General features: G+C 45.7%; 2 protein-coding genes and 1 long non-coding RNA gene across 5 annotated transcripts; 1 reads left to right on the top strand and 2 right to left on the bottom strand.

The window, feature by feature from the left end:
• Positions 1-42,346: 42,346 nt before the first annotated feature.
• On the bottom strand, positions 42,347-61,244 carry LOC129709644 (KH domain-containing, RNA-binding, signal transduction-associated protein 2-like). Of its 2 annotated transcripts, XM_055656127.1 has the most exons (11): positions 61,061-61,244; positions 54,717-54,838; positions 53,209-53,325; positions 52,043-52,102; positions 50,426-50,572; positions 49,615-49,736; positions 48,687-48,915; positions 46,263-46,330; positions 45,951-46,009; positions 45,503-45,571; positions 42,347-44,289 (listed from the first exon to the last, which is right to left on the bottom strand). In XM_055656127.1, the coding sequence occupies exons 1-11, from the start codon at positions 61,227-61,229 to the stop codon at positions 44,195-44,197; spliced, it is 1,257 nt and encodes a 418-aa protein (XP_055512102.1). In that variant the 5' UTR covers positions 61,230-61,244; the 3' UTR covers positions 42,347-44,194. The 2 variants fall into 2 exon arrangements, with proteins under 2 accessions (XP_055512102.1, XP_055512103.1); XM_055656128.1 differs by lacking the exon at positions 52,043-52,102.
• Positions 61,245-66,407: 5,163 nt separating this feature from the next.
• Positions 66,408-92,021, top strand: LOC129709645 (uncharacterized). Its single transcript, XR_008725536.1, has 6 exons — positions 66,408-67,222; positions 68,981-78,415; positions 80,430-80,495; positions 84,279-84,425; positions 86,313-86,413; positions 90,583-92,021. It is a non-coding gene; the product is annotated as an uncharacterized LOC129709645 (long non-coding RNA).
• A 3,822-nt stretch (positions 92,022-95,843) lies between these two features.
• On the bottom strand, positions 95,844-133,999 carry tinagl1 (tubulointerstitial nephritis antigen-like 1). 2 transcript variants are annotated; one of them, XM_055656125.1, is made up of 12 exons: positions 133,857-133,999; positions 132,966-133,274; positions 132,173-132,236; positions 115,123-115,212; positions 113,367-113,481; positions 111,294-111,417; positions 110,770-110,920; positions 106,841-107,024; positions 105,377-105,422; positions 103,519-103,642; positions 99,372-99,417; positions 95,844-97,732 (listed from the first exon to the last, which is right to left on the bottom strand). In XM_055656125.1, the coding sequence occupies exons 2-12, from the start codon at positions 133,267-133,269 to the stop codon at positions 97,592-97,594; spliced, it is 1,389 nt and encodes a 462-aa protein (XP_055512100.1). In that variant the 5' UTR covers positions 133,270-133,274; positions 133,857-133,999; the 3' UTR covers positions 95,844-97,591. The 2 variants fall into 2 exon arrangements, with proteins under 2 accessions (XP_055512100.1, XP_055512101.1); XM_055656126.1 differs by having other exon boundaries at positions 133,760-133,902.
• Between the last annotated feature and the right edge of the window lie 10,180 nt (positions 134,000-144,179).

Here is a 144,179-nt window from a genome sequence, read left to right as displayed (position 1 = left end):
ATGATGTACAATACCACTTACTTTAGTATCATTGGAACACATACTAATCATGCCCAGCATATTTGTATCTGAATCATTTATATAAACCACAAACAGCAATGGGCCCAGCTATGGTCCCTGATGTTTACCAATCGTCACTGGGCACCTGTCCGAAAAACTCATTGGCGTTGAGATTTGAATGTGGCTGCTTAGAGGATGTCCCACAGTGAGAGATCAAGAAAGAAGGGTCAACATTTCAGAAGAAGGGATTGTACATTCAGGGCAGAAACAAGGAGAACAGTTTTTTTCTCCCAGAAGTTTAGTGTTGCTCTTTGCAATGCACCATCCCAGAGTAGTATAGAGCTGGAGATGGACTGTGATGCAGGGGTGTGTGGAGTCAGCGGGGAATTGGTGTTGAGGCCAGGATTGGAACAGCCATTATCTCAGAGCTGGCTAGCCTCTGCCGATTTTTATCTCCTTTCGGATTTACTTTCAGCAACGTCCCAGTATTATGGTGATCCACAAGGGTGAATGATTTTTTGGTGTTGGAAAAACCTCCCAGGAGGGAATAAATATTGATGTCCACCGCATTGAAACCTGTTAAAAGTGGCGATGTGTTTCCTTACGGGATGTTTTTCTCTCAGTAGTAATGATGAGCACCGCAGCAGTGTGCAAGCATCAGGGGAGGATGTGGGTGGGGTGAATGAAGGGATTTGCTTATGAGGCAAATCTCTGGAGTGTGCCTGCAGTGGTGTTTGACGATACGTGTCCTTTCTCAGCTCTTGTCCCTGCCCCCACCTTGTCCCATGAGGCTTCCAGCTCCTTTTCCAGGCTTCTAGTTTGGTCCCAGCCAGCACCCAAAGTTCTGGAGCTCCAGGCATGAAGACCTGGATCCATTTGCTCTTTGAATCAAGGTAACATCCTGGCGAATCTCTTCTGTACCCTTTCCAATGTAATGGCAACCTTCCTATAGCTGGGTAGGCAAAACTTTACATAGTATCCAAGTATGGTCTAACCAAGGGGGGGGGGGGGGGGGGGGGGGGGGGGGGGGGGGGGGGGGGGGGGGGGGGGGGGAGGGGACGGGGCCACTACCGCCTCCTCCAAAGTCAGCCAGCTCCGCAATGGTAATTCCACAGGCTCTGCGATAGGAGCCCTCAAGGTCGATTCCAGTTGGAGGCCACCAGCTCCTTGATTCTAGCAACCTGGGACTAGCTGCAGTCCCCAGGTCGGCCCGCCTTCCCCAGGTCTGGCTGTAGCACCCAGGTCAGATCCGGCCCATGGGCCATATGTTGCCGTCCCTGCCCTAGATGTTAGTCCTCATTGTGTCCCCTCCATGTTTTAAAAGCGATTTCCCAATATTTGCACTATAGTTTTACAGCATACGATTCATCTGCTCTTTGAACCAATCACTCACCTTGCCTTATCATTTCTCTTTCCATGTTGCTGCCACTTTTCTTTCCCTGGTCTCTGAATGATGAGCCGACTACACAGCTGATGATCAAACAGCTTTTGCAAGACCACAATATGACATTCGCCACCTTTCCCTCATTGTCCCTCCTTGTGAGTTCTGCATGGGTGCAGGAAGCAACACCAAAGCAGTCATTCATGCACTCAATTTCGCACCCAACATCGCTGAGTCCTTCCTTCACTCCATCTCCAGGTCAGAAAATCAGGATGCAGGTTGGCCGTAAAAACACATCACATGCCCACACATTCCCAGATCTACATTGCCCCTATTTCCATTCTCCTCAGTAAACCAGTTGTGAATGTATACGACCAAATCACTGTTAATCCCATGCATATTAATCTTCTGGATCTGCTTACCATGGGGTCATTATCAAATAGCTTACTAATATGCAAGTGGACAACATCCACTGCCCTATCCTCATTGATCACATTCATCACCTACTCAAAAAAATCAACAAAGTTTGTAAGACACTGCCATGCTTATTTAGCCCAGGTATCCCATTCTCACACCAAACAAAAATTGTGGAAAAGTGCAAATTCATCAAGGCTCCCACCTCCTACTTGATCTCAAACTGTACTTGCATATTAATTAACATTAGACTTTAGCCTTTACAGATACAGTGCGGAAACAGGGCCTTCAGCCCAATGAATCTGCGCCGACCAGTGGACACCCTGTATATTAACATTAATAGGGACATTTAAAATTTTACCAAAGCCAATAAACTTACAAACTTGTATGTCTTTGGAATGTCAGAGGCTGTCAGGCAATACGGTCGTCGTGCAGATGTGTAGATTTATTTCTACATGCCCTGCGGTGAAAGGTTGCATATTGAGGGGTGACCACACTAAATACAGATCTGACTGAGTTAAGGCACATTATAACTATCATTCAATAACTTCACCAGAGGGACTGTAGTGGTTCCAGCCAGTTCACCACCACCTCGTCAAGGGCAATTAGTGATGTGCAATAAATGCTGGTTATGTCATTGATCCTCAGGGACTGAAACATTAATAAAGGCATTTTAAAAAGAATGTGTTCCAGGTGATTGGCGAATGAGGATTCCTTCACTACGCAATGTTTTCAATATTAACAAAACGCCTGTAACTCTTCGCAAAAATCAACACTTCCCATCAGGAATATTCCATGATTTACATTCTGATGCACCCAGAAATGGATTTTATTTTGAAAATGCAAGTTGTAAGTTGTTTGGAGAAGATGCGTTCAAGTGCAGAAACAAGGAAATGCAGATGCTGTTTTTCAAAAGTGCTAACTCAGCGAGTGACGCAGCATCACGAGAATGTGGATAGGTGATGTTTTGGATCAGGATCAGGACCCTTTTTGAGAATGATTGTGGGGGGGTGGGGGTTGAGATATCTGGATGATAGCAGAGGCAGGACATAGTCTGGGGAGGAGAGTTTTTGGGTAAGCAGATGGTTGGACAAACTACTTTTATAAGTTCAACTCTGTTTTATCAGGCATATATTGGGTAGATCGGAAGATTTTTTTGCAGCATGGTAAATGCTAAAGGGCATAGATTTAAGAGGAGGGGGAGTAATTTTACAGAAGATATGTAGGGCACGTTTTTCATACACAGTGTGGTGGTGCATGGACTGTGCATCCAGGCAAGCAATGATGTACAATACCACTTACTTTAGTATCATTGGAACACATACTAATCATGCCCAGCATATTTGTATCTGAATCATTTATATAAACCACAAACAGCAATGGGCCCAGCTATGGTCCCTGATGTTTACCAATCGTCACTGGGCACCTGTCCGAAAAACTCATTGGCGTTGAGATTTGAATGTGGCTGCTTAGAGGATGTCCCACAGTGAGAGATCAAGAAAGAAGGGTCAACATTTCAGAAGAAGGGATTGTACATTCAGGGCAGAAACAAGCAGAACATTTTTTTTCTCCCAGAAGTTTAGTGTTGCTCTTTGCAATGCACCATCCCAGAGTAGTATAGAGCTGGAGATGGACTGTGATGCAGGGGTGTGTGGAGTCAGCGGGGAATTGGTGTTGAGGCCAGGATTGGAACAGCCATTATCTCAGAGCTGGCTAGCCTCTGCCGATTTTTATCTCCTTTCGGATTTACTTTCAGCAACGTCCCAGTATTATGGTGATCCACAAGGGTGAATGATTTTTTGGTGTTGGAAAAACCTCCCAGGAGGGAATAAATATTGATGTCCACCGCATTGAAACCTGTTAAAAGTGGCGATGTGTTTCCTTACGGGATGTTTTTCTCTCAGTAGTAATGATGAGCACCGCAGCAGTGTGCAAGCATCAGGGGAGGATGTGGGTGGGGTGAATGAAGGGATTTGCTTATGAGGCAAATCTCTGGAGTGTGCCTGCAGTGGTGTTTGACGATACGTGTCCTTTCTCAGCTCTTGTCCCTGCCCCCACCTTGTCCCATGAGGCTTCCAGCTCCTTTTCCAGGCTTCTAGTTTGGTCCCAGCCAGCACCCAAAGTTCTGGAGCTCCAGGCATGAAGACCTGGATCCATTTGCTCTTTGAATCAAGGTAACATCCTGGCGAATCTCTTCTGTACCCTTTCCAATGTAATGGCAACCTTCCTATAGCTGGGTAGGCAAAACTTTACATAGTATCCAAGTATTGTCTAACCAAGGGGGGGGGGGGGAGAGGGGAGAGGGGACGGGCCACTACCGCCTCCTCCAAAGTCAGCCAGCTCCGCAATGGTAATTCCACAGGCTCTGCGATAGGAGCCCTCAAGGTCATTTTCCAGTTGGAGGCCACCAGCTCCTTGATTCTAGCAACCTGGGACTAGCTGCAGTCCCCAGGTCGGCCCGCCTTCCCCAGGTCTGGCTGTAGCACCCAGGTCAGATCCGGCCCATGGGCCATATGTTGCCGTCCCTGCCCTAGATGTTAGTCCTCATTGTGTCCCCTCCATGTTTTAAAAGCGATTTCCCAATATTTGCACTATAGTTTTACAGCATACGATTCATCTGCTCTTTGAACCAATCACTCACCTTGCCTTATCATTTCTCTTTCCATGTTGCTGCCACTTTTCTTTCCCTGGTCTCTGAATGATGAGCCGACTACACAGCTGATGATCAAACAGCTTTTGCAAGACCACAATATGACATTCGCCACCTTTCCCTCATTGTCCCTCCTTGTGAGTTCTGCATGGGTGCAGGAAGCAACACCAAAGCAGTCATTCATGCACTCAATTCGCACCCAACATCGCTGAGTCCTTCCTTCACTCCATCTCCAGGTCAGAAAATCAGGATGCAGGTTGGCCGTAAACACACATCACATGCCCACACATTCCCAGATCTACATTGCCCCTATTTCCATTCTCCTCAGTAAACCAGTTGTGAATGTATACGACCAAATCACTGTTAATCCCATGCATATTAATCTTCTGGATCTGCTTACCATGGGGTCATTATCAAATAGCTTACTAATATGCAAGTGGACAACATCCACTGCCCTATCCTCATTGATCACATTCATCACCTACTCAAAAAAATCAACAAAGTTTGTAAGACACTGCCATGCTTATTTAGCCCAGGTATCCCATTCTCCACCAAACAAAATTGTGGAAAAGTGCAAATTCATCAAGGCTCCCACCTCCTACTTGATCTCAAACTGTACTTGCATATTAATTAACATTAGACTTTAGCCTTTACAGATACAGTGCGGAAACAGGGCCTTCAGCCCAATGAATCTGCGCCGACCAGTGGACACCCTGTATATTAACATTAATAGGGACATTTAAAATTTTACCAAAGCCAATAAACTTACAAACTTGTATGTCTTTGGAATGTCAGAGGCTGTCAGGCAATACGGTCGTCGTGCAGATGTGTAGATTTATTTCTACATGCCCTGCGGTGAAAGGTTGCATATTGAGGGGTGACCACACTAAATACAGATCTGACTGAGTTAAGGCACATTATAACTATCATTCAATAACTTCACCAGAGGGACTGTAGTGGTTCCAGCCAGTTCACCACCACCTCGTCAAGGGCAATTAGTGATGTGCAATAAATGTTGGTTATGTCATTGATCCTCAGGGACTGAAACATTAATAAAGGCATTTTAAAAAGAATGTGTTCCAGGTGATTGGCGAATGAGGATTCCTTCACTACGCAATGTTTTCAATATTAACAAAACGCCTGTAACTCTTCGCAAAAATCAACACTTCCCATCAGGAATATTCCATGATTTACATTCTGATGCACCCAGAAATGGATTTTATTTTGAAAATGCAAGTTGTAAGTTGTTTGGAGAAGATGCGTTCAAGTGCAGAAACAAGGAAATGCAGATGCTGTTTTTCAAAAGTGCTAACTCAGCGAGTGACGCAGCATCACGAGAATGTGGATAGGTGATGTTTTGGATCAGGATCAGGACCCTTTTTGAGAATGATTGTGGGGGGGTGGGGGTTGAGATATCTGGATGATAGCAGAGGCAGGACATAGTCTGGGGAGGAGAGTTTTTGGGTAAGCAGATGGTTGGACAAACTACTTTTATAAGTTCAACTCTGTTTTATCAGGCATATATTGGGTAGATCGGAAGATTTTTTTGCAGCATGGTAAATGCTAAAGGGCATAGATTTAAGAGGAGGGGGAGTAATTTTACAGAAGATATGTAGGGCACGTTTTTCATACACAGTGTGGTGGTGCATGGACTGTGCATCCAGGCAAGCAATGATGTACAATACCACTTACTTTAGTATCATTCGAACACATACTAATCATGCCCAGCATATTTGTATCTGAATCATTTATATAAACCACAAACAGCAATGGGCCCAGCTATGGTCCCTGATGTTTACCAATCGTCACTGGGCACCTGTCCGAAAAACTCATTGGCGTTGAGATTTGAATGTGGCTGCTTAGAGGATGTCCCACAGTGAGAGATCGAGAAAGAAGGGTCAACATTTCAGAAGAAGGGATTGTACATTCAGGGCAGAAACAAGGAGAACAGTTTTTTTCTCCCAGAAGTTTAGTGTTGCTCTTTGCAATGCACCATCCCAGAGTAGTATAGAGCTGGAGATGGACTGTGATGCAGGGGTGTGTGGAGTCAGCGGGGAATTGGTGTTGAGGCCAGGATTGGAACAGCCATTATCTCAGAGCTGGCTAGCCTCTGCCGATTTTTATCTCCTTTCGGATTTACTTTCAGCAACGTCCCAGTATTATGGTGATCCACAAGGGTGAATGATTTTTTGGTGTTGGAAAAACCTCCCAGGAGGGAATAAATATTGATGTCCACCGCATTGAAACCTGTTAAAAGTGGCGATGTGTTTCCTTACGGGATGTTTTTCTCTCAGTAGTAATGATGAGCACCGCAGCAGTGTGCAAGCATCAGGGGAGGATGTGGGTGGGGTGAATGAAGGGATTTGCTTATGAGGCAAATCTCTGGAGTGTGCCTGCAGTGGTGTTTGACGATACGTGTCCTTTCTCAGCTCTTGTCCCTGCCCCCACCTTGTCCCATGAGGCTTCCAGCTCCTTTTCCAGGCTTCTAGTTTGGTCCCAGCCAGCACCCAAAGTTCTGGAGCTCCAGGCATGAAGACCTGGATCCATTTGCTCTTTGAATCAAGGTAACATCCTGGCGAATCTCTTCTGTACCCTTTCCAATGTAATGGCAACCTTCCTATAGCTGGGTAGGCAAAACTTTACATAGTATCCAAGTATGGTCTAACCAAGGGGGGGGGGGGGGGGGGGGGGGGGGGGGGGGGGGGGGGGGGGGGGGGGGGGGGGGGGGGGGGGGGACGGGCCACCTACCGCCTCCTCCAAAGTCAGCCAGCTCCGCAATGGTAATTCCACAGGCTCTGCGATAGGAGCCCTCAAGGTCGATTCCAGTTGGAGGCCACCAGCTCCTTGATTCTAGCAACCTGGGACTAGCTGCAGTTCCCAGGTCGGCCCGCCTTCCCCAGGTCTGGCTGTAGCACCCAGGTCAGATCCGGCCCATGGGCCATATGTTGCCGTCCCTGCCCTAGATGTTAGTCCTCATTGTGTCCCCTCCATGTTTTAAAAGCGATTTCCCAATATTTGCACTATAGTTTTACAGCATACGATTCATCTGCTCTTTGAACCAATCACTCACCTTGCCTTATCATTTCTCTTTCCATGTTGCTGCCACTTTTCTTTCCCTGGTCTCTGAATGATGAGCCGACTACACAGCTGATGATCAAACAGCTTTTGCAAGACCACAATATGACATTCGCCACCTTTCCCTCATTGTCCCTCCTTGTGAGTTCTGCATGGGTGCAGGAAGCAACACCAAAGCAGTCATTCATGCACTCAATTCGCACCCAACATCGCTGAGTCCTTCCTTCACTCCATCTCCAGGTCAGAAAATCAGGATGCAGGTTGGCCGTAAACACACATCACATGCCCACACATTCCCAGATCTACATTGCCCCTATTTCCATTCTCCTCAGTAAACCAGTTGTGAATGTATACGACCAAATCACTGTTAATCCCATGCATATTAATCTTCTGGATCTGCTTACCATGGGGTCATTATCAAATAGCTTACTAATATGCAAGTGGACAACATCCACTGCCCTATCCTCATTGATCACATTCATCACCTACTCAAAAAAATCAACAAAGTTTGTAAGACACTGCCATGCTTATTTAGCCCAGGTATCCCATTCTCCACCAAACAAAATTGTGGAAAAGTGCAAATTCATCAAGGCTCCCACCTCCTACTTGATCTCAAACTGTACTTGCATATTAATTAACATTAGACTTTAGCCTTTACAGATACAGTGCGGAAACAGGGCCTTCAGCCCAATGAATCTGCGCCGACCAGTGGACACCCTGTATATTAACATTAATAGGGACATTTAAAATTTTACCAAAGCCAATAAACTTACAAACTTGTATGTCTTTGGAATGTCAGAAGCTGTCAGGCAATACGGTCGTCGTGCAGATGTGTAGATTTATTTCTACATGCCCTGCGGTGAAAGGTTGCATATTGAGGGGTGACCACACTAAATACAGATCTGACTGAGTTAAGGCACATTATAACTATCATTCAATAACTTCACCAGAGGGACTGTAGTGGTTCCAGCCAGTTCACCACCACCTCGTCAAGGGCAATTAGTGATGTGCAATAAATGCTGGTTATGCCATTGATCCTCAGGGACTGAAACATTAATAAAGGCATTTTAAAAAGAATGTGTTCCAGGTGATTGGCGAATGAGGATTCCTTCACTACGCAATGTTTTCAATATTAACAAAACGCCTGTAACTCTTCGCAAAAATCAACACTTCCCATCAGGAATATTCCATGATTTACATTCTGATGCACCCAGAAATGGATTTTATTTTGAAAATGCAAGTTGTAAGTTGTTTGGAGAAGATGCGTTCAAGTGCAGAAACAAGGAAATGCAGATGCTGTTTTTCAAAAGTGCTAACTCAGCGAGTGACGCAGCATCACGAGAATGTGGATAGGTGATGTTTTGGATCAGGATCAGGACCCTTTTTGAGAATGATTGTGGGGGGGTGGGGGTTGAGATATCTGGATGATAGCAGAGGCAGGACATAGTCTGGGGAGGAGAGTTTTTGGGTAAGCAGATGGTTGGACAAACTACTTTTATAAGTTCAACTCTGTTTTATCAGGCATATATTGGGTAGATCGGAAGATTTTTTTGCAGCATGGTAAATGCTAAAGGGCATAGATTTAAGAGGAGGGGGAGTAATTTTACAGAAGATATGTAGGGCACGTTTTTCATACACAGTGTGGTGGTGCATGGACTGTGCATCCAGGCAAGCAATGATGTACAATACCACTTACTTTAGTATCATTCGAACACATACTAATCATGCCCAGCATATTTGTATCTGAATCATTTATATAAACCACAAACAGCAATGGGCCCAGCTATGGTCCCTGATGTTTACCAATCGTCACTGGGCACCTGTCCGAAAAACTCATTGGCGTTGAGATTTGAATGTGGCTGCTTAGAGGATGTCCCACAGTGAGAGATCGAGAAAGAAGGGTCAACATTTCAGAAGAAGGGATTGTACATTCAGGGCAGAAACAAGGAGAACAGTTTTTTTCTCCCAGAAGTTTAGTGTTGCTCTTTGCAATGCACCATCCCAGAGTAGTATAGAGCTGGAGATGGACTGTGATGCAGGGGTGTGTGGAGTCAGCGGGGAATTGGTGTTGAGGCCAGGATTGGAACAGCCATTATCTCAGAGCTGGCTAGCCTCTGCCGATTTTTATCTCCTTTCGGATTTACTTTCAGCAACGTCCCAGTATTATGGTGATCCACAAGGGTGAATGATTTTTTGGTGTTGGAAAAACCTCCCAGGAGGGAATAAATATTGATGTCCACCGCATTGAAACCTGTTAAAAGTGGCGATGTGTTTCCTTACGGGATGTTTTTCTCTCAGTAGTAATGATGAGCACCGCAGCAGTGTGCAAGCATCAGGGGAGGATGTGGGTGGGGTGAATGAAGGGATTTGCTTATGAGGCAAATCTCTGGAGTGTGCCTGCAGTGGTGTTTGACGATACGTGTCCTTTCTCAGCTCTTGTCCCTGCCCCCACCTTGTCCCATGAGGCTTCCAGCTCCTTTTCCAGGCTTCTAGTTTGGTCCCAGCCAGCACCCAAAGTTCTGGAGCTCCAGGCATGAAGACCTGGATCCATTTGCTCTTTGAATCAAGTAACATCCTGGCGAATCTCTTCTGTACCCTTTCCAATGTAATGGCAACCTTCCTATAGCTGGGTAGGCAAAAACTTTACATAGTATCCAAGTATGGGGGGGGGGGGGGGGGGGGGGGGGGGGGGGGGGGGGGGGGGGAGGGGACGGGCCACTACCGCCTCCTCCAAAGTCAGCCAGCTCCGCAATGGTAATTCCACAGGCTCTGCGATAGGAGCCCTCAAGGTCATTTTCCAGTTGGAGGCCACCAGCTCCTTGATTCTAGCAACCTGGGACTAGCTGCAGTCCCCAGGTCGGCCCGCCTTCCCCAGGTCTGGCTGTAGCACCCAGGTCAGATCCGGCCCATGGGCCATATGTTGCCGTCCCTGCCCTAGATGTTAGTCCTCATTGTGTCCCCTCCATGTTTTAAAAGCGATTTCCCAATATTTGCACTATAGTTTTACAGCATACGATTCATCTGCTCTTTGAACCAATCACTCACCTTGCCTTATCATTTCTCTTTCCATGTTGCTGCCACTTTTCTTTCCCTGGTCTCTGAATGATGAGCCGACTACACAGCTGATGATCAAACAGCTTTTGCAAGACCACAATATGACATTCGCCACCTTTCCCTCATTGTCCCTCCTTGTGAGTTCTGCATGGGTGCAGGAAGCAACACCAAAGCAGTCATTCATGCACTCAATTCGCACCCAACATCGCTGAGTCCTTCCTTCACTCCATCTCCAGGTCAGAAAATCAGGATGCAGGTTGGCCGTAAACACACATCACATGCCCACACATTCCCAGATCTACATTGCCCCTATTTCCATTCTCCCTCAGTAAACCAGTTGTGAATGTATACGACCAAATCACTGTTAATCCCATGCATATTAATCTTCTGGATCTGCTTACCATGGGGTCATTATCAAATAGCTTACTAATATGCAAGTGGACAACATCCACTGCCCTATCCTCATTGATCACATTCATCACCTACTCAAAAAAATCAACAAAGTTTGTAAGACACTGCCATGCTTATTTAGCCCAGGTATCCCATTCTCCACCAAACAAAATTGTGGAAAAGTGCAAATTCATCAAGGCTCCCACCTCCTACTTGATCTCAAACTGTACTTGCATATTAATTAACATTAGACTTTAGCCTTTACAGATACAGTGCGGAAACAGGGCCTTCAGCCCAATGAATCTGCGCCGACCAGTGGACACCCTGTATATTAACATTAATAGGGACATTTAAAATTTTACCAAAGCCAATAAACTTACAAACTTGTATGTCTTTGGAATGTCAGAGACTGTCAGGAAATACGGTCGTCATGCAGATGTGTAGATTTATTTCTACATGCCCTGCGGTGAAAGGTTGCATATTGAGGGGTGACCACACTAAATACAGATCTGACTGAGTTAAGGCACATTATAACTATCATTCAATAACTTCACCAGAGGGACTGTAGTGGTTCCAGCCAGTTCACCACCACCTCGTCAAGGGCAATTAGTGATGTGCAATAAATGCTGGTTATGCCATTGATCCTCAGGGACTGAAACATTAATAAAGGCATTTTAAAAAGAATGTGTTCCAGGTGATTGGTGAATGAGGATTCCTTCACTACGCAATGTTTTCAATATTAACAAAACGCCTGTAACTCTTCGCAAAAATCAACACTTCCCATTAGGAATATTCCATGATTTACATTCTGATGCACCCAGAAATTGATTTTATTTTGAAAATGCAAGTTGTAAGTTGTTTGGAGAAGATGCGTTCAAGTGGAGAAACAAGGAAATGCAGATGCTGTTTTTCAAAAGTGCTAACTCAGCGAGTGACGCAGCATCACGAGAATGTGGATAGGTGATGTTTTGGATCAGGATCAGGACCCTTTTTGAGAATGATTGTGGGGGGGTGGGGGTTGAGATATCTGGATGATAGCAGAGGCAGGACATAGTCTGGGGAGGAGAGTTTTTGGGTAAGCAGATGGTTGGACAAACTACTTTTATAAGTTCAACTCTGTTTTATCAGGCATATATTGGGTAGATCGGAAGTTTTTTTGCAGCATGGTAAATGCTAAAGGGCATAGATTTAAGAGGAGGGGGAGTAATTTTACAGAAGAAAAGTAGGGCACGTTTTTCATACACAGTGTGGTGGTGCATGGACTGTGCATCCAGGCAAGCAATGATGTACAATACCACTTACTTTAGTATCATTCGAACACATACTAATCATGCCCAGCATATTTGTATCTGAATCATTTATATAAACCACAAACAGCAATGGGCCCAGCTATGGTCCCTGATGTTTACCAATCGTCACTGGGCACCTGTCCGAAAAACTCATTGGCGTTGAGATTTGAATGTGGCTGCTTAGAGGGTGTCCCACAGTGAGAGATCGAGAAAGAAGGGTCAACATTTCAGAAGAAGGGATTGTACATTCAGGGCAGAAACAAGCAGAACATTTTTTTTCTCCCAGAAGTTTAGTGTTGCTCTTTGCAATGCACCATCACAGAGTAGCATAGAGCTGGAGATGGACTGTGATGCAGGGGTGTGTGGAGTCAGCGGGGAATTGGTGTTGAGGCCAGGATTGGAACAGCCATTATCTCACAGCTGGCTAGCCTCTGCCGATTTTTATCTCCTTTCGGATTTACTTTCAGCAACGTCCCAGTATTATGGTGATCCACAAGGGTGAATGATATTTTGGTGTTGGAAAAACCTCCCAGGAGGGAATAAATATTGATGTCCACCGCATTGAAACCTGTTAAAAGTGGCGATGTGTTTCCTTACGGGATGTTTTTCTCTCAGTAGTAATGATGAGCACCGCAGCAGTGTGCAAGCATCAGGGGAGGATGTGGGTGGGGTGAATGAAGGGATTTGCTTATGAGGCAAATCTCTGGAGTGTGCCTGCAGTGGTGTTTGACGATACGTGTCCTTTCTCAGCTCTTGTCCCTGCCCCCACCTTGTCCCATGAGGCTTCCAGCTCCTTTTCCAGGCTTCTAGTTTGGTCCCAGCCAGCACCCAAAGTTCTGGAGCTCTAGGCATGAAGACCTGGATGCATCTGCTCTTTGAATCAAGGTAACATCCTGACAAATCTCTTCTGTACCCTTTCCAATGTAATGGCAACCTTCCTATAGCTGGGTAGGCAAAGCTTTACATAGTATCCAAGTATGGTCTAACCAATTCATACTGGTGCATCATGACAATGAAGGCAAGCAAGCCAATGCCTTCTGAACTGCTCTATCCACCTAAAATGTCATTTCCAGGGAACCATGTAGCTGGACTCTCAGATCTATTGTATTAATCTTCTGGATCTGCCTACCGTGGGGTCATTATCAAATAGCTTACTAAAATGCAAGTGGACAACATCCACTGCCCTGTCCTCGTTGATCACATTCATCACCTACTCAAAAAAATCAACAACATAAGATACAGCCTGCTGTGTACAAAACCATGCTTATTTTGCCCAGGTATCCCATTCGCCACCAAACGGAATTGTGTAAAAGTGCAATTTCATCAAGGCTCCCACCTCCGTCTTGATCTCAAACTGTACTTGCACATTAATTAGCATTAGACTTTAGGGATATAATGCGGAAACAGACCATTCGGCCCTACAAATCCGTGCTGAACAGTGGACACCCTGTACATTAACACAGGGATCATTAAAAAGGGAAAATTTAAAATTTTACCAAAGCCATTAACTTACAAACCTGTATGTCTTTGGACAGGACCTAGGTTTGAACAGAGGAGACCACAGCTGGGCCAACACTAGCAATGAGGCAAACCCAACTGGGGAGAAACATATTGGAGTCACTCCAGTTATTGAGATGTTTCCAACAGTATGTTTGTTCTGTTTTATGTCACAAGTCTGTGCTGCATTGCTGGTACATTTGATGAGTTAATACCTAAACCAATTTGCCTGACTACATGGAAAGCACAAAGGCTACACACGGTTGTGTTAATGCACAGGCTAGGAGACTAGACAAACTAACTAACAGCAAACAGAGTCTCAATAAATGGCCAAATAAAAACTTGTGAGGTGTCACAGGGATAGATCTGGGTCTCAACTGTTTACATTCCATATTAGTGACGGATAATAATAATAATAATAATAAGTTTATTTATATCGCACATTTATAGTCAATTTTCATTGACCCCAAAGTGCTTTACATAATTTAAAAATCAGTTCCATACAAAGCATAAAGATGGGTTAACAAAATAATAAAATGCATAAACAGGACACAACATGTAACATAAACATCCACCACAGCATTCATCACTGTGGTGGAAGGCACAAAAAATTTTGGCCGTCCTCCTCCTCCATTCCCCCCCCCCCCCCCCCCCCCCGTGGACAAGACCAGAGTCCAGAGTCCAGTCCAGGATCGGTCTTTCCTCCCCGGAGACCGCGGCTTCAAGATTGTGTAGGCCGCAGGCCTGCGGTTGAGATGTAAAGTCCCCGCCGCAGCCAGAAGCACCGTAGACTGCAGGGCCGGCGGTCGAAGCTCCCCTCCAGGGGTGATGGTAAGTCCATGCCGGGCCCGCGGTAGAAGTTATCCGCGGGCCGGCAATGGCGGCTTCTTCTTCCCCCGGGTCCCCCACGAGGGATCCCGGGCTGTAGACGCCGCAGCAGCTGGAACTCTGAAGACCGCGCGCGGCTTCAGGCTGCGACTTCAGGCTGCCGGCTGCCCCGGGCCAGTGAAACGGAGCGCTCCCCTCCAGCGAGCCCCAGCGAGGGCTCACCCGCTCCACGCCGAGTCCACGCTGCGCCCGCCGCTGAAGCCCCGGGCACGTCTCCGTGAAAGGCCGCGCCGATCCTTGATGGTAGGCCACGGGGGAGGCGACCTGGAAAAAGTCGACTCTCCATGGAGGAGGCGACCGAAGCGGTTTCCCCCTTACACCACCCACACCACCCCCCACACAAAACACAAAAAAACCCACTAAATACACATTTTAAAACATACTAAAAATAAAAAATAAAATTGAAAGGCTGACGCGCTGCTGCCATGGCTGCCGCCAGAACAGCGCCCCCTTCATGAATGAAGCGACTGTGTGAATCGTAGACAGATTTACTGGTGAACAAAGACAGGTGGATAACCAGGTTGTAAGGAAGAAAGAATGAAAACAGAAATATTAATTAAACAGGGTGAGGCTACACAATGTTGATCCACAAAGTGATTTTGGGATCCGAATGCATCAAACACAAATATTTAGCAAGAAGATAAACCATGGTATTTGAACATCTCATGGTATGTTGGCCTTTATTACAAAAGGTATTAAGTATATAAGTAGGGGTTGTGTTCCATCAATACCCACAGTGTGCAGGAAGGATGTCACTCAAGAGATATGCTTAACAAATTCACAAGGCAAACCAATTCAGATTAAAAACCATCTGTCATTTCTGTGGTTCATCTAGTTTCTGTTGTATAGTTTGACAGCCTTCCTCACAGTGCACAACTCCACCAATTTTGGAATCACCTGCAGACTTAATGAAACAAAACATCTACTGTGATGGCCATATCATATATACACACATTACAAACTACCGAGGTCCCAGCTACCATGTGCTTGTTTAGCATCGCACCTACATTCTCTCACTCCAAGCACAAATTCCCTCCTTTATTCTTGAGCAGTCCTGCCTTCTCCCTGGTCACCCTCTTGTAAAGTGAATAAAACCCTGGGTCCTGATCAGGTCTAGAAGCTAGGGGAGAAATAACAGGGGCCTGGCAGAGAGAGTGTAACATCTTCAGCCACAGGGTAAGGAGCGGGACACTGGAGGATGGCTTACGTTATGACTTTACTTCAGAAGGGCTGTAAAGACAAGCCAGGGAACTACAGGCTAGTGAGCCTAACATCAGTGGGGGGGGGGGGTGGGGGGGGGGGGGGGGGGTTACTGGAGAGGAATCTGAGGGATAGTGGCAGTTTATGTACAGGTAAGGATGGATTAGAATCAATCAACATGGCTTTGAGTGTGGGAAATTGTGTCTATCAAACCGGAGAGAGAACCAGGAGAGGAGGGAGAGTGTTGGTCTGGAAGTGAACCTAGCACCAGGAGCTCTGCAAGGACAGGACCTAGGATTGAACAGAGGACACCACAGCTGGGCTAACACTAGCAATGAGGCAAATCCAACTGGAGAGAAACATATTGGAATCACTCCAGTTATTTATATGTTTCCAACAGTATGTTGGTTTTGTTTTATGTCACAAGTCTGTGCTACATTGCTGATACGTTGGGTTTGGTGAGTAAGTGACCTAAACCAATTTGCCCGACTACATGGAAAGCACAACGGCTACACGCGGTTGTGGTAATGAACACGCAAGAAGACTAGACAAACTAACTAACAGCAAACAGAGTCTCAATAAATGGCCAACCAATAACTCGTGAGGTGTCACAAGGATTAGATCTGGGACTCAACGGTTTACATTCCACATTAGTGACGCATGAAGCGACTGTAGACAGATTTACTGGTGAACAAAGACAGGTGGATAACCAGGTTGTGAGGAGAGCACAAGGAACCTGGAAAGGGATATGGACGGGTTAACTGAGTGGACAATAGAATGCCTTTTATTGTCATTCAAACAGACAAGGTTTGAACAAAATTTCATTCCTGCAGTCATGACATTACAAAAAAAAAACCAAGACCCACACTTAACACAATTTACACAAACATCCATCACATTGAATCTCTAACACCTCCTCACTGTGATGGAAGGCAAAAGTGTTATCTCTTCCTTTTGTTCTTCTCCCACGGTCCAGCAGTCTAACTGCAGCATCGAGGCGACTGGGGCTCATGATGTTAAAGCCCCCAGTGGGGGATAGTATGTCCTGCGCCCATTTTAGCCCTGTGGGGCGATGTTAGACCCCGCTCCGAGTCATTTAAACATCGCAATTCCAGCTGGAGAAGTTGCTGCTTTGCAAGATGACAATAAAGGTTATTTTGATTTGAAGATATGCTTAACAAATTCACAAGGCAAATCAGTTAAGTCACCAGCAGATGTGCTTGCACACCAACGAGTTTCAAATAAGTAGGCAAATCAATTTAGCCGCAGGTGAAGACAGTCTGTTTTTGCAGCAGGCAGCATGAGATGGAGCACAGGGTAACTTATCTATTCCGTCACCATGTTGCATGTCCATGAGGGCTGCTGCCTGCTGCAAAACAGTAGGATGTGGGGTGATCTCGGACTGGGGACCTCCATCTGCGGCTGGATATTCGACTTCCTGACGGGCAGGCCCCAGGTGGTGAGAATTGGCAGCCACACCTCTTCCTCACTGATCCTCCACACAGGCGCACCATAGGGCTGTGTGCTCAGTCCTCTCCTGTACTCCCTATTCACGCACAACTGTACTACTAAGCACAGCTCCAACATCATCTTAAAGTTTGCCGACGACTCGACCATCCTGAGTCTCATCACAGCCAATAATGGACGGCCTATAGAGAGTGGGTAAAGGCACTAAACAGCTGGTGCAAGGGAAATAACCTCTCTCTCTCAATGTCAGCAAAACTAAAGAGATGATCGTGGACTACAGGAGACAGCAGGGGTGTGGACACTTCCCCATCCACATCGGTGATGCTGAGGTTTAAAGGCTCAGCAGCTTCAAGTTCCTCAGTGTGCACATCACTGGGGAACTCTCTTGGTCACTGCACACGGACACAATAACTAAGAAAGCCCGCCAGCGGCTCTTTTACCTGAGAAGACTGAGGAGGTTTGGTATGAACGCCAGCATCCTCACAAACTTCTGCATCATCGAGAGTCTGCTGACGGGCTGCATCACAGTCTGGTACGGGAACTGTTCCCCCACAGCCGCAAATCACTACAGAGAGTGGTGAAGGCGGCACAGCACATCACTGGCCACTGTCTCCCGGCCATTCAGGACAATTTTCACATTCAGTGCCTGCGGAAGGCACACAGCATCATCAAGGACCACAGCCACCCAGCACGCAGACTGCTCTCCTTGTTACCGTCAGACAGACGATACAGGAGCATGGCTGCACGCACCACCAGACTTAAGAACAGTTTTTATCATCAAGCCATCAGGCTTAGGAACTCATAAACACATCATATATGTTGATTATTTTATTTATTTACTATTGTCTTTCACCTACCAATGTCACTTTTATCTTATCTTGTTTTACCTTAATTTTATCCTGTAATATAATTGCTGAGGTGACCCGTTGTCTTGTCAAACACATTCCATAGTTCCGTTGACCCTGTGTTAACCCACATATCTATCTATCTATCTTTAAAACTGTGTGTCGCCCCTCCCCATCCCCCCCTCCCCCACATCTCTCTCCATATCCCCCTCTCTCACCCCCTACCCCGCTCTCCATTCACTCCCAAATCTGTCCCATTTCCTCCTCCTCCTCTCCCCTCCCCCCACCTGTGTGTTTGGGGGGTGGTTAATGTGAGTGTGATGCCGCAGCTCTCCCCCCCCCCCCCCCCCCCCCCCCCCCCCACCGCAAACGCCGCTGGGGAAACAGACCCAACGGGTCTGCACTTGGTCTAGTCTATCTTTAAAACTGTGTGGCTGCCGGCGTCCGGCTGCCGGCTGCCTTTCTTCCTTTGATTCCTTGCTACACTGAAACCAGATGCAGAATCGCCGAGATCTTTTCCATTTCAGTAGAGATTTCACTTTTCTTTCCAAGTATCCGCTCCCCCCTCCCCCCCCCCCCCCCCCCCCCCCCCCCCCAATATTTTTTTTTTAAATGGCTTCTCACTTTAAATGGCTCCATACCCATAGGCAAATGCAGCACCAGCCCCAGCCACTGGTGAACGTTCCATTGTGTGATGTCACAATGCCCAATGTTCACATGTGTCCAATCGGAATGGATTCATTTACATATGCCTTTGCAGGAGCCCCAGCCCATGGTGAACGTTCCATCGTGTGATGTCACAATGGCCAATGCTCAAAGACATTCTTGCCATAGAGGGAGTACAGAGAAGGTTCACCAGACTGATTCCTGGGATGTCAGGACTTTCATATGAAGAAAGACTGGATAGACTCAGCTTGTACTCACTAGATTTTAGAAGATTGAGGGGGCATCTTAAAGAAACTTACAAAATTCTTAAGGGGTTGGACAGGCTAGATGCAGGAAGATTGTTCCCGATGTTGGGGAGGTCCAGAACAAGGGTTCACAGTTTAAGGATAAGGGGGCAATCTTTTAGGACCGAAATGAGAAAAATATTTTTCACACAGAGAGTGGTGAATCTCTGGAATTCTCTGCCACAGAAGGTATTACCCCTACCCCACTCTCCCTCCCAAATCTCTCCAGTTTCCTCCTCCTCCTCTCCACTCCCTCCTCCTCTCCTCACCCTCCCCTCTCCCCACCCCGTCTCCCTCTCCCGCCCTCCCCCCACCTGTGTGTTTGGGGGGGGGGGGGTGATTAGTGTAAGTGTAATGTCGCAGCCCCCCCACAAACACGCGTTGGGGAAACAGACCCTCCCTATCCCACCCCCTTCCCTCTCTCCCCCCCGCCCCCTTCCTCCTACCCCTCTGTCCCTCTTCCACCACTCCCCATACCCCTCCCTCCCCACTTCACTTCTCTCCCCCTTAGCCCACCCCTCTCCGTCCCCCCACCCCTCTCTCCCCTCCCTCCCTTCTCCCCCCCACCCCTTCCCCACTGTCCCCTCTTCCACCTCTTCCACCCTCCCCCCCCCCCACTCTTCCACCTCTCCCCCCTCCCCCCACTCTCCCTCCCAACTTTTTCCCCTCTATCCTCTCGCCCCCCTCCCCCCTACCCACCTGTTCCTCTTCCACCACTCCTCCTACCCCCACTCCCCCCCCCCTGTCCATTTTTCCACTCTCTCCCCCCCCCCCCCCTCTCCTCTCCCTACCCACTCTCTCCTCCTCCCCCCACCCCTCCCCAATCTCTCCTCCCCTCCCCTCCCCATCCCTCCCCCACACTCTCCTCCTCCCCCTCTCCCTCTCCTCCCACCTCCCATCCCTCTCCCACTCACCTCCCTCCTCTCCCCCACCCTTCCCCCATCTTCCACCCCCACCTCCCTCCGCCCCTCCACCACACATCTCTCACCCTCCCCCACTCCCTCTCTCCTCCCCCTCCCCCCCCTCTCTCCACCCCCTCTCCCTCTCCTCCCCCTCCCTCCTCCCACACCCCCTCCTCTCCACCCCATCCCTCCCTCTCACCCCCCTACCCCCCTCTGCCCCTCCTCTCCACCTCACCTCCCTCCGCCCCTCCTCCACCACACATCTCTCCCCTCCTCCACCCTCCCCCTCTCTTCCCCCCAATCCTCCCCTCCCCCCCCTCCCTTCTTCCTCTTCCCTCTCCTACTCCCCTCCCTTCCTTCACCCACCCCCTCCCCCCATCCCATCCCACCTTTTCCCTCTCTCTTCCCTCCTCCCCTCTCTCACTCCCCCACCCTCTTCCTCCCCTACCCCCCTCTCTCCACCTCTTCCCCTCTCTCCCCTACCACCACACATCTCTCCCCCTCCCCTCTGTCCTCCCCTCTCTCCATCTCCTTCTCTCCTCCCCATCTCTCCAACCTCCACCCACCCACCCCTCTCTCTTCTTCCCCCCCTTCCCTCTCTCTACCCCTCCCCATCCCTCTCTTTCTCTCCGCCCCCTTCCCCCCCTACCCCTCTGTTCACTCACTTCAACCACTCCCCCCTTACCACACCCCTCTCCCTCCCCCACCCCTCACTCTCCCCCTCCTTCCCCTCTCTCTCCCCCCGCCTCTTCCCCTACCCCTCTGTCACATCACTCCCCCTACCCCTCTCCTCTCTCCCCCCTCCACTATCCTCTCCACTCTCCCCCTCCTCCCTCCCCACTCTTTCCCCCCCCCCTCCCCCACCCCCTCTCCCTCACTCCCTGCTCCCCTCCCTCCCCACTCACCCCCTCACCCCCACACCTCTCCCCACCCCCTCTCCTTTTCCTAATCTCTCCCGTTTCCTCCTCCTCCTCTCCCCTCCCTCCCCTCTTCTCACCCTCCCCTCTCTCCATCCCGTCTCTCTCCCCCCCCCCCCCCCGCCACCTGTGTGTTTGAGGGGCTGTTATTGTGAGTGTGAATAAGACCACCAGTGACCAGGTACAGGTGAACTGCAGGGGATTGCCACGCCTCATCCGAGACCAGGATTGAGCTGCCAGGACATGCCAGAGATTGCCACTGCCAGAGATTGAGGATAAATGGGGATACTGTGGATAGGGTGAGCTGCTTTAAATATCTGGGAGTCCACATCTCTGAGGATATGACATGGACATCACACGCCGCAGCACTCGTAAGGCAAGGCAGCGCCTTTACCACCTCAGGCAATTGAGGAAATTCAGAGTGTCTCCGAGGATCCTCCAATGCTTCTACTCAGCGGCTGTGGAAAGCATCTTGTCCGGAAATATTACAATCTGGTTTGGGAATTGTTCTGCCCAGGACAAGAAGGCTCTGCAGAGAGTAGTGCGTTCGGCCGAACGCACTATGGGAACTTCACACGCCCCCCTGCAGGAACTATACATTAGGAGGTGCAACTCCAGAGCCAATAAAATCATGGGAGACCTCTTCCACCCCTGCAACGGTCAGGCAAACGCCTCCGTTGCCATGCTGTGAGAACGGAGAGTTGAGAAGAAGCTTCTTCCCAGAGGCCATTAGGACTGTAAACTCCTATCTCACCAGGGGCTAACTTTTACTGCACCACTCTACTGCTTTTTCTTAAAATTGCTGTTTTTTTTCCTTTTCCTTCCGCCCACAATATTGAATATGGAAAAGAATATGTGATTATGTTACATTCTGTTTGTAGTTTGCTTGGTTGTTTGTCTTTTTGCACAAAGTCCGCAAGCATTGCCACTTTTCATTTCACTGCACATCTCGTATGTGTATGTGACAAATAAACTTGACTTGACTTGCCAGCTCACATGGACCCTGACGAGGGGGGACAGCGCCTCCATGTGGACTTGGGTTTTCTTGTCACTGTAAATAAAATATCTCATGCGAGTTCACCCGACTGAGTGTTGGTGTGGTCGTTGCTGAACCTGGTATCAACCCCTGATGACACAAACTTATAGCCTTTAACAGCAGGGGCTTAACATCTTTATTTAAGCTTCTGGAAGGGCACGTTCAATACCATCACAATATATTTATGAGCATTTTATTATGTTTTTAATGAGGGAGGGTTAGAGTTTTTTAGTCAAATAGTACAAATTGTTTACTGCCCTGGTGTGTACTGATGACAATGCTCTTTGAGATACAAAGAATCCAAAAGTTCCCAAAACATACTGTTCTAATGAAACTGCGAGTAATGATTTGTTGTCAAAATCTTTTGCTTTTCTGTAAATAAATGATTGCATTAGACCTTGTAGCACCTGGTTTATGTAAGAAATATGTGGCTGCCCTCAACGTGTGGATAAGTTGCACGAGCACTGACTGGTATTCAAATTTTATTTAAAAAAAACTAGGCTGATATTCACAAATAATATAAAGTTTTCGGACCTCGTTTTAACGGACTTCTTTATACAGTATTTTCGTTGTAGGGAACAGATTTACCGACCTTCACCGCCAGGCTGGGCTGCCACCACCACCCGACCCGCACTGCCTCCAGGCAGCTTCCAGGACGGACCTACCGCCGCCCCACAGTTTCTTCGACCGCTTTCAGGCCTGCCACCAGCGCCGACATTTACCTGCATTCCGCGACCAATGGCAACTGGATTCCAGGACCGGTTCTAGTCTGAAGAAGGGTTTCAACCCAAAACGTCATCTATCTATTTTCTCTACAGATGCTGCCTGACTTGCTGAGTTACTCCAACATTTGGTACGTGTTTGTCGATATAAATGAACTTTATTTATCCCAATTGATCTGCTAAGTCATAAAACACAAGATACGTGCAATTAAAGTGACAGGTGGAAAGGATTGGGGATGTGCAAAGATTTAGGATGAGGCGAGTCAGTCTACTCCTGGCCAGAAGGGGGAAGAGTTGTACAATTTGATAGTGAAAGGGAAGGATCTCCTGTGGTGTTCTGTACGGCATCTTGGTAGAACCAGTCTGTTGCTGAAGGTAGTCCTCACGTTGACCAGTGTGTCAGAGCGGGTGAGCTGTATTGTCCAAGATGCTCCAGTTTGTAGAGCATCCACCTCTCCAAGACCACCTTCCATGCATCCGACTCCATCCCCAGAATGGAGGCAGCTTTCCTGATGACCTTGTTAATCTGCAACTAGTTTTTTTTCCCCTACTACTTATACAATTATAATTCCTTACTTGGTTATAGCGGAAAATCCGCGATAATCACACAATTTCCCTCTCCCCTCCTCCATGGATCGTTATAATGAGAGTTTGTATGTACATCTTCATTGAGTCAATAACAGAGTTCAACAATCCAGATTCAGGATGGAGGTCTTAGACTTCCTAAATTCTGAGTTTGGTTCCTCTTTTGATACTAGGAAATGCAAGAGATTTATATGAACCAGTAATGACCCCGCTTCCCTTTTAGATTTATTACCAAGTGTTAGAACCTTGTCTCGTAGACAATGCTATTCTTGCTACTTCATCTGACACAGATAACGCTTCTATTGTGGTTCTGTTTGAGGAGACATCATGTCACCCCTAACACCTGGACAAACAGGTATTTTACACATAGCAAGCAGTTAGATAAGGCATTGTGTCCTTTAAACAATCCAATTTTATCTTTGATTTGTTGCTCAGATCAGAAACCTACCCGGTTAAATATAATTAATTTTTGGCCAGACCTGGTGCGAGCAGATTATCAATTACTTTAATCAACCATTGAAACATTGGGGCATGTTTCCACACTGTTTTGCTGCTGGGAACATCAGGATCAGGCAGCATTATAGTGTATGGACAAGGACACTCAGGTGATGAGGACAGTCGGGCCATTTCGTCCCTCTTTGGAAAACTGAAACACGGCCAAATAAATGTGAACCCGACACCATTTTACCAGAGAACGTGACTGCTATCCTCAATGTATCTGCCAGAATAGAGAACAGCTCAGGATCCCCTCAAAGGCTTTTACTGAGAGACCAGCAAAGTAAACACAACTGCTTAAGGGCTATCAAAGGGGATTCCTGTGATTGTTATCCATGATGCATGGATAACGACACGTATGATTTTTGGAGTTCTCCAGAATCTGCGCCTTTGCCTCGTTTGTTTGGTAGCATAGAAATTATCTTCAGAGATGCTGCCTGTTACTGCAGCTCTTTGTGTCAGTCTTCAGTTTAAACCAGCATCTGCAGTTCCTTCCAACACATTTTGTCTGCTCCACTGGAGAATCTCAAGATATGTCTACTTTGAAGAAGTTCTCCTCTTTCCGACGAGAGTTCTGCACCATCATCTATCACTGCTCTCCGACCACGTTTTAACCCAGACTTGCAACCACAGCCACGCGTGCTTTCTCGACGTTGGCCTGCGCCTCCATCTTCTACCTTCGGGATTCCAGCTCCGGACCTCCCAGTCCGTCTACAGGTTCCGACAGTCAAACTACCGCACTGAGGCCAGGCGCCAGCTCTCAGATACCTCCTCGGACCATGATCCCACAGATGAGCACCTAGCCATAATCTCATACAATTTCTGATTTTATCGGCTCAGGATGTTTGCATTCCACAGCCTCCAACCTTATCATTTCGCAGCCCCGCCCAGCCCAATTTTACCTTCACCCCAAAACAGAACTGCCCTGGCAAACCTATTGCTTCTGCCTGCTCCTGTCCCACTGAAATGATGTCCACGTACCTCGACTCCATCCTATCTACCCCCCCCCCCCCCCCCCCCCCCCCCCCCCCAGGGTCGAATCTCTCCCGACCTTTGTCCAATATACCTCACTCGCCCTTCATTTCATTAATGACATCCACTTTCTGAATCACCATTCTTCCACCTACACGGTTGACATTCAGTCACTACACCTCCATTCCCCTCCTCCGGGAAGGCTTTAAAGCCTTCCGTTTTTTCCTCACCTGCAGAACCATCCAATTTCCCTTTACTAACACTCTACCCTACCTAGCAGAGCTGGTCCTCACCGGTAACAACTTCTCCTTCAATTCCTCCTACTTCCCCCAAATCAAAGACTTAGCCATGGGCACCCGCATGGGCCCCAGCTATGCCTGCCGCTTTGTAGGGTACATTGAACAATCCCTGTTCCAGGCGTACACTGGCCTTATCAGACTGCGCATCCGCTTCATTGACGACTGCATTGGTGCTACCTCCTGCACCCATACAGAACTCATGGACCATTAACTTCACCAATTTCCATCCTGCACTCGAATTCACATGGACCATCTCCAACACCTCCCCCCCATTCTTGACCCGTCTCCATCACAGGAGACTATCGGCTGACATCTTTTTGAAACCCACTGACTCCCACAACTATCTCAACACTTCTTCCCACCCTGCTTCCTGCAAAGATCAGCGCCTACTCCCAATCCCCATCTACGTCCAAAATGGTCAGGACATCTGAGATGTCCACATTCTTTAGGGAACAGGGGTGCCCCTCTCCCATCACAGATGAGGCCCTCATTCATCTCCATTGTACACCACAACTCCCCATCCCTCCGAGTCACAAAAGACGATATCCCTAGTCCTTATCTTTCACCCGATCTGCTATCGCACACAACACATCATCCTCTGATATTTGCCAACTCCAACAGGAACCCACCACTAGTGACATCTTCTTATCTCCTCTTCAGCAGACCGTTCTTTCTGCAACTCTCTGGTTAACTCATCCCTTCCCACCAAAACCACACCCTCCCCAGGTACCTTTCCCTGCAACTGCAGGAGATGCAACACCTGACCTGACAACTCCTCCCCAACTCTGTCCACGGACCACGACAGTCCTTTCTGGTTCACTTGCGCCTCCAACCTCATCTAGCTTATTTGTTGTTCAAGATGTGGAGTCTCATACATCGGTGAAACCAAATGTAGACTGGGCGAACATTTCGCTGACTACCTTCGCTCAGTCCGCCTGCACCTATCTGATCTCCTGGTTGCGAAACACATGAATTCTCCTTCCCCACCCTCCTCCTCTTCCCCCCCCCCCCCCCCCCCCCCCCCGACATTAGTCTGTAGAAGGGTCTCGACCCAAAACATCACCCATTCCTTCTTTCCATAGATGCTGTCTCATCCGGAGTTTGTGTACACCCACACTGACCTTTCTGGCTTAGATCTTCTGCATTGTCAGACTGAAGCTAAACACACCTTGGAGGAACATCTCATATTTCGCTTGGGAAGCTTACAGCCCAGTGGCATGAATATTAATTTCACTAACCCCAGCATTCCCTTTCCATCCCTCCCCACCCAAGCCGCACCAGCTTCTTGTTTTCACCCAACAGCATGTTTCCTTTATCATCCATACTTCTTTTACACATCTATGATTCATTGTTATTTATCTCTCTACATGGTCTAGATCTCATTTCCCATTCCCGACTGAAGAAGGGTCTCGACCCGATATGTCACCAATTCCTTCTCTCTAGAGATGCTGCCTGTCCCACCGAGTTACTCCAGCATTTGTGTTACTCCATCTTCGGATTAAACCAGCATCTGCAGTTCCTTCTTACACATAGAAATTAATCTGCATCTATTTCCCCCCCCCCCCCCCAATCCACCTATATTCCTACCTTTGGCTTCACAATTCTCATCTCTTCTATCTTTACCTCACTTTGTCTTTTCATCTCTAGCCTTTGTCCAATCATGTCAATTAAAAACTCCCTCATCTGTATCACCCTTACACTTACCAGGCTTTGTCCTACCCCATCATATAACCATATAACAATTACAGCACGGAAACAGGCCATCTTGACCCCTCTAGTCCGTGCCGAACACGTACTCTCCCCTAGTCCCATACACCTGCGCTCAGACCATAACCCTCCATTCCTTTCCCGTCCATATAACTATCCAATTTATTTTTAAATGATAAAAACGAACCTGCCCCCACCTTCACTGGAAGCTCATTCCACACAGCCATCACTCTCTGAGTAAAGAAGTTCCCCCTCATGTTACCCCCAAACTTGTCCCTTAATTCTCAAGTCATGAACCCTTGTTTGAATCTTCCCTACTCTCAGTGGGAAAAGCTTATCCACGTCAACTGTCTATACCTCTCATCATTTTAAAGACCTCTATCAAGTCCCCCCTTAATCTTCTGCGCTCCAAAGAATAAAGCCCTAACTTGTTCAACCTTTCTCTGTAACTTAGTTGCTGAAACCGAGGCAACATTCTAGTAAATCTCCTCTGTACTCTCTATTTTGTTGACATCCTTCCTATAATTAGGCGACCAAAATTGTACACCATACTCCAGAATTGGCCTCACCAATGCCGTGTACAATTTTAACATTACATCCCAACTTCTATAGTCAATGCTCTGATTTATAAAGGCCAGCACACCAAAAGCTTTCTTTACCACCCTATCTACATGAGATCCACTTTCAGGGAACTGTGCAGTTATTCCCAGATCCCTCTGTTCACCTGCATTCTTCAATTCCCTCCCATTTACCATGTATGTCCTATTTTCATTTGTCCTGCCAAGATGTAGCACCTCACACTTATCAGCATTAAACTCCATTTGCCATCTTTCAGCCCACTCTTCCAACTGGCATAAATCTCTCTGTAGACTTTGAAAATCTACTTCATTATCCACAACCCCACCTATCTTAGTATCATCTGCATACTTAATAATCCAATTTACCACACCATCATCCAGATCATTGATGTACATGATAAACAACAGTGGAACCAACACAGATCCCTGTGGCACTCCACTAGTCACTGGCCTCCAACCTGACAAACAACCATCCACTATTACTCTCTGGCATCTCCCATTCAGCCACTGTTGAATCCATCTTGCTACTCCACCATTAATACCCAACCATTGAACCTTCTTAACCAACCTTCCATGAGGAACCTTGTCAAAGGCCTTATTGAAGTCCATATATACAACATCCACTGCTTTACCCTCATCAATTTCCCGAGTAACCTCTTCAAAAAATTCATTAGTCAAACATGACCTTCCAGGCACAAATCCATGTTAACTGTTCCTTATCAGACCCTGTTTATCCAGATGCTTATATATATAATCTCTAAGTATCCTTTCCATTAATTTGCCCACCACTGACGTCAAACTAACAGGTCTATAATCGCTAGGTTTACTCTTAAACCCCTTTTTAAACAATGGAACAACATGCACAGTACGCCAGTCCTCTGGTACTATTCCCGTTTCTAATGACTTTTGAAATATTTCTGTCATAGCCCCTGCTATTTCTACACTAACTTCCCTCAATGTCCTAGGGAATATCCTGTCCGGACCTGGAGACTTATCCACTTTTACATTTCTCAAAAGTGTCAGTACTTCCTCTTCTTTGAATCTCATAGTTTCCATAGCTACTCTACTTGTTTCCCTTACATCACATAATTCAATATCCTTCATCTTGGTGAATACCGAAGAAAAGAAATTGTTCAATATCTCCCCCATCTCTTTTGGCTCTACAGATAGCTGTCCACTCTGACTCTCTAATGGACCAATTTTATCCGTTATCCTTTTGCTATTAATATAGCTGTAGAAACCCTTTGGATTTACTTTCACCTTACTTACCAAAGCAACCTCATATCTTCTTTTAGCTTTTCTAATTTCTTTCTTAAGATTCTTTTTACATTCTTTATACTCAAGCACTTCATTTACTCCATGCTGCCTATAATTATTGTAGATCTCTCTCTTTTTCCGAACCAAGTGTCCAATTTCACTTGAAAACCATGGCTCTTTCTAATTTTTACTATTTCCTTTCAACCGAACGGGGACATAAAGATTCTGTAGTCTTAAAATGTCACCTTTAAATGTACTCCATTTCTCTTCCACATCTTTCCCATAAAACAAACTTCCCAATTTACTCCTTTTAAATCCTTTCGCATCTCCTCAAATTTAGCCTTTCTCCAATCAAAAATCTCAACCCTAGGTCCAGTTCTGACCCTCTCCATAATTATATTGAAACTAATGGTATTGTGATCACTGGTCCCGAACTGTTCCCCAACGCATACCGCTGCCACCTGACCCGTCTCATTTCCTAACAGGAGGTCCAGCCCCGCCCCTTCTCTAGTAGGTACTTCTATGTATTGCTGCAAAAAACTATCCTGCACATTTTACAAACTCCAACCCATTTACAGAATGCGTTTCCCAGTCTATGTGTGGAAAATTGAAATCTCCCACAATCACTACCTTGTGCTTACTACTAATACCTGCAATCTCCTTACATATTTGCTCTTCCAATTCTCGCTCCCCATTTGGCGGTCTATAATACACCCCTATAAAAGTGTTGCTACCCCTTTCCCATTTCTCAGTTCCACCCAAATAGCCTCCCTAGACGAGCCCTCTAACCTATCCTGCCAAAGCACTGCTGTAATATCTTCCCTGATAAGCAATGCAACTCTTCCTCACTATCTGAAGAGGGGTCCTGACCCAAAACATCACCTATCCATGTTCCCCAGAGATGCTGCTTGACCTGCTGAGTTACCCCAGCACTTTTTTAAATTTACATCCTTGCTGTCTGAGGTATTCCCCACTTCTTATTCATGACTTCTCAGCTTCTCTCCAATTTAAAACTAATTTATCCGATGAAGGGTCATTGACCAAATATTTGATTCCCCCTCCGTAGGTGCTGACCGACCTACTGAGTGCTTCCACCATTGAACAATGTGTCTTGTGTTTCTGCGTTTTCAGTGTTTTTCTGTTTCGGCATTATTTCACAAAGCAGCCCCGACTTCTGCAAATAGTTCCCACACTTTGTATCCAGTGCTTACGTGCAAAGAATGTGAAGAATGTAATTATTGGAATAGTTATCAAAATGCTGCATATACTCAGCACGTCACACAACATCCATGTAAAAACAGACTGTTAACATATCAGATAATGCTTGTTCCACAAGAACACAATAGCTAAAACCTGCAGCTGCTGAAAGCCTGAAATAAAACTTGCCCACACCAGCCAACATGTCCCAGCTACACTAGTCCCACGTTTGGTCCATATCCCTTCAAAACCTGTCCTGATCCATGTACCCGTCTGTTTCTTAAATGTTGGGATAGTACCTGCCTCAACATCCTCCTCTGACAATTTTGTCCCATATACCCACTGCCCTTTGTGTGAAAAGATTCAGATTCCTATTAAATCTTTTCCTCTTCACCTTAAACCTATGTCGATTCACTTACTCTGGGCAAGACTGCATCTACCCGATTTATTCCTCTCATGACTTTACATGATTATATAGATGTTTCATCTAACTTCAATAAACCATCAGGACAATGCTGGAGTAATTCAGTGGGTCAGGCAGCATCTCTGGAGAACATGGATATGTGACATTTCGGGTTGAGACCCTTCAACTTTGATAAGCCACTCTTACTTTTGCATTCAGTCTTTCTGATTTTGCATCAGCTGCTCATGGTGATCATTGAAAGGATAAGAAATATTTCCCCCAAATTCACTACATTAAGCATTATGCTCAAATATGGTCAGACATGTTGGCAGCACCATGTTAGGATATTAAAACATTTTGCAGTTTTCACCTTGTAACTATTGTCAATGAAATGTCATCACAATGAAGCTGTTACCCAAGCAATAAATAGCAGCAAAAGCTCAACTTTCTGCGCTCAGACACGTGAAGTGTCTCACCGAGAAACATCGCCTGTCCATTTCCTCTAGATGCTGCTGCCTGACTGCTGTTCCTCCATCACTTGGTCTTTTGCTGAGGATTCCAGCACCTGCATTCTTTTGCGAAAGCCATATTATTCTGGGTATTATAAAGCAAGGTAATGATATTATTAATTTGGCTTCTATTCATGATGATGTGGGGGAGATTCAGTCATACTGGCAACCTTTCCCACTCTGTCCAGAAGCCATGCGGACAAGAGGGCCATTGTGAAGGTGAATCAAGCTCTCTGAATGACGTGTGGACAGAACAGGCTGGTCCAAGCACTGCACAGCTCCACACCACTCCAAAGGTAGCGCTCAATCAATTGGACATTGGAGAATTAGCTGAGACGAGGCAAGAATATCGGAAAGAATGGAGGAACTGTTCAAGGAGGAGATGGAATAAGGAAAATACAAAATAAAATTGCAGCCACTAAGACTGGACTTAGTTTCTCTCACAGGAAATCTGTGACACCATTAGCATCTGAACAGGACAGACAGTGGTTAGGAATGGTGAACTGGAGATGTCATTGATGCCTCGTTGGAGATTTTCCCTGGTTCCGTTATATTCAAACATACTGCATTCTTTCATCAGTCCAAATGGAAACAAAAATTAAGATTCTGACTGTCCAAAAGAGGAAAGTAGTCAAAAACAGTTCCAAAAGATATTTAGGAAGCTCTGCTAGGGGACCGAGAACACACTGCTTGTGACAAGAAATGGAGTTTCATTAGGTGACTCTTAATTGGCTCAGCATATTTTTTCCACACCTAACTATTGAGTGTAAAGGCAGATTCAGAAATACCTCGAAAGTCTCCAAATGAAAATCTATTTGGTGTCAGCACCTGGAGACCTAGCTTCTTTGGCAGCATTGTGCACAAAAGTAACAGAAGCTGGCATTTCCAACCAGATTTTTAGTAACCTCTTGTAATATTTTATGTAGCCATGTTTTTTTTTAAAACACAAAACTGTACTGTTTGATAATAAAGGCATTTAGCAGTGTTGATGTTGAAGTGGTTGGAGTTTTTTTTGTTGGTTACAGACCTTTTTCTAATCAATGGACCATGTTCTAATAAACAGTATATTTTAGAACCTGGTCCATTTAACCAGCACTTTTGACTTCGGGAAGGTCAGGAAGTCAGCCACTTTCAGGATAATCAGACTCTGGAATAGTTCTGCAGACAATATTTATATGGCTGCTTAAGTTGTGTTTATGGTCAATGTGAAATCCCAGGGTGGCTATGGTGGGAGATTGCCATCAAATACACCAAAAGACACAACCAAGATGGTTAGTTAAGACTTCCACTTGCTAATTGATGACCATTGCCTGTAACTATGTGGGCCACTTTATCAGTCAATGCCTGATTGTCTAGATCTTACTGCACATCCAAGTTGCAAATGGAATTGAATCAATGTTGAAAGTTACAGGAAGAGAAATTGAAGAACTTTTGCAGCAATGGTCGCAGGGACTGATGATTGAGTTCCAATAACAAACATTTTCCTATGTGTGAACGACTGCAACCAATAGATACTTACCAACTTGTTTTACAAGGGTCCCTGATGCAGCATTCCACTGCCTTGGCATCCAGAGTGGTCACTCTCATTCCTAGAATTGGTCCATGTTTAGAGCAAGGCTGTCTGGAGGATTAAATGCTCCTGATAAAACCCAAGCTTGCACCTCTGCTCTGCTTGATGACACCCCCCAACTTACTGTCACTTGCTATTGACAGGGTAGTTATTAGTGACACTAAATTTCTTCAGTGACTTGAATATCGTTGGGCCTAATGACAGGTAGACTCTGGTGTTGTAGGTGTATTGGAACTGCTTGTCTGGAGGAATGGAGAACAAGTATGCTGCCTCAAACTTTGCCAGTCAGTGTTCCCAGTGATTTCTTGTCACCGTGTCAAGTAAATAGAAATTGCTAAAAACTGTCTTGTGATGGTAAGAAGCAAAATAGATCTTGTCACTCTGTCTGAGAAAGCTGAACAATTGTTGCACCTGGCCTTTAAATATTTACCTGATGAATGTTGAGAATGGGCATGTTTTTGAAACTGCCTATTATTTATCCCCACCATTTCTCCCGTCTTACTGAGAAATATTTCATGACCTCCCTTGTCTGCATTGCTGTATAACATCAAAATATTAAATAAAGAAGTCTTCAATTTTCTCTGAATGTTCTTGTATCTAGGATTGCTAGCCAATTTGAAACGCGTCACCACATCACCCTTGAAGTACAATCAACGTTGGAATGAATCCTAGATGTAAATAACAATTTTGAGCAACTGAAAATAGTCAGGGTATAGGTCAAGAATAAAGGTGCAGTGCTGTGACAGAGCCTGGGGAATATTAAAAAAAAACGATGGTTAATAAATAAAATGAGGTGGAAATATACAATTACAGCAGCATTTATAATGTGCATTTATATAAGCTCTCCAAAGTTTATACATTGAAAAACAAAACATATACTGTGCTCACATCTGGAGATTAAATCTGAAATTGCCCAACATTGAATGTCAATGTCAATAAAATAGTTAACAAAAATGTTGATAGCATAGGGAAACATTTGACTGAAGGTTAAGTTGTCTTCAAAGTTGAAATGTGTTGTGAAATGGGCAGGAAACTGCTTAATTAACAAGCAAGTGGGAAGTTGAGGGAAAACCCAGATTGTGGCATTAAAAGTTGAGACAAAGGTCTCAATTCAAGATATCGAATCAAATTTCAGGCACAAGATTTACTGAATCAAGAAAACTTAAGGAATATAAATGGAAGTGGGAAATTAATGTGGACTATTACAATGAAACAAAAATGAAACTAGAAGGCAGATTTCATAAAGGTTTAAGTATTAGATAAACATAAAGCAAAATTCCTTACAAAATCACAAGTTTTCTACAACTATTTTATATGTCCTGCCAGGTGAATTACAGGAAAAATAAAATGTTTTCACATTGCATTCCACATTGACCAAGAACACAGTGCAACCAGGTGGGATTGCATGCATTTCTCCTGAACAGCTGCCTCAAATGTCAGATTTCAGGCAGGGCCTCCATTAAATGAACTCCTCCCCCAACCCAAAGTTCACATAATTTACATTTCAGTAGCTAAACTAAATTTATATATCATGCACTTTGGTATAAAGGAAGCTTTCCATAGTAACCCATTGAATGAATGGATTGATTTCATTTAGGAATGTCCTGGCAACAATTCCAGACATGAATCACATTGCTTGGCTCAAAATGCCACATGGATGCATTGTTGCAAGCATTTACAGCACATCAATGAATGTTGGGATCATCAAACAATTTTTGTGGAACGTTAAAAGGAATTACTTCTTACTTGTGCTTAAAATTTTGTAATGAGTGAGGCGGGTCCTAAATCACTGGACATAGAGTGAGACAGTGTGGAAACAGGCCCTTCGGCCCAACTAGCCCACACCGGCCAACAATGTCCCACTTGCCTGCACTTGGTCCATATCCCTCCAAACCTGTCCTATCCATGTACCTGTTTAACTGTTTCTTAAATGATGGGATAGTCCTAGCCTCAACTACTGGCAGCTTGTTCCACACATCCCTTAACCCTTTGTGTGAAAAAGTTACCCCTCGGATTCCTATTAAATCCTTTCCCCTTCACCTTGAACTTATGTCCTCTGGTCCTCGATTACCCGGCTCTGGTCAAAAGACTGTGCATTTACCCGATCCACATCCTCGTAAATCTTTTCTGAATCCTTTCAAGCTTGACAATATATTTCCTATAACATGGTGCCCATAACTGAACACAATATTCTAAATGCGGTCTCACCAACGTCTTATACACTGCAACATGACCTCCCAACTTCTATACTCAATATTCTGACTGATGAAGGCCAAAGTGCCAAGACCTTTTGACCACCTTATCTACCTGCAACTTGACCTTCAAGGAACCATGCACCTGTACTCCTAGATCCCCCTGCTCTATAACACTACCCAGAGGCCTACCATTTATTATGTAGGTCCTGACCTTGTTCGACGTCCCAAAATGCAACACCTCACACTTCTCGGTATTAAATTCCATAGCTGGAATTAATCATTCTGACCCAGGCTCACCTCAAGGTACAAGCCACAACTTTTCCCAAAGAGCCAAAATGAAACTAATTCCTATAGGTATGTTGTTAGCAGCTCAGCCTTGAATTATATTTTAAATTGGTCAATTTTTCATGTATCCATGCAGATTTTGGAATGTAAAATGTTTTCTCAATCGTCCTTTTAATAGTACATTTCTTTCACTCACTACCAAGTTCTCTACAAGATGTAATGTGCACTGCAAATGGATAACTACAAAATGTATACCAGATTTTCAACCGCCACGAATTATCCCATAAAACACGTCGACAGTTTACACATCGCATTAAGCAAAGAATTCAAGTGAATCCTTTACAAATATTGTATTGTTGAACACAGATCAAAAATGTTGTTTTCAGTCCTATTTTGAAGAAAAGCAGAGTGTATAGTTTTAGCCAAATTTAATGCCTATAACATGTTGTACAAAGAATTATGGCCCACTAACAAAAGCTCCATCTTCTTTTGTAACAAAAGACATGTGCTCTCAGGAATCACCACCTCTTCCACTTGGGACAGGACATTTCACAAATTAACCTTTGTGAAAACATAGAAACCACTCCCCAGCAGCAGCCTATAATCTTGCTGCTTTATCACAATTTCCTGTAATTGTCAATCCCAGGACAATAAAATCCCTCCAAAAATCCAGGGTATTATTTGTCCCATTGTGCCGTGGTAGAATAATGCATTAGTAATCAAAACATTCATAAGGAACAAAAAATATGATTTACCAGATAATGAGTTTAAAACCTTCTGTTTTAAACAATGTACAAGGATGCAAATGTGATTTCTAGCTACAGAGGATATGATGATAGAAAATCCAGCAATAGCATCTTGTCAGTGTTTTATATTTGCTACAGCAATAATCAATACTTCTCCACCTAGACATGGTTATCTTCTTGAGTAAAGGTGAGAAATCACACCACACAATGTTGCTGGTTTAATAAACCCAAGTAAAATTGTATGTCCCCAATACAAAACAACATATCTAAGTAATCTGAATGCACGACCAAAAAACACCAGGCAGCATGTTGCTAAAGTGTTAGCTTTAAAGAATTGAAAATTCATTTTTTAAATCATTAGAAACACTACGATAAGTAGAATCCATGTTTATTGAACCAATTCTACACTTCTTGAAATTTGGCAGCAAGAGATAGGAACGGTTCCAGGGGAAAACAGGGTTAACTACATGAGTAAGAGCAAAAGCAGTAAAAAGCAAAACTGAAATATAGCAGTGGGCATCGCCTGCGGTTGGAATCCGACGTAGGTTGGAAGCAATATTTCCTGTGGGAAAGGACAGTGAGTACAGCCTTCCCAAACCACAATTGTATCAAGGGTGGGTTTCCTAATTTAATACCATTGTGTTAAACAGACCATTAGTAAGACTGAAAAATAAAACAAAGTTAAGAATTAGATTCGACAACCCCATGGGCTTCTCCACCATCCAATAAAACCATGACCGGTTTAATCGCGTCTGAAATCTTGTCCAAAACGGGACTTTGCGCCTGTTCCCAATAAACATCAACTCTCCAGTTAAGATAGTATCAACTTTCTTAACTCTGCAGAGAAATCCAAAAGATTCAGAAGCTTTCATTGAGTTTTAAATGAACAACCGCTTAGTCCCAAACCATAAATTAATTTCTGCATTCTCTACAGCTCCCCATTCAATGAGACAAGCCTCAACTCTTAAATTGCAGTATCACTAACTTGCTCAATTCTTCCTCGTAAGAAATCCCCTTCCAGAAATTGCTTCGCAAATCTTCTGAACTGCCTCGAAAGTATATCCCACTTTCCGAATTAACACAGTGCTTCAGGCGTGGTCTCACCAACATTCTCTATAATTCTAACTTTCATACTGCACGTCCCCTCTGATTACCAGATATAACTGCACGCTATCTTATGTACAAAACCATCAGATCCCAGTATACAAGCAGCATTTTGTATTCTATCCACTTGTCAACTCCAAATCCATTAGGTTCATCTCGTATCTCTTCTACGATTAAGATGCTTGTTTAATGTGGCTCCCTCGTTTGCTTTTGTATCTTATATTGTTGGGATCTTTAGTGACTATCCTTTAGTGTCCACTTTAGTGTCTCGCTTATCCATTCTACTTGTTACATCATCAAAACATTCCAGATGATTAGTCAAGCATGATTTCCCCTTCATAAACCCATGCTGACTTTGACCAATCCTGTCACTGCTTTCCAAATAACTTAAAAGTTATTTACAAAGGTTGTGCCATTTCCATTCTTCATTTCCGTCCTTCTGTTTGACCCAAGGAGCCAACATTTACCTTGGTCATCTTTACTTTTTCTTTAGATCTTGCTGTCCTTTTTAATTTTTCTTGCTCATTTACCATCACCCACACCCCCTCGGTGAACCAATTCCCTCAGTGTAAGTATTCTCTTTCCCGATTATACCCAAGCTAGACATTAGCTTAAAGATGGTCTGCTCCTGCACATGTTTTGTTGAAAGTGATTTTTTTTTTTTTTTAATTCCTGAAATATATGCCACTTTCATTACTAATAAATTTCAAATCAATTTTCCCAGTTTACCTCTGATCGTTTCCAAGGTAATTTAAATACAACAGTAAAATGATCACCAATGTAAATTTGGCAGTTATCTGAGAGTATGGAAAATAGATGCAGGAGTAGGCCATTCTGCCCTTCGAGCCTACCTTGCCAGCAAAGTAGATAACCTCACATTTATCCACATTATACTGCATCTGCCATGCATCTGACCACTCACCCTACCTATCCAAATCACCCAGCAGCCTCATAGCATCCTCCACGCAGCTCACACTGCCACCCAGCTTTGTGTCATCCGCAAATGAAGATGTAATTCCTTTGTGTAAATCGTTAATATATTGTAAATAACTGGAGTCCCGGCACTGAACCTTGCAGCACCCCACTCGTCACTGCTTGCCATTCTGAAAAGAACCCGTTAATTCCGACTCTTTGCTTCCTATCTGCCAACCAGATGCACCACATCTACTGGCTCTCCCTTATCCATTCTACTTGTTACATCATCAAAAAATTCCAGATGATTAGTCAAGCATGATTTCCCCTTCATAAACCCATGCTGACTTTGACCAATCCTGTCACTGCTTTCCAAATGCGCTGCTATTACATCTTTAATAATCAACTCAAGCATCTTCCACACTACCGATGTTAGGCTAACTGGTTTAGCCTGCTAATTGCCCTGTTTTCACTCTCCCTCCTTTCTAAAAAGCAGGGTTACATTAGCTACCCACCAGTCCACAGGAACTGATCCAGATTCTATAGAACATTGAAAAATGATCACCAATGAGTCCACAATTTCTAGGGCCACCTCGTTGAGTACGCTGGGATGCAGTCCATCATGCCTTGGAGATTTATCTGCCTCCAGTCCCTACAGTTTATCTTACACTATTTCATGACTAATGTGGATTCCCATCAGTTCCTCCCTACCACAAGATCCTCAGTCCCCTAGTATTTCTGAGGACAGTTGAGAACAGTTCATCTCAGTAAATCAGAGGCACCACGTTCAACCTGAACTAATAAAACTGTATGTGGCTTCTTCATAAAGCAGCCACATCTTCCAAACGTTTAACCTACCAAGTGTGAGTTTTCTTCACTCAGACTCCATGTTGACTAGAGCTCCACGCATGCAGTAAACTGGAGACAAGCCTTTATAAAACTGCATGGATTTATACATACCCAACACGACGTCTCAACTTTGCACAGGTGCACAATTCAGCAGGGCTTGTTACCCTGTGCCTGTGAAAGGAGCAAACAAAAAAAAACAGGTAAGCATTCCATTTCAAGAGTTAAGTGCATTTGTCATACATACCCACACCAGAACAATAAAATTCCTATAGCAGTTAACACACCCATGAACATAACACAAAGATATAAAAATATAACAAACCAATAACTATAATACTAGGTAACCATAATAATGCAAAACCCAAGTCAATTGTACAACATCGTCCATAGAGGATCATAGGGAAGTTAGTGTTGCACAATATTCAAGAGCCCTTTGGTCACAAAGATGCTGGTCTTGAACCTGGTGGTCATGGTTTTCATGCTCCTCATCTTCTTCCCTATGGTAGTTGCAAAATGAGAGCAAGGCCAGGCTGGTGCGGGTCTTTGATGATTTTGGCAACCGTCTTGAACAGCGCCTCGCATAAATGATCTAGATTCTGGAGTGGTCATTACCTGTGATGGACCATGCAGTTTTTACCACTTAAGTAGTTTCTTTTGTTCCTGGATATTCGAGTTGCCATACCAGGATGGGATGCAATCAAGATTCTTTCTTCCGTACACCTGTAGAAATTCAATACAGTATTTGTTGACCTACTGAATTCCCTCACCCTTCAGGATGTAGAGGCATTGATGAGCTTTCTTTGAGAGTACATCAAAGTGCTGGGCACAAGACGGCTTCAGATATGCACGCCCTTGAACTTGAAGGTGTTAACTCTTTTCACCACCACCCAGTTGATCAAGGCAGGTCAGTGGATCCCCAGCTTCCCCTCTTGAAGTCAACAATCAGCTCCTTGGTCTTGATAATGTTGAGAGCAAGATTGTTGTTCTAGTTCCATTCCTGTACTGACGCATCATTACCTGTAATTTGGTCAACCAGAGTGGTATAGTCTGCAAATTTAAAGATGGCATTGGAGCAGTATTTGTCTGGTCATGGGTAAAGAGACAGAGCACACAGTCCTGATATGCATTTGTAGTCATGGTAATCGAGAAAGAAGTGTTCTTGCCAATTCTTACTGATTGTGATCTGCTGATGTGGAAGCTAAGGATCCAATTACACAGGGATGAGCAGATACAGTTCTCTGGTGTTCAATAAGTTTGCTGGGGATGATGGTTGAACTACAACCTAGCATACGTGTTCTTAATGACCAAGTGGTCCAAAGAAGGATGAGAGGCAAGAGATCACATCCCATTGATCTGTTGTAGCAGCAGGTGAATAGCAGTGGGTTCAGATCATTAAGGCAGGAGTTGAAAAGAGTCACAACCGACCTCTGAAAGCATTTCAGCCCCATGTTAGTAAACTTACTCTGCTTGGGCACAGTATTATGAATGCCTCTTTGACCAGGTGCGAAGGTCTGACCTTCGTAATGAGATTGAAGATGATCGCAAAAACTCCAGCCAGTTGGCCTGGGCAGATTATGCCATAGGGGCTGGATGCTTTCCAAAGATTTGCCTCCATGAAAGATCTTTTGACTTTGGCCATGGGGACTGAGATTTCACTATATTAAGAAGCTAAGGGAGAACATTGATATACAAAAAGTATATCAATGTTCTCCCTTTCGACATTGATAAAAAGCATTGAGCTTATCTGGGAGTGATGCCTCGCTGACACTTGAGCTACTAGTTTTCTGACACAACCTTGTATCACCCGATATGAATGCCCAAGATCTGGTCCTCAGTAGCTTATGGATCTCCTGGTTATCCAAAACTTGTGGTTAGGGAACATTCAGATGGTTTTGGTGGGAACGTACTCCTCCACACATATCTGTACAAAGTTGTTAACAGTGATATTTGTTCCAAGTCCATGGGTAAACAATCTCATGTCATTCCATAGCCTCTCCTGACAAGCTCTGAGCAATTCTCACTGCTCAATCTGCACTTTTCAGCCGCTGACAATACACAGAAAGGAGCAGCACTGCCAGGTGATCTGATTTTCCAAAGGGAGAACAAGGGATGGAGCGATGGGCATCTTTGATAGCAGAGTAGCAATGGACCAAGAGTATTCAATCCTCTGGTGCTGTAGGAAACATGCTAGTAGTAGTTGGGAAGCGTTATCATCAAACTATCCTTGAAGTCCCCAACTATGATGGGAAAGGCATCAGAATAGGTTGCTTGGTGTTTGTCGACCATGTCCTTCAACGCTGGCTGAACGTCTGTCTTGGGCGCGATGTAGACTGCAGTCATGATGGAAGCAAATTTCCTCAGGAGATAGAAGAGATAGCACTTCATTGCTCAATGTTTCAGGTGTTGGATGAGGCCACTACATCGGAGCACCATAAGGAGTTTACCAAGATTCAGACAATACCTCTCTTTCCCCAGTGATGCCATCCGGCACATGCAGTGGATTGGGAAACCTTCTGTTGGAAGGCAGAGTCTGGACAAGCCACGCTCTGAAACACAATCCACAGCATTGGTTCCCGTCCCTTTATTAAAGCAATCTTGCCTTTATTCCTCAATCTTATTTTCTTGGGACCATCAACCATGGAGGTCTCCCCACCAATTCCAGGTACTATGCTGACAAGATCGGCCGACGACAAGAGATCACGATCGCTCTAATGGTAGTTAAAAGGAGGAGCAGCCTGTCGGTTACAGCACCGATTTGTGCCGTTTCTCTGAACACAAGTTCAAAACGGCTGTCTTTAATCTAGACCTGTGTGCTGTTGGCAAAATATCACCACTCTGGCTCTATTTTTGGGAGAGAATTTGGGTACATACACAAGGTGGTAAACAATTTAAGTACTTCTATGAAAACGATATTTACATCACACAAGGGCAGCATGCAACTCAAGCTTTTACAAATAGTAACAAACTTCAGATTTAATGATCGGAAAATAGATAAAGTAAAAAATTAGTCTCAAATAGGCAAAATCTAATGCGTGTTATTAATGCTCGAGGACAATATCAAATTTTCATTTAAAGTTTTACCCGAACTAGTCTATATTTTGTGTGTTTTGTTTCAAGTTTTAATTTAAAGTATTCAGCGTTTAGCAAGAGTTGCATTACATTCGTGTTATGATGGGCAAATTTAGACTCTTTAATCAAGACACGGTTAAAACAGAACAAGTTTATCACTAGTTAACACTAATTAGAAATTTATATGCCTATTTTCCTATTTTAATGTTTGGAAGTTTACATTTTTAACCATTTATAACTGTAATAGTTACCAAGAAAGGTTGTATATACACATCAGTGCCTTAAAATTAGAGATGTCTCATTACGGTTACCTTGTGCATTTTGCGAGGTGGTTAAGGTTTAGTCATCCGTCCTGCGAAATATTCCTTTAAAAAAATCAGCCATCATCTTTCATTTCATCATAAAGACATTGAGCCCTGTAAACTGACTGGGATTGCCGAGACTTAGTCACATTAACACTGAAAATTGCAAATACATTTTAAAACTCAATATAGAAAGACATTAACTTTTTGTATTCATTAACCTCGTGCGTTTTTTTGTTTGGTATTTGTTAACTGTGACATCGGTTATTGGACTCCAAACACTGAATTACCCAGGACCCCGGTTTGGCGTAATATCAAACGTACGATATTAACGTTGTTAGTCGCAATAAAGAATCTATAAGGAATATTTTGTCTTTTAACAATTTATGTCAAAGCAGTGGTCTTACCTCTATCTTCTTTAGGTATTGTTCACATAAAATGCAGGCATAAACAAATCCGCTATATTTATTTTAGCAAGATGAAACCATTTGTGTGTTTATTTCACCGTTACTGTACATATTAACCAAAATACATGCAACAGGTTTAACCGGTTTTCTTTTAACTTTCAACTCAATCCAAGGACTTTAACCAAGCTATTTTTTTTGGTAAAAAGAAATCATTTGAACACCAAGGTCTTTAAATTTATATATTGAAATGTTTATTGTACTGCAGGAACAGAAAGATTTTATTTCTAAGGAAAAGAGGGAATTCGGTTTAGTTCTATACAAAAGAATTAAACTTTATTGACAAACTGGTGCAATTGTGTCGGACAAATGTTTAGCTACCTATTTAGGCAGGCTCACACAAGGAGTGCAATGCATATTTATGTCCAGGCACAGATTAAGGATAACAGACATTTGTGGTTATAAACTTCCAACAACACACAAACTCAATTTTAGCTGCAGTGTCCCTTTTTACATTAGCAGTAAGACCCTCTCGAAGTTTGCCAGAAGCACCGAGGGAAAATGGAAAAAGTAGCATTTTGGAAAATGGGGAATGGAATGAAGAAAATCCACTAGCTTCCAGAATTATTTCTCACATGATGGACCATAATTTTTGCTAAATGTTCACCTCTTAAATTACTATAAATGCCTGAATACAAGATCCCAGCTACCCAAACACTTGAAACACTTTTGTACAAAGTGACAGACATTCTCCATGAAAATTAGGTTCCTACAGATCCAACACAAAAACCCTAAAGCAAATGCCCAAAACCTGCCCATGTGCTAAAATAATGGTGTCAAACGTCCTTCAAAATGTTTTCTTCAACATCATTAATGTTCAGTAATTGCTGTGGAGACATGTGTACAGCTTCTGAGGTTGGGTAACCCCAAGCGTCAGGAAGATCAGCCAGAGGAAAGTAAAATCTCCCTACCCTCACTACCACATTTCTTGCAATGTCTCCTAGCAGTGTTGACAAATATATTACTGCAGCTGCTTGGCCAGTTACCTAAACTTAATTAAAATGCAAAATAACATAAGAGCTGAGATCAGGCACCGTGAGCTGAATGACTGTCACGGACGGTCCTTTCGAGAATAATAAGCAATTTGGACAAGTACATATTTTTCGTAATCCAAATCAATTCATACCAAAAACTAAAATGGTGCTCTAAGAAGCCACCTGCATTGAACAATCCCACATAACGAGCAAAGATTGCAACCAAGCTTTCTGCAAGCTGGAAGCAATTTTTTTTTTTTTTTTTTTTTTTTTTTAATTAAAATGTTGACAAATTTCCCTTCCAGCAGAAATGAAAAAGATGCCATGGCAAATTCTAATGAATTGCCAACACGCAAACCTTGGGAGGGTCTTTGGAAAAAGAACAAATCAAAAATCAAATGTACGTAACATCCCTTTATAAAAATCTTGCTCTCCTGGTTAAGAGATCCTTTGTCAAACACTGACACACTTATTAGGCTTAAAACAAGGGATTTATACAGGCTCCAAACACTAAGAATAGGTAATAGCAAAGAGATTGGCAAAGCTTCATTACTATGAACAGATCTGTAGCGAGGCAAGTGAGTGGAATGTGGCAACAATTTGATTTAACTTGACAAGTTTGAAATGCAGCTCATGTAATCCAATTGAATTCTGCAACTCCAGATCAGTTTAAACATTGTCTAAACTGAATTAACAGAAGTGTCTAGGTAAACAAGCCTAAAAATACCTACACAGCAGAATTAAAATCAAATGGCAAATAAAAGCCATCTTTACACATACATATAAATTGACAGATGCAGCAACAGTATAAAAACAAAGCATTCTAATCATTTGAGAACTTACTGCCCACTAATTTATTGAAACAATCATGCCAGAGTTGCACTATCATGGGTTCTAATTACCTAAACATGTACATAAATCAGTCCACCCAATAAATTTCCAGAGTAGAAAACAAATGGACTATTACTTGTCTCACAGTTGATAACAAGATGGTGACCATAGAAGATTGAAGCAATGTATAAGGGCGCACGGTCAGGGGCTGCTCTTAGTATCGCCCATAGGGATGTTCTCTGTACATTCTCTTGAGTGGCCTTGCTGGTGCCTTCCTGTTGGCTCGTCCTGCACTCCAATCTTCCTGGCCTGTAGAACAATTTACTTTGTTGAGAAGGGTATGTACCCAATGTCCAAAACATCAAATAGAAGATTACGTCACAAAGTAAAGATGGCCACAGGTTACAATAAATCCACCTGAATGGCTAACAACATTTAATGCAAACCACCTTCTGCAGGGCAAATGCAATCCTAAGAAATAGTGTAGCAAAGTAGTAGGAATAAAGGCATAGATTATTTTCTAAATGGGGAGAGAATCCAGAAATTAGAGGTGCCAAGGAATATGGGAGTGAGTGCTGGTGCAGGATTCCCAAAAAGTGCCCAATTGTTAATCTGCAAGTCAATTCAGTAGTAAAGAAAACAAACGCAATGCTTGCATTTATTTAGAGGGCTTCAAAAGCAGGGATGTAATGCTGAGGCTCTATAAGGCACTGGTCAGGCTGCATTTGGAATATTGTGAACAATGTTGGAGGAACCATATTGGCTGGAGGATGTGCTGGTTCTGGAGAGGGTCCAGAGGTGGTTTATAAGAATGATCCCAGGAATGAGTAGGTTAACATACGATGAGCGTTTGACACTGGGCGCTGAGCCTCTATTGTCTGGAGTTTAGAAGAATAATGAGGGACCTCATTGAAACACACAGAATAGTGAAAGGCTTGGATACAGTGGACGTGGATAGGATGTTTCCACTAGTGGGAGTGTCCAGGTGATGGCCTCAGAATTAAAGAACATTCTTTTAGGAAGGAGATTTAGGAAGGAATTTCTTTAGTCAAAGGGTGGTGAATCTGTGCAATTATTTGCCACAAAAGGCTGTGGAGGCAAAGTCAGTGTATACATACAAGACAGAGATAGATTCCTGATTAGTACAGGTGTCAGAGGTTATGGGGAGAAGGCAGGAGAATGAGCTTAGGAGGGAGAGATAGTTCAGCCATGATTGAATGGCGGAGTAGAATGCCGAAAGGCCTAATTCTGCTCTTATCACATGATCTTCTGACAGTTCGAGTGACATTATGCCAATGTAGAATTCCCAACATGAAAGTGAAAATATCTTGGCCAGTCAACTTCCCCACAATAAGCAAATAGCCCTTCAATAACCAAGAGAGATGGGCAGCAAAGAGCAAGAAAACAAAGCATAGACCTACGTGTGCAAATACAACAGAGGACATCAGGGAGTTATCAAGCCCCAAGATGGCATTTATATACAGATGACAAGTTTAAGCAACATTTTCAAGATGACACTCACTTAATTCTTGGAAAAGCGGTTGTGGTACAGGTCTTAAGGCTGCACGGCCTTGGCCCATTTGTCCTGATTCTGGAGCACAAAATAATGTTCCATCAACCTAAATCTAATTTTATCTTGAACACGATATAAACATGACAACTTTCTATAAGATAGGCCTGAACAACAATGCTAGATCAGAAACAGAATAAAGTACCAGAGAAAATGGAGCAGTTTGGCAACCTGCAATGTATGAATGTCTAAAGCAAAATCTCCCTGGTATGATGGGAAAAATAATGAGCCGTTAAATAACAATGTTTACTGCCTTTGATACGACTCAGCAAGTTAAAAAAATCCAACACCTGTCAATTACGCAATTAATTTAACACAGGCAGATCAAAATTGGTGCTTTTTACGTCAAATACACATGAATTGGATCATTTTCAAAAAGGTATAATTGCAATTCACTCACCATAATCGTCATATGTATCCTGTGCTTCACCATGTCCATAGTCAAAATATTCAGCATCGCTACAAACATAATACCAAGTCAAATATCAATGCATTGCAAATATGGTCAAAGCAACAGCGCACTTATCTCAGGCTAATGTTCATTAGCTACTCTGTATTTGAGACCAACAAATTTAGATATGGGCTGTTAATAATGGAAACACCCTCACAACACTGCATTATACCGAACTAAAATGCCAATACAAATCAGAGTGAAAGAGTGCACGTATCCTTATGATCAAAACTATAAAATATAACACCCAACTCCACTTACCCCTGTGCTTGATCATAATAGTTTTCATAATTATCATAATTTTGTTCTGAATAGCCATCATCGTAGCCCTGCAATGTTGAAAAACAAGTTGTATTAGTCAGCTCTGTTCTAACCTAAAGTTCTGTGCTATGTCTTGGTCTGGAGGGACAGTGGCAACTATTCACCATTTAACACTTCACTTTCAAATTTCAGTACCTCAAATGCCACTGTGCAGAGCTATGCATATCACACATGCGAAAATGAACCCAAGCACAACTATACAGAATAGAAATAAGGAACTGCAGATGCTGGTTTACCAAAAATGACAACGTGCTGGAATAACTCAGCAGGTCAGATAGCATCTTCGGAGAAGATGGATAAATGACCTTTCAGTTCAGGATCCCTTTTCAGACTGAATCAGTATGATAAAGGGTCCCGACCCAAAACATCAGCATTCTATTTGTTCTCCAGAGATGCAGCCTGACCCACTGAGTTACTAAAGCACTTTGTGTCTTATACAGAATTGGAAGTGCACAGAAATGTGGAGGCAAATGCTGCAAGGGAACATAAATAGTGACATGCCTATATATGGATACAAGAAAAGGGAGGTCAATTGGGCAACAAGTACTGACTACACATCTGGTCAATATATTCAAGGAAGGATGTGAAACACTGAGGTGCTGAGGAGATGGAGAATTTTATTTACAAGGAGATTGGCTTGGCTCAGAAAACAATATTTTCTACTTGGCAACAACAGAAAAGAGATGAAATGAAGAACCACTTGCATAAACTTTGAATGAGGCAGGCATCAGTTTTTAAAATTAATCATCGCTTATTATATATTATCTAGTCATATCCGCCTCACACACACGCCTGTCATGCTGCTGGAAGAAAGTACTTCATTGCTCCAGTCAGTACATTTGAGAATGAATCACTCTTGAAAGTGGGAACAGATAGAGCAGAAAGGTAAATAATCAGGCATCAAGAAAAACTTGTTACCCAAGTTTCCACTCTGACAATCACCGTTCCAGTCGCCGGGCCTGAAACATCGCCTCAATGGGACAGGCCCATCACTATATCCTTTCATCATCACCTCTAAGTCCCCTGCCTTTGTTAATATCTTCCACAATGCTTTGCATCCGTATGACTAGTTGTCAGGCTGCATTTCATTGCACATACCTGAGCTTTCCAGTCATTACTAGATTAGTCAAGTTCTGAGAAAGCAGCCTCAGATGAACCTCAGATCATAGTACCATAGTCAAAGCAAAGACAATGGAAACTTGAGTCGCAGGTTGTATCTTTTGGCAGACCTTGTGGCTCATACTCCTATTATATATTAATGAGACACTTAAATGTCAGGGGCACAATAAAGATACTTGGATAAAACTAAAATCAGCCCATTGGTTAGGAAAGGGAAGACATTTAGATAAAGATATACAGAGTCTGATTAGTTAGGCAGATGAGTACAAGGTAATACATTTGGGCTGGGGCAACAATACAAGGGAAAATTAATAAATAGGAGTATATTGAATGGAATGGAGGAATAACAGTATCTTGGATTATGCCAAAGATAATTGAACTTTGTTACTGGGGCTTGTAGAATTATGAGCGGTTTAGGTAGTCTGCAACAGAATGACCCACTTCCTTTTAACAGAGGGAGCATCGACTTAACAATTAATGCACCAATGACAATGGAGTGAGGATTTCCTGTCCACCACCAGAGGGCAGCTGTGATCTGGTACTCTCTTCTGAACAGATAGAGATAGAAAGCTCCGTCAGACTTAGAAATAATTAAAGACATTGAAGATTCAACACTCACGTTAAGAAGATGGGCAAACCTGTAGAGTAGTGGAGACACAATGGGCTTAATAGCTTTCTGCTGCATCATAATCTCAAATCCAAGCTAGACTTTCAATTGTGCAGTTCTGGTTACCCCATTACAGGAAGGATGCGTGGGAGAAGGCACAGAAGAGGTTCACCAGGATGTTGACTGGATTACAGGGTATTAGCTATAGAAGCAGTTGCACAAATTGGTATTGTTTTTCCCAGAGCGCAAGAAAGTGGGGCAAGAAGATTATAAGAAGCATAGATAGGTCAGAGTTTTTGTTCCCAGGGTGGAAATTTCAATATAGTTTTAAGGCAAGAGAAGTCTATAGGAGATTTGAGATGCAAGTTCATCAAAGAACAGTAGTTGCCTGGAACACTTCCAAAGAGCTGATGGAGGCAGAAACGAGAGCAACGTCAAGCAATGGAAAGGCAAGGATCTTGTAGGTAGGTGCAGTTTAAATTGACATGGACTTTGTAGGTTGAAGGGTATGTTCATGTCCTGCGCTATTCTGTTCTTTATAGATAGACGAGAGGCTATACGATCAGTATCCCAACGTAAAAATATGTTCCTTTAAACATACTCTCCAAAAGGCACTGCAGTATAATTAAGGGACTTACATATTCATCATAGCTCTCCTGAGCAGGCGGTGGGTGGAGTGGCTGCCTATACACTGCAGGTGTCCCTCGGCCTCGAGGCGCTGGGGCACCCCTCTGTGCTGGGGCGACACCGCGCCCACTCGCCACCTCTCTGTGGCCTCCAGGGGCTCCCCTCACAACTGCTCCACGTGTCATCGCACCTCGTGGTCCGTATTGAGGGGAAGGTGGGGGTGGCGCCACACCACGGCCCCTGCAAAAACAAAACACACCGACCCTTTAAAGAAAAGGTGAAAGGACAACACCCTCAGCCAGAAGCCCAAAGACAGGACAAAAGCCTCGCTGATCTTGTCAACAGAATCCGAGAGAAATATTGAGAGGCGCTTCAGGCACAATTACAGCAGGCCATTTATGCAGTCGACAAGATATGCAACACAAATCAGCTGGGAAAGCCTGCCGTTTCAAATGATATTGTCTGTGCATTAGTCCAGGTAGAAGAACAGGTGCCACTTGAATGGTTGGAGAGACGATTCCACAAGTAATGCAAGGTTTGGGGCGACTGTTAATGCTCAACATTGGTATTACCATGGGCTTACCACAACTCTATCACCACAGCTGTAACTCTGGATAATGCTTCTCCAGTGCTGTATAGCATTATCATTCATACTTTGTACAGACATGCACATACTACTTCATGCATAGTAGCAACATGGCAAAAAATAGTTCTCTCAAACATGTAGAATTTTAGTTTCCCAGTCAAGCCTTGTGAATGCATGTTCACGCAGGAAGGGAGGAAAAGGAACGTATTTTTAAGTTATTTCTGAAGATGCGAAAAGACAGCTTCAATTGACTAAGCCCACACAATGGATAGAAAATAAATTATGCATACAACTAATGAGGCACACTCCCTGGACTATTACATCCGTAACAATCAGTCTTTCGTAACTATTACCTTGCAAATGGTAGAGGCGGAGCACCGCGGCCACGTACACCTCTCCCGCGGGATGCATCTTGCCCGCCATTCAAGTATGCCAGCTCAGTCAGCTGCTCCTGTCTGATTTCATCATTGTAGTCCTATTAACACACAACAGAATTACAAATCAATGACAGAGAATTAAACCTTACACCTCCCTTTCAACATCCATCTTTGTGACATCATTCAAGCATGAGTAACCTTATCATGATCAACAGAAATCATAGTTGCAAACAATAGACTCTCTCATAAGTTTAAAAAGATTTGGCATGTCACTAAATACGCTAACCTACTTCTACAGATGCACTTTAGAATGTATCCCAAAAGCTGCATCATGGCCAAGTCCAGCAATTCTTGGTACAGCCAATTGGTGGACTCAGCCTGATCCATCGGGGGACTGTCCTCTCCACCAACAAGCGCTCATGAGGCATAGCCTCAAGTCAGCGTCGGAAATCAAAGAACCCCACCATCCAAGTAAGACTGTCTTCTTACTGCTACCATTGAGCAGGTAATACAGAGGCCTCAAGTCGCACACCACCCGGTTCAGGAACAGCTACTTTCCTCCAGCCATCAGGTTCTTGAACTGATCATCACTCGGCAATGAAATACTTCAGACCATCTTTTGCACTACCATGTACTTGTTTTCCCAATTGCCTTTTGCACAAGTGTATCATTTATTCAATTCACTCTCAGGGATGGTTAGCACAATGAGGTAAAGCAGAAGCCCGAAACTCATGTGGGAACAACCCTGTTGCATGCATCTCGTTAGCACAAAGCAAAAAAGACTCACCGGTACAAGAAATTTTTTAAGCTTCTCCATTGCATGGTACATTCGCGAATATGCTTCAGTAGGAGGTGCAAAGACTTCAACAAGAACGTGCAGATCACAGTTCAAGTGTGCATACTTAGCTTCTTCTCCTTTACGAAGCTCGTCTTCCTAATGAAATGAGAAAAAAGACAAAAACAAGCATGACAGATAAAATAAGCACAATTATCGATTAACTGTCAAATGACTACTTTCAAAATCAAATTGTAATACGAGATGATTTAACAGTGGTACTAAGAATTTTAATCTACGCAGTTACACAAGTATATCGATGCTGTCCTACCTCAGTGTCTTTGCTGTGCTCGAATTTAAGGAATTAATTCAGGGAGAAACAACCATATTCCATACTGTCCCTCCCAAAATATCAAACATTTGTTGAAATCTAGAATAAAATCTATACTTCAATTCTCAACCCATTCATTCCACTCGATCTTTCTTGCACAACAATCTTAAAAACCAAATGGTGCCAGCACAACAACCTGGCTCTCAACACCAGCAAAACCAAGGAACTGATTGTGGACTTCAGAAGGGATAGGATAGGGACCCACATCCCCGTTTATATTAACGATGGTGAAAAGGGTAAAAAAACTTCAAATTCCTGGGCATGAATATTTCCAAAGATCTTTCCGGGTCCCAGCACCCTGATGCAATTAGAAAGAAGACATATCTACTTCCTGAGAAGATTACAGAGAGTCGGTATGTCAAGAAGGACTCACTCAAACTTCGACAGGTGCAAAGTAGAGAGCATACTGACTGGCAGCATCGTGGCCTGGTACGGCAACTTGAACGTCCAGGAGCGGAAAAGACTAGAAAGTTGTGACCACTGCCCAGTACATCACCGGCTCTGACCTACCCACCATCGATGGGATCTATCGCAGTTGCTGCCTCAAAAAGGCTGCCAACATCATCAAAGACCCACACCATCCTGGTCACACACTCATCTCACCGTTGCCATCGGGAAGAAGGTACAGGAGCCTGAAATCTGTAACATCCAGGTTCAGGAACAGCTTCTTCCCCACAGCCAGCAGGCTATTAAACACAACATCAAATAAGCTCTGAACAATAACAGTCTATTATTACCATTGCACTATATCTGTTTATTTATTGTGTATATATGGTCTATGGTCTATAGACACACTAAACTTTCATCTTCCGTTTTGTATTATGATTACATATTCTGTTGTGCTGTAGCAAGTAAGAATTCCATTGTCCTATCTGGGACACGACAATAAAACTCTCTTGACTCTTAATGACCTTATCAGCAAGTGAACAGATCGAAACAAAACCTGATGTAATACTCTCAGAACAGCAATTAATCAAATATAATACGAGATCCAACATTTTTACAACTGCAATATCCACTCAAAGTCCACTCAACTTATTAGGTTTTCCAACGGACCCTCAAACAGCTAACAGATTTATGCAAGACTGTTGCAGCTAAAAGAATGCTATTATCCCACTGGAAAAGTGAACTTGAAGCCCAGGGTCACTATTTAGATTCCCAGATCAGTTACCCAGAGAACAACCTTTGCAGCTCCCCTCCCTCGTCAGGCAGAAGATACAAAGCTTGGAAGCACATACCGCTGGATTCAAGAACAGCTTCTTCCCTGATGTTGCCAGACTCTTGATTGGACCTCTCAGCTAATGGTAGCAAAAACAGGAAGGCAGATTATTATCTAAATGGTGTCAAGTTGGGAAAAGGGGAAGTACAACGGGATCTGGGGGGGTCCTTGTTCATCAGTCAATGAAAGTAAGCATGCACATTCAGCAGGCAGTGAAGAAAGCGAATGGCATGTTGGCCTTCATAACAAGAGGAGTTGAGTATAGGAGCAAAGAGGTCCTTCTGCAGTTGTATAGGGCCCTACTGAGACCACACCTGGAGTATTGTGTGCAGTTTTGGTCCTCTAATTTGAAGAAGGACATTCTTGCTAATGAGGGAGTGCAGCATAGGTTTACAAGGCTGACTCCCGGGATGGCGGGAGTCAGAGGATACGGGGAGAAGCCAGGAACGGGGTACTGATTGGGGATGATCAGCCAGGATCGCTTTGAATGGCGGTTCTCGCTCGACAGGCTGAATGGCCTACTCCTGCACCTATTGTCTAATAATCTCATAATAGAAACATAAGCTAATAGATAGAAAAATAGGTGCAGGAGTAGGCCATTCGGTCCTTTGAACTAGCACTGCCATTCAATATGATCTTGGCTGATCATCTAAAATCAGTACACCATTCCTGCTTTTCCCCCATTTCCCTCGGCCCTAAGAGCTAAATCTAACTCCCTCTTGAAAACATCCAGTGAATTGGCCTTCACTGCCTTCGGTGGCAGAGAATTCCACAAATTCACAACTCTCTGGGTGAAAACGTTTTTTTCCCCCATTTAGTCCTAAATGGCCTACCGCATACTCTTAAACTGTGACCCCTCGTTCAGGACTCCCCCAACATCCGGAACATATTTCCTGCATCGAGCTTTTAAGAATTTTATATGTTTCTAAGTAGTGATGTACTTACAATCCCCAAATCTACTTTGCTGCAATCCTTACACTTTTTGTAGCTTTAGCACTAAATTCTACACTCTGTTCCCCATCTCTTTTTACACATACCGTTGTACACGTATGGATAACTTACCTGCATAGCACACTAAAGTAAAGGTTTTCCCTCTGTATCTCTGTAAATGTGACAATAATAAACCACTACAATTTCAATTAATCTGGATATTTACTGGATCTCTATCAAGTAAAGTAAACGTACCTTGGCCTTATCTCTCATTGAGCCTTTCCCAAGGATGGACATTTTTGTGCCAGTGTCTTCTTGTAGCCGTTTCAATGAATTTCCCCTCGGTCCAAGTAGTTTCCCTACAAAGTTGAACTGCAGAAATAAGAAATGTTAATGCAAAATAGCATTATAACCATTACGAGAATTAAAATTAATTGGCTATAAAGTGCTTTAAAATATCATGGCATTAAAGACAATGATATTCTAAACCCACACAATCTTCATACAATATTTAACTATCCATATAAAGCAGAAGCCAAGTGGAAATCACAATTGTATTCTACTTTCTTCAACCCCACAGGGCATTATTTTCCTTGCAAGTCCCAGACAATTAAAAAAAATAATACAAAGTCCCACTAACCTGAAGATGCATACAACCAATACACACACCAACAATGCCACAGGTGATCTAGAAATAGTGGTGCCACCAACCTTGCTGTACACACTAGTATGCAGCCGATAAAAACAGATGTGTCATGTTATATCTTGTCCACAAGCAGTCCAATTGCAACGTTGGCAATAACTACTCTACCAGATTAAATAGGAGGGCATTCATTGCTGATATGAACAAACAACCCAGTTTGGGCTGCAGAATCACCTCGTTCCAGATCTCATTACAGCCATGATCCATTATAGCATTGATCGGAACTGAAATTCAGAGATTAGAGTGAGTCTCTTTAGCAGCAGACAGGATATGAACCAAAATCCCCCACAACAAGCTTTAGTAAAAAATCAAAGCAAGACGATTGCTTTTCTTAGCTCAGATCCAGAACATCATTGCAGTAGCTTCTTTGAGAAATTACCCAAGCCCAACTCAATCACCATTCCTCCATAGCAAAAAATGGGGAAATTTGCCAACAAATGTCATTAAACATTGAATTCACACTTCCTCAGATGCTGACACAGCACTTGCCTCCACGTAACTGGGCAACTAAGTTTTTAAAACTGTTCCTGGAGATCATTGCCTGGTCAACATCCTCGGACACTGCACCATCATCATGTTAGAAGTCATAGTCAATAAGACACTTCACCGAACAAGCCACTTACAAATTGTAACCATGGAAACAGATTGGCGGCTGTATTGCAACACACTCGCTTCCAATCTCCCAAAATCATTAATTATTCAACACGGTATAAATCAGAAGTGCACGAATAAGAACAGCTTTAAAAGCCAAACAGCTCCACACATCCCAGCACAAACAAGCAATAAAATCAACACAGCAATTAGGAATTACAATTCCTGGTCTTGCTGGCAATAACTGTATCCCGCGTAAATAAATAATTAATTTTAATTTCCATCTGGCCCCTGCTACAAAAGGCATCCTGATTCACAAAAGTAATTATCTGTCACAGCACACCATCACTAATTATCTGCTTATCTCTCCTCTGGACCGTTCTGAGATCTGCTTTCATGCAGTTGCACTGAACATAAATTTACCCTCTATGGATATTTCCTCCCCCCCCCCCCCCCCCCTCCTCCTTACCTTTGGAAACTGTGAAACTGGTATCAGGCATCGCTCAGAAAGCTTGATGTTTTTCTGTGTCAGAACATCAAGGAATCTCTTTTCTTCATCTTTTTTCTCTCCTTTTTGAAATCTTTGAATTTCTGCAAATTAAAAATAATTAAAAAGATGTTCACTAAATTATATAGAATATAGAAGAACAAAGGACTTTGGTTTTATACTAAATTTGTATTTTATGTTGTGCTTTGTTCTACAAACCCTCGAATTTAAAGCACACTCATCAATTTCCATATCGGCCGTTCTCTCCTGGGCCTCGTCCACTGCCATTGTGAAGCCAGGTGCAAACTGGAGTTAGATTATCATATTCCCTTGGGTAGTTTACAACCCAACGGTATAAACAGTAAATTCTCCAAGTTTAAATGACAACTCCCCGTTCTGCACGCTGTCTCTTTTCTGTGCCCCCCATTTCTCCCACTAGTTTCCCCCCCACCTTCACCGATATCCCTTCTTCTGGCTTCACACATCCTTATCTTGCACATTTCTCCCCCTTGTCATCTCTCAAACTTGTTCAACCATCCGACAATCAAATTCCACCCTCACTTATATCCACCTATCACTTGCCAGGCTTTGGCCCACCCCCACTTTTTTTCAGCTTTCTCATCCTCCCTCCTATAATCAGTTTGAACAAGTGTCCCAAACCTAAACATCACCTATCCATATTCTCCAGAGATGCTGCCCGACCAGCGCACTGCATCTCTTTTCAATCCACAGGGTTCAGAAGGTTGGAGACAGGAACATGGAGCAGCCTGGCAACAAGGAATGTCACTTAGAACCCAAGCTTTGTGGTAGAATAGCTTAAAAGCAGAAACTTTGTCATAAACAAAAAACACCAGCCCATCAGAAGTAACAGATTACATAACTCGATGTGCAATTTCCACACACTTCTCCTGCAATTTTCGATGAAGAAAAAGCAACCTTCTAGGCAGCAGCAATTGGCTTGTTTAAATAATTAAAAAACCAACAAATCACTCCAAATATACCAAAGCTCAGTAATTGCAAAAACTCGTAAAAAATCAAGGACAATGACAGCTTTGTGACCAGTTGATTTGTTTTCGATCACCGCCTGGAATCCTCTCATTATTCCTTTTCCGAAATTTGTTCTGGACAAGAATGCCAAATAAGACCTTTGAAGTATCAAGTTCACAATATTTTACCAAAAAAAATTAGACTGAAACTTTCAAATGAACGAGACATGACAAAATATTTAAAGATGGACAAATCTAAAGTATCACGGCAGTATTGCAATTCCTTTTTAAACACTCCAGGGAAAAGCATTTTGTATTCTGTGTTGAGGAGAGTACATCAAATAAGATTTAAGAGCAGCACAACCCTTTAGACAAGATAGAGTTGGCCTTTGTCCAATCTACAATTGAAATCCCTTTCTTGTGAGTCACCACATCTGGAGATATATCATCAGCTGTTGAGAAGTTCAATAATAGATTGAAATAACCCGATTTCTCTTGTGAAACAAGACTTTCTGCCCCAACGAACTTCTTCCAGAATAAAAAATAATTGATAAATTTAACATTAATATACGCATATGTTTACAAAATAACGAGTGATCATAATGAGCCTTTCAGATACAAAGAACTCCCCTCTAAGCAGGCATCCCAAAAACAGAAAGGGCAGATTACTCCGAGAAGATTGTATTAAAAATAGACCACATATTGGATCCATGTCAAATTTGGCCATTAGTCTATTTGTGTATCCTTCACAATACATCTTTACCCATTACTTGCTTTCAAAGCCCAAGTCATGTACTTTCACAGAAACTCAAAATTACAATCATTGTTCTCGCAGCATGCTAAACTTTGCAGTTTACTTAAAGAAATCTTACTGAAACAGTCTCTTGCGCAGAATAGGGGAAAACGAGAACCAGAAGGCATAAGTTTAAGGTGAAGGGGGAAAGATTTTATAGGAATCCGAGGGGTTATCTTTTCACACGAACAGTGGTGGATGTATGGAACTAACTGCTGGAGGAGGTAGTTGAAGCAGGGACTATCGCAATGTTTAAGCAGCAATTAAAGAGTTACATGGATAGAAGAAGGGTGTCTGAAGAAGGATTTCGGCTCGAAACGTTACCTATCTCCTTCGCTCCATAGATGCTGCTGCACCCGCTGAGTTTCTCAAGCATTTTTGTGTACCTTCCAGTTACATGGATAGGACAAATTGAATAGATGAATATGGGCCAAACGCAGACAACTGGGATTAGGGTAGATGGGACATGTTGATCGGTGTGGGCAAGTTGGGCTGAATGGCCTGTCTACACACTGTATGACTAATTTGCTAGCTACAGGGTGGCACAGTGATGCAGCAGAAGAGCTGCTGCTTTACAGTGCTAGTGACGCAGGTCCAATCATGATTACGGGTGACATCTGTAAGGGGTTGTTTATATGATCTCCCCGTGGTCACTCCCTGCGTGCTCTGATTTCCTTGCACATTCCATAGACATGCAGGATGCTAAATGTGATTAACATAGAACTAGTGTACGGGTGATTGTTGGTCAGTATGGACTTGGTGAGTAAAAGGGCCCGTTTCCACACTGCATCTCCAAATTAAAAAACTTAAGTTACTGAACATTTTTTTAGATGCAGGGCATTGCACTGTGGGCAAGTTTGGCAGAACATTTAAATGAATTCAGCATCAAGTCAAAAATATTCAGACTGGCTGCATCATGGCCTGGTGCATCATTCCTTTTCCAACGCACAGAAATGTAAGGCACAGGCACAGCCCTCTTCACATCAAAACATTTGTACAACCCTAATCTTATCTGAGCAAGGAAACACATCTTGCACTACCATGGACTTGTTTTCTACCCATCTTGCACTAATGTCCTTTCTTCACGTCTTTATCTTTTCAGTCTAGCAGAATTTGTGGAATGCGTGTTTTTGTGTTTTGTCTGTATCTATGTGCCTGCGGTGCTGTTGCAAGCAAGATTTTCATTGCACCTGTACTTGTTTATGTGATAATAAACTTAAATTGACTAAATAACCAGCCAGTGAAACCAACCAAAAACACTACCCACTGTCTGCCCACATTCAAACTAACCTGGTATAAAATGCAGAAGGCTAACCTCGTTGGCCTTAAACATACTGGATTAGCATGTCTGAGCATTGACTAAAGAATGAACATTAAACAAAAGCAAAATGTGTCAATCACTTTATATATAGCTATATAATCCCTGTGGATATCAACTGGGAATCAGATTGTGAAATCGAATCTAAGATACAATTGCCCAGTATTATTCAGGCAATGATTCTCTCTCCATGGTGTGTGCATTGACAGGGTGAATTGTCCGATAGGGTGTCCAAATTATGCCAGCAAGTGCAGGACTTCTGTTTTTGACTACATAAAATGTAATGGCAAATTATTGCTTTGTAACATCAAATCTTAGTGCAGAAATCTGATTTTTGGAAAAATGTATGTAGTGGTCAGCCAATAACTACAGATGGGACAAACAAATTGAAGTTTGCACCCAAGGAATTCCATTAATATTTTTCTTCTTCTTAAATGGCCCATTGACATGTACCTTAATTCTAAATGAACAGCTGAGCATGATTTAATGGACTCTTCAGTGCCCTGGCTCAGTTTAAGTAGTATCATTTAAGTTCTTCTCATGTCAATGTATTTGTTTGCATCAAATGAACCAGTTGTCATATTTCTAAAGGGTACAATATACCTTTCAAGCTCAGGAGCTGGTCATAAGCTTTGACACCGTTGCAAAACTAATCTGAATATACTCTTTACTACTTACTACTAACACCCCTGCAATGTATGGCTTGCATCACATTCAACATGCAGAAAAAACTGCAGAACAATAATCTGCTCTTCATACAGTTTAATAAGTGGCATTTGGGACTCCTGTCTCACATTCACTACAAACTTAGTGAATTTGTTAAATAGCAATGTGATTACCATAAAGTTTGTAATGACATTTAGATGCCTAATAAAATTGACAAATAAAGTGACAAATAAATGCAGCGTGGCAAGCAGCATCCGTAGTTCCTCGTGTCCAGCATTTGTACAAAACGGGTTAAACATTCAGTCTGTCTGCTTCCATCCGATTCAGATTAGTTTAATCATATACATCAGGGAACATTACTCGAGGCTTCAAACATCCCACTGGATAAATTTCCTTGCTCCCATGAAGCTCAGAGTACAGTATACATAAAGCAATGATAAATACAACTACAAGAGCAAAATTATGCAAACTGTAGAGCTATCCAAAGTAACACCAAAACATTTAAAATACAACAGAACAAATGTATTTCCATTTTCAGATAATACAAAGCCAGAGGTGAAAAGGGAGAAGGGGAATTTTTCTATTACAGAGGCCAGGCATTAACTAAACTATAGAAATAAAACCGCTTAAAAATCACACAATCAAGCCAAAAAAAAATCCAGAGTTGCAGAACCCATGGCAGTCAAAGCTGAGAAAAGTTGCCTCGTGAACAATTCTTCAGGTGGATAAGAAATGACTACAGTGAACTCATTAGAAACCCAGTGAGAATTTTGAAGCCACCTCTGCCACTTGCCTTTTTATCATGATAAAAGGCATATATATTACTTGAACATTAATCTATCCTCAGAGCGGCTATCACGAATGTGATAAAAGAAGCAATACATTTTAATGCCTGTAGTTGTTTTAGATTGTTTTTTTTTTAAATCATTAACTTTCATTATTGGATCAACAGATGAGATAGTTACTGAGTTCATACCACCGTTGGAAAACACTAATGGACGATTGTGATTCAGCTAGGACTGCAGCCTAGCCGCATGCTGAAGGAACCAGCCACCAACTCAATTTTTAATCTACATACATCACAAGAAAATATTACACACCATTTCCAACAATGACAACTCTGTTAGTAACTCTCAGTCAATAATGACAACATTCATCCTACAGACATGCACCCCACGCAGAAATGATTAAAGTTACTACTACTGCAAGACTTAAAGTCGACACATAACAATCAGAACATAATCTCAGCAATCAATTCCTATTTTAAAGAAATGCAATCAACGCGAATCATTGGCTGGTTTCTCTCCAGATGCTGTTCGACCCGAGTACATCCACTATTTTCCATTTTGTATCAATAAATAGCACTCAGCCAGCTCAGTTATCCAAATAAAGTTGCACTCAAGACTGGAGTTCATTACAATATATAATTGAGGGGTTATACGAGCATCTGAAACTCCCAAAAAGCCAAATGCAAAATATTCCACAGCAGTTTCAAATTTCTGTAGGCATCTGGGCCAATATTTATCTCTCAGATTTTATTGGCACTTGTCATGACAACTATAAAGCAGTAAGTACTTCACTGGCCATGAATGGATCAGAACAGTGTTTCCTCTAAGTAGAAACCATCCCAAAAACCTAACTTGGTTAAAAACAAAATGCACAGATAAGAACACAGAAGGTGATGTTTAAGGTGATGTATATGAACCTCTGCTTCATTTGGCAGTCCCTGGATGGAAAAGAGCTGTATGATTATGTCACAATTCCTGATATTGTGAAAAAGTACCTAGAGAGGGCTGGGTGGCAAGGGAAACCAAGAAGTCTCTATGGGACAGAGAGATGTGACTGGTGGTGAAATTATGAGAAAGGTCTACTGAGTTCAGTGCTCCTAGTGAGGCCTCCATTACGTCGGTGTGAGCAGCGCGAACTTGGTCAAGCACTCAGTCTGCCTAGGCCTGCTGAATCGCCTAGTTGTTAACCATAACTCTCCTTCCCTTACTGTCTGTCCCGTCTCTCCCCAACTCGAAAAGGTCACAAGTGAGCGGGTATCACTGGCTCAAAACAACGGACCGTAGTCGGACTTCCACGCCTCTCCCACCGAGCAGTCCTTGAGCCTCCTCTCGTCCCTGGTCGCCCGCCCTTATCGCCGCCGGGCGGCGCTGGGCCTCCCCCTCCACCCGGCCCCGACATCCTCTCCTCCCCCCGCCCCAACTCCTCTTGGCTGGGCCCAGGCATCCTCCCGCTCCCGCAACCCCTCCCCCCCTCCGTGGCCCAGGGCTCCACCCTTCCCCCTCGATGCCGGGCTCAGGCCCACGTGGTTCGCCCTTTGTTCTCGGCCGCGCCGCCGGCTCTTGCACGCGGCGCCTCCGGCCTCACAGCCGCGGCTGCTCACGTCAGAGCCCCAATGCCGCGCTCCCGGGGTGAACCGATCCCGGGCTTGGGCTGAAGCGAGCACCACAGGCCCCGGGCCTGCACCACGGGCCCTGGGCCTATAGCGCGGGCCTACATCACAGGCCCACGCAGGCCGGGATCAGCCCACCCGCTCGCGGGTCGGTGGCCAACGCACCTTCGGAGAGCAGCTGCGATGCGTGCACGAAGGAAGGGTCGAGACTATCCCTCTCGGCCATCAGCTCGGGCAGGTATTTGTCCTCCGCCATGTCTCCCGAGTCCGCTCTCTGTTCCTCGCGCCGCCGGAGCCCGCCCAACGTCGCGTCACCGCATTCCGCAGCGCCCATAGGTTCCCCTGGAGTCCGCCCACCGTCGCGTCACCGCATCCCGCAACGCATATTGGTTGCGACCGTCGTCAGTTAGGAGAATCCCTTGTTTCCATTCGCCAAACTGCTGTCCATCAACCGTACGTATCCGCCCATCTGATCGCTTTCTGCACGCTATTGGTCGCAGAACCGTCAGTCATAACCCTGCTTTCTGATTCGTTGGATCGCCGGTCCATCAGTATTGTCGCCTTCTGATTGGCCCCCCAGTGGGCGCCTTTCCCAAGCCCCGCCCCGACACCGACCTCCCGCTTTCGCCTCCATTTTGCTTTGGGCGTTTTGTAATTCTTGGCGAATTCTGCGCGGTGATGACAAGAGCGCACGGTGCCGCGGTGTCTCACACAATCCGAGGGAAGTTCATGGAGCTCAATCTGGCAGCGAGCCCGCCCACACACCCGGCCCAGATCACCCCACCCCCACCGCTCGTCGCAGGGCGCTGCCGCCCGGGGAAGATGGCGGCCCCTCGCAGCTTGCTGACCCCTCCATCTGGAAACATAGAAAATAGGTGCAGGAGTAGGCCATTCGGCCCTTCGAGCCTGTACCGCCATTCAATATGATCATGGCTGATCATCCAACTCAGTATCCTATACCTGACTTCTCTCCATACCCCCTGATCCCTTTAGCCACAAGGGCCACATCTAACTCCCTCTTAAATATAGCCAATGAACTGGCCTCAACTACCTTCCGTGGCAGAGAATTCCAGAGATTCACCACTCTCTGTGTGAAAAAAAGTTTTCCTCATCTCGGTCCAAAAAGATTTCCCCTTTATCCTTAAACTGTAGCGCCTTGTTCTGGACCCCCAACATCTGGAACAATCTTCCTGCATCTAGCCTGTCCAACCCCTTAAGAATTTTGTAAGTTTGTATAAGATCCCCCCTCAATCTTCTAAATTCTAGCGAGTACAAACCGAGTCTATCCAGTCTTTCTTCATATGAAAGTCCTGACATCCCAGGAATCAGGCTGGTGAACCTCTGTACTCCCTCTATGACAAGAACGTCTTTCCTCAGATTAGGAGACCAAAACTGTACGCAATACTCCAGGTGTGGTCTCACCAAGACCCTGTACAACTGCAGTAGAACCTCCCTGCTCCTATACTCAAATCCTTTTGCTATGAATACTAACATACCATTCGCCTTCTTCACTGCCTGCTGCACCTGCATGCCTACTTTTAATGACTGGTGTACCGTGACATCCAGGTCTCGTTGCATCACCCCCCTTTCCTAATCGGCCACCATTCAGATATCCCATCTTTAATCTACTTTCCTGTTTTTGCCACCAAAGTGGATAACCTCACATTTATCCACATTATGCTGCATCTGCCTTGCATTTGCCCACTCACCCAGCCTATCCAAGTCACCTTGCAGCCTCCTAGCATCCTCCTCACAGCTAACACTGCCCCTCAGCTTCGAATAGCTGGTGTCCCAGACTGAGCCTTGCGGTACCCCACTAGTCACTGCCTGCCATTGTGAAAAGGACCCGTTTACTCCTACTTTTTGCTTCCTGTCTGCCAGCCAGTCCTCTATCCACATCAATACTGAAACCCCAATACCGTGGGCTTAAAGTTTGTATACTAATCTCTTATGTGGGACCTTGTCGAAAGCCTTCTGAAAGTCCAGATACAACACATCCACTGGTTCTCCCTTATCCACTCTACTAGTTACATCCTCGAAAAATTCTATAAGATTCGTCATACATGATTTACCCTTCAAAAAGCCATGCTGACTTTGTCCTCTTTCCAAATGTGCTGCTATCCCATCTTTAATAACCGATTCTCGCAGTTTCCCCACTACCGACGTTAGACTAACTGGTCTGTAATTCCCCGTTTTCTCTCTCCCTCCCTTTTTAACAAGTGTTGTTACATTAGCTACCCTCCAATCCTCAGGAACTACTCCAGAATCTAAAGAGTTTTGAAAAATTATCACTAATGCATCCACTATTTCTGGGGCTACTTCCTTAAGTACTCTGGGATGCAGCCTATCTGGCCCTGGGGATTTATCGGTCTTTAATCCATTCAATTTACCTAACACCACTTCTCGGCTAACCTGGATTTCACTCAGCTCCTCCATCTCATTTGACCCCCGGTCCCCTGCTATTTCTGGCAGATTATTTATGTCTTCCTTAGTGAAGACAGAACCAAAGTAGTTATTAAATTGGTCTGCCATGTCCTTGTTCCCCATGACCAATTCACCCGTTTCTGACTGCAAGGGGCCTACATTTGTTTAAACTAATCTTTTTCTCTTCACATATCTATAAAAGCTTTTGCAGTCAGTTTTTATCTTCCCTGCCAGTTTTCTTTCATAATCTATTTTCCCTTTCCTAATTAAGCCCTTTGTCCTCCTCTGCTGGTCTCTGAATTTCTCCCAGTCCTCTGGTAGGCTGCTTTTTCTGGCTAATTTGTGCGCTTCATCTTTTGTTTTGATACTGTCCCTGATTTCCCTTGTTATCCACGGATGCACTACCTTCCCTGATTTTTTTTTTTTGCCAAACTGGGATGAACAATTGTTATAGTTCCTCCATGCAGTCTTTAAATGCCTTCCATTGCATATCCACCGTCAACCCATTAAGAATCAATCGCCAGTCTATCTTGGCCAATTCACGTCTCATACCCTCAAAGTTACCTTTGGGGAATTACAGACCAGTTAGTCTAACATTGGTAGTGGGGAAACTGCTAGAGTCAGTTATTAAAGATGGGATAGCAGCACATTTGGAAAGTGGTGAAATCATTGGACAAAGTCAGCATGGATTTACGAAAGGTAAATCATGTCTGACGAATCTTATAGAATTTTTCGAGGATGTAACTAGTGGATAGGGGAGAACCAGTGGATGTGGTGTATCTGGACTTCCAGAAGGCTTTTGACAAGGTCCCACATAAGAGATTAGTATACAAACTTAAAGCACAAGGCATTGGGGGTTCAGTATTGATGTGGATAGAGAACTGGCTGGCAAACAGGAAGCAAAGAATAGGAGTAAACAGGTCCTTTTCACAATGGCAGGCAGTGACTAGTGGGGTACGGCAAGGCTCAGTGCTGGGACCCCAGCTATTTACAATATATATTAATGATCTGGATGAGGGAATTGAAGGCAATATCTCCAAGTTTGCGGATGACACTAAGCTGGGGGGCAGTGTTAGCTGTGAGGAGGATGATAGGAGACTGCAAGGTGACTTGGATAGGCTGGGTGAGTGGGCAAATGTTTGGCAGATGCAGTATAATGTGGATAAATGTGAGGTTATCCATTTTGGTGGCAAAAACGGGAAAGCAGACTATTATCTAAATGGTGGCCGATTGGGAAAGGGGGAGATGCAGCGAGACCTGGGTGTCATGGTACACCAGTCATTGAAGGTAGGCATGCAGGTGCAGCAGGCAGTAAAGAAAGCGAATGGTATGTTAGCTTTCATTGCAAAAGGATTTGAGTATAGGAGCAGGGAGGTTCTACTGCAGTTGTACAGGGTCTTGGTGAGACCACACCTGGAGTATTGCGTACAGTTTTGGTCTCCAAATCTGAGGAAGGACATTATTGCCATAGATAGAGTGCAGAGACGGTTCACCAGACTGATTCCTGGGATGTCAGGACTGTCTTATGAAGAAAGACTGGATAGACTTGGTTTATACTCTCTAGAATTTAGGAGATTGAGAGGGGATCTTATAGAAACTTACAAAATTCTTAAGGGGTTGGACAGGCTAGATGCAGGAAGATTGTTCCCGATGTTAGGGAAGTCCAGGACAAGGGGTCACACAGCTTACGGATAAGGGGGAAATCCTTTAAAACCGAGATGAGAAGAACTTTTTTCACACAGAGAGTGGTGAATCTCTGGAACTCTCTGCCACAGAGGGTAGTTGAGGCCAGTTCATTTGCTATATTTAAGAGGGAGTTAGATGTGGCTAAGGGGATCATGGGGTATGGAGAGAAGGCAGGTACGGGATACTGAGTTGGATGATCAGCCATGATCATATTGAATGGCGGTGCAGGCTCGAAGGGCCGAATGGCCTACTCCTGCACCTAATTTCTATGTTCCTATGTTTCTTTAAGTTCAGGACATTTGTTTCTGAATTAACAGTGTCACTCTCCATCCTAATGAAGAACTCAACCATATTATGGTCACTCTTGCCCAAGGGGCCAAGCACAACAAGACTGCTAACTAACCCTTCCTCATTACTCAATACCTAGTCTAGAATAGCCTGCTCTCTCGTTGGTTCCTCTACATGTTGGTTTAGAAAACTATCCCGCATACATTCCAAGAAATCCTCTTCCTCAGCACCCTTGCCAATTTGATTCACCCAATCTATATGTAGATTGAAGTCACCCATTATAACTGTTTTACCTTTGTTGCACGCATTTGTAATTTCCTGTTTGATGCCATCCCCAACTCCACTACTACTGTTAGGTGGCCTGTACACAACTCCCACTAGTGTTTTCTGCCCCTTAGTGTTTCGCAGCTCTACCCATATCGATTCCACATCCTCAAAGCCAATGTCCTTCCTTTCTATTGCGTTAATCTGCTCTCTAACCAGCAACGCTACCCCACCTCCTTTCCCTTTCTGTCTATCCCTCCTGAATATTGAATATCCCTGGATGTTCAGCTCCCAGCCTTGGTCAACCTGGAGCCATGTCTCCGTGATCCCAACTATATCATAATCATTAATAGCTATCTGCACATTTAACTCATCCACCTTATTACGAATGCTCCTTGCATTGAGCCACAAAGCCTTCAGGCTTGTTTTTACAACACTCTTACCCGTTATACTATTATGCTGAAAAGTGTCCCTTTTTGATTTTTGCCCTGGATTTGCCGGTCTGCCACTTTTACTTTTCACCTTGCTACCTATTGCTTCTACTGTAGTGCGTGCGTCTCAAAATGAGGCAAGTAGTCCGAAGTTTGAGAAGCACTTTACTTTAATTCCTCCCGGTTCAGGGGAAGACGAAACCAGGAAAAGATGGCACCCAAACCCTGCCTTTTATACCCTCCGGCTAAGGTCCGCCTCCGGACTGCACCACTCCTGTGCCGAGGGGTTCGGCAGTATAATGGGACGACCCTTAGGAGCCGCCACAGGACCCCCCCCCCCCAGAACCAGAGGCACAAAACGCACCGGCCCGCGTGCGGAAGTCAGCAGATCCCGGGGCTTGCGGGGGCGTAGGTGGAGGGACAGGTCGAGGGACCGGCGGGAGGACAGGTGGAGGGAGTCGTGAGGGGGGGGCGCCCTCGGGGCCGAGGTTGAGCAACCAGCACCGGCTGGTCAATGTCCAGGTGCGCCGGCTTTAAACGGTCAATCGACACGGCCTCTGGCCGGCCCCCCATGTCCAGGACAAAAGTCGACTGCCCGTGTTCCAGCACCCGGAACGGGCCCTCGTACGGCCTCTGGAGTGGCGTCCGGTGGGCATCACGGCGCAGGAAGGCGTATGAGCAGTCCGTGAGGGCCATTGGCACGTGTGGGCGAAATGTCCCATGGCGGGACGTCGGGACGGGTGCGAGCCTGCCAACTCGCTCGCGAAGGCGTTGAAGGGTGGAGGAGGGCGTTTTCTGCTGCTCCGGCGCCGACGGCACGAACTCCCCGGGCACTGTGAGTGTCGACCCGTACACCAGCTCCGCCAATGATGAGGCCAAGTCCTCTTTGGGAGCGGTCCGGATGCCCAGCATGACCCACGGCAACTCGTCCATCCAGTCCGGGCCGGTGAGTCGTGCCTTCAATGCCGCCTTCAGCTGCCGGTGGATCCAGGTGAGGGTGTACGATTGGGAATTGGGTCAGGAAATTGCATAGTAAATTGGTTTATCAGTTTCTCTACCCATTTGCCAATTAGACCCCCCTCAACTATATACACCCATCACTTGCCAGGCTTTGTCCAACCCCATCTCTGTTTTTCAACTTACAGTTCCAGTCTGTCGAAGGAATGTGTAGGAAGGAACTGCAGATGCTGATTTACACCAACGATAGACACAGAATGCTGGAGTAACACAGCAGGTCAGGCAGCATCTCTGGAGAAAAGGAATGGGTGACGTTTCGGGGAAAGACCCTTCCTCAGACTAAGAGGTGGGAGAGAGGGAAAATAGAGGTATGAAAAGGTACAGAACAAATCAGAGCAGTACCGATGACTCGGAAAAGGGGAAGCCCATAAAGGTCCATTGTCAGCCGTGGAAGATGTGGTACAAAGGGATACAAACAGTGAAACTAGCATGACGACCAGGGTGGGGGAGGAATAGAGATAGAGGGGAAAGCAAGGGTTGCTCAAAATTAGAGAAATCAATATCATATCGCTGGGTTGTCAGCTGCCCAAGCTAAATATGAGGTGCTGTTCCTCCAAGCATGTGGCCTCACTCTGACGGTGGAGGCGGCCCAGGAGAGAAAGGTCAATATGGGAAGGGGAGTTAAAATGTTTGGGAACTGGAAGATCGCGTTAGCCAAAATGGACTGAGCATAGGCATTCAGTGAAAAGATCACCCTGTCTGCTTGTTCTTGCAATATATAGGAGCACACCAGGAACAATGGATACAACAGTTGAGCTTGGAGGAGATGCAAGTGAACCTCTGCCTCACCTGAAATGACTGTCCGAGTCCCTGGATGTAGTTGAGGGAGGAGGTTTAGGGACAGTTGCATCTCCTGCGGTTGCAGGGGAAAGTACCTGGGCCGGGGATGGGAAAGGATGAGTGAACCAGGGAGTTGTGGAGGGAACGGTCTCTGCGGAAAGTGGTGGAGATGGAAAGAATTTAAACTAATCCCATCTGACTGCCCATGGTTTATATCTCTCCAATCGCTGCTCATTCATGTGTCTGTCTCATGCCTCTTCATTGATACTATCATATCCACCACCACCCATGGCATGCCTTGTTCTTCCTTTTAGCATTCCTGTAACATTTTCAAGGATTCCTCCAACCAGTATTGGATGTGATTGAGTCCCAGTGTTACAAGGCCCATCAAAGTCACTCTTTGAGAGCTGATTAGTAGTGTAGTGACTGGGGCAGTAACAGATTGAAGGTGCCGTTCCTAGTTGGGAAACAGCATCAATGGAAGCTGCGCGCTGATTATCAGTTAAACCAAGCATCATCACCATTTCATGACAGAAATGTCATCACAAATTGTAAACATCGACTAATCAGATCAATAGGAAAATGGACCGATTCCAACAGGATCTAATCAGACTTCCTGATCCAGATTCAGTGCCGTCTGTAGAGTTTACCCACTCTCCTTCTTACCATCCGGGTTTCCTTCAGGTGCTCCGGTCTCTTCCCAAATTCCAAAGACGTGCCGGTTGTGGCTGATTGGCCACTTTAAATTGTTTCAAGTGTGTAGGTGAATGGTAGCAACTGGGAGGAGGTTGACGGGAATGTGGGGAGCATCAAACGGGATTAGTGTAGGGCTGGTGAAAATGGGTGGTTGATGGTTGGTAGAGACCTGTAGGCTGCAGGATCTGTTTCCATGGTATCCGACTCTGACTGAGGAGTCAGAGAATGTGAACATAATCTAGCTGAACCAGCCATGCCAGCTGAGGATGGAATAACAGGAAGCTAAGTCTACTAGAGGGGGTGGATGGAGGGGAGTTTCCCAAACTGGAGTTGGGAACTTTTTAAGGCAAACTGATGCTTTCCATGTCACAATGGCAGGTATATTTATTCCTTCAATCTTGACGCCGCCTCTTACTTAAGCAATGTCTCATATCACAGATAAATTGTTAATTGTCAGATTTTAACACCGTTATTTTCCTTATCTCTAATTGTTATTTAGCACTGTTCAGCACCCAACATTCTCTGCCTACACAGCTGCTATGAGCACCTCTGGAAACCAGCATACTCATTCGTGCAGATACTGATGACTCTCCTATCTTTATCAATGAGATTGCGATTCTTAGTGTTAAATGACTCCTGCTGCTGAATTTTAACATTATTTAAATGTGCTAATTAACAGCAATAGAATATTAAAGTCTTAACATGAGATGAATACTGTGATAGCTTATTAAAATTATGTGAATACAGATGGTACATTAAAAGTTGATGTGAAATAAATCAATTATTGAACATCTTCAATAAAACCATGTGTTCAGAATATTGGAGCAGGAGTAGGCCATTTGCCCTTGTATCAGCTCCGAAACCAATTAATTCTATTCTACACACAAGAGACAATTTACAGAAGCCAATTAACCTACAAACCTGTACTTCATTGAAGTGTGGGAGGAAACCGGAGCACTCGGGGAAAACCCATGCCGTCACAGGGAGACCTCTACAGACAGCGTCTGCAGTCAGGATCGAACGCGTGAATCTGATGCTGCGCCGCCGTGCTGCCTCCTTATTCTCTAAATATCCATAACTTAGTGAATACTTATTTTGAACAAAATGAATGACTGAACTTTCATGCTCCTGAGGGCATCAAGGATTTGCAAGCCAGCTGATGATACAAAAATGGAAGGAATTGTGAGGAGAGAGGAGGATTCCAGAGATTGTCCAGAAATCATCTTAGTTCAGGCATCCTACATCTTACAGAGTGATCTCTAGTCTTATATGAATAAACCTGCCAAACCCTCTGAGAACTTTGTGATGAGGTTATCTAATCTCTAAAGTATACAGGCTTAGGTCAACAGCTGTTGGAAGATCATCAACAGTCAGTAGCCTCGGGACCCTAGGGAGGTATCTGTATTCACAACACCCTACTAGATGGCATGCGCTGGCAACGTACTATTTCCACCCTAGATAGCATCAAACTAGCACTCTCAGGCTGGCCATAGACATAGAAACTGAATTAGACCATTCAGACCATTGAGTTTGCTCCGCCATGAGATAGTGCCTGATCTATTTTCCCCCCTCAATCCCACTCTCCTGCTTTCTCATTACTTTTGACACCCATACAAGAACCTATCATTCTCCACGTTGAAAATACCAACGCAGTGAAAGAGAGGATTTCACCTGCTGGGAACCCCTTGGTCTCCCAGTGTATGACATCCATCTATCACATTCCCCGCTGCAGGAGGATGGGCTGAGGGAAGCATTGAAAGAGACACAAAGAATTACAGCTGCTGGATTCTTGAGCAAAAATCAAAGTGCGAGACGAACTGAGCTTGCCAGGCAGCATCTGTGGAGGGAACAGCCAGACATAAAAACAGCTTCTTTTTTTTCCACGAGTAGTAGCTGTACACAATAACCAAAAATCTGTAGCCTCCTTTTGCTCTGGTATTTTATTTAATTCATGGTTAATCAATAAAGTTTTATTATTAATGTTTTATGGGTTATTCCTCACTATCACTGTATGCCATGTTGTCACTTGCGGGCGGAGCACCAAGGCAAATTCCTTGTATGTGAATACTTGGCCAATAAACATTCATTTATTCATTCAAATGACTCCCTCCAGAACCTTCTATGGCAATGAATTCTACAGATTCACCACCAGCTGGCTAAAGACATTCCTCCTCGTCTCCATTCAAAATGTATGCCCTTTTAGTCTGAGGCTGTTAGAATCTGGTCAGATACATCTGGTCGACCTAGACATCCTCTGCGCATCCGTCTCTCGACCAGGCCGACCAGATCTAATTGACCACATTCTAGTTGAAGCTAGACATAAAATGCTGAAGTAACTCAGAGGGACAGGCAGCATTCCGGAGAGAAGGAATGGGTGACATTTCAGGTCGAGACCCTTCCTCAGACTGATCGCCATCGGTCTGAAGAAGGGTCTTGACCCGAAATGTCACCCATTCATTCTCTCCAGAGATACTGCCGGGCCCGCTGAGTTTCTCCAACATTTTGTGTCTATTTTCGATTTAAACCAGCATCTGCACTTCCTCCCTACACATTCTAGTGGAACCTGGAAGCGGGAAGGCCAATGAGTGGCACACGTGCTGTGATACACTCCCTGTCTGCTCCATTCCACGCTCCAGCCCAGTTTCCACACATCCCATTGCACTGGCTCCAACTGCATGCGCTGTTGCGTGCCTGCCAATTCAGCAGATGCCAAATCCCCAGGCTCCTCCTGACTAGGGGGCAATCAATCACCGGCAATACGCACTCACTGGCAGGAGAGGCTCAAGGCATCCGGCCCGAACTGCAGAGCTGTGCAAAAATACAGCCCGTAAATGATTGGAATGTTAGTTCACTCTCACTTCCACGGTTCTATTAGCAACCATCGACACATTCCTCCAGCTGAGATCACAGCTCACAGCAGCTGCCTGCTGGGCACAGATGGCTCCTGTACTCAGTCTGAAGATGGGTCTTGACCCGAAACGCCACCCACTCATCTCTCCAGACATGCTGCCTGTCCCGCTGAGTTAAACTAGGATTGTGTGTCTATATTCGGTGTAAACTAGCATCTGCAGTTCCTTCCTACACAAGGCTCCTGTACTCCCCGCTGATATGGAAGGTGGAGTTGGAGTTTATGTTTGTTCAGAGATATAGCACGGAAACAGGTCATTCGGCCCCATCGATCATCGATCACCCGTTCGCACGTGTTCTACAGTATGTCATCCAACTTTCTCATCCTCTCTCTAAACAAGGGTCAATTTACAGAGGCTAACTAACCAGCAAACCCGCACATCAATGCGATGTGGGAAGAAACTGAGGCAACCCATTCACGCGATTACAGGGAGAAGTGTGTAAAAGCACACCTCCAGATTCAGGGACATTTTTTTCCCAGCTGTTATCTAGCAACTGAACCATCCTACCACGACCAGAGAACAGTTCTGAACTATCTCTCATTAGAGACCCTTGGATTATCTTTGATCGGGCTTTACTGGCGTTATCTTCACTAATCGTTATTCATGTTATTCCCTTAATCATGTATCTGTACAAGTGATAGCTTGATTGTTACCATGTATTGGCTTTCCACTGACTGGTTAGCACGCAACAAAAGCTTTTCACTGTACCTCGGTACATGTGACATTAAACTAAACTAAATGTGCAAACTCCACACAGACAGCACCTGAGGTCAGGATCCAACCCTGGTCTCTGGTGCTGTGAGGCAGCCGCTCTACCAGTTGCATCAGTGTGCCATTGGTGATCTGATCATTGCTGCTGTTGTCAGCGGATGGGAGTTTGAGTGCATTCATCGGCTTGATCAGAGGCACTTTGAGGGGAGACAAAGCATTGGAGCGGATGTTACTTTATAACTGGATGGAAATCAATGGCAGGAAGCAGGCCAGCTACAGGCTGCACAGTGGCGGGCTTCCCCAGTAATATGATTGTGAGTTTCTATCCTGCCATAACCCTTTCTCAAGAGTTATTCTTATTGAGAGATACAGCATGACGCAGGACGTTCAGCCCACTCATTGTGCTTATCATTAAGCATCCTTCTTTTAACACAAATCATATCCTAAGCCTTTTATTGTTCCAGTTCCCCACCATCTCCCCTATTCAATGACACCTGCATATTCGGAACAATTTACAGCCACCAAATAACCTACCGATCTGCATGTCCTGGAGTTCCAAGCAAGGTCATCTTATTCATTGATATGATTGAATTCCCAAATACAAGTTCATTTAACATCAGTTATGTGAAAAATAGTTGGAAACTATTCAAAGGTTGGTGCCTGGAATGCAATGCGCAATGCTAGGAGTGGTGGTGGAGGCAGATGCGAAAGTGGCTTTTAGGTAAGAGGCTTTTAGATGAGCACATGTATGTGCATGAGAATGGAGCGATATAGATTATGTGCAGGCAGAGGAGATTAGTTTATCTTGGCATTGTGTTAGGCACAGACATTGTGGGCCCAAGGACTCGTTTCTGCGCTACATTGTTCTATTCAAAGAGGATAACGCAAACTTTAAACACCGGTATTCAGTGATGGTTTTAAGGGAAGCATGGGCCTGACAGAGTAGATTGAATTATTTGAGTAGGTTGCATGGTGGGTTGATGAGGCCTGGGTATTTAATGTAATTATCTGGATTTTAGCAAAGTTTTTGGCAAGGTTCAACAGGGCAGACTGATGAGAAAGATTTAGCGGCACGGGATGCGAGTGAGAGTCATGGGCTAGAGTGAGGATTGGCTCTGGCAGGATGCAGAGGGCAATAGTCGACTAATATAGTGGGATTGGAAGGTTGCACTGGGATATCTCAGGTCTATGGTTCTTCTTCTTCTTCTTGCGTATGTCGTGCACAGCCTAAAGTTGTACGATAACTTGTTCTATTTGATCTTATTTGATTGTGCACGCCGGGTTGATTGCATTCGTCAAAACAGGGCAGACCACGTGAAGGTTGCAATCTCCCACCCCAGGTCTATGGTTCACTCCTAATACATGGCAAAGATCGCGACGGAAATATCTGGGCCATCAAGTGCGCAGATGACTGCATAGTCGAAGGGTTGCAGGAAAGCGTAAGACTGCAGGGTGATGAAGGTGGGGTGGTCTTTTATGCAGAACCAGTTGGTTAATGGAGTTTAACTCCGGGGAGAGGTAACATGGAATCTGCACGTTTGAGTACCGAGTCCTGAGACTGCATGGGAAGGAACGAAGGAGGAGCCGGCGTGGGGGGGACCACTGTGAGGAGGGGGAGAACGAAGGGGAACCTGCGTAGATACTTTGTAACTTTGTCAGCACCGTTTGTGTGGTGACTATTTGTGTACCTTGTGAATTTCACTGTGACTTGTCACATGTGACAATAAAGTATTCATACATTCATTCATTCTGCCTCTCACCCAATGGGTTTTCACTGGGAGCTCCGGTTTCCCTCCTACATCTCAAGTATATGTAGATTGGTAGGTTAACAGGTCGGTGTACATTGCCCCTTGGTTTGTGGTAGAATTTGGAAGGATTGATTGACCAATTCAATGTAGGGGGAATAAAATAATTTGTTTAATGGAGTTTTAAAGCAAAATGGGCGAATGGTGGTCGATGCAGACTCTTAAAACGTAGAATACAGACAGCACAGTAACAGGCCCAAACATCTGGAGTAACTCAGTGGGTCAGACAGCATCTCTGGAGAAAAGGAATAGGTGACATTTCAGGTCAAGACCCTTCATCTGAAGAAATGTCTTGCCCCGAAATGTCACCTTTTTCTTTTCTCCAGAGATGCTGTCTGACCCGCTGAATTACTCCAGCACGTTCCAATCACTCACCACGCTCTGTGTGAAACTTGCGCTGCAAATCATCTTTAAGGGCCAGTCCCACTTAAGCGATTTTTTGCGCGACTACAGGCGACTGCCGCAAAATTTTCCAACACGTTGAAAAATATTCGGCGACAGTGGCGACATTTGTTGTTGTAGGTTGTCGTAGATTGATGTAGGTGCTGTCATAGGTTGTCGCCAGGTGTCGTAGGTGAATTCCATTAAAACTAGTCTCTGGTAGTCGCCTAAAGAGTCGCCTAAGTGGGCCATGCCCATTAAATTTTGACACTCTCTCCTTAAAGATATGTATGTCCTCTTTGAAATTTCCACGCTGGAAAGGTTCTGATTATGTACCCTATATCTGCTGCTTATAATTTTAAATACTCCTATTAAATCTCTCTCAACCTCCAACAATCCAAGTTTTTACAACCTCTCTTTAAAACTCATAGTACCTAATCCAGTCAGCTTTCTGGCAAAACTCTCTGCACCCACTCCAAAGCTTCCACATCCTTTCTGTAATGAGGTGCCCAGAACTGCACACAATACTTCAAATGCGGCTTAACAATCGTCCTATAAAGCTACAACATGGCTTTTGACTCTTAGCCTCAATGCCCCGTCTGTTGAAGACAAGAATACCATATGTATTTTTAACCACTCTATCTACAAGTCGCCACTTTCAGGAAGCAATGAACTGAACCCCAAGATCCCTCTGCATGTCAATGCTATTAAAGGTCCTGGCATTAACAGTATACTTATCCCTTCTTGACTCTGTGGGTCGAAGGGCCCATTTTGAAGTTGTATCTCTCTTTGACTGTGATTCTAATACAGATTTAACAGTACGTGGGAATATATAATTAATGCAGTAGACTATTATGAAAGACCATCTTGTGTGATAGCGACTTCATCACACTGTCCCAAAAAGTATTTTGAAACATTTTTACCTCTGGCATGCTATATTCACAACTAAAAGAAAGTTGCTATAGAGACATAAATAATTGCAGATGCTGAAATCTTGAGCAAAACACAAAGTGCTGGAGGAACTTAGCGGGTAAGGCGGCATCAATGCAGAGAATGGACAGATGACGTTTTGCGATGGACTCTTCTGATCCCTTGACTAGTCAGGCTCAATTCACTTCTTCCCTTTACATCTTATCCACATCAGCCAGACTGTGAAACTCACTGTCCGTAATGTGTGGGGAGGAACTGCAGATGCAGATTTAAACTGAAGATAGACACAAAAAGCTGGAGTAAGGCGGGACAGGCAGCATATCTGGAGAGGAATGGGTGACGTTTTGGGTTGAGACCCTTCTTTAGTCTGGTTAGGGATAAGGGAAACGAGAGATATAGATGATGATGTAGAGAGATAAAGAACAATGAATAAAAGATATTCAAAAAAGTAACGATGATAAAGGAAACAGGCCAATGTTAGCTGTTTGTGGGGTGAAAATAAGAAGCTAGTGCTACTTGAGTGGGGGAGGGAGAGGGGAAGGGGGAATGCCAGGCTACCTGAAGTTAGATAAATCAACAGTCATACCACTGGGCTGTAAGCTTCCGAAATATGAGATGCTGTTCCTTCAATTTGCATTTAGCCTCCCTCTGACAATGGAGGAGACCTAGGACAGAAAAGTCTGTGCGGGAATGGGAAAGAGTATTAAGTGTTTAGCTACCGGGAGATCAGCTGAGTTCAGGCGGACTGAGTGAAGGTGTTCAGCGAAATGATCGCCCAGTCTACGTTTGGTTCCTTAGGGCAGTGGTTCTCAACCTTTTTTCAGTGATGTACCCCCTGTGAAATATTTTTTCAGCCAAGTACCCCCTAACCAGCGCAAAGCATTTTTGGTTGAAAAAAAATGACTTAAAACAGAGCAGTGCCATCAGTGTCTGATTTATTAAACTTTGGAACTGATAAACACATACAAAATTCAAACATTTGAAAAAAAACTATTTCGAACATTTTAAATGTTAATAATCCATGATTAAATTTATTGCAAATATTTCTCATCACTAAAATGTAGTGATTCAAACTAATGTAGTGAAAACAATGACCATATAACCATTTAAAACTATAAAATGAACCATTTAAAACTCCATAAATGTGCAAAACACTGCTCATTTGTAGTGGTCTCTCTTGAACTATTTGGAAATAAAAAGATATAACTAATAAAAAGAAAGAAATAATTAACTTAATTATAAATAAAGATTTGTGCACATAAAAATAATTATCAACATAAAGTGTCCTCTTTTGGGATCATAGTAAAGATCTGTGCTCAAAAAGAAATCATTAACTTAATTTTAAATAAAAGCAGAAATTGCTAAAAATAAAAAATAAAAATATTTATCATCGGTTTGCTAGATATGAACTGTTTTGGGAGAGAAAAATGCTCACGGCAGACCAAACGTGTTAAACAGAAATTGGTCAGATATTGAGCTTTACACAGTAAGAAATCATGTGAAATCATCACTGACTTTAATTTTAAATGAATGTACCTGCATGTTATACTGTTTAGTTTGGAGATACAACCAGATAGTCTACTGAGTTCGCACTGACCAGCGATTCCTGTTACAGATTTGAACATGTTATTTGGCGGCCAATCAATCGCTGTCTCTAAGGGAGTTGCATCCAATCACCAACCAGCTTGCTTTAAAATGTCCGTCCAATCAACAAATAGGTCTCCTCCCGTCCAATCAGCCGCTGTCTCCAAGGGCATTGTGTCCAATCACATAATGCAGTTTAATGGTAATTAGCAGCTACGGTAAAGGTTGGAAGCCGGTGGAGCTACTGACAGTCAAACGGGAGGGAGCAGGAGAGATTCACACAGTGTAGAATCCATAGCACCTAGTGTACAATTTCATAATATATACTAAATAACTGGGCTGACAGACCTTGGCTGGGAATCTGGGGCCCACCAAAATTGTTCCCAATTGGGCCCCGCACATCCTAAGGCCGGCCCTGTATACGTAGGCCTATATTTTAAAATCTCACGTACCCCCTGGAGTGCCTTCACGTACCCCCAGGGGTACGCGTACCCCCATTTGAGAACCACTGCCTTAGGGGACCAAAACTGCACACAATACTCCAGGTGTGGTCTCACTAGGGCTCCATACAACTCCAGAAGGACCTCTTTGCTCCTATAGTCAGCTCCTCTTGTTATAAAGGCCAACATGCCATTCGCTTTCTTCACCTCTTTGCAACATTTCTAAGCAAATAGAGGCGCTAGCGGGCTTTCTTCCTGATTCAATCTGCAGGTGTACGTGCCGGGGCCAGGACAGGTCAGAGACTCCCTCCATCAACTCCCTCCACTGCCAACCCACCAGTGGAAACGGGTGCCTGGTGTCCCGGTTTCCCCTTTCTGTTGTCAACAATATCACTATGTTTCCACAAGTGGGAGAAGCTCAGACTGGGGGATGTTGTTATAAGGTTAAGGGGCACCCATCTAAAAATGAAGTACATCGGACCTTCTCACAAGGTATGGGATCTCTGGAAATCTTTTCCCTGCCAAGTTGTAGGGGCCAGGACAGTAGTCAGTCTTCCTCTCAGCTGGGACTTTTCTGAAAATGCAAAGTCCAATAACCATATATTTATGCAATATTATTCTATTAAATGTGAGCTCCAATAATCTATATTCTATTCTATGGGGAGAAGGCAGGAACGGGATACTGATTGTGGATGATCAACCATGATCACAGTGAATGGTGGTGCAGGTTCAAAGGGCCAAATGACCTGCTCCTGCACCATTCAAGTAATTGTCATTTGACATTGTCTATTGTCTATAAAATGGAATTCAGAAAATTAAACAATGCATTGTTGCCAAAAGATGGTCTGTAATGTTCCGTTGCTGTGGTAGCATTAGGTCAGTTAAAGAACATCATGGGACAGTTGCTTTTTTTGAACTGGGAGTGTGAGACGTTTCCACTTCTGTGTCTACTGTCCGATGGTAACAGTGAGAAGACAGCAGGCCAATCCGATTTTAGCTATTAGTTGAGAAAACTTAACCTGAACAACTTGTTATTCTTAACATCTCTATATTCTGAGACCTTTCATGTAAAAGATCTTTCAGGGGAAGTGTTGCGACTATCCGCAGAAAGTAAAGCGTAATCTGCGTGCCATTGTAATATTTTTAATATATTGCGACATTTGGATTGATACAGGTATTGTAATTTTCTTATCCACTTACCTTGTATAGTGCTGATAAGATGTTCATTCCTTCATATCTGTATGAGTGTGGGAAGCCAAATGTTTCAGAAAATTTTATAGTGGAGACTTGTGTGCACAAAATTACATATGTTTTCCAAGTGATTTCCATCACATAAGCAAAGAAATTAAGGAATTTCACAAGCTCTAGGTTTGAAGCGATTTTAATATAGAGATACAACATGAATCAGGTGCTTCGGACCAGTGATTCTATGGTGACCATCGATCACCCGTTTTAGTTTAGTTGTTCATTGTCATATGAAAAGTTTGAATTTGCATGCTATCCAAAGGAAGGCCTATACATGATTGCAATCAAACCATCCACAGTGTACAGGTGAAGGGGAAATAAAGATTTAAGAGTGGAATGATTGTAATGGATGTCAGCAGACCTCTTACAGTCTGCACGCAGATGCAGACCAGCACGCAAAGGATCGCCTTGCTCAGGCACCAGTTGGTCTCGACATTCATACTGGTTCAAGAGTGTTTTATTGTCAAGCATCTTGTATTGTCTTGTGTCCCAAAACAGGTTATTTTGGTGAATCGGGGACGGTAAGTTGGTTTGAATGTTTTTATTTTAACGAAACAACGAGCCAAGGAGAGTGGATAAGACAACCACATTTACAATGTGGATCCACAAGTGTGGGCGCTAGACTGACAGTTACTGACAGTTACAGCAAAAAACCTGCCAATGGAACACCAACACTTAGTGACTCTTCCAGTCAATCACGCGGGTTCGATTACCCAGAGCCACCACCGGGTGTCGCTACATTATGTTATTCCCCTTTTTCAAACACTCCCTACACATTAGTGGCAATTTTATGGAGGCTATTTACAGTAACCTAAAAAGCTGCATGTGTTTGGGATGTGGGAGGAAACTGGAACACCCGGAGGAAACCCACACAGTCACTCAAACTCCACAGAACCCAATGTCCGTATGGAACCAAGGTCTCTGGTGCTGTGAGGTAATAGCTCTACCGGCTGCGCCATTGTGCTGCTCATTTTATGAGTGTAAATTCCATTGATTGTTTTGTTTTGAGTTTTAGTTACTTTGAGATTAGAGCAGGATTTGAGTCAGTTTATAGACACATATCCTGCGAGAACATCATTAAAGTGAAACCATGTACATATTCAATGACCAAAAGTCAAGTGAAATTTGACCCTGCTTCCAAAACAATTGAGGTCCCAAGTTCCACGTATCCACTCTCGTAGAAATATTTTGTGTATTGCATTGTATCATAATTTGTCCATTATTACAACTCCCCATTATTGAGCATTATTGGGGCATCTTTGAGCCCTTAATCCTGCTCTGCTTATTGGTTGTAAGGAATTTAGATGTATGATCATTTAACACATTGGAACTACCTGAATTTTAGAGCCCAGCTGCCTTCATACTTGTTGCCTTCTCCCCCATTGCCCCTGACACCCGCACTAATCAAAACTCTATCAATCTCCGCCATAAAATATCCATTGACTTGGCCTCCACATCCATCTGTGGCAATGAATTAGACAGATTCACCACCCTCTGATTAAAGAAATTCCTCCTCTCCATTCACTTTAATGTCTCTTTATTATCTGCCACTGATCTGCTTTCATTGGGTGTCACTTTCTTCAATTGGACCCCTCTGGCATTTGCTAATCTCTTCATTCGCATCATTACTGAACTATTATCTACCTCTTTGATGACCCTTGGACTATCCTTGATCAGACTTTGCTGGGTTTACCTTGCGCTGTAAATGGGTCGATTGCAAACGAGTATTGTCCTTCTGCTGACTGGTCAGCACGCAACAAAAGCTTTACACTGTACCTCGGTACACGTGACAACAAACTAAACGTAAACTCAAGAGCTTAGACCATAGAACAGTACAGGAACGGGCCCTTTGGCCCACAATGTCCGTGCCACGGATGATGCCGGTTAAACTAATCTCTGCTCTGTACCAATTCTATTTAATTATTATTTTGGTTATTTTGCAGCCACATTAAAATAAAAGCATGTGGAGGTGCATTTGTGCAAATGAAAAGCCCCTTCCATCGGCAGGAGTAAGTATTTTTGTAATTTCCTGTTATTGCATTTGCATTTACAAAATTTGTATTTGTATTCATGATATATTTTGGAATTTTGTTTCTCCTTGTATAAAATAATCTGTGGACTACAATCACTTGCTTATGATTTCAATTGCAAAAATAGTTAATGAAAATGCTTTTCCTGTGCTTAACTTAATTTGTCTGTTATATTTTGCCTCTGGTAAATGTTAGCCGTTTCAAATTGAATTTTTCATGGTTTATTATTTGTTATTGGCATGACTAATTTTTATTAGAAGGGTTGTGCATATTGAGGCCGATAAATGTTTATTTGTGTAATGTGACTGGTTCACGACTTGAAAAAATACATTCTCCTCTAAGTAAACGTGGGACGTTTATGACATTCATGATTTTCTTCCTGTCCTGTGCAGTGATGAGCAATGGTGGGCCACTAATTTAAAAACAACCCTGGAAAAGATGGGCATCCTGTTTGTTCCAAGATAAAGGGGATTGGTCTGAGCAGGACCCAAGCTCCTGGTACTAGGAGTCAGCTGCTCATCATAACACCTTACCTTGTGGGCAGCATTGACCACCAATTCTAAACTCCTCTGCTCCAACGTATCACTACTCACCCACAGTCATCACAGAGCTATTGGCCCTCACTGAAGCCTGAATTGACCCTTGGTTTTCACTTACGATACGATACAATAAAACATTCTTCATCCCCGGAGGGAAATTGGTTTCCCAACACACAAGGTGCACGAAAAATTGAAATTAGAAGTGCAAATAAAAAGGAAAAGACATGCGACTGTTGGCTGACTCTCGTGTGCACAATGCCTTAAACGGAACGAACGAACAAACAAACAAACGCAGGCTTATCCCCTGGGTATAAAATTGTAAAAGTAGAGTACTCCCCCACACCGGGTCCCATATTTTTCCGCATTGACCCACAAATGAGATGGAGGAACTGAGTGAAATCCAGGTTAGCTGGGAAGTGGTGTTAGGTAAATTGAATGGAGTAATTGAATGGAGTAAAGGCCGATAAATCCCCAGGGCCAGATAGGCTGAATCCCAGAGTACTTAAGGAAGTAGCCCCAGAAATAGTGGATGCATTAATGATAATTTTTCAAAACTCTTTAGATTCTGGAGTAGTAACTAATGTAACCTCACTTTTTAAAAAGGGAGGAAGAGAGAAAACAGGGAATTACAGACCAGTTAGTCTAACCTTGGTAGTGGGGAAACTGTTAGAATCAGTTATTAAAAATGGGATAGCAGCACATTTGGAAAGTGGTGAAATCATTGGACAAAGTCAGCATGGATTTATGAAAGGCAAATCATGTTTGATGAATCTTATAGAATTTTTCGGGGATGTAACTAGTAGAGTTGATAAGGGAGAACCAGTGGATGTGTTATATCTGGACTTTCAGAAGGCTTTCGACAAGGTCCCACATAAGAGATTAGTATACAAACTTAAAGCATACGGTATTGGGGGTTCAGTATTGATGTGGATAGAGAACTGGCTGGCAGTCAGGAAGCAAAGAGTAGGAGTAAACGGGTCCTTTTCGCAATGGCAGGCAGTGACTAGTGGGGTACCACAAGGCTCAGTGCTGGAACCCCAGCTATTTACGATATATATTAATGATTTGGACGAGGGAATTGAATGCAACATCTCCAAGTTTGCAGATGACACGAAGCTGGGGGGCAGTGTTAGCTGTGAGGAGGATGCTAGGAGGCTGCAAGGTGACTTTGATAGGCTGGGTGAGTGGGCAAATGCATGGCAGATGCAGTATAATGTGGATAAATGTGAGGTTATCCACTTTGGTGGCAAAAACAAGAAAGTAGACTATTATCTGAATGGTGGCCGATTAGGAAAGGGGGAGATGCAACGAGACCTGGGTATCATCAATCATTAAAAGTGGGCATGCAGGTGCAACAGGCAGTGAAGAAGGCAAATGGTATGTTAGCATTCATAGCAAAAGGATTTGAGTATAGGAGCAGGGAGGTTCTACTGCAGTTGTACAGGGTCTTGGTGAGACCACACCTGGAATATTGCGTACAGTTTTGGTCTCCTAATCTGAGGGAGAACATTCTTGCCATAGAGGGAGTACAGAGAAGGTTCACCAGACTGATTCCTGGGATGTCAGGACTTTCATATGAAGAAAGATTGGATAGACTTGGCTTGTACTCGCTAGAATTTAGAAGATTGAGGGGGGATCTTATAGAAACTTACAAAATTCTTAAGGGGTTGGATAGGCTAGATGCAGGAAGATCGTTCCCGATGTTGGGGAAGTCCAGAACAAGGGGTCACAGTTTAAGGATAAGGAGGATATCTTTTAGGACCGAGATGAGGAAAACATTTTTCACACAGAGAGTGGTGAATCTCTGGAATTCTCTGACACAGAAGGTAGTTGAGGCCAGTTCATTGGCTATATTTAAGAGGGAGTTAGATGTGGCCCTTGTGGCTAAAGGGATCGGGGGTATGGAGAGAAGGCAGGTACAGGATACTGAGTTGGATGATCAGCCAGGCTCGAAGGGCCGAATGGCCGACTCCTGCACCTATTTTCTATGCTTCTATGTTTCTACCACCGTCCCACACGACAGTCCCCCACCGCCGGATCCCCATTGTTCTTCACGACAGTCCCCCCACGCCCGGTCCCCGTTGTCTTCTCCTCCACTCCACTCTCATTGAACGCTGATTGCGGGTTGATCGTGAGGCCCCACTGCCGCTGTGGCTCCCACCACCGCCGAAGCTCCCGTTGCTGCTGAGGCTTCCTTCACCGCCGCTGCTGAGGCTCCCTCAGCCTAGGCGGACCTCGCCATCCGGCTTCACCTCGGTCCCCTGGGAGGCCTGTGGGGCGAGTCTAGGCGGCGCAGCTGTTCGGTGGGTAGATTGGGCCCGCGTGGCTCCTAGGGTCACTCCCACCTCACGTGTGCGGCTCTCCAGGACCCTTCCCCTTTTCCCAGTATTACTAGCAAATCAGACTTGCATCCCAGACACAAAGAAATGCAGATGCTGGTTTATATCAAAAATGGACACACTGCTGGAGTAATGGTGGTGTAGCGGCAGAGTTGCTGCCTTAACAGTGCCAGGGAACTGGGTTCGATCCTGACTACAGGTGCTTGTCTGTACAGAGTTTGTACGTTCTTCCCGTGACCTGCATGGATTTTCTCCGGCATCTCGGGTGTCCTCCCACACTCCAAATACGCACTGGTTTGTAGGTTAATTGGGTAGGCATAATTGTAAATTGTCCCTAGTGTGTAGGATAGTGTTAATGCACAGGGCTGGCAGGTTGGTGTGGACTGGGTGGGCCAAAGTGGTGTATATCTAAACTAATCTGAACTAAACTAAACTAACTCAGTTGCTTGGGTGAAAAAGGATTGGTGAAGTTTCAGGTTGGGACCCTTCTTTAGACTGATTGTAGGGGGTGGATCTGGAAGCAAGAAAAGACCACGACAAATTTGAAAAAGGGTCCTTTTTTCAACCATCCTTTTATTCCACAGATTCCACTTGAGCTGCTGAGTTAATCCAGCACAATGTGTCTGTATATCCTATTTTTCCCCCTCAATATGAGAATTAATTGTGAGAAAGCTTTTGAGCATGTTAAAATACACGAGGCCAATTACGTTGGGTCTCCAGAGTGACTGAATTTTGCAGCAGTGGCCTTGCAATTAAAAAAATGCATTTGCTTCCATGCATTCCTCATTAATGCACTTCTCAAGTCACTGAATATTTCAATACTGTTTTCTCTGAAGTCTGATTCACTATGATACAGTTATTAATGGTGACCAATCATTCTGCAGGCACTGTGCTGCCACAGGGCTACAGGTAAGAATACGGTGGATAATTTAACTGAGCAGCTGGCTCAACATGAGCAGCTAGTAGCACAGCTGAAAGACGACATTCAGGACAAGGAGACGCAGCTTCACGTGAGAGATCAACAGCTTAAGGTAACACCAATTCCAGTTGAATATGTGTTACCCTCACTGAGTGAGCTATTACAGTGATCAGTGTACTTTGTGTTTGCATTTCTGCTGTTAGATTTCACTTGAAAGCCTGAAAATTCAGTCCATAATATTGCAAGTTTTCTTTTTAACAATAACAATTAACAATGCCTCTTATTTTCTGAAGCAAAGACTATTGTTAAACCGTTTCATGTCGTGTGTCAGATCTTTTCAAGGAAATTAAAAGGATGCCTTCACATTTGGTTTAGAAGGTTGTACTTCAAAATGGACTACAAAATGTTATTTAAAAGTCCTACTCAAATGATTTAAGCAGAAAGTCACGCCTGATGCTTCCAGTAAAATACGGAGAGAATGCTGCACCTGAAGTGCCAACTTTCAAATTAAATGTTGAATTAAATCGTGTTTGGTGTCTCAGGTGGATGTGAAATATTTTATTTTGGCATATTTTAGAGAAGGAAATGTGTTTTCCAGGGTGACTTTTCCAGTCTTTACCCCAAAAGTAAAACCCTTCAAGTAGATAATCCACCACATTAGTACACTATCACATATTTGCTATTTTCAAATTAGTTACATGGTTTACGACATTCCAATGTTAATTGAACAATAAAGCTCCCTTATAAGCAACGTTGGCTGCAAACAAATTTTAGACACTCTGAGGAAGTCATTGTTTTCAGTTTAAATCCAGTAATGATTCCTCGGACCTTGACCATGAGAAAGTTTGTTTTGCCACTGAATCATTTTGGGGCTTGAATCCAAATACAGGCTGTGAGGTTTTCTAAATTTACAGTGCAGTTGCAGCCATGTCTGGATTACTGCATTAAATTAGTGAAGTTGGCATCTACGAAGGTGGACAGATCATCAGGTCCGGCAGAAATGTTTCCCAGCCAGTTAAAGAAAGCAAGGGTGGGAACAGCTGAGGTTCTGACTGACTAAATGTTTTCAGTCAGTAAATTGTACAGGAGATGATGCAGATGGGATTTTAGTTTATTTAATTGTCACATGTATAGAGTAAGCTATTAAAGAATACAAGTTTCTGACAAATTTTGAGAGGTTGGGTGAGGAGGCACTGTGTTGGGTGGCACGCTGGTGCAGCGGTAGAGTTCCAGCCTTGCAGCACTTGCAGCGCCAGTGGAGCTGGAGGTAGCTTTGTTAGGGATCAACGTCGGGAGCTCCAACTGCAGGAGGTTTGATCGCCGACTGCGGGAGCTTCGATCACCCCGACTGCGGGTGTTTCGATTGCCCCGACCGTGGGAACAAAGGAGGAAGATGGTAAAAGTTATTTGCCTTCCATCACAGTGGGGAATATATGGTCACCGAAAAACACGGTGGACGAGCTGCCTGCCCTGGTGGGGAGTCGGAGGGATTGCCGTGAGTGCAGTGATCCTGGAGTCTGGTGCGAGTGTGGACGGCTTTCTGACTTTGGGCGGACAGGGACTGCAGAGAGAGGACAGCGGTCGGTGAAGGAGTGTGTGTGTGTGTGGTCCAGATATTGAATTGATGGCTGTGGGTCTCTGCTTATCCTGGGTGCCCTAGGGATTCTCACATGCCGCTGTGGTGGCTGTTTATGTTTAATCTTTATGTAGTTTTGTCGCTTGTTGCTTTTTTGGTATGACTGTGTGGTAAATCAAATTTCACTGTACCTCAGTACACGTGACAATAAAAGACCATTAAACCATTGAATGTAAATTAATGATTTCATCCCGTGATTTCATTAATGTTAATTTTAATTTAATGTCGTAATGCCAAGGTGGAATTGAGGACCTAACTATTGGTGCACTTGAATTACAAATGTTGCGCATGTGTGATTTCCATTCGATGTTGCCCAGTTTTTATCACTGTTAGGAGGTATTAATCACTTGTTAACTTCCTCAGTTGCTGGAAGACTTTGTGAAAAGTACGAGGAACTGCTGGAAACGACTCATCATGTGGAAGTGCTGCAGATAAAGCTCGATGAGAAGAATCAGGAGCTAGCGGTAAGGACATCATTGTTTGCTGTTGTGTGAATCTCAATTACAGGGAAAGATCTCTGCAACCAGCTAAGGGATTCTGTTGTAACTGGCAGTGAAATAAAAATAGCAGGGAGCCTCTTGGAAATAAATCTGTAAATATGAAAAAATTAGAAGATTTTCTTTTATATAATGCTCCCATTCTTTTTTTCTAAATGTTCATTAACCCTTTTATGATATGTTATAGTGTAGAATAGTAAGATTAAACGAGTACTTACCAGTATGAAGTTTGATCTGTATTTTATGAGGAGTTACGATGAGGGATTACGTGAAGACCCCAGCCCAGTGCGCAGGTGCGGCATAGTTCGAAGCAGCGGTGTGAAATCACAGGATAGACACAATATTTGAAGTAAGATAGTAAAGATCGTGAGACATCAGTTTATTAGTTTGATCTATATATTGAGGGTGGGGGGAGCGGAGGGCACGTATTCCCTCATCGTAACTCCTCATAAAATACAGATCAAACTTCATACTGGTAAGTACTCGTTTAATCTTACTATTTTACTTCGGAGTCACGTGAGTGATTCCGTGAAGACTTCAAAGGTCTGTGATTTCAAACCGTGTAACAGTTTTTATTTCACTCACTGCCGAAGTTTTTGAGGGAGGAAGTGTTATCGTAATCAACCAGTGGATCTGCTTTCACAAGAAACAGAAGGTATTTGTTAACAATAACAACATAAAGAGCTCCCCTGAGCTTAAATTAATATTGCAGTTTGTAATATTCTTTCTGCAATTAAATCAGGCTTATCAACGGTTTACAATAAAAAATGTTCTGAACGTCGTTCCCTTGATCATTCTGCCGTATTGAGAATGTGGTCAACGGGATGTCCATTCGTTCAGCCGCTGATATCAATGCTGCCCTAGTGGAATGGGATTAAAATGTATTATTATCTATTCCGGCAGCTTTCAGTACCTGTTTGAGCCACCTTGGAGTGGTTTGGCTCATACCCCGTCTTGGGGTTTCTGTGGTTGACCCATAGGCTTTTCTCTCCCTCTAAGATTGTGGGTTGTGTATATATATTGTAGTAGATGGGTCACCACACTCAACCTGGACTCTGGTGGGTAGGCCCGGAATCCCACCAGTGAATAGGGCGTTCCTGGTCCATATAACCATATAACAATTGCAGCACGGAAAACACAGGCCATCTCGACCCTACTAGTCCGTGCCGAACTCATAATCTCGCCTAGTCCCATATACCTGCGAGTTAGGTTTTTACCAGACCTAGAATGATGAACGTGATGCGTCTGGGGTAATCACCATGTTATCCAGTCTAGTTTTATGGAGTGACTGGACTCTGTGAGCGTATACAAGAGCCATAAGCATGAGCGTTTTTAACATAGATTGAGCAAGACTGAGGGATCTGGCTGGTGCCATTCTCTGAGATATGTCAATATCACACCGATATCCCATACATGGGTATACCTGGGTTTTTGGGGCTTATTATTATAGTTGCCCTTCATAAGTTTATCTTCAGTGGATGGGATCCCATGCTCTGCTGTCCTGCTGTTTTAGATAAGCAGACAAGGCGCTCCATGCTGTATTTAGGGCACTGTAACTCACCTTTTAGTCATGGTGTAGATGTTCCAGGAACTCCAATACGTCAGTGGTTGAATAGTTTGGTATGTTGTCCCTGCGTCGTGGCAGTATTTTACCCATGTTAGCTCTTGGTGACTGTTCGCAGGGATGCCGACATGGTGGTAATGTTTCCTTTGGATAATCCCAGTCCCTGGTAAGGTCTATTCAAAACCTGCACCCAGGAGTTTGATGTTTTTCTGGCATGGGTGGCTTATGCCTGATACTGGGTTGAGTCAGCAACCATGGTCCACTAGGGAAATCCATAGGTGACTCGCCCACCATGTCGTGATGAACTGGGAACCATGGCTGTGTAGGCCGGTCGGGCACGATCAATATCTCGGAGACAGATTCCATCTGTATTGCGAAGTGCCCGACTGATGAGGCAGAAGGGAGGAAGGCAAAGCAGAAATTCCCCCTTCCAGCGTGTAGGCATCTATCGCTGCTGCCTCTAATCTGGTTCCTAAATCACATACATAGGTTACTGGTGATTCCGTCTTGTGCAACCAAATTGATATCTGGCTTTCAAACTGCTTAATACCTTTAGCAGATATTTTGGGTTTGACATCTATTCAATGTTATCATAAATTTTTACCCGTGACGTGGTGTCTCCCACTGTGTTCTAGTTTCCTAGGAAATAGGCAGCTGATAGTTAAAATGTCTTTTGACACACCATTGCCAGATCTGTTTGACCAATTTGTTGCACAATAATGATTTTATGCTCCCCATATGGTTGATATAAGCCACCACCATAGTATTATCAATCCGTAACCACATATGTACGTGCTGCATTTGAAATGCATATGCTTTTTAGCCCAATAGGTGATCACCAATCCCAAGTAGTTGATGCCCGTGTGTGTAGTAACGATGTTTCTGAATTGGTCCATCTGTTACCTGTGCTGGATATGGAGTTTAGTTGCTCCCCAGCCTAAAGTACTGGCATCGGTTTTTAATAACCCAGTTGGGATTGGTGATGATAATAGGGCTGAAACTATGCCAAATATATGTCTGCCCACCACTGTAATTGTGATATAGCTTCAGTGGGTACATTCATGATTTGATTATAGTGACCCAAGTACCTTGGCAAAGTAACAGTCATATGGATGGAATTGTTATTGAAGCCCAGATAATCCATGGTAGTTAACGGCTTCAATTCTGGTTTATCTGGGCGTGGGATGAACCTCAGAGCTTTAGGGAGCTGTTTCGTAGCTAGAACTGCTGCCACAGCTAATTCCTTTGTTTCCCCTAATATGAGGATATCATCCAATATATGCCATGATTATGCTTGTTTTCTTAATATTTTCATGGCCATTTTTAATATTTATAATAGTTTAGGGCTGAGGTTAGACCATTGGGAATGCTCTATACTCCCATAGTTGCCCTAACCGGGATATCCATTATCCAGGTAAAATTTTTTAGGTATCTACAATGATCCTAGTGTATGGGTATAAGATAGTTAGCATCTTCCATATCAATGCTCGCCATAAGGTATCCTTTGGAGATCAGATGTCTGGCAGTGACAAAAACCCGTCTCCATCTTAAAGTGTATATACTCAACAGATTTATTTAGTGATATTAGATCAATGATGATGCTACATTCACCATCTTTTGTAGTTTTGGTGAATATATTCGATACAAATTCCAATGGTTCATGTTTACTCCCATGATCCGTTTAGTAATGAGCCTTTCTAGTTCAGCTTGACCTTCTCACTTCTCTTTCTTAGAGGGAGAAAATGCCCTTTGGGCGCATTGCTGAACTGGCGGTAATATGCCCAATTTGAATTCAAGTTTTTATCCACTAATACTGTTGAGTATATATTAGTTATTTGTGACAGCACCCCATGCTTTATCAACAAGTGTAAGCCGCACCTGCGCACTGGGCTGGGGTCTTCACGGAATCACTCACGTGACTCCGAAGTAAAATCTCAGTTTATGTGGAGCCTTGCAACATTGTCATTCTGGTTATGACAGGTTGTTGGCATTGCTGATCTGTGCCACCAATTTTTTTCAGCTGTGACCAAGATCCAAAGAGATCTGATATTTAAGATGCCAACAACATATGAACTCTTGATTATAATGCAACAGTGTCACTATTAATTATATCATTCTTCATTTTCCCATCCACTAGTGGGAGAGTCTAGGACTAGAGGTCATAGTCACAGAATTAAAGGATGTTCCTTTGGGAAGGAGATGAGGAGTTTCTTTAGTCAGAGGATGGTGAATCTGTGCTTTAGCCGTCTTAATTACAGCGCCAACCTTCCTGTTCATCGCGGTGTGTGTCTATCACCTTGGCTTTGCATCATGTGAATTTCACTCAGACAGTGCCTCCCCCGTTTGCCCTGTCTCCCGTCTGCATAATGGGCTAGTGAAGGAAGGTGTGTGTGTGTGTGTGTGTGTGTGTGTGTTCGTTCGTTCGTCTCTGACAGTCGCTGTTCCAGTTGCCGGTTTTTCAGGCGACAGCCGACAACTTTTGACAGTCGCCTGACAAATCGCCCAAGCGGAACAGGCCCATTTGGCTTCTGAAAGTCTCTTTAGTTTAATTTGGCTATTTTTAATTTTTTAGGAGTTGGTTGAAGATTTAAGAAAGGTTGAGATCGACAATGAAAATGGCAAGGACAAGCTTTTGGCAGAAAAGCACGCCATGCGAACCAAGGTCAGAGATCTGATGGAAAATCACAAGGGATGTTTAAAAATTCTCAAATCAAAACACAGCGCTCAGGTCCGTAAAATCCGAGAGAAACATGCCCAAGAAACATCACAAAAAGATCAGTGCTGTTTAGAACTTCATAAAGATCTCCAACTTTTAAGACCTCATACCAAGTTCTGTGCACCACTTGCCGACCAAGCAATTGGTTCGTTAAATTATTTCACTGAACGGAAGATTAAAGAACTGGAAGGTAATTACTCAAAGTTGACCTGTTAATATTTTTGGCCATAAACGTTCCTACCGCAGATTTGTACATCTGTCGGCTCGTGGTAGGGAGTAGGTTTGCCTTAAAATATTCTAGCATTAGAGCAATGGAGTGGATTTTATGACAAACCATCACTTCGTTTTTGTTTTGCCGTGTAATTATCTCATCCCTGTAACCTCATGAGATTTTGTGTATGCAAATTGGTTGCTGTAATTCCTATATTTTTTCACTGATCACACTTAAAAATATACTTAATTGGTTGGTAAATGGGTTGGTACATTCAGTGATCAGGAAAAGTAGCGTGTAATCTATGTTTTTTTCACTCGGGTATTCTGGTCAGATTCCTTGATCAGAAGATAGTGATGTTTAAAGGATTCAAGAAAAGAATTCCTTGAGAAGCATTTGTGAGAGTCTGCCAAATGGCTGACAGGAACACACAGATTCGTACAGATGCTTTTAAAAACATTCTCTTCTTGAATCCTTTAAACATCGCTATCACTGAATTTTAATTTTGAGAGGATGCTGATAGTTAAAACATGACATTGTGAAGGGTGGCCTGGTGGCGCAGCGGTGGAGTTGCTGCCTTTCAGCGCCAGAGACCTGGGTTTGATCCTGACTGTGGTGCTTGTCTGTACGGAGTTTGTATGTTCTCCCTGTGGGTTTTCGTCCAGGTATCCTCACACTCCAAAGACATACAGGTTTGTAGGTTAATTGACTTGGGTTAATGGTAAATTATCCCTAGTTTGTGTATGATAGTGTTAGTGTGGATGTGTAAGGTCAGAACAAAGGCTTTCAGTACAGCCGAGCACTGCCATCTGCTGGCCACCCTCAAAACTGCCCACTGTTTTGACCGGCTAATATATCACCCATCCCCCAGCTTGAGCTGCATCCCCCACAGCACTGGGGCAACCTTCACATCAATGGCTGCAGCGCTTCACAAGGTGGCAGCTCTACAGCTTGAGGGGCTAGTGATGGGCAACGAGTGCCACCCTGTCACTGATACGCAGCTCTGGAAACTCAAATTGAAAATACTCAGGTAGGTTCAGCTCAGCGCACTCTCCCAGCACCCTGTTTACAACCACCACATCACCCTGTCCCCCTTACACCTAGTCACCACCTCCCCCCCCCCCACTACCATGTCACCCCCAGACCCACTCACCCCCACACATAACACCCTTAGGGGCAGAAGTTCCCAGTGCACGAGGGACAGATTGCACCTGAACTAGAGGGGCCAATATCCTGGGATGGAGTTTTGCTGGCACTACTCGGGAGGTTTAAAATAGACTGGCAGGTGGAGGGTCCCAGAGCAGAAAGGAGGCATAGAACATAGAACAGTACAGCACAAGAACGGACCACAAGTTGTCAAGACCATTGTTTATCTACCTGTACATATTCCATATCCCCCCCCCCCCCCCTTGCATATCCATGTGCTTATCCAAATGTATTTTAAATATCACCAGCATATCAGTTTCAACCGGCAGCGCATTCCAGGCTCTCATCACCCTCTGTGACCAGCACGTCACCTTTAAACTTTGCCCCTCTCAGATGAGAAGTTGGGGGGCAAACGCTGTGGTCAAAGAGAGCAAGATCTACAGACGGGACAGGCAGGTGCGCAGCAAAGGGAGGAGAGACCGCTGGTTTAAACTGCATTTTTTCCAATGCTTGTGGCTTAATATGCAAGTGGATGATCTCAGGACGGTGGATTGGCTCAGGCGACTGCGATATTGTAGCCATAACAGAAACATGGCTGAGAGAAGGGCGGGACTGGTAGGTGAATGTTCCAGGGTTTAGATGTTACTGGGCAGCACGGTGGCACAATGGTACAGTGTGGGGCACTGGCCAGGGGCTCTGATGGAGGGGTCAGTGAGGGAGCTGTGGGAATGTTCAGTCAATGCGGGAGTGGGCAGACTGGAGCTGTAGTCATGTTCACTCAGCGCAGGACGTGAAGGGGCCTGGAGACATGAGTAGGGAGGAAGTGCAGATGCTGGTTTAAATCAAAGATAGACACAAAATGCTGAGTAACTCTGCGGGACAGGCAGCATCTCTGGAGAGAAGAAATGGGCGACATTTCGGGTCGAGACCCTTCTTCACACCGATCTGTGGACATGGGCAGTCAGTGTGGGTGTGAGGGAGGGACAGACTGGAGCTGCAGACATGGGCAATCAGTGCAGGACACATTGGCCAAGGCCCAGCCCTGGCATATAGTGTGGCTGCTTTATGTTTCATGTTGTTCCAGTAACGCCTTTCAGACTCAGTGACTGGAAAAGTGAACATGGCATTCACTGCAAAAATAATAAACGGAACCATCTAATAACAAGGCAGCAGCACGCTGTGTCTCTTCAGAGAGATGCCAGGACTGGTTAGCAGCGAATCTGGACGGATCTTTATCCGACGGATTATAATGGAGATTTGCTCTGACCATGGCCATCTCCTTTTCTGCCAGCTCATGGAACGTGGTCGGGGTGGCACGGCAGTCACTGGGATTCCAGGAGGGATCTAAGTTACCCACCGCTGCTGCCGACTATATACGAGGGCTCTCCCAGGATACGGAAGGCCAGAATTCCCAGTCTGGGAACAATGAAGGACAACCAGTGATCCCGGGTCCCTGCCAGCTGCAGCTGTCTGTGGTTTTATTTTAGAGATGCAGCACGGATACAGGCCACTTCGGGTCAGAGTCCTCACTGACCAGCGAGCATCCCGTACACTAACACTATCCTACACTCTGGGGGCAATTTACAATTTTGCCAAACAAATTAACCTACAAACCTGCATGTCTTTGAAATGTGGGAGGAAACCAGAGAAGACCCGTGTGGTCATGGGAAGAACGTGCAAACTCCATGCAGACGGCACCCATAGTTAGCATCGAACCCAGGTCTCTGGAGCTTTAAGGCAGAAACTCTACCCCTGCGCCACTGTGCTGCAAGTTTGTGGGTCTCCACAGAAGCACTAAGCCAGTGGCCAATGGCTCCTGCCAGTGTTACAGGTGTGGCCACACAGCCTACAGCCCAGAGCAGGACTGAAGAACAAGCCACTGCTTAGTCTGGATGGTGGTGAATGGTGTCACTGCTGCATTCGTCAAGGCCAGAGGACAACATTCCCTCCTGGTCCTAACCACTGATTCATGCTGGACAACAGCCCTGGCACTTACTTATTGCACTGGAACCGAGGGGCTACTTCTGTCCTCAGTTGGTGGTGATACCAGGGTGCTGGTGTCATATCAACTAAAGACAAAAAAATCAGTCCCATCAGAGTCAGAAGCACAGAAACAGCCCTTTAGCTCAACTCATCCATGCTGACCACATTGCCTACTGGAGGATCTTTGTCAGCGCCCTTTATGGGCAACCATTTGCATACCTTGGGTATGCAAGCTAAGAATCTCATTGTGACTTGTCACATGTGACACCAATGTATTCAATTCAATAAAGTATTCAATTCAAGGTATTTCCACTGCTTCAATTGGCCCATATCCCTCTAAATCTTTCCCACCCATGTACCTGTTCAAAATTATTTTAAATGTCATTGTATGTGCCTCAACTATCTCCTCTGGCAGCGTGTTCCATATACCCACTCTGACCCAGTGCGAAGAAGCTGTCCTACAGGTTTCTATTAAATCATTCCCCTCTCACCTTAAAACGATGTCCTCTGGTTTTAACCTCCCCTACCCAGAGGAAAAGACTGTGACCATCCACGTTATCTATACCCCTCATGATTTTATATACCACTGTAAGGCCACCCTTCAACCTCCAGGGGAAAAGGTTCCAGCCTACCCAGTCTCAAAATCCAGGAGGCTGGGCTTTTTCGGAAGTTGGATTATTTTCTGCAAGACTGCTGAATGGATGTCAGCAAACACAGCCCTGACCTGGAGATCAAATGTCAAACAAGGATATGTGATACACCACAAAACCCCTCTTATTAACATGATACTCACAGGAAAAGAATCTGAAAATCCATCGGGAGCCCTGGCCCCGTCATCCTGAAGGCACGCGAGAGCACCCGACTACAATACCTCACAGAGTTAGTACCTCAGCAAGCCTGCTCCGTCTTCTCACTCTTTTTTTTCCCTCACTCTCTCCGACTACCTTTCTCTCCTTCTCATTCACTCTTTCTCTGCCTCTCTAGCTTTTGCTCACTGATTCTCACATTCTGACTCTCGCTCTATTTCATATGCTCTCTGACTCTCACCGTTTCTCTTTACCTTTTTCACTCTGACGAATAGTGTCTTCCTTTCCCTCTCTGTCCATGTCTTACTCCCCGCCTGCACTGCAAGGCCAGACCCGACCTCGGCCCAAGTGGGGCTTGAACACACACCCACCCTGACCCCAAGCCAAGCCGGGGCCAGCGATCTGGTGATAGTGCAGCTGTACAAGGGCCACATTGGTATTTTTACCAAACTGAAGGATCCTCTGTTGTTCCACAGAGCATCAGAAATAGATCAACAGCACGGTTAGGGAAGTGGGGCTGGGGAAAGACTTGGGGAGGTAGGGGGAGTGGGAGGGGGGTCAGAGTTTGCCTTTGGCTGCCCAGGGCAGGGTCAACACAGGTGATGGGACTGTCCACATACACCAGTTCAGAGAGTGGGGTGTGGTGACCTCAGGGGGGGGTGGGTGGATGATTGAGATGACAGAGAAGGGGAATGGCAAGGCTGTGGAGAGCTATGTAAGCCCAGAATTAACTTTAACCTGGTGTTGTCACAGCAAATAGATCAGGGCTTTGTAAATTAATTGGCCACTTGATTTGACAGCCCCTTTACACTAGACTTACAGTGAACCATTAACTTTTCTCAGATTCTAATTGTATCCCCTTCAACCTCAGTTCATGCCTGGCATTCATCACATTACCTCCACCAATACCTTCCCCCCCAAAGTGCACTGGTTAACTAAACCAGAGGCTGCAGAAACAAATCAACAACATGTGCCATTTTAACTACATTTTATTTATTTTGGCATTTATAATAGATGTTTGCTTTCAGCAAGAACAAAAAGTTTATGGAAGGCGGCAAAATGACATAAATCTGATCGTCCAGAAACAAGCAACAGTGAACAAGATCATCTGGACATAGTTTGGGGGGAATGGTTAGCACCAAATGTGACTCCCTCTGTAATACAGAATTTTAATTATGTTCTGTCCCAAATCATGTCAGCTTGTTGTAGCGTCCTACAGGAAGGGGCAGTGGGAAACCCCGTGCCTTTGACAGTCCCCAAGTTCCCCCCGTCAGTATTTATCAAATTTCCCTTTGAATGTCTTTTGTTGAATTTCGTCCCACCACGTCTCCAGGCAAGCTGCTGGCATCTCTCCAGGCTGATGTTTTCTTGCATCCAGGACCCCACTCACTCTGAGATCCTTCACTAACACCTCCCCATCCCCACCTCTGCTGCAACCACGACTTGAGTTAACCCCAGTCTCTCCAAGTCCTTGGCTACTTTCTTGCAAATGTCCTGTTGCCTGAAGCTGATGCTGCCGGTTTTAACTGAATGGATTGAACAGAAAGCTACAGCAGGGAAACATGCCCATCAACCCACGTTGACCACCGATCATCCATTCACACTAGTTCTATGTTATCCAACGTTCTTCTCATCCACTCCCTACACACTAGGGGCAATTTACAGACGCCAATTAACCTACAAACAGCGCACGGTTTTTGGGGGCTGTCGAGGGAAACCAGAGCACCTGGAGGAAACCCATCCACCTGGTCACAGGAAGAACGTGCAAACTCCACACAGACAGCACCCGAGGTGAGGATTGAACCCAGGTCTGTGGCGCGGTGAGGCAGTGGCTCGACCAGTTGTGCCACTTTGCCACTCAGGAGCAGGAACTGCTCATTGCATCCTTCAGCTCACTTTGCCTGCAACTTGATCGCTCCTGATCGGCACCTCAAATCTGTGCTCCTCGATATCCCATCTTCCTGGCAATTTCCCCCCTACCCACTTATAAATCACAGCTTTTCCAGAGTTTAAAAATAAAATTAATTCATCACGCATGCTAACGTTTAAGATGCGGTTGATTTTAGGTTTCATAAAGTTTATAAAAATGGCAGCACGATACTTATTCGCGTGTGAAAATCAGGGCAAACTGTGGAATGGCATCAGAAACCCCAGCAGCAGAGGCGAGGCCCATGTGGGCAGGTGCAGTCACTCAGACACACCTCCTCTCCCCCCCCCCCCCCCCCCCCCCCCCCCTCTGTGCTTTCTGTCACAACTTGCCCAGTGTAATGTCACATTCCCAAACCAGACCATCTGGGTCAATTCGCACACTGTTCACAGCCTCAACCAAAGCACACTAGGAGGCAAGAGGGTGTTGACACGTTCCCGTGGATGCTGGAGCACCGGATCTCCTTCCACAGTGCACCAGTGACCTTTTCCATAGTAATGTTGCACCAGGTCAGAGCCGCACCCAGAGGTTCATGGTTTGTTGCTCGTTATTGCTCTGTGGGTTTTCTGGAGCACCGTGTGTCATGTAAGGAGTGATGTTTTCTTGGTTGTTCTGTCACAAACTGTCTGACAGAACTTGCTCATGATGAGCCACATAACACTGTTTAATATTGTTGGATAGTGAGAGCTTTGCAGATTGATGGGGGGGGGGGGGGTGAGAAAGGGGGTTAACGACGGAGGAGTCTTTTCCAGATTGGAGATGTTTGGGCCACGGCCAGCGATGTGGGGCACCTCACTTCCGATGCATGTCCTCCATGGTCACCCGACCCCAACTTCCCAGGATGAAGGTCTCAATGTCGCACTCATTCTCGCCCCGAGCTATCTTGAAGTATCCATTCTCCCCCCAGTTCCTTCCCCACGAGTTGGCTGCAATCTGGCAGAGGGGGGAAGAGAGAGAAGACAACGTGAGGGGAGGAGGAAGGAATGTCGATCAGGGATTAACCTGGGATAACATTGCATCTATGCCCAGGATCTTGGGAAACCCCCATCTGACCTGGCAGCATTCCCGTTGGTAGCAGAACCTTTACCCCAGTACAACACTCTTCCAGGTTAACCCACGTCACGACTGCACAGAGCTGTCGACACCTCGAGCAGGAATTTCCATGGTATTGGGGCCGACATTAATGTGCTCAACATTAAAGTGATGACTGGTGACTGATGAGAAAATACATTTATTCTCAGGGCGAGTTGCTGCTAGTGGAAACTTACAAAATTCTTAAGGGGTTGGACAGGCTAGATGCAGGAAGATTGTTCCCGATGTTAGGGAAGTCCAGGACAAGGGGTCACAGCTTAAGGATAACGGGGAAATCCTTTAAAACTGAGATGAGAAGAACTTTTTTCACACAGAGAGTGGTGAATCTCTGGAACTCTCTGCCACAGAGGGTAGTTGAGGCCAGTTAATTGGCTATATTTAAGAGGGAGTTAGATGTGGCCCTTGTGGCTAAGGGGATCAGAGGGTATGGAGAGAAGGCAGGTACGGGATACTGAGTTGGATGATCAGCCATGATCATAATGAATTGTGGTGCAGGCTCGAAGGGCCGAATGGCCTACTCCTGCACCTAATTTCTATGTTTCTATGAGATGTGAACTGCTTTATGTGGGGCCTGTGGGGACTGGAGCTGGACTTTAGTCCACAGGAAGGAAGCAACATCCATGAAATATAGGAGCAGAATTAGGCCACTATGCTCTGCCATTCAATCTTGTCTCAACCCCATGCTCCTGCCTTCTCCCCATATCTCTTGACACCCTTACAAAACAAGAGCCTATCAATCTCCACTTTAAAAATGGCCTCCACCAATCTGTGGTAATGACCTGGTCAGTCTTTTTAAAGCAAAAATACTTTTTTCGGAATATGTCAGTCGATGGTAATGCCAGCATTTATCAGCTATCCTGAACTGCCCTTGAAATTGCTCGAATGATGTACAACGCAAGTTAGGCCACACCGTGGGTTTTGTGTACAGTTCTGGTCTTCATGACACAGGCTTGCAATGGAGATGGTGCGGAGGAGATGTTGCCAGGATTGGAATGGTTTGACCATGAGCAAAGATTGGTGAGGCTGGATCTGTTTCCCTGGACCAGGGGTCACTTACTTGAGGTGGATGAAAGTACGAGTGGCTTAAATAAATAGAAATGAACTATTTTCCAGAAGAGGTCCAGAGGAAGTAATTTGTGGAAGAATGAAGGAGATAATGATTTTCCTCCCCAGACGCAGGTAGATCCATGCCTGAGTGAGGAATAACCAACCCCATATCGCATTTAAACAATGCTCACACAGTGTGTGCTTGAAAAACCGTGACCCAAGGATAGAAACCCTGCCTGGGCTGTGATTAGGTTAAATAGTCCTTTGACCAGTATTGATGGGATGGGCTGAATGGCCACTTCCAGTGTTGGATATGGTATGATTCCTACCATGTGAGTATCTCGCATGTGCACGGTGCATTCCTCTGCCTCGAACCCTGACACGTCATTTGTATCCCCCATGTATTAGCCATGTGCTGGTGATTTCAACATACCCAGTATTGACGAATCTCTCCGTTGTATCCTTGCTCCTCACCCCACCTACAAAACATCAAACACAAAGCAACTCCTGATTAGAAGAACGAATAAACGCTTCTAGTTATTAGCCCGAATTCGAGTTATTACAGATGCAGCACAGAAAGCATCACAGCTTGGTTTGGGAACAGCTCTGCCCAAGACCGCAAAGAATTGCAGAGAGTTGTGGATGTAGCCCAGCCCATCACACAAACTAGACTCCCCACTATTGACCATCTACACTTCATGCTCTCTCAGGAAAGCAGCAAACATCATCAAAGACTTGTCTCACCCCAGTCATTGCTCCTTCTCCCATCTTTCACCAGACAGTATATACAGAAACTTGAAAGCACACACGGCCAGACTGAGGAATAGCTTGTTTGTCATGAGAAACATAGTAAATAGGTGCAGGAGTAGGCCATTCGGCCCTTCGAGCCTGCACCGCCATTCAATATGATCATGGCTGATCATCCAACTCAGTATCCCATCCCTTTACCCACAAGGGCCACATCTAACTCCCTCTTAAATATAGCCAATGAACTGGCCTCAACTACCTTCTGTGGCATAGAATTCCACAGATTCACCACTCTCTGTGTAAAAATTGATTTTCTCATCTTAGAAACATAGAAACATAGAAAATAGGTGCAGAAGTAGGCCATTCGGCCCTTCGAGTCTGCACCGCCATTCAATATGATCATGGCTGATCATCCAACTCAGTATCCTGTTCCTGCCTTCTCTCCATACCCCCTGATCCCTTTAGCCACAAGGGCCACATCTAACTCCCTCTTAAATATAGCCAATGAACTGGCCTCAACTACCTTCTGCGGCAGAGAATTCCAGAAATTCACCACTCTGTGTGAAAAACGTTTTCCTCATCTCGGTCCTAAAAGATTTCCCCCTTATCCTTAAACTGTGACCCCTTGTTCTGGACTTCCCCAACATCGGGAATAATCTTCCTGCATCTAGCCTGTCCAACCCCTTGAGAATCTTAGGTTAAGGCTTCTGAACGGTCCTTCCATAAGCCAGGGTACCATCCGATTCACCGCTAACCCATTGCAAACATTGGACTTTGTCTATGGAACTGATGCAAAGCAAAACAAATCTTCTCATTGTAGCTCAGTACACGCAAGGATAATAAACCTCAATTAAACCTAAAGAAACATTGCTTTCAAGTGCACAGGCTCGGAGGGGAAGCATGCACAAGGGGAACAGTACTGGCGTATTGAGCAGCACAGTGGCACAGCAGGTAAAGCAGCTGCTAAATGCCCGAGACCCGATTCGATCCTGACCTCAGGAGCTCTCTGGTGGAGTTTGCACGTTCACCCTGTGAGCATGCGGGTTTCTTCCCAAATCCCCAAAACACATGGGTTGGCTGGTTAATTGCCCGTTGTAAATTGCTTGCAGTGCGTAGGGGGGGAGAGAAATCTGGTGGGAGTTGTTGGGAACATGGAGAGAATAAGATGAGAATGGTTTAGGATGGACGGACAATACGGAATCAGTGGGCTGAAGGGTACGTACACAGGGGCCATCACTCCATGCTGCTAGGTAGTGGCAGGTCTGGGACCACGCCTCCACTGTCACTGGACATTCATGATCTTCATTGGCCAGGGAAGAGCAGCAATCTATGCTCAATGTCAACTCTGGTTCTTTCCCCTCAGGTGCAGCCTGACCAGCTGAGTATATGCACCACTTTCTGATCTCCAGCATCAACAGTTTTCTTTCTCTTCATTCTACGATCACTGATGCCTCAGAAAATCTTGTCAAGTAATGACACGAGGAACTCTGCAGGGTGGTGGAGGGGGGACATGGGGGTGGTGCATGAGGCCTTTGTAATTTGTTGCATAGATGAGGACGGGGGCAGTAGTGCAGAGGGAGGTGATGTGACTGAAGAAACACCTGAGAACAAGGAGGGGGGATTGAAGCTTGGAAAGGAGCCATGGAGGTTGGCTGGGTCCAACCCAGAGTTACAGTGACAGCATGTCCATGCTTTGGTGCACAGGGTGGTGAAGGCGGCATTTGGCTCTCTTGCCTTCATTGGGAAGCCTGTTGAGTACAAAGGCTGGGATATCAAGATGCAGCTGAGCAACTCGTTGGCGAGGCCACACTGTGTGCAACTCTGGTCACCCAGATATAGGTGTAGTCAATAACTTTGTTGGGTGGTGGACTTGCAGCTCAACACCGACAAGACTAAGGAGTTAGTGGTGGACTTTAGGAGGAGAGGAACACCCCTGTCACCATCAATGGTGTGGATGTGCAGTTTACCAAGGAGTACCATGGTGTGTACCTGGACAGTAAACTGGACTGGTCCAGGAATGCTGAGGCCCTGTACAAGGAGGGACAGAGCCGGCTGTACTTTTTGAGAAGGCTCTTCTCCTTCAATGTCTGTAGCAAGATGCTGCAGATGTTCTACCAATCGGTGGTAGCCAGTTCCATCTTCTTCGACGTTGTGTAATTTTTAATTACAATAAAAAAAAGAAAAAAATAAGACATCAACAGGAAGAACGTGCAAACTCCACACAGACAGCACCCGAGGTTAAGTTTGAATCTGAAGCTGCGAGGTGCTGGCTCTACCGGCTGCACCACAAGGACATGTTGGGAAGATTGGGAATTGTGTGGAAGGAATCTGGCACAGAGATCCTTTCCACTCTGGGGCCCCGAGTGACTGAAGAACACTCGGCTCCAGGCCTCCAACCTGCGACCGACCTCGAGGCTCCGGAGGTAGAGCCAGCCAGAACTCACCAACGTGAGGCTGGCCGTCTTCGAGCTGTGGCGGCGTGCGGGCGCTCCAGTGACTCGGCGCTACGGTGAGGGCGACCCGGCGCGGGGCTGGGACGGTGCTAGAATAGACGCTCCGGTGGCAGCGGCACAACTCGGTGCTCCGGTGAGGGTGGCCCGGCGCGGGGCTGAGACGCTCCAGTGGTAGCAGCACGACTCGAGGCTGGGACAGCACTTCCGTGAGGGCGGCCTGGCTTGGGGCTGGGACGGCGCTCCGGTGGCTGAGGCGGCCCGGCTTGGGGCTGGGACGGCGCTCCGGTAGCTGAGGCGGCGGCGACCTGAATCCGGGGCTCGGCCGCGGGCCAGTGGACGACATCGTCGGGAGCTCGCAGGTCACAGGCTGGTGCCTGTTTTCCGGACCTCCCGCGGCAACAGCTGCATCCGCTGGACTGGAGAGCGGCAGCTTCGACCACCCCGGGCCACGGAGCTTGAACCGGCCCGTTCGCGGAGCTCGGTGAGCCGCGGGACTGACTTACCATCGCCCGGTGGGGTAACAACATATCGCCTCAGCGCAGAGGGAGAAGAGGAGGGAAGAGACAGTAACCCTAAGATTTTTGCCTCCATCACAGTGAGGAGGTGCCTGGTGAACTTACTGTGGTGGATGTTAATTTGTGTTTATTGTGTGTTTTGTTGTTTATTATTACATGTATGGCTGCAGGCAACAACATTTTGTTCAGACCAAAAGGTCTGAATGACAAATAAAGGATCTAAGTCTGTCTAAGCTGTTCCTGAAAAGAGACATGTTGCTAAGACATCAATTAGTGGTGGATTTGTTTTCCCAGGAACCAGCGACCACCAGCTCCAGATTGTTTGCACATCACGAGAGGGCACTTCCTCCGTTCACTCAAATCTACGTCACTTTTTAGGGAGAAAGAACAGGCGGAAAAAGACTATAACCAGCCAAACGTCACTGTGCAGACTCCATCCACAATCCCAAACAATGCTGGGTCTATCCCCATGGCAGCCACATCCTGTCATTTCTGGACGCTGATTTTATCAGCGCGAGAGGACAGCCCAATGCGATGGGGTTGTAGACAATCCTCTGTGTGGAGAATACTCAAACATTTATCACATTCCACATTGGGATGGAAAAGCAATTCTATTCTTGTCACTTCCTCTTTGAAAGTCAGGGCTCCTGAACAAGACACCCTCCCAAGAACAGACGTGTAGGAAAACAATGCAACCCACACTGAAACATGTACTGCCACAGTGTCTGAGGTTAGAGGCCAAGGAGAGGGAGAGAAGAAACCTCCCTCCAGATGTAGATTCACATCAGCCTCCACAAACACTCCTTTGTTGATCATATTTCATTCTCATTCCTCTTTGGGTTGACTTGAATCAATCGTTACTTACCCTGTAATCTTCACGGAGTGCGTCCCGTGTCGACGGAAATTCTCTGGTCTGTCACCCATCACGGGTGTGTGCCTGTACACTCCGCTTCTGTACACAAAGAAATCTTCATGTACCTCCATCAGGGCTGTAAAATCACAGAGATGCGTCAGCATTTTTTCCACAGTTTACAATAATCCCACTTTAGCCAGACCATTGTTCTGTCAAAGCCCCACCCTAATCTCAGTACAAACTCACTGTATTCCCACCGTGATACAACCTGAATTCCATTAATACGGCATTACACTGTAACCCAGATAAAGCCAAGTTAGAATATCTACGCCGCCCCAGTCCCTGTACATTTGGCAAACTTTCCAGAGAATTCCACAATATTCCAGGATTTCCATTTACAATCAAATGCTGGGATTGATGCAGCAATCTGTCCTTGCATGTTGATCCCCAACTTCTGATAAATTCCTGGGATCAATTGGACATCTAACAAGAATTTTATTAGGCACCCGGTCATTCAAACTGTCCAACATAACATGAACACCCAAGGAAATCCTTGTGGGAACAAAGAACTGTGGATGCTGATTAACACACAAAAGGGCACAAAGTGCTGGAGTAGCTCAGCAGGTTAGGCAGCGTCCCTGGAGAACATGGATAGATGACGTTTCGGGTTGAGATCCTTCAACTTTGACAAGTCATTCTTATCATTTGCGTGCAGTCAAGAAAATCTTTTTAATTCACCACTCAATTCAAACAGCATCCGACCCCCCCCCCCCCCCCCCCACAAAGAAAAACAGCAACATGTAACCAAGCAAATTCTAACTATCCTTTCAATTCCATGATCATCCATGATAACCTTGTAAGAGGGCAATAATACATGCAGCAAATATTTGGGATGCCATCCCTCATTAAAGATTAATAAGGAGGGGGAAGGTGAAAGATGGGGTGTATGAAATGTGGGAGGGGGGGGGGATTCTGATGCAGTTGCATTCGATACCTGCGTTCGATCCTGACCGCAGGTGCTGTCATAAGTGATAGGGTGATAGGAGTAGAATTAGGCGATTCGGCCCATCGAGTCTACTCCACCGGTCAATCATGGTTCTCTCCCTCCTAACCCCATACCCTGCCTTCTCCCCATAACCTCCGACACCTGTACTAATCAAGAATCTATCTGTCTGCCATAAAAAAATATTTGATGAGTTTGCACATTTTTCCTGTGTCTATCTGGGATTCCTCCAGTTTGCTCTGGTTTTCTCATCCCAAAGATGCAAAGGTCGGTCAGTTCATTGGCCAATTTCCCCTTGTGCGTAGGTAAAGTGGAAGATTCTGGAGGGAAGCTGATGGGAATGCAGGGAGAATATGGAATGGGTGGCTGATGGCTAGCATGGATTTGATGGGCTGAAGGGGCCTTGATCCATGACCATGAAGTGCATAGGGGAATCTCATCAGTGTTGCCACAAGGAATTGCAGGATGGGTCAATGATAGGTTGAGTGCATCAGCAATGCCACATTGAGAGGGGCATCAGGATTGTCTAGATCTCCTGCAGTTAATGTTCTGGACCATAGTCCATTTAGCAAAGACCACACAAAATGAGAGATTTACTGGAGCCCACACCAGCATCCATTAGTTAATGACTGACCCTCCACTGCCAGTCCCACTTCCACTGAAACCCCATCATCTCATTCAGGTTCTGTTCATAGGTTAACGAACGCTTCCCCCAAATCTTCTGAACATCGATATACCCCTACCTCAGGGAGAGTGGGCCGCACTGGTTCATGACCCCCCCCAACTCTTACACTGCAGTTTTCGATAGCCCTGACCGTAGCTGGGATAATCCCCCAGACCCAGACAAAAGTGGTTTCAATGTCCTACCTTGGACAGGCCCATTCTCCATGAGCTCCTTCATGACCTCCTTCGCCTGTTGATGAAAGAGAGAAGATTAATTGACAACTAGCCCACTGTGTCTGCTTTCCAACTGATGCTCTTGCTCGCTGGTGCAAAGGTTTTTTTTTTTAAAAACAAAAATAATTGAATCAACTATTTACACAAATACACACAAAAATACAAACAAACCCACCACCCTAATACAAAAAAAAAAAATATTCTTAAATATTAAATAACTATTTCTCCATCCTTATAGAGGATGCATTCCACCCCCCGCGGTGCCCAGCGGTCCCGGAAATCCCCCGGGGCGCCCGTAGACAGCCCGTAGTCCCTCTCAAGTACCACCCGGGCATGGACATAGCCCCAGAAAAGGGGCGGGCAGCCGGCTCGGGCAGAGCCCTCTTCTGCCTGGCGCCGTGACTCTCGAATGGCCAGCTTGGCCAGGCCCAGGAGCAACCCAACCAGGACATCTTCAGCCCTACCCTCTCCCCTACACACAGGGTGGCCAAAATGAGGATGGTGGGTGTGAAGTTCAGCCAGAAGGCAAGGAGCAGCCCCTTTAGATAATGGAACAGGGGCTGCGGCTTCACACACTCCATATACACGGGGAACACAGACTCTCCCAGCCCGCAAAAGTGGCAGGTGGCTGGCGAGTCTGTGAACCTCGAGAGAAATAGGTTGCAAATGACTCCTTGGTGCCGTACCCTGCACCCCAGGTCCCTGATGTAGAGGGGCAGAATCCCTGCATAGTGGGACCCCACCAGGGGGGGGGGGGGGGGGGGGGGGGGGGGGCATCTCGCAACCAAAAGGCAACACCGATTGCCACTTTGACCGCACGGTGGACCAGGGCAAGGAAGTGCAGGGTGTGGAGGAGAAGCCCGCCGGTGCAAAGGTTGCTGCATTCTGATGCACAGATAGATCCAAGGCCCAGAAGCCTGCACATGGGCCTGAGAGAGCATGCACGTGGCAACGTTACATTCTTCAGCCCGTCTGTAAGCACACGGCACATGGCAGAGGGAGGGAGGGTCACCAAACCCCCTGAACAAGCCTGGGCTACACCTCCATCCCACTGAGGGGACTCACTGGCCCACCGAGCTTGCCCTGTACTCCAGTATGGATGGCAACTGGCCCACTGCCTCCCAGTGGGAGCTGGTCTCTGATTTACTGGGGAAAGAGGTCACTGACTGACCCAATCCCAGTGAGCGAGGGTTATGGAATGCCCGAGGCCTGGTGGCACTGATGGGGCAGATCAGCACACGTCACCTCCTTATAGCTAATGCCTTCTGATCTAGGAAGAATCCTGGTAAAAAGATGCCACCTTCTGGTAAATTAGTCAGGCCCTTAAACAGCTCCAGCAGTTTACAGGACGATGATCGGCCAGCAGCAAGGAAGGATGTGCGTACCGGCACCTTTGTGTCTACAACACAAGCGGTGGTGGGTGGAGGTACTCACGTCATTGGAGAGGCGGTAGGGCGGAGTGGTCTGGTAGATGTGGTTGGTGTGGCTGTAGGGGTTGGGGCAGGGCATGGTCGCCTGCCGCTTGCCACGGCCGGCCGATCGGGTGGACATCATACAGTGGCTCTCGCTTTGATGGCTGCCTGGGCTGGAGAAGGGGTAGCAGCTGTCCGACACCACCCTGCAGGTACAACAGGTAAAAGTCAGCCCACTTTCTTCCAAACCGTTCCTATCCATGTACCTGTCCATTTGTCTTTTAAATGCTGTTGTAGTACTGCCTCAACGACCTCCTCTGGCAGCTTGTTTCATGTGTGCGCCAATGAAGAAGTTGCCCCTCAAGTTCCTATTAAATCTTTCTCATCACACTTTAAACCTGTACACTTTTCCGTATACTGTGGATGGCTCAATTGTAATCATGTATTGTCTTTCTGCTGTCTAGTTAGTACGCAACAAAAGATTTTCATATTTAAACTCAAACTATGCCCTCTGGTTCTCGATTCCACAACCCTGGGAAAAAGACTGCACTGCCCCAATTCAGCCTATCTAATGGGGCAAAAGGAAAGGAAATCGACACAATTGAGTGAAACTATGCAAGTGAAAGATTCACATTAATAATCACTTTGGGTTTAATCATGCATTGAAGCCTGAATTCTTACAACAGATCCACGGGATAAATGAGTCATTTCACCGAAGAGGCACAAATCAAGAGAGGAAGAAAGAAGACACACAGCAGCAGGGGTGGAGAAGGGTGAAAGACAGGAGGTGGCCACTGTTCCTAGTGCCAGAACTATGGAGTTGCCGTGATCGCTTATCCCAGCAGTGGTGAGGAGGTGAGGCAGGATCTCAGCACCAGCACTCGCCAGCTGTGGAGATCCTGTTGCAGAGCAAGGAGGGAGGAGGAAGACAGTAAAGAGAGGTTCCCTCGGACAAGTGATTCAGTGCCGTGCACATAGTGTAGCGCTAGTTCCACAATCACCCGCGTGTTTGGTGCTACCGCAGCCTGGCCCTTTCCAAATGACCGTCACCCCACACACTGCTGTAGCCCCCCTCAGCGAAGGCCCTTCCCCTCAGCGTTGCCAGGAATTTCCGACCATATCCCTTCCCCGATTCACACTCCAAGTTGCTAAATGGCTAAGGGCAGGGGTTCCCAACCATTCTCGGCCCGTTTACCCCTGGCAACTTTAATAGCACACAACAATGTTATTTCACTTATTTATGAACAACTAATGATGAACAGATACCGGTATACCAGAACCAGTCAGTCAATGAGAAAAAATATGTACAAATTAAGGGACAGAAGTTTAGGGGTAATATGAGGGGAACTTCTTTACTCAGAGAGTGGTAGCGGTGTGGAATGAGCTTCCAGTGGAAGTGGCGGAGGCAGGTTCATTGGTATCATTTAAAAATAAATTGGATAGGCATATGGATGAGAAGGGAGGGTTATGGTATGAGTGCAGGCAGGTGGGACTAAGGGGGAAAAAAAAATGTGTTCGGCACGGACTTGTAGGGCCGAGATGGCCTGTTTCCGTGCTGTAATTGTTATATGGTTATATGGTTCAATCCAGAATCAAAAAATTTACCTCCTGGGTAAGGGGAAATGTACCCCAGGTTGGGAACTCTTGGTCTCAGGCAAGATAATTCTGAATATTCACCCATTGGTAGGCACCACCCGTGCTCCAGGGTATGGGTTGAAATGATGAAGGTTCATCCTGCTCCAGAAACCCACACTCAAGATCTAGATCACTATCTCAATGCAGCGGCACTGTATTGCCCTTCCCCGTACACTCATCTCCCATCTACAGACTTCTTTTGACCCCCTTCTCCCTTTTGACTTCCTCTCTCCCACTTCAACTTATATCCTTCCCCTGGGCCTTATATTTCATCCTTCTTCTCTCCGTGTCTGAGACCCTTTTGTCTCCCTTTCACCTCCAGCCTTTGTCCCTTACTCTCCACCCTACTACTGATCAAACCCTCCTTACCAGTGGTATCCACCCATCACTCAGCAGACACAAGGAACTGCAAGTGCTGGAATCCCATTTCCAATGTAATCTCTTCCTCTTGCCTTACCATTCATTCCTCTCCTCTACCAATCAAAACCTCCTCATCTGTAACCAACCATCACTTGCCAAGATTTGTCCTATCCTACCTCTCTTTTCCAGTTTTCTTTTCCCTAATCAGTCTGAAGAAGGATCGTGACCTGAAATGTCCCCTGTCCATTCACTCCACAAATGATGTCTGATCCGCCGAGTTCCTCCAGGACTTTGTGTTTTGCTCCAGATTCCACCATCTACATTGCCCTAGCAAGTTCATGTCTGCTCTCGGATGTGAAAGATTACTTGACAGAATTGGCAAAAGGCCAGGACAGCTCAAGATTCATCCTTTAAACCAACGTCACTGACACAGATGACCCATCACCGTCACATTATTTGTGAGAACTTGCTTTGTGCAAGCGCACTGGTGCATTCCCCACATTAAACAATGATTACACATCAGAGGACTTCAAAGCAGCAAAGTGCAGCTGATGCTGTGTGAATGTTAGCTGCCTTCCTCAATGATGCTGTGGACATGCCTCTACATAAGCAGCAAACAGGTCCTGTGTTCAAGGGCCAGGACATCAAGCATGTGAGCAGCATGAAAGCTGACAGCTCGGGGCGAGTCTGCTCCACTGATGGGAAGGGAGGCAATGACTTCACATAACACAGTTAATCCCAAATAAATCAAGAGTAAATACCAGCTATAAACCACAGAACAGTACAGAGCAGGAACGCTTCCTCCGGCCCACAATGTCCATGCTGAACATGATGGCAGGTTAGACCAATCTCCTTTGCCTGCAAGTGATCCATTCTCTACATATCCATGTGCCTATCGAAAAGCCTCTTAAACACTATTATCATATCTGCCTCCACCGCCACCCTTAACAGCATGTTCCAGGCACCCACCACCCTCTGTGTAAACAAAACTAGCCCCACACATCTCCTTTCAACTTTGCTCCTCTCACCTTAAAGTAATGCCCACTGTTTCTTGGACATTTCCATCCTAGGAAGAAGGTTCTGACTGTTTACCCTATCTATGCCTCTTATAATTTTGTATACTTCTACCAGGTCTCCCTTCAGCCTCTGATACGCCAGAGAAAACAGTCCAGGTTAGTCCAGCTTCTCCTTATAGCAAATACCTTCTAATCATGGCAACATTCTGTGACCACATGGATTTTCTCCTGGTATTCCGGTTTCCTCCCACACTCAAAAGACATTTGTAGATTAACTGGCTTTGATAAAATAGTTAATTGTCCCTAGTGTGCAGGATAGTGCTCCGCCACCCCACCCCGCCTTCAATCTCCTACCCTGACGGAGATGCAATTACTTTCCGGGTCGTATCTCTGGTCACTAACATCTTGGAGCTGGAAGCCTCGCTCTGGACCGACTTTGAGCCCCACTGCGGGACTTACCATCGGATCCGATCCCTTGCCTGGGATCGCTCCAACCACGGCCTGCGGACTTTACCATCGAGAGCTTGCAGTCTCGGGAGCAACCGTGGATGTCGGAGCTCCAACGATGCAGAAGGATCGATAAGCCCCGACTCGGGGTCCGATCGCTCGGCGCGGGGGGGCCGAGAATCCCCCCCCCCCCCCCCGATGCAGGAGTGATCGCCCCGACGCAGAGTGCACGAACACCGCCGGCTACGTGAATAAGATCGTCCCGTCAACGGAAGGCTCGAAGCCCCCGACCACGGGAGGACAAAGAAGGGAAGAGATTGAACTTTTTTTTGCCTTCCATCACAGTGAGGAATGTGGAGGAGTCACTGTGGTGGATGTTTATGTTAAAATGTATTTTGTGTGTTCTGTTGCTTTTTATTTGTATGACCGGCTTGGCAAATGAAATTCCTCGCATGTTGCAAAAAATACTTGGCTAATAAAGTATTGTACCTACCCCCGACGTCGGAGGTACCACCAGGCCCCGTCGATGCGGCCGCCATGGCAACCGTGCTGCCTCCGCCTATTGCAGGAGATGAGGTTCTGTGGTGACAGGGCCGCCTTCACGTGACCCATGGACTGGATGGTGATTCTGTCCGAGGCCACAGCTGGAGAGCGAGGGTGTGGGGAGAGAGGGGCGTCAGTTGTGGTCTGCACATCACCCAGTGGTTGAGAGACCTCCCCTCCACAATGGGCGAAACACCCCCCCCCTCCCTTCGCATGGAGCACACACCCCCTGCTGAGAAATCACCCCCTCTTTGCCAAAGGACTGGAATCCCTGTCCGGGTCATCACCCCCCCCCCCCCCCCCCCAATTGAGAGACCCCTAATCATGCCGGGACATCACCACCCCCACGCTCAGAAATCACTCTCACCACCACCACCCACCCCCCCCCCCCCCCTCTCCCTCACTGTCACCACCAACACCTGCCCCCCCCCCCCCCCCCCCCCCCCTTCCTAACGTAGCCAGTGGAGCTGTTACCTGCTGTGGAGAAGGCCCAGGATGCTGCACAGTTGCCTTGGTCCATGGGTTCGTGGACCATCCCCGGCCATTTATCTGCTGCGTTGAAATACTTGGGTGGGACATCATTGCTGTCCATGTTCACCTGTAATGAGAGCAGGAGCCGGCCATCAGTGGACACGCCATCATTCATGGGTGGTATCGTGTCCACTCCTCAAACTCCAATTCCAAACCAGCTCTCGATTCCAGCCTTGATAATAAGCAATGTCTGAACACCCAGAGTCCCGAGCCAAACATCTACAGAGGTCTACAACCTCTGTAGTCATTGATGTCTGCATTGATGAATCCCCACAGCTCAGTCTCCCTTGGGACCATGTCCCCCTGTTCGACATAGACTCTCTCATTGGAGGCAGCATCAGCCCCCTCAATGCCCCTGAACCTTTCAATTATATCACCTCTTATTGTCATAAACATAAGCCAGTTTGAACCATATCTACTTAATCACCCCTCCTTGGTTAATACTCTCATTCTATTTATTCTTTACATACTGACACCAAGCCAGTGATATCCTTCTTTTGGTGCAGAATTGAAAGTTGGACATGGCAAAAATTCTTCACACCTTATATCACATTAGTGACATTTGTATTCCAATCTTTTAAAGAAAAAGGGAGAAGGGTTTCGGCCCGAAACTTCGCCCATTTCCTTCGCTCCATAGATGCTGCCTCACCCGCTGAGTTGTTCCAGCATTTTTGTCTACCTAGGGTCAATGAAAAACTTGTTTTTCTAACTGCTTGCTCTACTTATAGCATCATTGGATAGCATAGACAGGTTGGGCCAAATGGCCTATCTCCATGTTGTGTGACTATGACTTTATCACTCATCCATGCCGACTAAATTGTTTTCCTGAACTAGTCATGCTTGTCTGTGTTTGGCCCATCCCCTGAACCTTTACTCTGTACGACATGTCCTTTGAACATGTTTGTTGTACCAGCCTCCACAGTGTCCTCTGGCAGCTTGTTCCATATACCCACCGCTCCCTGCATTACAACGTCACCCCTCCGCTTGTTTTTAAATCTTTCCCCTCTCACCTTAAATCTACTCCCTTTAGTTTTAGACTCCCCGATCCTGGGTAAAAGTCAAAACGTTCACCTTACAAAGCCACTCATGACTTGGTACTTCTATAGAATGTCACTCTTCAACTTCCATGATACTTTATTGTCACAGGTCGCTAGTTGCAGTGAAATGCTTTGATTTGCATACAGCCCAGTTAAAAAAAAACAGCAGAACTCATCTACGCAGTACAAAAGTATCGCCACGTTTTGGCGCCAACTAAGTTACAAAGGTTTCCTGTTACACCGTTTCAAAACATCCTACATTACAGGGATAAAGCCTATCCAGTCTCTCCTTATGCCTCAAATCCTTCAGTCCCGGTAACTTCCTTTACCAACTTAAGTGCATCCTTCCTATAGCAGGGCGACGGGAACAGCACACAACATTCCCAGCTTAAACTCACCAACGGCTTGGACACTTGCATCATGACATCCCATCTATTGTCAGCGCATTGTGTGCAGTAGAAGCAAACGTGCCGAACACCTTCTTCACCACCTTGAATACGTGCGTCTCCATTTTCAAGCAACTATGTAGCGTACCCCTAGCACTCCATGTCCTCAGACTGTTCCCTCTCCAGGGCTCTACCATTTATTGTTTGTCCTGTCCTGCTTTAACTTGCCAAAATCCAGTGTAATTGTGTGGCAGCTCCCTGTCCGTCTCATCTACTCCCCCCCCTTTTATGGGGTTACCTTCGCACCAGGGTGTCCCTCGAAAAGGACCACGAGGTCCATTCCGGCTCTGCTCACTCCTGGAGGCATTGACTGCCACACGGTCCCTCCCCATCACCCTTCCCCTGGACACAGTATGTGGGCCGCGCAGAATCCCCATCGCTCTACATTGAGCCCAAACCCGACACTGGGCCATGTTCTTGCTGACTCCACGCTACAGGCCTCAAAGACAGACCACCGCCCTCACACCCGTCCACCCTCCCCCAATGGGCTCCTCACCGCCACAGCCCCCCATCACCCCGACCAGTGGCCTTACATTCAGCTGGTTGGTGTTCAGCACGGCGCTGGAGGGCCGCAGGGTGCCCAGTCGATACTGGATCCCTTCGTCCAGAGTCAGACCCCAGAACTGGCTGTAGTTTGAAGCTTTCCATCTGTCCGGAGAAATGAGAACGGTGAGAAAAAAACACACACACAAAGTGCTGGAGTAACTCAGCAAGTCGGGCAGCATACGTGGAGGGAATGAACAGGTGACCCTTCCGACTGGTTGAGAAGGAGAGTCCCGACCCAAAACATTGTCTGTTCATTCCCTCTACAGATGCTGCTTGACCCACTGCGTTCCTCCAGCACTTTATTTTGCTTAAAATGTCAGCATCTGCAGTTCCTTGTGTCTCCCTTTGTGAAGCCCAGATGAAAGGCCAAAGGTCATAAGGCCACAGCCCAGTTTGTTTTACCAAAAATTATTTAACTAATATTTATAATAATATCTACAGTATGAAATAAATCAAAACAAAACCCACCACCATAATACAGGACAAACAAATATACTAAATAAACTACTATACAATAATACATTACAATCCTTATTGAAAATGCTTTAAACTCCCTGCAGTGCCCAACGGTCTCGGAAATCCCCCAAGGCGCACGTGGACTGCGCGTAGTCCCTCTCAAGTACCACCCGGGCACGGACATAATCCCGGAAAAGGGGCCAGCAGCCGGCTCGGGCAGAGCCCTCTGCCGCCTGGCACCGAGAATCGTGGAAGGCTAGTTTGGCCAGGTCTAGGAGCAACAGGCCATCTTCAGCCCTACCCTCTCCCCTATGCACAGGGTGTCCAAAGATGAGGGTGGTGGGTGTGAAGTGCAGCCAGAAGGCAAGGAGCAGCCCCTTTAGATATTGGAGCAGGGGCTGCAGCCTCACACACTCCATATACACGTGGTAACACAGAATATTCAAACCCGCAAAAGTGGCAGGCGGCTGGCGAGTCTGTGAACCGCGAGAGAAACAGGTTGCAAGGGACTCCTCAGTGCAGTACCCTCCACCCCAGGTCCCCGATGTAGAGGGGCAGAATCCCTGCGTTGAGGGACCCCCACTGGGGGGCCCTCTCACGACCCACAGGCAACACCGATCGCCACTTTGTGTCAGGCCAGAGCCCAATGTGGGAGGAGTGTGGTTCCGATCCAGAGTCACGTTGAAGCAGGAGCTCTCCACAGCACAGCACAGCCCCAGAGTGAAGCTATGGAGGGCAGTGTCCCCCTTGCTGCCCCGGGTGAGGGCAGTGGGACATGAGGAGACTGGAGAGGAGGGACAATCTGTGGGAATGAACAGACAATTCATCTTGGCACAGCAGGTTTCTGAGAACTAGACAGCAGAGGCCACGTGGGCAATGCTGAACTCCAGCCCTCACACAGGACCCTGTGTGTCGACATCGACAGGGCAGCTGGCTGCTCACGTCTCTGGTTACATACATCAGTTATAGTCATCTCACACTGTGCACACACTCCATGTGAGTGAAGTTACGGTGTGCATGTACACAGAGAAGCAATGGAGGCTGTATGGGGTACACACACACACACACATATATACACACACACACGCTCTCCATGTGAGTGATCTTACAGTGTGATGTACAGATATAGAAGCAATGAATTTTGCTGATACAATAGTGGTGTTTAAGGGGCTTTTAGATAGACACATGGATATGCAGGGAATGGAGGGATATGGAGCACGTGTATGCAGATTCTTTAAGCAACAGCTGATGCCTCAACATTGCGACTGCTCTTGAAGCATGACCTACCCATAGTTGCCTTGGTTGACGCCACTGATCATTTCGTCGTTGACGAGACACGCATGCTGCTCACACGCCCACCGGCCGCTGCTGCAGGTGCTGAGGAAACATAGCGAGGACATCATTACTACACCCGCATCACGGCCAAAAGCCACTGAGTGAAGCTGCCCTGAAGCCAGCCGGGTGCAAGGTCCTCTGATGACTTTGTGCACAATCCAGTTGCTCCATCTGAAGCTCCACGTCTTTTAAATTTTGCTACAGTACCTGCCTCAACTACTTCCTCTGACACCCCTTTCCATACACCCACCACCGTCTGAATGAAAAGTTGCCCCTCAGATTCCTATTAAATCTTTCACCTCTCAGCTTAAACCTATGTCTTCTGTTTCTTAATTTCCCAATTCTAGGTAAAAGACTGTGCATTTGCCCCATCTATTACCCTCATGATTTTATACATCTCAATGTAATCGCCTCCCAGCCTCCTGCATTTCAAGGAATAAAATCCAAGCCTGCCCAACCTCCCCCTGAAGCTCAGCCCCACAAGTCCTGGCAACAACTTTGGGTGCCTGTGAGTTGCTGAACATTGCGCTTTTGTTATCCACCATTCTGTGTGCAGGTCACAGGCTTTCTGCTGGATCTACAGTTGCCTGTTGAGTAGCAGAACAATTTGTATTTGTGTTTAAATTAACTAAATTAAATGATCTCCAGGTCAATCTCGTCAAACCAGTGCCAACATTTATTGGTAGAGAGACCAAGAGCCTCCTCACAAGTGCCGATTATGGCTAATGGACTATGTGGCTCCTGGTGGTTGGGACAATCCTACCCACCCATGCCCTCCCTCCTCTTTCCCTGTCGGCCTGACACCTCTCAGCATCGTGCGAGATGGAGGGCTGGTCTTGGGCTGGAGGGCTGGTTTCCCTGGGGACCTGGGATGGAGGAGCAAGCCTACTCAGGATTGCCAATGGTCTGACGGAGACCCCCCCCCCCCCCCCCCCTCCTCCAACCACCTCACTTCTCGCTTGGACCCTCCCCACTCGATGCTCCAGCTCTCCCCACCACCCTGACCTCCCCACCATCCTGCAGCTGCTCGTTCAGCCTGTGATGCCACACGGATCCCTGGCCTCTGGGACAGTGTGAGCTAATGCCCTGGGAGGGCCAGCAAGCCAAAGCAATGCACCTTTACTGGGACATCTACAGGAGCAGAGGAACCTTGGAGTGCATGCTCACAGCTCTTTGAAGATCAATAGCACCTCATATTCTGCAATGGAAGTTTCAAATCCAATGCATGAACATAGAAGTTTCAAATTTTAAGTAATAGCCGCACTCCATACCCCACCCCACCCCACCCACATTCATTTCTCATTATCCTGCCCCTCATCCCCTCCCACATCCCTCCCTCTGCACTCACATTTCACCCCTCTCTTCTCTCCTTAACTGACATTGTTTCCTTTTCACGTCTAGCCTTTGTCACTTTCTCCACCCATCTGACCAATCACCTCCCCACCACTCATTTGTACCCACCTATCACTTGCCAGGCCCTGTTCTATCCCTACCCCTCTTTTCAAGCTCCTCCTCCTACAACAATCAGTCTGACGAAGCATCTCGACCCCAAACATTGCCTGTCCATTCCCGCCACAGATGCTGCCTGACCCGCTGAGTTCCACCAGTGCTTTATATTTTGTTTCAGACATCTGCTGTTATTGGCCGAGTGCTTGAATCAATGAAGTTCTGCTGGAACTATGTCAAACGCAAATTACCATCAGCGTGAGGTACTGCAGAGACTAGGACACCACGGCTCAGGAACAATGTTATTGCATTTGGAAGAGTTTACAGATCAAAAGAATTTCAACTACGTGGAAAGATTAGATAGTGGATGTTTGTTTTTGCTTTGGTACAGGAATTAAAGTTGATTTACAAAATTCTGAGAAGCTTTGATTGTGAGAAAAGGGCCTATCTCTCCTCAGATAAGTAGAGGGAGATAGATTAACACGAATTGGTGCAAGATTAAGAGAATTGATGAAAATATTTTCACCCAGCAGGATTGTAATCGCCACCTTTTGTTTCATTTGGACAATTTGTTGGAAGAGCCTTTACAATGCATTGGATCGCCGAAGGGTTATTCTTTAAAAGATAAACAGGAAGCACAAAAACTGTCGCCAGGAACACAGGCAGTTAACTGGATCACCCATCTACCTGCACACATGTCCACTTCTCAGCAGTGCGAACAGTGCAGGCAGCATGAACGCTGCCCACTTTCATCTAAGAACACAGAGTAGAGAGGCTCCGTAGTCACTTCAGGGTTCAAGGTTCAAATCCCACTATTGACCAAGGCCATTTTTTTTTTTTTTTTTAAATTTCAAAATAGACTTTATTCATTGATAAATATATACAATTCCTGAACCATTCAATCAAACAAATTCATCCGACATTTTCGGAGACTATACAAGTTTTTTCAGTACAATTTTTTCACAATTTTCAAATTTCACCAAACAGTCCCTCACCCGTGCCACTCTGTGGCCCCTGTCCAAGTAATAAATATATACAGTGTTAAGGCCATAATTCAGGCACTTGGTACAATGCAGTGCTAAGAGACAGTCTCAGGCAAGGAAATACAGCCCCACATCTCCCTCACACACCCCACAGGGGCAGGGGAGTACCAAATCAAGAGGGGAAATAGACAGAGGATGCTAACCCAGGGTAAGGGAATCAAGAACCAGACACATGGGTCTAAAGCAGGGGTCGCCAAACTTGTTCTGCACAGGGGCCAGGACGCATGTCCGTGAGTGGATGGCGGGCCACATCTATCACGTGTACACATGGATCCCACCCCCATCCCGTCCTGAATGGCAGGCATCAAATCACGTGTTCACACAAGGTAGACAAAAATGCTGGAGAAACTCAGGGGATGAGGCAGCCTCATGCAATCCTTGCATGTCTCACCCGCTGAGTTTCTCCAGCCTTTTTGTCTACCTTCGATTTTTCCAGCATCTGCAGCTCTTTCTTAAAAGTGTTCACCGGCGGTGTGCGGCTTCGCGCAGGATGCGGTACAGCCAGAGCTCGGCGCCCAGCGGGCTGGATGATTACGGGGAAAAAAATCCGCCTGGGGGCCGGATGATTTCGGGTTACGGGCCACATTCGGCCCGGGGGCCGTAGGTTGCCGACCCCTGGTCTAAAGTGAGAAGGGAAAGATTTAATAGGAACCTGAAGGGTAACTTTTTCATTCAAAGTGTGGTGGGTATATGGAACAAGCTGCTTGAGGAGGTAGTTGGGGAAGGAAGTATAACAGCATTCAAAAGACACTTGGACAGCCACACGATGGGAAAGTTTGTACGGGATATGGGTCAAACGCAGGCAAATGGAATGAGCTTGGATGGGGCACCTTTGTCAGCATACATGAGGTGGGCTGAAGGGCCTGTTTCCATGCTGTACGACTCCATGACTAATCAGCATGGGCCAGATGGACTCTTTTGTTGCATCATTCCAGAAATGAAGGAAGGCTGTCAGTGCGGCTGGGTTGGTGGTGGTGGTGGTGGTGGTGGTGTTATATCTCAATGACCCATAAGAATAAAAACTTCATTGTTCGGTTTCTGGACACGTGACAATAAACCACTCTCGATGCTTGGAGTCCCCCAGCTGCCCCTTCAATGCCCATCCCTCCATCAGCAAACTCGTTACATCACTACGTGGGGAACTTGCTGTGTCCCACATTATAAAACTGACAACTCCGCAAAGAATGTTTCTTTGGGAGTTTGAGGTTATGAAAACCGTTCTATAAATGTAAGTCTCTCTATTATTCTGCTTATGGGAAGCTCAGTGTGGGGCTGAACCAAGAGGTCATCCCATTGCATTTACACGGCAACTGTCCACATTCAGCCCTGCTTCCACTGGGACCAAAACTGCCGTATTTAGAAGCTTAACCTTGTATGCGCTAACATATCCCCTGGGTGCTGGCTGCTTCTACCAGTGCTTTTGGAGGGAATCTTAAAGTGCCGGCCACCCCGAGCTGAGCTGGTGGTCTGGGCTGCTGATATGTGCCCGGGGGAAAGTTCACAAGCAACTGGGTTACTGGCAGAGTGCCCATCCTCTGCCACTCCCACCCTTGACCCTTGACCCTGTGCCAGGATATGGGGCAGCTTGCCAGCGTTGGGCCTCTTTACACTTCAGTTCCTCTTAACCATTGTTGCATTTGGTATCAAACTGGGCCATACAAATCGATGGAGTTATTGGTCAAGGTCTAGATAGTGGATGTGGAGACGATGTTTCCAGGGCCAGAGGCCACAGCCTCAGAATAAAAGGACATCCGTTTAGAATGGAGATGAGGAGGAATTTCTTCAGGCACAGGGTGGTAAATCTGAGGAATTTATTGTCACAGACGGCTGTGGAAGCCAAGTCATTTAGTATTTTTAATGTGGACATCGACAGGTTCCCGATTAGTAAGGCAATCAAGGGTTACAGGGAGAAGACAGGAACATCGGGTTGAGAGGGAAAGATAGATCAGCAATGATTGAATGGCATTTTGAATGCGCCCCCCCCCTAATCTTGTAACAATGTCCCCTTGTTCAAGATGCCCCTCATAGGTGAAAGCACTGAAAGAAGTACAAGAAGATGTACGAGGATGTCACCTGGGCTCAGAGACCTGTGCTATCGGGAAAGATTGTACAGGCTAGGACATTACTCCCCAGAGCACAGGAGGCTGATTTTACACAGATGTGCAAGATCTTGGGAATAGACAGGGTAAATGCAAGGCAGGGGAATCGAGAACCAGAGGACATGGGATTAAAATGAGAGAAGTAAGGTTTAACAGGAACCCAAGGGGTACCCTTTTCACTCAGAAGGTGATGGGAACAAGCTGCCAGGGGAGGTAGTTGAAGCAGGTACTATAACAGAATTGAAAAGACATGTAAACTGGTAAATGGATAGGAAAGGTTTTGATATGGGCCTAACATGGGCAGGTGGGACTAGTGCAGTGGGGCCATCTTGGTCAGTGTGGATGAGTTAGGCCGAAGGACCCGTTTCCATGACAACACCCTCAACTGAGGAATTAGCCGAGTGGAATCTCTTATGGACTGCCTCCAATGCTGGTCTTTCTCATCTTCAATGAGGGGCACTAAAGTGTGCACAGTGCACTGGGAGAGTGTTATGGGGAGCATATTTCAGTGCTCGTGATTCAACCCGTATTTTGTTATAAGGTACTTGGATGTTGTCTCCATGTGTTACAGAGAGTGCATAATGAAACATATAAGATTGTTAAGGGCTTTGACATGCTAGAGTCAGGAAACATGTTCCCGATGTTGGGGCAGTCCAGAACCAGGGGCCACAGTTTAAGAATAAGCAGTAAGCCATTTAGAACGGAGATGAAGAAACACTTTTTCTCTGTGGAATTCTCTGCCTCAGAGGGCGGTGGAGGCAGGTTCTCTGGATGAGTTCAAGAGAGCTAGATTGGGCTCTTAAAAATAGCAGAGTCAGGAGATATGGGGAGAAGGCAGGAACGGGGTACTGATTGGGGATGATCAGCCATAATCACATTGAATGGCGGTGCTGGTTCGAAGGGCCGAATGGCCTACTCTTGCACCTATTGATGAGTGTCCTATCAATTGGGGTGATGGAGAAGAGGGTGTGGGTGGGCTGTTCAATTCAGTTAATTCTGAGAAGTATTTATAATGGGTTTGTTTTTTATGATCCATCTACTCAATGGTTAATTTGTTTTCCTTGCAGTGTTACTACAGATTTCTCCCCTCATTCCGTGGGAGAAGTAGGAAGGGGCTCCTTTTAAGGAAAGGTTTGTTTGGAATTCCAGCCACTGTTACGTGTTCATAGTTATCGTGTTTCGGCTGGGGCTTGCCACTTTGTTGTGACTATTTATCATGCAAGGTTATGCTGGTTAATGGGGCATTACCGACCCACTCATTCCTCCTTCACCCCTCCCCTCGGGCTCATTTCACTGCAGAGCAGAAACACGGTCACTTAATGAGCACTGATGCCGCTCCAAATAAATCCTGAGCTCCAATGATCCTTGACTCGCCGTCACTCGCTAATGAGATTCACAAAAGTACAACTGCCCTTCACTCCTTCCATTTCAAACAACCATTTTGCCCCTCCCTATCCAGCGCGTACATATTTTTCCAGGTCCATTCTTTCACATCCATAATAGCCAAGCTCCGTGAAATGTCAAGAAAGATTAATGATTAATGGTCTTGGTCTCTAACACACTTTAAAAGACACGAGGCTGAATTTAGATCTTAAGAATGAAGTAAGCTGCACTTCAATGCATGGTCTCAGCACATACACCGCCACTTGGCATTTAAACACAGGAGAGGACCATTCAGCACACCAGCTCCCTGGTGACCATGTGGTGTTCCTCATCGCCCCACTCCGTCTCCTCAAGAACCAACTCAGTTTCCTCCTGAACTTATTGACAGTTTCCACTTTGACCACACTGCTGGTCAGTGATTTCAGTCTATTATCACTCACTGCTCATAACATTTCTCCCTCACATCATGCCATCTTGCCAACGAGCTGCTGGAGGAAATGGTTGAGGCAGATGCAATAACAAAATGTAAAAGAGATTTAGACATGGGCAGGAAAGGTTTGGAAGGACGTAGACCAAATGCCAGCAAATGGGAGCAGCTTGGAGAGACATTTTGGTCGGCAAGGCAGAGTTGGGCTTAAGGGGTAGGTCCCATGCTTTAGGACTCTCACTCAATGAATCTATATCTCTTTGTTCAGATCATCAACTGACGAACAAGCTTTGCTCACTTTATTCAAACCTGTTATGATCCCATAATCCGAGGTAAAGTCTTCCCTCAGCCTCCTTTTCTCTGAAAACTTCATCTTCTCTACCCTAATCTTGCAGCCAAAGTCTCTCGTCCCTAAAACCGCACCTACACCCCCCCTCTGAAGGACCTTCACGGGTATCTGCCCCAAGCGATGCCCCCTCTATCAACACTATTCTGGCCCCACTCTTCCCAGTTTTTATTGATATCACAATAGTTGGAGCATGGAACCAGACCATTTTGTCCATCAAATCTGTGTCAGCATCGTGCCAGAATGATCCAGTTGCCCCCTATTGTTCACCTCCCACTCCTCATCCTTGACTACATTCACTTGCTATATGTATATAATATATTAATTATATATATAGGTTTATGCCATTTCTCTACACCTCTACACCCCCCCCCACCCCCCACCTCTTCTCCACATCACCTCCAGCTTTGGTTACCATCTCCTTGATCCACCTACCACCTCTTCACCTGGATTCACCTTTCACTTGTCAGCTCTTGCTCTTTCTACCATACATCTCCCCTCTACTCCATCAGATTGAAGAAGGTTCCTGATCGAAAAATGTCACCTGTCCATTTTCCACTCCAGCAGTTTGTTGCTTGCTCATCGATCCGTGGCTTCATCTCTTCACTTTGCATGGATCCCCCCCCCACTTTCTGCCCACTCGCTATTTACATTTTGGGAATAGATTATTGGAACAAAACGGGCTGCTCCTGTCTCTATATTGTTTTTGTTCTTGTTCTTACATTGCAGAACAAGAATAACTTGCCCGACTGACTTCCATGACTTCCTTGAGGAAGTGACTATTCAGTGGAGAATAGTAAACTCTTCCATATTACAAACATCGAAGGAATTGGACACAATGTGTCACAGGTTCAAATCAAAGCTTTATAAGCTCAGTGTAAATCCCTTGAATGGCCGGGACCCCAGTGACGGGTGGACAGGGCTGTGAGGGGTGAGATGAGGTGGGAATAGGCAAGTTCAAGAACGGTGAAAGCTGGTTGAAGCCGTAACAAGCCTATGCCATGTTTTGGGTAACTGGCAGTTTTACTTAACGTGGCCATCTCAGTGCAAGGCATGACTGCAAAATTCATCAGGACCTGCATATGGGCAAATAGTGTCTGCAGCAGAACAGGGCTCTGTGATTACTGCACAATCAGCAGATGGGGACAGGCATGGTGGGCCCAGAGTGAAGGAGAAGAGGTGGGAGTGTCTGCACCTTCTCCCTGTGACAATGAGGTATTCCTCCCACATCTCAAAGACGTGCGGGTCAGTCGGTAACCAGCCCCTGTAAGCTGCTCGTTGTGTGTTTTTTGTTGAGTGGTAGAATCTGGGGAGAGTTGATGAAATGTGGAGAGGATGAAATGGAATTAGATTAAGGATCACTGTCAATGGGTGGTTTATGGCCAGCATGGACTCAATGGGCTGAAGGGACCATTTCCATTCTGCATGACTATACAACTTCAAACATTGTCCAGAAGTGGCATGGTAGGACATTCCTTTAACCCCCTGGCACCCTCCACAGAGTCCAGCACCGCTCAATGCCCATCTCCACTATCTGCGACGCTCCTACGTTTAGCAATGGGCCTTCATGGGACCTCAGTGCTGGTAGCAGGACAAGCAAGACGAGTGTGTGGTGCCTGGGCAGAGAACTATAGACTGACTTGTCAATGTAAAACCCTCAGAAGCATGGAGAACAAGGAGCTTAGGCACAGGTCCCACACCGTACATATATCAATACAAAAGCTAAAGAAATGACACGAGGGCAGAAATGCTCCGCAGGTTCTCCATAGCCTTCTGAGTTCAATTGAAGAACTTTTCCATTGTGTTGTAAATGGCCAGAGAATTGCACCTTCCTCTGCCCCAGCATCCATCACCATGCATTACCCTGGCCTCATATTGGCACTGCTCTGCTTTAGATCATCTGCTGCCGAAACCCCATCCACACTATTTTTTGAGATCAGATTATTGCAGCACACTACCGGATGGTTCCACCCTCCATCTTTCACCCAAAGTAAGCACCACCGTTTGGTTTGGCAACTGCTCTGCCACAGACGGCAGGAAAGTGCCAAGAGATATGGATGTAGCCCGGTCTATCATGCAAATTGCACTTCACGCTGCCTCAGGAAAACTGCCAATGTAATCAGGGGCAGCATTCCTGTGTTCTTTTGGACTACAGTAATAACCAGAACGGCCTGTCACACACTTAAACACCACTGCATGGATTGATCTTCAGTGGGGTATAGCAAGAATATGTGGTGTGATCTCTCCAGTCTCTACCTCACCTCAATGACTGGATTTAGAGCAAAGAGGTTAGAGTCAAAGAGTATTTTGACACCTCTGCTGCTGAAACCCCACCCACATCTTTGTTTGTGATCGGCCCAACTTGATCAAGTTGCTCCATCTAATCTTACTGATCTATTGTGCCCATCAGTTATAGTATGCAGCTGCCACTTACAATACTTTGGTCTTACACAAAATCAAAAACATTAATAATCTAAATATTTGATTGAAAACCTCTTAACCTTCTCTGCTCCAAGCAAAAACTACCCCAGCTTCTCCAGTTCATCGTCTGGCTGAAATGTTCCGACCCAAAACATCACCTGTTCCATTCCTCCCGAGCTGCTGCTTGATCCGCTGAATTGCTCCAGCACTCTGTGCCCATCCAGAGTTTCTCACCCCGGCTATGTTCTAAGAAGTCTCTACACCTTTCCCAAGGCTTTGACCCACAGACTGATGCATAACCGTCATTTGAGAAAGGGTTAGCATTACATCCTTGCTTCAATTCTCAGGATTGAACCCGTGTCTCTGGTGCTGTGAGGCAGTGGCACTGCCAGCTGCGCAATTGTGTTGCCCATTCTAATCCTGCAATTGCCAGCACAACAACTCTCAGCATGTGGAGCAATGATTCAATGTGGTGGCTTGTCACCAAGTTCTCAAGGTTGGCTTGGTGTGGGCAATGGATGCCACCCTTATCAGCATTCCAACCAAAGAAAGCTGGCACAGACACGATGAACAGCGGATGCTGGAATCTTGTGCAAATTAAAGTGGTGGAGGAACTACCTGGGGAGGGAATGGACAGGTGACATTTGGGTCAGGACTCGAAACGTCTTCTTCCCGAATGAGAGTGGGGGGGGGGGTGAGAAAGCTGGAAAAAAGGTGGGAGGGGGGGGGGGCAGACACGAGAGGCAGGACAAAGCCTGGCAAGTGACAGGGGGATACAGGGGAGGGGGGGGTTGATTGGCAGATGAGGGGAATAAGTGGCACAAGCTAGAGGTGAAAAGTAGACAAAAGGCTGTTGTATAAGGAGAAGAGGAGGAGTGAAATGTAAAGATAGGGAGGGATATGATGGATCACTAGTTACATTGTAATTGTAGTGTGAAACAGATACAGGAGCTCACACAAATGTAAACAAATCATGCATTCTATACCTAGAACAGTGCTTTATTTCTGAGGACGGTCCAGCTTGTAAAGATATCAACCACCCAATGTAAACAATCAGCCTGCATTCTTACAAATTTCACAGAATTCCCACCTTAATCTGAGAATTGTTTAGCCTTTTATGGGAGGGAACATTGAAAATCCACTCTGTCAAACCGTACGGAATTCTGGAGTTCAAAAGATAAGGAGCCGGGATGTTCCGAAGGAAATTATGCAACATTGTGAGCAGGCAATTAAATCCCTGGGGGATGGGTCACACGGCAACCAGCCTTTGGAAACAACAAAACGTTGGAAAAAGCTTCACCACTCAACTGAAATGCAGCAACATTTTTTCCACATTGTGCTCTAGTTCCACTCCAGACTATCCTTGAAATGCTAACCTTGGGAGTTCCTAGCTCTGCACCTGGCCTGACTTCAACGCTCACAAACACACACATGCAAACCAGTACAAGGCTCATGTGCCTAATGAAGATGTTTAACATGATGCCTGGGGCTTCAGCTGTAGAAGCTGGGGTCATTCTATTGAGCAGGACATTTGGAAATCCCCCCCCCCACCTACAATCAGTCTGAAGAAGAGTTCCCACCCGAAACGTCATCTATCCGTCCCGCCATAGATGCTGCCTGACCCACTGAGTTCCTGCTGCACTTTATGTTTGATGTGACGGGTGCAGTCTATGGTACCCGCAGTCAGTGTCTGGCTCGGTGCCAGCTACTAGACACGCACTACACACAGCGAGTGGGCAGCTGAGGACCTGTACTGAGAACAGGACAAGCCCTCGATGTCCAGCCCTGCCTCTGCCTTTTGGTGCACGCTGCAGTTAAAACATAGAACAGCACAGCACAGGAACATGCCCTGTGGCCCACAATGTCCATACCGAACATGAAACTAATCTCCTCTGTCTGCACTTGATCCATATTCCTCCATTCCATGTGCCTATCCAAAAGCCTTTTAAATACCTCCATCATATCCTGGTATGGATTGATGGTGCTGAAGTATGGTTGAAAGCTTTAGGTACCTCGGAGTAAATATTGCCAGCAACTTGTCTTGAACCACCCATATCAAAGCAATGGCCATAGACGGCTTAGGAAGTTTGGCATGTCCTCAACAACTCTCACCAACTTCAAGAGATGCACTGTAAAAGCATTTATTGAGAGCATCACAGCACAATTTGGGAGCACCTCCATCCAAGACCGTAGGAAATTGCAAAGAATTGTGGACGCAGCCTAGACCATCACAAAAACCAACCTCCCTTCCATTACAATTCATGCTGCCTCAGCAAGACCACCAACATAATCAAGGACCAGTCTCATCCCAATCACTCTCTCTTCTCCCCTCTCCCGTCAGACGAGGGATACAGAAATATGAAAATGCACACCTCCAGATTCAGGGACAGTTTCTTCCTGGCTGCTATCAGGCAACTAAATCATCCTATCAACAACTAGAGAGCAGTCCTGAGCTAATATCTCCCTCACTAGAGACCCTTGGACTATCTTCAATTGCACTTTATTTTTATTTTGCACTAAATGTTATTTCCTTTAGCATGTGGCTGTACACTGTGGATGGATCGACTGTAATCCTGTATTGTCTTTCCGCTGACAGGTTAAAATGCTATAAAAGCTTTTCATTGTACCTTGGTACATGCGACAATAATCAAAACTAATATCCGTCTCAACCACCACCCCAGTTACATTAACATTGTTTTCTGCGCCTCTGTTCTAACATTCTCAGTGTGTGCATTCTATTGAGCATAACATTGGCTCAGACACTAATCAGCTTTGTTATCCATGTTGTACTAACAATCTCTAAGGTTGGGTGGAGTAAGGAAGCCATCGTTGTTAATTGTCCTTGCTGATAGGCACAAGCAGAGGGTTGTCTTTCTCTACTGAGTCTACAAAATATTATTTTATCTCTGGAGTAAAAACACACCTGGAGTCAGGACGCGGTTAGGAAGGAGGCACACAACCTCCCACAGAGGTACGTACAGTATTGTGTTTGCTGTGTACACAATGTCCAGAAGCCATAACTCCAAGCTCTCCGACAAGGACAAAGGACAGACACCTAGCACTAGGCTCTCCCAGACAGGGAGGGGAGGCACACCTATTTACTGGGAACAACTTCAACAACATTACAAACTGATTGCCATATTATAATGTCATCAGTGTGATTCATTTCCTTTCCTGCAGCCTCTGCAAACACCAAGTCACCTGATGAGCTGGTATCGCAGGTAAAGCACAGCGTGTGCTGGACGCCTCTGGACTGAAGAAGGATCCCGACCCGAAACATCACCCGTCCTGCTTCTCTGGAGATACTGCCTGGCCTGCCGAGTTACTCCAGCACTTTGTATCTATATTCTGTATAAACCAGCATCTGCAGTTCCTTTTTGCACCTGGTACCCTGGGACTGGGAGAGTGGTTGTCCTCAGTGCCACTGCTCAGCCATCTGGGAGATCTGACCTTCCTGTTGCTGCAAAGGAACGCTGGAAGAGATAGCCAGCCCGAGGGCACGGTGATGACATCGCTACTGATTCATGGTGAAAAACATCAGGGGCACGGCTGCCCCTTAGGAACGAGGTTTAACCAACATTACTCTCAATCCCGGAACACCGAAGATGAGAGACCGATATGTGCCCATTTCAATAGCTACTGACCTACTCTGTTCAAATGCATGGTATGAAGGACAACAAACTCCAGCGTGGTAAAGAAGGATATGGTAGCGTTTCGTCATTGGTCAGAGCACTGATTATAAGAGTCAAAGTTTTGCAAATGTAAAGGACTTTGGTCAGGCTGCATTTGGAAAGCTCTGTGCAATTCTAGTCATCCCATTTCAAGGAGGATGTGGAGGCTTTGGAGAGGATGAGGTTTACTAATTAACCAGATAACAAGGCATTAGCCATAAGGAGAGGCGGCATGAACTTGGACTGTTTTCTCTGTGGAAGCCAAGGGGAGACCCGACGTCTATAAAATGATGAGAGGCATAGACAGGGTAGATAGTCGGACCTTTTCTCCCAGGGTGGAATCGACAAGGACTGGAGGGCAAAGCTTCAAGGCGAATGGGACAAAGTTTAATGTAGATGTGCGAGGCAGGCTTTTTCTTTTTAAAACAGAATGGGGTAAGTGACTGGAACAATGAGGCAGATACGATAGCGGAGTTTAAGAGGCTTTAGGATAGGCGCATAGATATGTAGAAAACAGAGGGATATGATCTAAAGAAGGGTCCCGACCTGAAACGTCACCCTTCCCCTTTCTCTAGAGATGCTGCCTGATCCACTGAGTTGCTCCAGCACTTTGTGTCTATCTTTGATATGGATCACATGCCGGCAGAGGAGCTTAGTTTAACTTGGTATCATGTTCGGAACGGACATTGTGGGCTGAAGGACCTGTTCCTGTGCTGCACTGTTCTATGTTCTATGTTGAACAGTAGCCTTGCCTTCAACACCCCGATCCCAGCCATGAAGAGCAATAACCCACTGGCTGCGCACACTGACGGAGTTGATTTGAAGCCTTCACCGTGAACACAAAGCTGCTAGTTTACAATTCACTACAATTGGCAGCAGGGACCATGTGACAGCTGCTTCCCAATCTTGTAGTCAGTAGGCGGGGAGGGGGCAAATAATTAAATACCAAGTATAATGCAAGAGTCAATGTTCAGGCTGCTGCCTTTAGGTCAACAGGCCCTGGCTTAGAATGCGGTCGAGACAGCCCTGGTGAATGAGGATCGAGAGGCAGTCCTGAGCTGGCAGCCCTGGTTGGGGCTGGGTCTTCACAGGGTCCTCACCCCACCTGGACCAGCCAACACCACAATGTTTCAATACTGAACATGAAACAGTGCAGCACAGGAACAGGCTCTTCGGCCCACAATGTCTGAGCCCAACATGATGCCAAGTCAAACTAATTTCCCCCGCACCCGATCCATATCCCACCACTCCTGCACGTCCGTGTGCCTATCTAAAAGCCCCTTAAAGGTCACGATTGCATCAACAGGAACTGCACCACCATAGAAAGAACTCCAGTCACAGTCTCTCCGACTGATGTCAGACCAACTGGACTATAATTTCCTTTCCCCTATCCTGCCTTTCGTAATAGTGGGGCAATACATTTGCCAGCATGCACTTTGTGGGAACCTTTCTAGAATCTATGGAATTTGGGCAGATGATGCCAAATCATTTGACACTAAAATAGCTGGAATCATAGACAATGAAGATGGTTATTAGGAATTACAGCAGGATCTTGATCAGCTGGGAAAGTGGGCCGAGGAACAGCTAAAGCAGTTTAATTCAAAGGTGGCATTGCATTTGGGAAGTCAAAACCTAGGCTGGATCACAGTGGACCTAGCAGCAGCAGCAGCAGCAGCAGCAGCCCTTTCGCTTCATCAGCCTTTCAAGAAGTAGATGTACTTTTAGTAACATCCACATAACTTGTACCTTCCCTGCTCTCATGGTTCAGATGGATTAAAAAAAAAAAAAAAAACCTGAGAGGCCTTTTATTGTAAGAAAATAATACTTTTCTCTGCTAAAAGAACTCTGCAACTATGATTGAGCATGCCCAGGAGTGACAGAGGTCACATGCTCATGTTAATATTAACCTTTTTTTCACCCAGTTTTATTCCACCAGGGAGGTCTTACCTTCCACTACCTGCAACCTCCGGTAACCACCTTCAACTAGCATCGCAACCGGCTTCGACTAAAAAATTAATGATTTTTAAAAAGGCAACATATTTTTAGTGGAGGCCGGTTTTTAATTTTTTGAAATAATCGCCGGAACATTGAAGAGGTGTAAACCACTTACGACCATTAGGGAGAGTGACAAAAACCTCCGAGAACCTCACAAACCACTTACGACCATTAGGGAGAGTGACAAAAACCTCCGAGAACCTCACGGAAACCTTGGGTGGGGCGCAAAGTCTCCAGAGGTTTCCGTTCAGGTTTCCTAAGTGGGACAGAGGCATAAGTGGGACAGGGGCATTATAGAGCAGAGGGATCTAGGAACACAGGTACGTTGATCCCTGAAAGTAGCATCACATGTAGATCTGGTGGTGTATGAGGTTTTTAGTACATTGGCAAACAGTCAGGGAATTGAGCATAAAAGTTGGGATGTTATGTTACAGTTGTACAAGCTGTGGCTGAGGCAGTACTTGGAATATTGTAGGCAGACACAAAATGCTGGAGTAACTCAGTGGGACAGGCAGCATCTCTGGAAAGAAGGAATGGGTGATGTTTCAGGTTGAAACCCTTCTCCAGAGATGCTGCCTGTCCTGCTGAGTTACTCCAGCATTTTGTGTCTACCTTCGATTTAAACCCGCATGTGCAGTTCTTTCCTACACACTTGGAATATTGTGTTCAGTTCTAGTCACCCTGCTCCATGAAAGATGTCATTACATTGGAAAGAGTACAGAGATTTAAGAGGATCTTGCCAGGACTCAAGGACCCGAGGGAGAGGTTGGGCAGGCTAGGACTTTTTTCCTTGGGGGCAGGAGACTGAGGGAGAGATTTTATAGAAGTGTATAAAATCCTTAGGAGAATAGATAGGGTGAATACACTTTACCCAGGGTAGACGAATCAAGAACTTAAAGGCATAGGTTAAAAGTGAGAGGGGGAAGATTTAATAGGAACGTGAGGGGCAACTTTTTTCACACAGAGGGTGGCGGGTATATGGAACAAGCTGCCAGAGTAGATAGCCAGAGTAGATAGTTGAGGATAGTTGGCCAGGAAATGAGCGGGCAAGATCATCTCTGACCCCTCTCACCCTGGCCACAAAATCTTTGAATCACGTCCCTCTGGAAGGCGACTCTGGGCTGTCAAAGCTGCCACAGCCAGACATAAAAACAGTTTTATCCATGAGTAGTTGCTCTACTCAACAGCCAAAAATCTGCAGCCTCCTTTTGATCTGGTATTTTGTTGGTTCACGTGCTTGATCAATGGTGCTTTATCATTAATGTTTTATTATTATTAATGTTTCGTATTTTCCGAGTCATTCGTAACTGTCACTGTATGTCATGTTGTTACTTGTGGGCGGAGCGCCACAGCAAATTCCTTGTATGTGAATACTTGGCCATTAAACTTACTTACTTACTTATGACAACATTCCAGAGACCTCCCAGGAAACCTGCTGGCTGCAATCCTGGACAGTCTCTGGACCACCCCCCCCCCCCCCGAACTCGCATGAACTTGCTGCTCGAAGGTGGTGCTTCGCCTGGGTTGAGGTGAAGAACAGTCTAGGCCTAGGCTGTGCTCAGAGCCCTCTACTTCATGGAAGCTATATCCCAAGCCACCCCCCACCTCCATCATTACAACCCCCTTTCATTCAGTAGCAACACTTCCCTGTGGCCAGAAGAGTGTTGACACAAGGAACTGCAGATGCTGGAATATTGAGCTAATTGATGGAGGAACTCAGTGGGTCAATCAGCATCTTTGGAGGGTGGATAGACAATGTTTCAGGTTTGGATCCTTCTTCAGACTCTACTCGACCCAAATCATCATCTGTGCATTCCCTCCACAGATGCTGATCGACCTGCTGTGTTATTTCAGCACTTTGTAGTTTGCTAATGATTCCAGGATCTGCGGTTTCTTGCGTCTCCAACAGTCCTGCCCGTTACCACCTTGCCCTCTACGTGAACTTGCTGTGTGCAAACAGTGTCAACATCGCCATTGTGATTACACTTCAAATGCCATCAATGGGCAGGTGCAGAACATGGCTACATGCCGAGGATGTACAAGAGTTGGATAATGTTTCCATCACCATAATCTCCTGGACCCCGACTGTTCTGCCTGATCTAAAACAAGCAAGCTTGTGAGACAAAATCCCAGCATAGTCTGAACTGGAGTCGAGAGCAATCGGATCTTACCACAGATTGCAGTTGTCTTTGTAGGTGGCCCCGATGGGATATTGCAGTCCGTTCCTTGTGCACTCTGGAAGAGTAAAGAGAGCATTCAGCAGAGAAAGAAACAGAGCATAAGAAAAATAAAACTATTGCTACCCCCATGCTGACAAGTTGGAGGAGTGTGGGAGGACCCTGTGTCTACACACAGTACCAGCGTGGCTATGGGGGCTCTGTTCATGCACTAGTGGGCGTTAGAGTGGGAAAATGATTTGAATTCACCTCCACAACCGACCGACAGCTGGCAGGCATCAACGCCGTTGCCTGATCAATGGCACTGAGAGAAGCATCCTACCCAAGGCACGGGCCTCTGACCCTGCAGAAGCCTCTGGCAGACATCCGGTGTGATAGTGAGAGGTCGTTTTTGGGGGAGGGGATAGATAGGAATGTGGTGAGTGTATGTTGCAAAAAGACAAGGAGTGGGGATGTAGAACACTGGTGGTTAGCAGCAAACTGATGGGCCGGGTGGATTCTCACCGTGCTGTATTAAGATTTACAGACGGGGGGGGGGGAGAAGAAGAAAGAGACCGTGTCGAGTGCGGGAGTAATGGTGCCCGGGCCTCGCTTGCACCTCCCACCACCAGGTACCACAGGAGAACATTCGGCCCCTCGATACGATGCCAGCCCTCACACCCTCACTATTTCCCCGATTCCTCCACTCGCCCGAACACGAGAGGCAAATAACGCAGCGGCTGACTGGAGCGCACAGACCCGTCCTGCCCACCCTGCCCACCCCATCCCGCCCGGGGCTGGAGCTTACCGTGTCCGGCGTGGAAGGGGGGCCGGGTGCCCAGGCAGAAGGGCCAGAAGTCGGGACAACAGTCGGACACGGTGCGGTTACAGAAGAGGTCGCAGTAACAGATGGTGTCGATGTAAGGTACGGTGCAGGCGTCGTCCCGCCCGGGGCAGCAGGAGCCCAGGCGCCGGCAGTAAGAGCCGCCGGGGTCCCGGAGCCCGGCCCGGTGCAGTCCCGGACTCAACTCCCGGCGGCTGCGGCGACCGGCCGCCTCCAGTCCCGGGGCGAGCAGGCACGGCAGCACAAGTAGCCAAACGCTGGTGGGCATCGCTCCTGTAACACACGGGGCAGACAGTGAGCGGGCAGGTCCGGCGTCCCAGAGTCTCCTACATCCCAAACCAACCCCGTCCCGTCCCACCAGCCGCGCCTGGCCCGTGTACAACCCAGACCCGACCCGACCCAATGACCTGTCCCCTCTCTCCCCGTGGCCATCCCACTCCACCCCGGGACAAGATCAGCAGCTCAGTGTCCTCACACCTCACCTGGACCCTCTCTTCCACCCCCGTCCCCCTCAGCCGCACTCGTGGCTGGGGACATTAAACCTCCCTCTACCTGCCGTCCACGCCTGACCCCTCCTGCCATCACCACCCCCCAGCTCCGTTTATTCCCTCTGCTGTCCCTCGCCTGTTTCCTTCCTTGTGTCCTGTCTGCCCCTGCTCTCACTTCCCTCGCCAGTCCCCGCACTTGTCTACCCCACAGCTCGTACAACTGCAGTGCCGAGGCCCGGCCAGAATGCCCACGGCCACAGCTCTCCACACCTGTTGTCGCGACTCCCTGTAAACTCTGCCATAGAGCCCGTCCCCGGCTGCACCGCCTCCAAAGTGGAGCCACGCCGGCTGCCAGCGCTCCCCTTACCTTGGTGGTTTTGTGTGTGTGTGGCGGGATTCCTCGATGTGGCCGAAACTCGGCAACAAGTGTTCGTCTACGGCCGCCAGGGACCTACTTTATGTAGAGAGCGACCCGCCCACCAAGGCAGCAGTGAGAAACTCTCGGCATTTGTCCATCAGTCCTCGCCAGCCCCCTGGGGGAGGACGGGGCCACAAGGGGCAGCTGACGCAGACCGCACCCTACAGCCTGGTTACTCACTGCCTTTGCAGAGAGAGAGAGCTGAGGATAGGTGGAGGGACCAGGGCTGGCAGAGCCATGCATCTCGGAGGTTCAGAGAGAGAGGGGGCGACGACAGGGTAGGGTCTATGGGAGCTACAAGGAACTACAGATCTCCCCAAGGAACTACAGATGTCGGAACCACTCGTTGAACACAATGTCCATAAGTGATAGCAGTAGAATTAGGCCATTTGGCCCATCAAGTCTACGCCACCATTCAATCGTGGCTGATCTATCTCTCCCTCCCAACCCCATTCTCCTGCCTTCTCTCCATAACCCCTGATACCCGTACTAGTCAATGTGTTGGGTAACTCATGGGGTCAGGTAGCATCTCTGGAGGGAATGGATGGGCAACGTTTCTGTAGCAGGGTCCCGAGCCTAAACGTCGCCTATCCTTGTTCTCCAGTGATGTTGCCTGACCCACTTTGGGATTGGAGCCAAATACATGGATCTTACATGGAGCGGTCATCACTGATGGACTAAGAGGTCTGAGGGAGATCAAGCACAGACCCAATGGCTGTAAGGCAAGGCTGGTCAGATCAGGCCAACGGGAGATTTATGGGATTAGATTTAGACTAACGGGACATGACTGTGTGAAGGCAGGGCCGAAGGTGGGGCAGTTGCCCCAACAATAAAGCAAGTGGAATAATCAAAGAAATAATCCTAAAACCAGTCCCGCAATCTCCTCGATTACAAACCCACATATCCTTTCAATGCAATAGACGCAGGAGTAGGCCATTCGGCCCTTCGAACCAGCACCGCCATTCAATGTGATCATGGCTGATCATCCCCAATCAGTACCCCGTTCCTGCCTTCTCCCCATATCCCCTGACTCCTCTTTCTTTAAGAGCCCTATCTGGCTCTCTTTTGAAAGTATCCAGAGAACCGGCCTCTATGTTTCTGAGGCAGAGAATTCCACAGACTCACAAGTCTCTGTGATAAAAAGTGTTTCCTCATCTCCGTTCTAAATGGCTTACCCCTTATTCTTAAACGGTGGCCCCTGATTCTGGACTCCCCCAACATCGGGAACAAGTTTCCTGCCTCTAGCGCGTCCAAACCCTGTATAATATTTTATTTTTCAAGAAGATGACGTGGCGTTGAGATGCTTTTAGATAGGCACATGGATGCATATGCAGGGAATAGTGGGATATGGATCACAAGCAGGCAGAGGAGATGAGTTTAACTTGGAATCATGTTCGGCACGGACATTGCGGGCCGAAGGGCCTGTTGCTGTGTTACACTGATCTGTGTTCTTGCCTCACAGCTCCTCTCATTGTTCTCCCGGTACTTGGCAGGAGCCATCGTAACTTGGGTAACGATTGTGCCCGTGTTATCCGCACCACCTGCTGTAACAGATATTGGAACTCTACATATTCCAGGCTGGTGGACCAACACAGTGCTGTGGGAAGGATAGTACTGAGGGAGCGCCGCATTGTGGGAGGGGCGGCACTGATGGAGCGCCCGACTGTGGGAAGGTGCAATCACTGGGTTTGAGAGGGCGTTGGGGCATCAAAGAATTCGGTGATGATTTGGGCTGTTGGGAGAGTGGAATTGAAATGTCTCCAGAGTGTGGTCACTGATCTATGTCTGGAGGTGGAGTGTTGACCTGTCCATGAGTTGGGCTGTTTACTGTAGGTGGTTGCGTATGCTATATTATCTCTGATTTGCTGCTACAAAAAAAAACAAATAATTGATCATTCTTGACTATTGAGGCGACAATTCTTCACCGTGGCTCGTTTCACGACTGGGCCGTTCCACCGTTGAGCAGTTTAATCGTTTTGCTGGTTCACCATCCGACCATTTCAGTGTCGGGTCGTTTCACAATCGGGATGTTTTACCGTTTGAACCGGTCTGAAGAAGGGTCTCGACCAGAAACATTCCTCTCCAAAGATGCTGCCTGTCCCGCTGAGTTATTCCAACTTTTTGTGCCTTTCTTCTGTTTCCCCGTTGGGCCGTGTCTCCGTTGGGCCGTTGCGGGCTTTGCACTGTATCCCTGCAGACAGTGTTGGGACTGGGCATTTTTCCTGTAGAAGAGAGGGTGAACTTGCCGACGGATGTGTTGGCCAGTTTCCCGCCTGTGTTGCCGTGTTTCAAAGAATTGGGCTGTTTCTGCCAAGGTTACTTTTCTGTGAATGACCCTGGTTCTTGGTGAGCTGTTTCCCAGCAGGGGACTTTGTATGTTTGTATTTCTTAGTAAACGTGCGTCGTGCCTCCTGAGTGCTGTTGGATTGCTTCTCCGTTGGAGGTTAGTTAATTATCCTTTGAGCTTTTGCAATCCTCCTTGTGGGGTGGTCTTCATGTCGGGACTGGCATCGTTCCTTTCTTGGGGTTTGGACTTTCCCACTGTGCAGTAGATTGCTTATCCCGTGGAGTTGAGTGGGGTTGCTGTCCTAACATATATTTAAAAAAAAACACCCAGAGTTGATAAAGGGACGAGGTTAATGAGCCATTAGGAGGTAGTGACCATAATATGGTCAGGTTTAATCTACAATTGGAGAGGGAGAAGGGTAGATCGGAGGTGTCAGTGTTACAGTTGAATAAAGGGGACTATGGGGCCATGAGGGACGAGCTGGCCAAAGTTGACTGGAAAGATACCCTAGCAGGGATGACAGTGGAACACCAATGGCAGGTATTTCTAGGAATAATACAGAAGGTACAGGATCAGTTCATTCCTAGGAGGAAGAAAGATTCCAAGGGGAGTAAGGGGTGACCGTGGCTGACAAGGGACGCCAGGGACAGTATAAAAATAAAAGAGAAGAAGTACAACGTAGCAAAGATGAGCGGGAAGCAAGAGGATTGGGTAATGCTTAAAGAGCACCCGAAGATAATTAAAAAGACAATACTGGGAGAAAAGATGAGGTACCTTCGAAGATAAGCTAGCCAAGAATCTAGAGCAGGATAGTAAAAGCTTCTTTAGGTATGTGAAGAGGAAAAAATTAGTTAAGACCATATTTGGACCCTTGAAGACCGAAAAAGGTGAATTTATTATGGGGAACAAGGAAATGGCAGATGAGTTGAACAGGTACTTTGGATGCGTCTTCACTAAGGAGGACACAAACAATCTTCCTGATATAGTAGTGGCCAGAGGATCTGGGGTAACGGAGGAACTGAAGGAAATCCACATTAGGCAGGAAATGGTGTTGGGTAGACTGATGGGACTGAAGGCTGATAAATCCCCAAGGCCTGATGGTTTGCATCCCAGGGTACTTAAGGAAGTAGCTCTAGAAATCGTGGATGCATTGGTGATAATTTTCCAATGTTCTATTGACTCAGGATCAGTTCCTGTATATTGGAGGGTAGCTAATGTTATCCCACTTTTTAAGAAAGGCGGGAGAGAGAAAACAGGGAATTATAGACCAATAAGCCTGACATTGGTGGTGGGGAAGATGCTGGAGTCAATTATAAAAGACGAAATAGTCGCACATTTGGATAGCAGTAACAGGATCGGTCTGAGTCAGCATGGATTTACGAAGGGGAAATCATGCTTGACTAATCTTCTGGAATTTTTTGAGGATGTAACTAGGAAAATGGACAAGGGAGAACCAGTGGATGTAGTGTACCTGGACTTTCAGAATGCATTTGATAAGGTCCAACATAGGAGATTAGTGGGCAAAATTAGGGCACATGGTATTGGGGGTAGAGTGCTGACATAGATAAAAAAAATTGGTTGGCAGACAGGAAACAAAGAGTAGGGATTAACGGGTCCCTTTCAGAATGGCAGGCAGTGACTAGTGGGGTATCGCAAGGCTCGATGCTGGATCCACAGCTATTTACAATATACATCAATGATTTGGGTGAAAGGGATTCAAAGTAACATTAGCGAATTTGCAGATGACACAAAGCTGGGTGGCAGTGTGAACTGTGAGGAGGATACTATGAGAATGCAGAGTGACTTGGACAGGTTGGGGGAGGGGGCAGATGCATGGCAGATGAAATTTAATGTGGATAAACGTGAGGTTATCCACTTTGGTATCAAAAACAGGAAGGCAGATTACTATCTAAATGGCATCAAGTTGGGAAAAGGGGAAGTACAACTGGATCTGGGGGTCCTTGTTCATCAGTCTATGAAAGTAAGCATGCAGGTACAGCAGGCAGTGAAGAAAGCAAATGGCATGTTGGCCTTTATAACAAGAGCAGTTGAGTATAGGAGCAAAGAGGTCCTTCTGCAGTTGTACAGAGCCCGAGTGAGACCACACCTGGAGTATTGTTTGCAGTTTTAGTCCCCTAATTTGAGGAAGGGCATTCTTGCTATTGAGGGAGTGCAGTGTAGGTTTACAAGGTTAATTCCTGGGATTGCGGGACTGTCATATGCTGAGAGAATGGAGCGGCTGGGCTTGTACACTCTGGAGTTTAGAAGAATGAGAGGGAGTCTTATTGAAACATATAAGATTGTTATAGGTTTGGAACGCTAGAGGCAGGAAACATGTTTCCGATGTTGGGGGAGTCTAGAGTGTTTAATTGTCAAGTATACGGAATAATAAAATTCTTACTTGCAGCAGCTCAACAGGTCTGTAACATCTGTAACTGCGACACACACAGTTAAAAATATAATTTTAACACAATAAATTAACAACCAAAATCTAGTAGGGCGGCTTAGTGATGCAGCGGTAGAGCTGCTGCCTCACAGTGCCAGAGACCCGGGTTCGATCCTGACCACAGGTGCTGTCTGTGTGGAGTTTGCACGTTGTCTCTCTGACCGCATGGATTTCCTTCGGGTGCTCCAGTTTCTTCCCATATTCTAATGACTTGCAAGTTTGCAGATTAGTTGGCCTCTGTAAATTGCCCCTAGTGTGTAAGACAGAGAACTAGTGTGGACAGGTGATCAATGATCAATGTGGACTCGGTGGGCCGAAGGGCCTGTTATCATGCTGGATCTCTACACTAAATGATGTAACCATAACACTGCAGAAGCTGAATTGTATACTGCAACCAAAGACACTGTCCATTGAAGGCCATTGTTGGGGTTAGTGTTGTGCGGTGTTTATGGATGTTGGGAAGCTTTTCTTGACCCTGGTCTTCACCGTTTTTAGTCTCATGTCCCTTCTTCTCGATGGTAGGAGTGGAATGGGAGTGTGGCCAGCGTAGTGTGGTTCTTTGATGATATTTGCTGCCTTTGTGAGGAAGCGGCTCCCATAGATCCCTTCCATGCCGGGAAGTTATTTTGCTAACGTCACACTTTTCAGATATATTACATTACGCAAAAAGGCAAGAGGAAATTTCGAAACACAGACAGTTTTGACACGTGTCATTGTGTGAGCACTTGCACAGCCAGATTTGTGCTGTGGAGGAAGAGGAGTCTTCTCATCTATTTCTATTTAAAGTTGCTGCTTTTTCTTTTTCATTTCCTTTTGCTTATTTAGTCAGTTTCCCTTTCTGTTAAGTTTACTCTAACCTGGGTATGAGAGCACAGGGGCAATGAGCCCCACAATGAATGCTGGTGGGACATTGACCATCACATAGGGCCGGCATGGTGGCGCAGTGGTAGAGCTACTGCCTTACAGTGCCAGAGGCCCGGGGTTCGATCCCGACTACAAGTGCCGTCTGTACAGAGTTTGTACGTTCTCCCCGTGACCTGCGTGGGTTTTCTCTGAGATCTTCACTTTCCTTGGCTTGGTATAAATGTAAGTGTGTGTAAGATAGTGTTAGTGTCCGGGGATAGCTGGTCAGTGTGGATTCGTTGGCCCACGAAAGGCCTGTTTCTACACTATATCTCTAAAACAAAGAAAAACACAGTTCTCCTTTTCCTTTGCATTGCTGGTGGACAGGTCGGGAAGTGAAACTAAACCTTGGCTGGTTCCTCAGTCAGCTTTGCTGAGGCCACTTCTGCACCATAGCTGGGATAATACCAGCCTCAGCATCTGATGGAGGTGGGTCGCCTGAACCACCAGAGATATCAAATTAATTATTAATACAGGGTGGTACAGTGTTGCAGCTGGTAATGCTGCTGCCTCACAGCACTAGAGACTGGGTTTGATCCTGACCTTAGGATGCTGTCTGTGTGGTGTTTGCGTATGCTCCCTACAACAGGGTGGGCTCTCTCCTGTTTCCCCCCCCACATCCCAAAGACGTACAGGTTTGTATGTTTACTACCCTCTGTAAACTGCTCCTAGTGTGTAGGGTGTGGATGACAAAGTGGCATAACATAGAACAAATTTGAGTGGATGATCGGTAGTCGGTATTGACTTGGTGGGCTGAAGGGCCTGATACTGAGGGCTGAAGGGCCTGATACTGTGCTATATCTCTAAACTAATCAATGCAAATAAAGAAAAGGAGCCATATTGTGCAAAGGTCAGGCTTGCCAGACTCCTGAAGGGAGGGTCAAATGGTCCCATGTTCTCCAGCCCTGGCTCTCTCCTACTGAGGTTCTGATCCATGTGCACATGGGTGAATGCACTGTGATGTTGTCCAAGATACTGATCACCATGGAAGGGGGGGGATTTGTCACTTTGCTGCGCAACGCTGGGGTCTGTGACCAGGGAGAGTGAGCCACATCCCCAATTCTCCGCTGCACGGTACATGTGGGTGATCAAAGGACGCGAGTGCAATGTGCTAACGGCTGTTTCTGGCAGCTGTAGGAGGAATAATCTCCTTCAGTGGAAAGACAGGTGTGTTGGGCAGGGCGAGCATAAGTAATAGAAGCACGAGTGGGACATTCTGCTCTCCCAGTCAATGAGATCAAGGCTATTGGTCTCCCTTCATGAAATATCACACAGCACTAACCCATTAGCTCTAAGAACGGGGCAGCTGTGTTAATGTTTGTGTGCTGGAAATTCCATCAACTACCACAATGCTTTAATGCTTCGAATGTCATTCCAAACTCTATTACTAAACATAATAAGAGTGTTTTTATTGGTTTAGGTTTATTATCGTCACGTGTACAGAGTCGCCTAGTTTTGTATGTTGTCCAATCAGATCAGTTAATACTATCCATAAATAGAATCAGGTCAAACTTGGGTACAAGGGGGCAGAGTACAGAATATACTTCTCAGCAGATAATGAAGCAGATCATTGTCATATTTGTTTCATAACCCGCTATGGTTCACGTGCAAGATGTGATGTAAATGCAAGTTGTACGTACACACCTTCTGCACAGGTTAAAGCATAGTGACACTGGGGTGACTTCTTACTGTTCCTTGCATTTTGTCACCTTACTGACCTTTCACACAACGAGGATTGACACTGCAGGGAGAGCTTGGTCAAACTTCAATTCCTTTCTCAGAATGTTGAAGGCTGAGGGGTAACCTGATAGAAGTGTATAAAATTATGAGAGGGTGGACAATCAGAACTTTTTTTCCCAGGTTGGCAATGTCAAAAAAATGGCACAGGTTTAAGGTGAGTGGGGCGATCTTTAAAGGAGATGTGCGGAACAGGATTTTTTTTGCACAGAGGATGGGGGCCGCTTGGATCATGCTACCATGGCGTTAGTGGAGGCAGATACGATAGTGGTGTTTAAGAGGCTTTTAGATGCACGTGGAAATGCAGAAAACAGAGGGATGTGAATCATGTGCAGGCAGAGGAGATTAGTTTATGTTGGCATCATGTTCGGCATGGACATTGTTGGCTGAACGGACTGTTCCTGTGCTATACTGTGTTATGAGAAGCTTGGTTACCCATTCTCTGGCCTGCCCTGGTGACCATGGTATATCTGTGGCTGAGTCAGCTATTTCTGGTCATTTGTGGCCCTCGGGATGTAGCTGGTGGGGACACAACAATGATGATGCCAAGGGACAGTGATTAGATTCTCTCTTGTTGCCGATGGTCACTGCCTGGCAATCTTACGGCATCCATTGTACTTGCCGCTTAGCGGCCATACCAGAGACTGGGCATTCTCGTGGTGATACAGTTGATAGGGCCAATGCCTCACGGTGGTTTGACCCTGACATTGGGTGCTGTCTGTGCAGACTTTACACGTTCTCCCTGTGACCGCGTGGCTTTCCTCCAGGTGCTCTGGTTTCCCCCCATACCCCAAGGACATTCGGCTTTGTATGTAAATTGCCCCAGGTGTGTAGGGAGTGGATAGTAAAATGGGATAACATAGAACTAATGTGGAAAGATACAAAGTGCTGGAGTAACGCAACAGGTTACAACAACATCTCCAGAGAATGTGGATAGGTGATGTTTCGGGTTGAGATCCTGACTCTCCATGTCACACTGATTTCATCCATGTTCTCCAAAAATAGACACAGAAAGTTGTAGTGACTCAATGGGTCATGCAGCATTTCTGGAGAAAAGGAATAGGTGACGTTTTGGGTCAAGACCTTTCTTCAGACCGACAGTCAGCGGAAATGGAAATGAAGGGATATATCTCTTGTATCCCTTTCCCCTGATGCTGGCCCAGACCATTATCTGCAGTTCCTTCCTACACATGTTCTCCAAAGATGCTGCCTGAATTACTCCAGCACCTTGTGTCTTTCCTTGGTAAACCAGCATCTGCAGCTCATTTTTCCTACATTTTGACTGCTCTTCAGAGAAATCTCCTCAAGGTCTGCGTACTTTAAAGAAATTCTCCTTCTCTCTCTGCCAGGACTTCTGAGAGCCCCTTTCTCACTGCCCCCCCCCCCCCCCAACCCTTGTGATTCCTGCTGCAAGAATCTGAAGAAGGGTCCCAACCAGAAACGTCACTTATCCGTATATCTTCCAGAGATGCCGTCTGACCCGCTGAGTTAATCCAGTACTTTGTGTCTTTCCTTGGTAAACCCTCATCTGCAGTTCCTTGTTTCGACATTAGAACTAGTGTGAATGGGTGATTGATGGTTGGCTTGGACTCGATGGGATGCTGTTTCCATGCTGTATCTTTTAATCAAACAATCAGGCATGCACTGCCTCATTTGCTGAAGAGCATTGCAGGGAGTTGACCATCATTCACAAAGGAGGGAAGATGTTTTTCCAGAACCCTGAGGTACCAGCAACCACAACATCCTTCAGATCCATCCTGCACCTTCCCTTCCACTCACTTCCCCTCGTATCACATAATAACACCTGCCTGTGACCTTGAGCCCAGTAGCTCAGCCTGCTGTGTGTGAATGAGCCAAGTCAGGGGTGGCTGACTCAAGGCCCAGCATGCTCCGACGCATGGAATGAGAACGCGCTCACATGATGCACACTCAGCAGCTGCCGAGAAGCGAAACTATTGATGGGAACTAAAGTTCAGAAGTGCAGCAACACACATTAGGCCCCTTTTTCATGTGTGTGCAGACCCCAATGCGTTACATGGTATGTGATTCACTAGTTACAGGAAGCAGAGATCAGCGGGCCTGGGGCTGGTGAATCAATTTGGAGAAATCCAGGAAATGAAACTGAGCAGGGTGTTCTACGCTGTAAAGAATTGGTTCCATTGTATCGCTCATACTGTTGTAACCACCTCTATTACTCAATGACCGAGGGTGCAGCTGATGGCTGGGGACCGAGCCAAGCTCACGTTTGAGGGGGGCGGGCGGGGGTGGGGAAAATGGAAGTACAGAGTGTTCACTGACTGACTGCAGCAATTGTCACAGCCATGGAGTAAATCTATTCCTGTCATATTGCTGAGTGAATTCAATTCAACGAGACAGAACCAGCGCAGTTAACGTCTAATTGCATGAATGGGTGAAGGGACCAACGGCTGCAAAGTAGCAGGTCAGGAATGTAAACACCATGACAAGATCACCCTAACTTCACTCAGAGCAAAGTGGGGGCTTGTGCCTTGCTCAGACCTTTTATCAAACAAAATTAAATGTATTCAATTATTTACAATAATAATATTTACAAAACTAACAGCTCCAGCACACCCACCACCATAATACAAAGTTACCAAATGTTCCAAACACTAAATATTAAATGACGTAGATTGTCGCCAGGTGATGTAGGTTGTTGCCGGTGCTGTCTTAGGCTTTTTTTGTTGTTAAAGTAATGATTCTATTTCAAATTTTATGTCGAAGGGGGTTTTTCGGCGATCTACTACAACTTTGTCAGTTAGCCGGCAGTCGTCCAAAAATAGCCTGTGGGACAGGACCATTTCTGTAAAATGGAGTCATTTTATACGCATTGGGGCTCAATGTATATTGTTCTAATATTACAAAATATGGTTTATCAAAA

This window comes from Leucoraja erinacea, chromosome 26 (assembly GCF_028641065.1).
Source record: "Leucoraja erinacea ecotype New England chromosome 26, Leri_hhj_1, whole genome shotgun sequence".
NCBI classification, from domain to species: Eukaryota; Metazoa; Chordata; class Chondrichthyes; order Rajiformes; family Rajidae; genus Leucoraja; species Leucoraja erinaceus.
Note: the sequence above shows the minus strand (reverse complement) of the source record. Positions and strands in the feature narration are given on the sequence as shown.

Bases quoted from the DNA above. Each gene is read 5' to 3' on its own strand.
- LOC129709644 (XM_055656127.1), bottom strand. From the start codon at position 61,229: ATGGGCGCTGCGGAATGCGGTGACGCGACGTTGGGCGGGCTCCGGCGG. The intron at 50,573-52,042 runs GTATGTGCTTCC...TCATTTCATTAG, and splicing joins AGCTGTTCTTGAATCCAGCG to GAAGACGAGCTTCGTAAAGG. The intron at 45,572-45,950 runs GTGAGTGAATTG...TTTGTGCTCCAG, and splicing joins GGATACATATGACGATTATG to AATCAGGACAAATGGGCCAA.
- tinagl1 (XM_055656125.1), bottom strand. From the start codon at position 133,269: ATGCCCACCAGCGTTTGGCTACTTGTGCTGCCGTGCCTGCTCGCCCCG. The intron at 113,482-115,122 runs GTAGGTCATGCT...TTCTCCGGACAG, and splicing joins GTCAACCAAGGCAACTATGG to ATGGAAAGCTTCAAACTACA. The intron at 107,025-110,769 runs GTAGGTACAATA...TTGTACCTGCAG, and splicing joins TGGTACCTCCGACGTCGGGG to GGTGGTGTCGGACAGCTGCT.